The sequence below is a fragment of the Heterodontus francisci genome, chromosome 9 (genome assembly GCF_036365525.1).
Source record: "Heterodontus francisci isolate sHetFra1 chromosome 9, sHetFra1.hap1, whole genome shotgun sequence".
Classification (NCBI taxonomy): domain Eukaryota; kingdom Metazoa; phylum Chordata; class Chondrichthyes; order Heterodontiformes; family Heterodontidae; genus Heterodontus; species Heterodontus francisci.
Genome location: NC_090379.1, coordinates 117,030,503 through 117,173,422, shown reverse-complemented (window position 1 = coordinate 117,173,422; position 142,920 = coordinate 117,030,503). Strand labels below are relative to the sequence as shown.

General features: G+C 47.1%; 2 protein-coding genes across 2 annotated transcripts; one reads left to right on the top strand and one right to left on the bottom strand.

Moving 5' to 3' along the window:
* Positions 1-46,212: 46,212 nt before the first annotated feature.
* On the bottom strand, positions 46,213-93,694 carry LOC137374012 (zinc transporter ZIP9-B). Its single transcript, XM_068039765.1, has 7 exons — positions 93,290-93,694; positions 70,310-70,418; positions 66,467-66,655; positions 63,765-63,833; positions 60,925-61,010; positions 50,580-50,714; positions 46,213-47,550 (listed from the first exon to the last, which is right to left on the bottom strand). Exons 1-7 carry the CDS (start codon positions 93,383-93,385, stop codon positions 47,323-47,325), a joined length of 912 nt encoding a protein of 303 aa, XP_067895866.1. The 5' UTR covers positions 93,386-93,694; the 3' UTR covers positions 46,213-47,322.
* Positions 93,695-94,051: 357 nt separating this feature from the next.
* LOC137374013 (enhancer of rudimentary homolog) lies at positions 94,052-142,342 on the top strand. The gene is made up of 5 exons (XM_068039766.1): positions 94,052-94,147; positions 95,487-95,501; positions 104,834-104,921; positions 125,525-125,645; positions 141,674-142,342. Exons 1-5 carry the CDS (start codon positions 94,145-94,147, stop codon positions 141,774-141,776), a joined length of 330 nt encoding a protein of 109 aa, XP_067895867.1. The 5' UTR covers positions 94,052-94,144; the 3' UTR covers positions 141,777-142,342.
* The last annotated feature ends 578 nt before the right edge of the window (positions 142,343-142,920 follow it).

Here is a 142,920-nt window from a genome sequence, read left to right as displayed (position 1 = left end):
GTGTGTGTGAGAGTGTGCTGAATTGGATGGGGTACAGTGTGTGTGAGAGTGTGCTGAGTTGGATGGGGTACAGTGTGTGTGAGAGTGTGGGGAGTTGGATGGGGTACAGTGTGTGTGAGAGTGTGCTGAATTGGATGGGGTACAGTGTGTGTGAGAGTGTGGGGAGTTGGATGGGGTACAGTGTGTGTGAGAGTGTGGGGTGTTGGATGGGGTACAGTGTGTGTGAGAGGGTGGGGTGTTGGATGGGGTACAGTGTGTGAGAGGGTGGGGAGTTGGATGGGGTACAGTGTGTGTGAGAGGGTGGGGTGTTGGATGGGGTACAGTGTGTGTGAGAGGGTGGGGTGTTGGATGGGGTACAGTGTGTGTGAGTGTGCTGAATTGGATGGGGTACAGTGTGTGTGAGAGGGTGGGGTGTTGGATGGGGTACAGTGTGTGTGAGAGTGTGCTGAGTTGGATGGGGTACAGTGTGTGTGAGAGTGTGCTGAGTTGGATGGGGTACAGTGTGTGTGAGAGTGTGCTGAGTTGGATGGGGTACAGTGTGTGTGAGAGTGTGCTGAGTTGGATGGGGTACAGTGTGTGTGAGAGTGTGCTGAGTTGGATGGGGTACAGTGTGTGTGAGGGAGGGTGGGGAGTTGGATGGGGTACAGTGTGTGTGTAAGAGGGTGGGGAGGTGAATGTGGGACAGTGTGTGTGAGATGGTGGGGAGTTGGATGGGGGACAGTTGTGCGTGTGAGAGAGTGGGGAGTTGGATGGGGTACAGTGTGTGTGAGATGGTGGGGAGTTGGATGGGGTACTGTGTGTGTGTAAGAGGGTGGGGAGGTGAATGTGGGACAGTGTGTGTGAGATGGTGGGGAGTTGGATGGGGGACAGTTGTGCGTGTGAGAGAGTGGGGAGTTGGATGGGGTACAGTGTGTGTGTGAGAGAGTGGGGTGTTGGATGGGGTACAGTGTGTGTGAGAGAGTGGGGAGTTGGATGGGGTAAAGTGTGTGTGTGTAAGAGGGTGGGGAGGTGAATGTGGGACAGTGTGTGTGAGATGGTGGGGAGTTGGATGGGGGACAGTTGTGCGTGTGAGAGAGTGGGGAGTTGGATGGGGTACAGTGTGTGTGAGATGGTGGGGAGTTGGATGGGGTACTGTGTGTGTGTAAGAGGGTGGGGAGGTGAATGTGGGACAGTGTGTGTGAGATGGTGGGGAGTTGGATGGGGGACAGTTGTGCGTGTGAGAGAGTGGGGAGTTGGATGGGGTACAGTGTGTGTGTGAGAGAGTGGGGTGTTGGATGGGGTACAGTGTGTGTGAGAGAGTGGGGAGTTGGATGGGGTAAAGTGTGTGTGTGAGATGGTGGGGACTTGGATGGGGTACAGTGTGTGTGTGATGGTGGGTACTTCGATGGGGGACAGTGTGTGTGAGATGGTGGGGAGTTGGATGGGGTACAGTGTGTGTGTGAGAGAGTGGGGTGTTGGATGGGGGACAGTGTGTGTGTGAGAGAGTGGGGTGTTGGATGGGGTACAGTGTGTGTGAGAGAGTGGGGAGTTGGATGGGGGACAGTGTGTGTGTGAGAGAGTGGGGTGTTGGATGGGGTACAGTGTGTGTGTGAGAGAGTGGGGTGTTGGATGGGGTACAGTGTGTGTGAGAGAGTGGGGAGTTGGATGGGGGACAGTTGTGCGTGAGAGAGAGTGGGGCGTTGGATGGGGTACAGTGTGTGTGAGATGGTGGGGACTTGGATGGGGGACAGTTGTGCGTGAGTGAGTGGGGAGTTGGATGGGGTACAGTCTGTGTGTGAGAGAGTGGGGTGTTGGATGGGGGACAGTGTGTGTGTGTGAGAGAGTGGGGTGTTGGATGGGGTACAGTGTGTGTGAGAGAGTGGGGAGTTGGATGGGGGACAGTTGTGCGTGAGAGAGAGTGGGGCGTTGGATGGGGTACAGTGTGTGTGAGCTGGTGGGGACTTGGATGGGGGACAGTTGTGCGTGAGTGAGTGGGGAGTTGGATGGGGTACAGTGTGTGTGTGAGAGAGTGGGGTGTTGGATGGGGGACAGTGTGTGTGTGTGAGAGAGTGGGGTGTTGGATGGGGTACAGTGTGTGTGAGAGAGTGGGGAGTTGGATGGGGTACAGTGTGCGTGAGAGAGAGTGGGGAGTTGGATGGGGTACAGTGTGTGCGAGATGGTGGGGAGTTGGATGGGGTACAGTGTGTGTGAGATGGTGGGGACTTGGATGGGGGACAGTTGTGCGTGAGATGGAGTGGGGAGTTGGATGGGGCACAGTGTGTGTGAGATGGTGCGGAGTTGGATGGGGTACAGTGTGTGTGAGATGGTGGTGAGTTGGATGGGGTACAGTGTGTGTGAGAGAGAGTGGGGAGTTGGATGGGGCACAGTGTGTGTGAGATGGTGGGGAGTTGGATGGGGTACAGTGTGTGTGAGATGGTGGGCACTTGGATGGGGGACAGTTGTGCGTGAGAGAGAGTGGGGAGTTGGATGGGGTACAGTGTGTGAGATGGTGGGGACTTAGATGGGGGACAGTTGTGCGTGAGAGAGTGGGGTGTTGGATGGGGTACAGTGTGTGTGAACGAGGGTAGGGAGTTGGATGGGGTACAGCGTGTGTGGAAGAGTGTGGGGAGGTGGATGGGGTACAGTGTGTGTGAGGGAGGGTGGGGAGTTGGATGGGGTACTGTGTGTGTGTAAGAGGGTGGGGAGGTGGATGTGGGACAGTGTGTGTGAGATGGTGGGAAGTTGGATGGGGTACAGTGTGTGTGTGTGAGAGAGTGGGGAGTTGGATGGGGTACAGTGTGTGTGAGAGGGTGGGGAGTTGGATGAGGTACATTGTGTGTGAGAGGGTTGGGAGGTGGATGGGGTACAGTGTGTGTGAGAGAGTGGGGAATTGGATGGGGCACAGTGTGTGTGAGAGAGGGTGGGTAGTTGGATGGTGTACAGTGTGTGTGTGAGGATGGGGAATTGGATGGGGTACTGTGTGTGTGTGTGTGAGAGTGGGGCACAGTGTCTGTGAGGGTAGGAAGTTGGATGGGGTACGGTGTGTGAGAGGGTGGGGAGATGATTGGGAGGAGTGTGTGTGAGAGGGTGGGGAGGTGGATGGGGCACAATGTGTGTGTGAGAGGGTGGGGAGTTGGAGGGAGTACAGTGTGTGAGAGGGTGGGGAGTTGGATGGAGTACAGTGTGTGAGAGGGTGGGGAGTTGGATGGGCTACAGTGTGTGAGAGGGTGGGGAGTTGGATGGGCTACAGTGTGTGAGAGGGTGGGGAGTTGGATGGAGTACAGTGTGTGAGAGGGTGGGGAGTTGGATGGGCTACAGTGTGTGAGAGGGTGGGGAGTTGGATGGAGTACAGTGTGTGAGAGTGTGGGGAGTTGGATGGAGTACAGTGTGTGTGAGGGTGGGGAGTTGGATGGGGTATAGTGTGTGAGAGTGTGGGGAGTTGGATGGGGCACAGTGTGTGTGTGAGAGGGTGGGGAGTTGGATGGGGTACAGTGTGTGTGAGAGGGTGGGGAGTTGGATGGGTTACAGTGTGTGTGAGAGGGTGGGGAGTTGGATGGGGTACAGTGTGTGAGAGTGTGGGGAGTTGGATGGGGTACAGTGTGTGAGAGTGTGGGGAGTTGGATGGGGTACAGTGTGTGTGAGAGGGTGGGGAGTTGGATGGGGTATAGTGTGTGAGAGTGTGGGGAGTTGGATGGGGCACAGTGTGTGTGTGAGAGGGTGGGGAGTTGGATGGGGTACAGTGTGTGAGAGTGTGGGGAGTTGGATGGGGTACAGTGTGTGAGTGTGGGGAGTTGGATGAGGTACAGTGTGTGAGGGTGGGGAATTGGATGGGGTACAGTGTGTGAGAGTGTGGGGAGTTGGTTGGGGTACAGTGTGTGTGAGAGTGTGGGGAGTTGGATGGGGTACCGTGTGTGTGAGAGTGTGGGGAGTTGGATGGGGTACAGTGTGTGTGAGAGGGTGGGGAGTTGGATGGGTTACAGTGTGTGTGAGAGGGTGGGGAGTTGGATGGGGTACAGTGTGTGAGAGTGTGGGGAGTTGGATGGGGTACAGTGTGTGAGAGTGTGGGGAGTTGGATGGGGTACAGTGTGTGTGAGAGGGTGGGGAGTTGGATGGGGTACAGTGTGTGTGAGAGGGTGGGGAGTTGGATGGGGTACAGTGTGTGTGAGAGTGTGGGGAGTTGGATGGGGTACAGTGTGTGTGAGAGGGTGGGGAGTTGGATGGGGTACAGTGTGTGTGAGAGTGTGCTGAGTTGGATGCGGTACAGTGTGTGAGAGGGTGGGGAGTTGGATGGGGTACCGTGTGTGTGAGAGATTGGGGAGTTGGATGGGGTACAGTGCGTGAGAGTGTGGGGAGTTGGATGGGGTACAGTGTGTGTGAGAGTGTGCTGAATTGGATGGGGTACAGTGTGTGTGAGTGTGGGGAGTTGGATGGGGTACAGTGTGTGTGAGAGTGTGGGGAGTTGGATGGGGTACAGTGTGTGTGAGAGGGTGGGGTGTTGGATGGGGTACAGTGTGTGTGAAAGTGTGGGGAGTTGGATGGGGTACAGTGTGTGAGAGGGTGGGGAGTTGGATGGGGTACATTGTGTGAGAGGGTGGGGAGTTGGATGGGGTACAGTGTGTGTGAGAGGGTGGGGTGTTGGATGGGGTACAGTGTGTGTGAGAGTGTGGGGAGTTGGATGGGGTACAGTGTGTGAGAGGGTGGGGAGTTGGATGGGGTACATTGTGTGAGAGGGTGGGGAGTTGGATAGGGTACAGTGTGTGTGAGAGTGTGCTGAGTTGGATGGGGTACAGTGTGTGTGAGAGTGTGGTGAGTTGGATGGGGTACAGTGTGTGTGAGAGTGTGCTGAGTTGGATGGGGTACAGTGTGTGTGAGAGTGTGCTGAGTTGGATGGGGTACAGTGTGTGAGAGTGTGCTGAGTTGGATGGGGTACAGTGTGTGTGAGAGTGTGCTGAGTTGGATGGGGTACAGTGTGTGTGAGAGTGTGCTGAGTTGGATGGGGTACAGTGTGTGTGAGTGTGGGGAGTTGGATGGGGTACAGTGTGTGTGAGAGTGTGCTGAGTTGGATGGGGTACAGTGTGTGTGAGAGTGTGCTGAGTTGGATGGGGTACAGTGTGTGTGAGTGTGGGGAGTTGGATGGAGTACAGTGTGTGTGAGAGTGTGCTGAGTTGGATGGGGTACAGTGTGTGTGAGAGGGTGGGGTGTTGGATGGGGTACAGTGTGTGAGAGTGTGCTGAGTTGGATGGGGTACAGTGTGTGTGAGAGTGTGCTGAGTTGGATGGGGTACAGTGTGTGTGAGAGTGTGCTGAGTTGGATGGGGTACAGTGTGTGTGAGAGTGTGCTGAGTTGGATGGGGTACAGTGTGTGCGAGAGTGTGCTGAGTTGGATGGGGTACAGTGTGTGAGAGTGTGCTGAGTTGGATGGGGTACAGTGTGTGTGAGAGTGTGCTGAGTTGGATGGGGTACAGTGTGTGTGAGAGTGTGCTGAGTTGGATGGGGTACAGTGTGTGTGAGAGGGTGGGGTGTTGGATGGGGTACAGTGTGTGAGAGTGTGCTGAGTTGGATGGGGTACAGTGTGTGTGAGAGGGTGGGGAGTTGGATGGGGTACAGTGTGTGTGAGAGGGTGGGGTGTTGGATGGGGTACAGTGTGTGAGAGTGTGCTGAGTTGGATGGGGTACAGTGTGTGTGAGAGTGTGCTGAGTTGGATGGGGTACAGTGTGTGTGAGAGTGTGCTGAGTTGGATGGGGTACAGTGTGTGTGAGAGTGTGCTGAGTTGGATGGGGTACAGTGTGTGTGAGAGTGTGCTGAGTTGGATGGGGTACAGTGTGTGTGAGAGTGTGCTGAGTTGGATGGGGTACAGTGTGTGTGAGAGTGTGCTGAGTTGGCTGGGGTACAGTGTGTGTGAGAGTGTGCTGAGTTGGATGGGGTACAGTGTGAGTGAGAGTGTGCTGAGTTGGATGGGGTACAGTGTGTGTGAGAGGGTGGGGTGTTGGATGGGGTACAGTGTGTGAGAGTGTGCTGAGTTGGATGGGGTACAGTGTGTGTGAGAGGGTGGGGTGTTGGATGGGGTACAGTGTGTGTGAGAGGGTGGGGTGTTGGATGGGGTACAGTGTGTGAGAGTGTGCTGAGTTGGATGGGGTACAGTGTGTGTGAGAGCGTGGGGAGTTGGATGGGGTACAGTGTGTGTGAGAGTGTGCTGAATTGGATGGGGTACAGTGTGTGTGAGAGTGTGCTGAGTTGGATGGGGTACAGTGTGTGTGAGAGTGTGGGGAGTTGGATGGGGTACAGTGTGTGTGAGAGTGTGCTGAATTGGATGGGGTACAGTGTGTGTGAGAGTGTGGGGAGTTGGATGGGGGACAGTGTGTGTGAGAGTGTGGGGTGTTGGATGGGGTACAGTGTGTGTGAGAGGGTGGGGTGTTGGATGGGGTACAGTGTGTGAGAGGGTGGGGAGTTGGATGGGGTACAGTGTGTGTGAGAGGGTGGGGTGTTGGATGGGGTACAGTGTGTGTGAGAGGGTGGGGCGTTGGATGGGGTACAGTGTGTGAGAGTGTGCTGAGTTGGATGGGGTACAGTGTGTGTGAGAGGGTGGGGTGTTGGATGGGGTACAGTGTGTGTGAGAGGGTGGGGTGTTGGATGGGGTACAGTGTGTGTGAGTGTGCTGAATTGGATGGGTTACAGTGTGTGTGAGAGGGTGGGGTGTTGGATGGGGTACAGTGTGTGTGAGAGTGTGCTGAGTTGGATGGGGTACAGTGTGTGTGAGAGGGTGGGGTGTTGGATGGGGTACAGTGTGTGAGAGTGTGCTGAGTTGGATGGGGTACAGTGTGTGTGAGAGGGTGGGGAGTTGGATGGGGTACAGTGTGTGTGAGAGTGTGCTGAATTGGATGGGGTACAGTGTGTGTGAGAGTGTGCTGAGTTGGATGGGGTACAGTGTGTGTGAGAGTGTGGGGAGTTGGATGGGGTACAGTGTGTGTGAGAGTGTGCTGAATTGGATGGGGTACAGTGTGTGTGAGAGTGTGGGGAGTTGGATGGGGTACAGTGTGTGTGAGAGTGTGGGGTGTTGGATGGGGTACAGTGTGTGTGAGAGGGTGGGGTGTTGGATGGGGTACAGTGTGTGAGAGGGTGGGGAGTTGGATGGGGTACAGTGTGTGTGAGAGGGTGGGGTGTTGGATGGGGTACAGTGTGTGTGAGAGGGTGGGGTGTTGGATGGGGTACAGTGTGTGTGAGTGTGCTGAATTGGATGGGGTACAGTGTGTGTGAGAGGGTGGGGTGTTGGATGGGGTACAGTGTGTGTGAGAGTGTGCTGAGTTGGATGGGGTACAGTGTGTGTGAGAGTGTGCTGAGTTGGATGGGGTACAGTGTGTGTGAGAGTGTGCTGAGTTGGATGGGGTACAGTGTGTGTGAGAGTGTGCTGAGTTGGATGGGGTACAGTGTGTGTGAGAGTGTGCTGAGTTGGATGGGGTACAGTGTGTGTGAGGGAGGGTGGGGAGTTGGATGGGGTACAGTGTGTGTGTAAGAGGGTGGGGAGGTGAATGTGGGACAGTGTGTGTGAGATGGTGGGGAGTTGGATGGGGGACAGTTGTGCGTGTGAGAGAGTGGGGAGTTGGATGGGGTACAGTGTGTGTGAGATGGTGGGGAGTTGGATGGGGTACTGTGTGTGTGTAAGAGGGTGGGGAGGTGAATGTGGGACAGTGTGTGTGAGATGGTGGGGAGTTGGATGGGGGACAGTTGTGCGTGTGAGAGAGTGGGGAGTTGGATGGGGTACAGTGTGTGTGTGAGAGAGTGGGGTGTTGGATGGGGTACAGTGTGTGTGAGAGAGTGGGGAGTTGGATGGGGTAAAGTGTGTGTGTGAGATGGTGGGGACTTGGATGGGGTACAGTGTGTGTGTGATGGTGGGTACTTCGATGGGGGACAGTGTGTGTGAGATGGTGGGGACTTGGATGGGGGACAGTTGTGCGTGAGTGAGTGGGGAGTTGGATGGGGTACAGTGTGTGTGTGAGAGAGTGGGGTGTTGGATGGGGGACAGTGTGTGTGTGAGAGAGTGGGGTGTTGGATGGGGTACAGTGTGTGTGAGAGAGTGGGGAGTTGGATGGGGGACAGTGTGTGTGTGAGAGAGTGGGGTGTTGGATGGGGTACAGTGTGTGTGTGAGAGAGTGGGGTGTTGGATGGGGTACAGTGTGTGTGAGAGAGTGGGGAGTTGGATGGGGGACAGTTGTGCGTGAGAGAGAGTGGGGCGTTGGATGGGGTACAGTGTGTGTGAGATGGTGGGGACTTGGATGGGGGACAGTTGTGCGTGAGTGAGTGGGGAGTTGGATGGGGTACAGTGTGTGTGTGAGAGAGTGGGGTGTTGGATGGGGGACAGTGTGTGTGTGTGAGAGAGTGGGGTGTTGGATGGGGTACAGTGTGTGTGAGAGAGTGGGGAGTTGGATGGGGGACAGTTGTGCGTGAGAGAGAGTGGGGCGTTGGATGGGGTACAGTGTGTGTGAGATGGTGGGGACTTGGATGGGGGACAGTTGTGCGTGAGTGAGTGGGGAGTTGGATGGGGTACAGTGTGTGTGTGAGAGAGTGGGGTGTTGGATGGGGGACAGTGTGTGTGTGTGAGAGAGTGGGGTGTTGGATGGGGTACAGTGTGTGTGAGAGAGTGGGGAGTTGGATGGGGTACAGTGTGCGTGAGAGAGAGTGGGGAGTTGGATGGGGTACAGTGTGTGCGGGATGGTGGGGAGTTGGATGGGGTACAGTGTGTGTGAGATGGTGGGGACTTGGATGGGGGACAGTTGTGCGTGAGATGGAGTGGGGAGTTGGATGGGGCACAGTGTGTGTGAGATGGTGCGGAGTTGGATGGGGTACAGTGTGTGTGAGATGGTGGTGAGTTGGATGGGGTACAGTGTGTGTGAGAGAGAGTGGGGAGTTGGATGGGGCACAGTGTGTGTGAGATGGTGGGGAGTTGGATGGGGTACAGTGTGTGTGAGATGGTGGGCACTTGGATGGGGGACAGTTGTGCGTGAGAGAGAGTGGGGAGTTGGATGGGGTACAGTGTGTGAGATGGTGGGGACTTAGATGGGGGACAGTTGTGCGTGAGAGAGTGGGGTGTTGGATGGGGTACAGTGTGTGTGAACGAGGGTAGGGAGTTGGATGGGGTACAGCGTGTGTGGAAGAGTGTGGGGAGGTGGATGGGGTACAGTGTGTGTGAGGGAGGGTGGGGAGTTGGATGGGGTACTGTGTGTGTGTAAGAGGGTGGGGAGGTGGATGTGGGACAGTGTGTGTGAGATGGTGGGAAGTTGGATGGGGTACAGTGTGTGTGTGTGAGAGAGTGGGGAGTTGGATGGGGTACAGTGTGTGTGAGAGGGTGGGGAGTTGGATGAGGTACATTGTGTGTGAGAGGGTTGGGAGGTGGATGGGGTACAGTGTGTGTGAGAGAGTGGGGAATTGGATGGGGCACAGTGTGTGTGAGAGAGGGTGGGTAGTTGGATGGTGTACAGTGTGTGTGTGAGGATGGGGAATTGGATGGGGTACTGTGTGTGTGTGAGAGTGGGGCACAGTGTCTGTGAGGGTAGGAAGTTGGATGGGGTACGGTGTGTGAGAGGGTGGGGAGATGATTGGGAGGAGTGTGTGTGAGAGGGTGGGGAGGTGGATGGGGCACAGTGTGTGTGTGAGAGGGTGGGGAGTTGGATGGAGTACAGTGTGTGAGAGGGTGGGGAGTTGGATGGAGTACAGTGTGTGAGAGGGTGGGGAGTTGGATGGGCTACAGTGTGTGAGAGGGTGGGGAGTTGGATGGGCTACAGTGTGTGAGAGGGTGGGGAGTTGGATGGAGTACAGTGTGTGAGAGGGTGGGGAGTTGGATGGGGTACAGTGTGTGAGAGTGTGGGGAGTTGGATGGGGTACAGTGTGTGAGAGTGTGGGGAGTTGGATGGAGTACAGTGTGTGTGAGAGGGTGGGGAGTTGGATGGGGTATAGTGTGTGAGAGTGTGGGGAGTTGGATGGGGCACAGTGTGTGTGTGTGAGAGTGTGGGGAGTTGGATGGGGTACAGTGTGTGAGTGTGGGGAGTTGGATGGGGTACAGTGTGTGAGGGTGGGGAATTGGATGGGGTACAGTGTGTGAGAGTGTGGGGAGTTGGTTGGGGTACAGTGTGTGTGAGAGTGTGGGGAGTTGGATGGGGTACCGTGTGTGTGAGAGTGTGGGGAGTTGGATGGGGTACAGTGTGTGTGAGAGGGTGGGGAGTTGGATGGGTTACAGTGTGTGTGAGAGGGTGGGGAGTTGGATGGGGTACAGTGTGTGAGAGTGTGGGGAGTTAGATGGGGTACAGTGTGTGAGAGTGTGGGGAGTTGGATGGGGTACAGTGTGTGTGAGAGGGTGGGAAGTTGGATGGGGTACAGTGTGTGTGAGAGGGTGGGGAGTTGGATGGGGTACAGTGTGTGTGAGAGTGTGGGGAGTTGGATGGGGTACAGTGTGTGTGAGAGGGTGGGGAGTTGGATGGGGGACAGTGTGTGTGAGAGGGTGGGGAGTTGGATGGGGTACAGTGTGTGAGAGGGTGGGGAGTTGGATGGGGTACCGTGTGTGTGAGAGATTGGGGAGTTGGATGGGGTACAGTGCGTGAGAGTGTGCTGAATTGGATGGGGTACAGTGTGTGTGAGTGTGGGGAGTTGGATGGGGTACAGTGTGTGTGAGAGTGTGGGGAGTTGGATGGGGTACAGTGTGTGTGAGAGGGTGGGGTGTTGGATGGGGTACAGTGTGTGTGAAAGTGTGGGGAGTTGGATGGGGTACAGTGTGTGAGAGGGTGGGGAGTTGGATGGGGTACATTGTGTGAGAGGGTGGGGAGTTGGATGGGGTACAGTGTGTGTGAGACGGTGGGGTGTTGGATGGGGTACAGTGTGTCTGAGCGTGTGGGGAGTTGGATGGGGTACAGTGTGTGAGAGGGTGGGGAGTTGGATGGGGTACATTGTGTGAGAGGGTGGGGAGTTGGATGGGGTACAGTGTGTGTGAGAGTGTGCTGAGTTGGATGGGGTACAGTGTGTGTGAGAGTGTGCTGAGTTGGATGGGGTACAGTGTGTGTGAGTGTGGGGAGTTGGATGGGGTACAGTGTGTGTGAGAGTGTGCTGAGTTGGATGGGGTACAGTGTGTGTGAGAGTGTGCTGAGTTGGATGGGGTACAGTGTGTGAGAGTGTGCTGAGTTGGATGGGGTACAGTGTGTGTGAGAGTGTGCTGAGTTGGATGGGGTACAGTGTGTGTGAGAGTGTGCTGAGTTGGATGGGGTACAGTGTGTGTGAGAGTGTGCTGAGTTGGATGGGGTACAGTGTGTGTGAGTGTGGGGAGTTGGATGGGGTACAGTGTGTGTGAGAGTGTGCTGAGTTGGATGGGGTACAGTGTGTGTGAGAGTGTGCTGAGTTGGATGGGGTACAGTGTGTGTGAGAGTGTGCTGAGTTGGATGGGGTACAGTGTGTGTGAGTGTGGGGAGTTGGATGGGGTACAGTGTGTGTGAGAGTGTGCTGAGTTGGATGGGGTACAGTGTGTGTGAGAGGGTGGGGTGTTGGATGGGGTACAGTGTGTGAGAGTGTGCTGAGTTGGATGGGGTACAGTGTGTGTGAGAGTGTGCTGAGTTGGATGGGGTACAGTGTGTGTGAGAGTGTGCTGAGTTGGATGGGGTACAGTGTGTGTGAGAGTGTGCTGAGTTGGATGGGGTACAGTGTGTGCGAGAGTGTGCTGAGTTGGATGGGGTACAGTGTGTGTGAGAGTGTGCTGAGTTGGATGGGGTACAGTGTGTGTGAGAGTGTGCTGAGTTGGATGGGGTACAGTGTGTGTGAGAGTGTGCTGAGTTGGATGGGGTACAGTGTGTGTGAGAGGGTGGGGTGTTGGATGGGGTACAGTGTGTGAGAGTGTGCTGAGTTGGATGGGGTACAGTGTGTGTGAGAGGGTGGGGAGTTGGATGGGGTACAGTGTGTGTGAGAGGGTGGGGTGTTGGATGGGGTACAGTGTGTGAGAGTGTGCTGAGTTGGATGGGGTACAGTGTGTGTGAGAGTGTGCTGAGTTGGATGGGGTACAGTGTGTGTGAGAGTGTGCTGAGTTGGATGGGGTACAGTGTGTGTGAGAGTGTGCTGAGTTGGATGGGGTACAGTGTGTGTGAGAGTGTGCTGAGTTGGATGGGGTACAGTGTGTGTGAGAGTGTGCTGAGTTGGATGGGGTACAGTGTGTGTGAGAGTGTGCTGAGTTGGATGGAGTACAGTGTGTGTGAGAGTGTGCTGAGTTGGATGGGGTACAGTGTGAGTGAGAGTGTGCTGAGTTGGATGGGGTACAGTGTGTGTGAGAGGGTGGGGTGTTGGATGGGGTACAGTGTGTGTGAGTGTGCTGAGTTGGATGGGGTACAGTGTGTGTGAGAGGGTGGGGTGTTGGATGGGGTACAGTGTGTGTGAGAGGGTGGGGTGTTGGATGGGGTACAGTGTGTGAGAGTGTGCTGAGTTGGATGGGGTACAGTGTGTGTGAGAGGGTGCTGAGTTGGATGGGGTACAGTGTGTGCGAGAGTGTGCTGAGTTGGATGGGGTACAGTGTGTGTGAGAGTGTGCTGAGTTGGATGGGGTACAGTGTGTGTGAGAGTGTGCTGAGTTGGATGGGGTACAGTGTGTGTGAGAGTGTGCTGAGTTGGATGGGGTACAGTGTGTGTGAGAGGGTGGGGTGTTGGATGGGGTACAGTGTGTGAGAGTGTGCTGAGTTGGATGGGGTACAGTGTGTGTGAGAGGGTGGGGAGTTGGATGGGGTACAGTGTGTGTGAGAGGGTGGGGTGTTGGATGGGGTACAGTGTGTGAGAGTGTGCTGAGTTGGATGGGGTACAGTGTGTGTGAGAGTGTGCTGAGTTGGATGGGGTACAGTGTGTGTGAGAGTGTGCTGAGTTGGATGGGGTACAGTGTGTGTGAGAGTGTGCTGAGTTGGATGGGGTACAGTGTGTGTGAGAGTGTGCTGAGTTGGATGGGGTACAGTGTGTGTGAGAGTGTGCTGAGTTGGATGGGGTACAGTGTGTGTGAGAGGGTGGGGAGTTGGATGGGGTACAGTGTGTGTGAGAGTGTGCTGAATTGGATGGGGTACAGTGTGTGTGAGAGTGTGCTGAGTTGGATGGGGTACAGTGTGTGTGAGAGTGTGGGGAGTTGGATGGGGTACAGTGTGTGTGAGAGTGTGCTGAATTGGATGGTGTACAGTGTGTGTGAGAGTGTGGGGAGTTGGATGGGGGACAGTGTGTGTGAGAGTGTGGGGTGTTGGATGGGGTACAGTGTGTGTGAGAGGGTGGGGTGTTGGATGGGGTACAGTGTGTGAGAGGGTGGGGAGTTGGATGGGGTACAGTGTGTGTGAGAGGGTGGGGTGTTGGATGGGGTACAGTGTGTGTGAGAGGGTGGGGCGTTGGATGGGGTACAGTGTGTGAGAGTGTGCTGAGTTGGATGGGGTACAGTGTGTGTGAGAGGGTGGGGTGTTGGATGGGGTACAGTGTGTGTGAGAGGGTGGGGTGTTGGATGGGGTACAGTGTGTGTGAGTGTGCTGAATTGGATGGGTTACAGTGTGTGTGAGAGGGTGGGGTGTTGGATGGGGTACAGTGTGTGTGAGAGTGTGCTGAGTTGGATGGGGTACAGTGTGTGTGAGAGGGTGGGGTGTTGGATGGGGTACAGTGTGTGAGAGTGTGCTGAGTTGGATGGGGTACAGTGTGTGTGAGAGTGTGCTGAATTGGATGGGGTACAGTGTGTGTGAGAGTGTGGGGAGTTGGATGGGGTACAGTGTGTGTGAGAGTGTGCTGAATTGGATGGGGTACAGTGTGTGTGAGAGGGTGGGGTGTTGGATGGGGTACAGTGTGTGAGAGTGTGCTGAGTTGGATGGGGTACAGTGTGTGTGAGAGGGTGGGGTGTTGGATGGGGTACAGTGTGTGTGAGAGGGTGGGGTGTTGGATGGGGTACAGTGTGTGAGAGTGTGCTGAGTTGGATGGGGTACAGTGTGTGTGAGAGGGTGGGGAGTTGGATGGGGTACAGTGTGTGTGAGAGTGTGCTGAATTGGATGGGGTACAGTGTGTGTGAGAGTGTGCTGAGTTGGATGGGGTACAGTGTGTGTGAGAGTGTGGGGAGTTGGATGGGGTACAGTGTGTGTGAGAGTGTGCTGAATTGGATGGGGTACAGTGTGTGTGAGAGTGTGGGGAGTTGGATGGTGGACAGTGTGTGTGAGAGTGTGGGGTGTTGGATGGGGTACAGTGTGTGTGAGAGGGTGGGGTGTTGGATGGGGTACAGTGTGTGAGAGGGTGGGGAGTTGGATGGGGTACAGTGTGTGTGAGAGGGTGGGGTGTTGGATGGGGTACAGTGTGTGTGAGAGGGTGGGGCGTTGGATGGGGTACAGTGTGTGAGAGTGTGCTGAGTTGGATGGGGTACAGTGTGTGTGAGAGGGTGGGGTGTTGGATGGGGTACAGTGTGTGTGAGAGGGTGGGGTGTTGGATGGGGTACAGTGTGTGTGAGTGTGCTGAATTGGATGGGTTACAGTGTGTGTGAGAGGGTGGGGTGTTGGATGGGGTACAGTGTGTGTGAGAGTGTGCTGAGTTGGATGGGGTACAGTGTGTGTGAGAGGGTGGGGTGTTGGATGGGGTACAGTGTGTGAGAGTGTGCTGAGTTGGATGGGGTACAGTGTATGTGAGAGTGTGCTGAATTGGATGGGGTACAGTGTGTGTGAGAGTGTGGGGAGTTGGATGGGGTACAGTGTGTGTGAGAGTGTGCTGAATTGGATGGGGTACAGTGTGTGTGAGAGTGTGGGGAGTTGGATGGGGTACAGTGTGTGTGAGAGTGTGCTGAATTGGATGGGGTACAGTGTGTGTGAGAGTGTGGGGAGTTGGATGGGGTACAGTGTGTGTGAGAGTGTGGGGTGTTGGATGGGGTACAGTGTGTGTGAGAGGGTGGGGTGTTGGATGGGGTACAGTGTGTGAGAGGGTGGGGAGTTGGATGGGGTACAGTGTGTGTGAGAGGGTGGGGTGTTGGATGGGGTACGGTGTGTGTGAGAGGGTGGGGTGTTGGATGGGGTACAGTGTGTGTGAGTGTGCTGAATTGGATGGGGTACAGTGTGTGTGAGAGGGTGGGGTGTTGGATGGGGTACAGTGTGTGTGAGAGTGTGCTGAGTTGGATGGGGTACAGTGTGTGTGAGAGTGTGCTGAGTTGGATGGGGTACAGTGTGTGTGAGAGTGTGCTGAGTTGGATGGGGTACAGTGTGTGTGAGAGTGTGCTGAGTTGGATGGGGTACAGTGTGTGTGAGAGTGTGCTGAGTTGGATGGGGTACAGTGTGTGTGAGAGTGTGCTGAGTTGGATGGGGTACAGTGTGTGTGAGAGTGTGCTGAGTTGGATGGGGTACAGTGTGAGTGAGAGTGTGCTGAGTTGGATGGGGTACAGTGTGTGTGAGAGGGTGGGGTGTTGGATGGGGTACAGTGTGTGAGAGTGTGCTGAGTTGGATGGGGTACAGTGTGTGTGAGAGTGTGCTGAGTTGGATGGGGTACAGTGTGTGTGAGAGTGTGCTGAGTTGGATGGGGTACAGTGTGTGTGAGAGTGTGCTGAGTTGGATGGGGTACAGTGTGTGCGAGAGTGTGCTGAGTTGGATGGGGTACAGTGTGTGTGAGAGTGTGCTGAGTTGGATGGGGTACAGTGTGTGTGAGAGTGTGCTGAGTTGGATGGGGTACAGTGTGTGTGAGAGGGTGGGGAGTTGGATGGGGTACAGTGTGTGTGAGAGGGTGGGGTGTTGGATGGGGTACAGTGTGTGAGAGTGTGCTGAGTTGGATGGGGTACAGTGTGTGTGAGAGTGTGCTGAGTTGGATGGGGTACAGTGTGTGTGAGAGTGTGCTGAGTTGGATGGGGTACAGTGTGTGTGAGAGTGTGCTGAGTTGGATGGGGTACAGTGTGTGTGAGAGTGTGCTGAGTTGGATGGGGTACAGTGTGTGTGAGAGTGTGCTGAGTTGGATGGGGTACAGTGTGTGTGAGAGTGTGCTGAGTTGGATGGGGTACAGTGTGTGTGAGAGTGTGCTGAGTTGGATGGGGTACAGTGTGTGTGAGAGTGTGCTGAGTTGGATGGGGTACAGTGTGAGTGAGAGTGTGCTGAGTTGGATGGGGTACAGTGTGTGTGAGAGGGTGGGGTGTTGGATGGGGTACAGTGTGTGAGAGTGTGCTGAGTTGGATGGGGTACAGTGTGTGTGAGAGGGTGGGGTGTTGGATGGGGTACAGTGTGTGTGAGAGGGTGGGGTGTTGGATGGGGTACAGTGTGTGAGAGTGTGCTGAGTTGGATGGGGTACAGTGTGTGTGAGAGGGTGGGGAGTTGGATGGGGTACAGTGTGTGTGAGAGTGTGCTGAATTGGATGGGGTACAGTGTGTGTGAGAGTGTGCTGAGTTGGATGGGGTACAGTGTGTGTGAGAGTGTGGGGAGTTGGATGGGGTACAGTGTGTGTGAGAGTGTGCTGAATTGGATGGGGTACAGTGTGTGTGAGAGTGTGGGGAGTTGGATGGGGGACAGTGTGTGTGAGAGTGTGGGGTGTTGGATGGGGTACAGTGTGTGTGAGAGTGTGCTGAGTTGGATGGGGTACAGTGTGTGTGAGAGGGTGGGGTGTTGGATGGGGTACAGTGTGTGAGAGTGTGCTGAGTTGGATGGGGTACAGTGTGTGTGAGAGGGTGGGGAGTTGGATGGGGTACAGTGTGTGTGAGAGGGTGGGGTGTTGGATGGGGTACAGTGTGTGAGAGTGTGCTGAGTTGGATGGGGTACAGTGTGTGTGAGAGTGTGCTGAGTTGGATGGGGTACAGTGTGTGTGAGAGTGTGCTGAGTTGGATGGGGTACAGTGTGTGTGAGAGTGTGCTGAGTTGGATGGGGTACAGTGTGTGTGAGAGTGTGCTGAGTTGGATGGGGTACAGTGTGTGTGAGAGTGTGCTGAGTTGGATGGGGTACAGTGTGTGTGAGAGTGTGCTGAGTTGGATGGGGTACAGTGTGTGTGAGAGTGTGCTGAGTTGGATGGGGTACAGTGTGTGTGAGAGTGTGCTGAGTTGGATGGGGTACAGTGTGAGTGAGAGTGTGCTGAGTTGGATGGGGTACAGTGTGTGTGAGAGGGTGGGGTGTTGGATGGGGTACAGTGTGTGAGAGTGTGCTGAGTTGGATGGGGTACAGTGTGTGTGAGAGGGTGGGGTGTTGGATGGGGTACAGTGTGTGTGAGAGGGTGCTGAGTTGGATGGGGTACAGTGTGTGTGAGAGTGTGCTGAGTTGGATGGGGTACAGTGTGTGTGAGAGGGTGGGGAGTTGGATGGGGTACAGTGTGTGTGAGAGTGTGCTGAATTGGATGGGGTACAGTGTGTGTGAGAGTGTGCTGAGTTGGATGGGGTACAGTGTGTGTGAGAGTGTGGGGAGTTGGATGGGGTACAGTGTGTGTGAGAGTGTGCTGAATTGGATGGGGTACAGTGTGTGTGAGAGTGTGGGGAGTTGGATGGGGGACAGTGTGTGTGAGAGTGTGGGGTGTTGGATGGGGTACAGTGTGTGTGAGAGGGTGGGGTGTTGGATGGGGTACAGTGTGTGAGAGGGTGGGGAGTTGGATGGGGTACAGTGTGTGTGAGAGGGTGGGGTGTTGGATGGGGTACAGTGTGTGTGAGAGGGTGGGGCGTTGGATGGGGTACAGTGTGTGAGAGTGTGCTGAGTTGGATGGGGTACAGTGTGTGTGAGAGGGTGGGGTGTTGGATGGGGTACAGTGTGTGTGAGAGGGTGGGGTGTTGGATGGGGTACAGTGTGTGTGAGTGTGCTGAATTGGATGGGTTACAGTGTGTGTGAGAGGGTGGGGTGTTGGATGGGGTACAGTGTGTGTGAGAGTGTGCTGAGTTGGATGGGGTACAGTGTGTGTGAGAGGGTGGGGTGTTGGATGGGGTACAGTGTGTGAGAGTGTGCTGAGTTGGATGGGGTACAGTGTGTGTGAGAGGGTGGGGAGTTGGATGGGGTACAGTGTGTGTGAGAGTGTGCTGAATTGGATGGGGTACAGTGTGTGTGAGAGTGTGCTGAGTTGGATGGGGTACAGTGTGTGTGAGAGTGTGGGGAGTTGGATGGGGTACAGTGTGTGTGAGAGTGTGCTGAATTGGATGGGGTACAGTGTGTGTGAGAGTGTGGGGAGTTGGATGGGGTACAGTGTGTGTGAGAGTGTGGGGTGTTGGATGGGGTACAGTGTGTGTGAGAGGGTGGGGTGTTGGATGGGGTACAGTGTGTGAGAGGGTGGGGAGTTGGATGGGGTACAGTGTGTGTGAGAGGGTGGGGTGTTGGATGGGGTACAGTGTGTGTGAGAGGGTGGGGTGTTGGATGGGGTACAGTGTGTGTGAGTGTGCTGAATTGGATGGGGTACAGTGTGTGTGAGAGGGTGGGGTGTTGGATGGGGTACAGTGTGTGTGAGAGTGTGCTGAGTTGGATGGGGTACAGTGTGTGTGAGAGTGTGCTGAGTTGGATGGGGTACAGTGTGTGTGAGAGTGTGCTGAGTTGGATGGGGTACAGTGTGTGTGAGAGTGTGCTGAGTTGGATGGGGTACAGTGTGTGTGAGAGTGTGCTGAGTTGGATGGGGTACAGTGTGTGTGAGAGTGTGCTGAGTTGGATGGGGTACAGTGTGTGTGAGAGTGTGCTGAGTTGGATGGGGTACAGTGTGAGTGAGAGTGTGCTGAGTTGGATGGGGTACAGTGTGTGTGAGAGGGTGGGGTGTTGGATGGGGTACAGTGTGTGAGAGTGTGCTGAGTTGGATGGGGTACAGTGTGTGTGAGAGGGTGGGGTGTTGGATGGGGTACAGTGTGTGTGAGAGGGTGGGGTGTTGGATGGGGTACAGTGTGTGAGAGTGTGCTGAGTTGGATGGGGTACAGTGTGTGTGAGAGGGTGGGGAGTTGGATGGGGTACAGTGTGTGTGAGGGTGGGGTGTTGGATGGGGTACAGTGTGTGAGAGTGTGCTGAGTTGGATGGGGTACAGTGTGTGTGAGAGGGTGGGGTGTTGGATGGGGTACAGTGTGTGAGAGTGTGCTGAGTTGGATGGGGTACAGTGTGTGTCAGAGGGTGGGGTGTTGGATGGGGTACAGTGTGTGTGAGAGGGTGGGGTGTTGGATGGGGTACAGTGTGTGAGAGTGTGCTGAGTTGGATGGGGTACAGTGTGTGTGAGAGGGTGGGGTGTTGGATGGGGTACAGTGTGTGTGAGAGGGTGGGGTGTTGGATGGGGTACAGTGTGTGTGAGAGGGTGGGGTGTTGGATGGGGTACAGTGTGTGAGAGTGTGCTGAGTTGGATGGGGTACAGTGTGTGTGAGAGGGTGGGAAGTTGGATGGGGTACAGTGTGTGTGTGAGGGTGGGGTGTTGGATGGGGTACAGTGTGTGTGAGGGTGTGCTGAGTTGGATGGGGTACAGTGTGTGTGAGAGGGTGGGGTGTTGGATGGGGTACAGTGTGTGAGAGTGTGCTGAGTTGGATGGGGTACAGTGTGTGTGAGAGGGTGGGGTGTTGGATGGGGTACAGTGTGTGTGAGAGGGTGGGGTGTTGGATGGGGTACAGTGTGTGAGAGTGTGCTGAGTTGGATGGGGTACAGTGTGTGTGAGAGGGTGGGGAGTTGGATGGGGTACAGTGTGTGTGAGAGTGTGCTGAATTGGATGGGGTACAGTGTGTGTGAGAGTGTGCTGAGTTGGATGGGGTACAGTGTGTGTGAGAGTGTGGGGAGTTGGATGGGGTACAGTGTGTGTGAGAGTGTGCTGAATTGGATGGGGTACAGTGTGTGTGAGAGTGTGGGGAGTTGGATGGGGGACAGTGTGTGTGAGAGTGTGGGGTGTTGGATGGGGTACAGTGTGTGTGAGAGGGTGGGGTGTTGGATGGGGTACAGTGTGTGAGAGGGTGGGGAGTTGGATGGGGTACAGTGTGTGTGAGAGGGTGGGGTGTTGGATGGGGTACAGTGTGTGTGAGAGGGTGGGGCGTTGGATGGGGTACAGTGTGTGAGAGTGTGCTGAGTTGGATGGGGTACAGTGTGTGTGAGAGGGTGGGGTGTTGGATGGGGTACAGTGTGTGTGAGAGGGTGGGGTGTTGGATGGGGTACAGTGTGTGTGAGTGTGCTGAATTGGATGGGTTACAGTGTGTGTGAGAGGGTGGGGTGTTGGATGGGGTACAGTGTGTGTGAGAGTGTGCTGAGTTGGATGGGGTACAGTGTGTGTGAGAGGGTGGGGTGTTGGATGGGGTACAGTGTGTGAGAGTGTGCTGAGTTGGATGGGGTACAGTGTGTGTGAGAGGGTGGGGAGTTGGATGGGGTACAGTGTGTGTGAGAGTGTGCTGAATTGGATGGGGTACAGTGTGTGTGAGAGTGTGCTGAGTTGGATGGGGTACAGTGTGAGTGAGAGTGTGCTGAGTTGGATGGGGTACAGTGTGTGTGAGAGGGTGGGGTGTTGGATGGGGTACAGTGTGTGAGAGTGTGCTGAGTTGGATGGGGTACAGTGTGTGTGAGAGGGTGGGGTGTTGGATGGGGTACAGTGTGTGTGAGAGGGTGGGGTGTTGGATGGGGTACAGTGTGTGAGAGTGTGCTGAGTTGGATGGGGTACAGTGTGTGTGAGAGGGTGGGGAGTTGGATGGGGTACAGTGTGTGTGAGAGTGTGCTGAATTGGATGGGGTACAGTGTGTGTGAGAGTGTGCTGAGTTGGATGGGGTACAGTGTGTGTGAGAGTGTGGGGAGTTGGATGGGGTACAGTGTGTGTGAGAGTGTGCTGAATTGGATGGGGTACAGTTTGTGTGAGAGTGTGGGGAGTTGGATGGGGGACAGTGTGTGTGAGAGTGTGGGGTGTTGGATGGGGTACAGTGTGTGTGAGAGGGTGGGGAGTTGGATGGGGTACAGTGTGTGTGAGAGTGTGCTGAGTTGGATGGGGTACAGTGTGTGTGAGAGTGTGCTGAGTTGGATGGGGTACAGTGTGTGTGAGAGTGTGCTGAGTTGGATGGGGTACAGTGTGTGCGAGAGTGTGCTGAGTTGGATGGGGTACAGTGTGTGTGAGAGTGTGCTGAGTTGGATGGGGTACAGTGTGTGTGAGAGTGTGCTGAGTTGGATGGGGTACAGTGTGTGTGAGAGTGTGCTGAGTTGGATGGGGTACAGTGTGTGTGAGAGGGTGGGGTGTTGGATGGGGTACAGTGTGTGAGAGTGTGCTGAGTTGGATGGGGTACAGTGTGTGTGAGAGGGTGGGGAGTTGGATGGGGTACAGTGTGTGTGAGAGGGTGGGGTGTTGGATGGGGTACAGTGTGTGAGAGTGTGCTGAGTTGGATGGGGTACAGTGTGTGTGAGAGTGTGCTGAGTTGGATGGGGTACAGTGTGTGTGAGAGTGTGCTGAGTTGGATGGGGTACAGTGTGTGTGAGAGTGTGCTGAGTTGGATGGGGTACAGTGTGTGTGAGAGTGTGCTGAGTTGGATGGGGTACAGTGTGTGTGAGAGTGTGCTGAGTTGGATGGGGTACAGTGTGTGTGAGAGTGTGCTGAGTTGGATGGGGTACAGTGTGTGTGAGAGTGTGCTGAGTTGGATGGGGTACAGTGTGAGTGAGAGTGTGCTGAGTTGGATGGGGTACAGTGTGTGTGAGAGGGTGGGGTGTTGGATGGGGTACAGTGTGTGAGAGTGTGCTGAGTTGGATGGGGTACAGTGTGTGTGAGAGGGTGGGGTGTTGGATGGGGTACAGTGTGTGTGAGAGGGTGGGGTGTTGGATGGGGTACAGTGTGTGAGAGTGTGCTGAGTTGGATGGGGTACAGTGTGTGTGAGAGGGTGGGGAGTTGGATGGGGTACAGTGTGTGTGAGAGTGTGCTGAATTGGATGGGGTACAGTGTGTGTGAGAGTGTGCTGAGTTGGATGGGGTACAGTGTGTGTGAGAGTGTGCTGAGTTGGATGGGGTACAGTGTGTGTGAGAGGGTGGGGAGTTGGATGGGGTACAGTGTGTGTGAGAGTGTGCTGAATTGGATGGGGTACAGTGTGTGTGAGAGTGTGCTGAGTTGGATGGGGTACAGTGTGTGTGAGAGTGTGGGGAGTTGGATGGGGTACAGTGTGTGTGAGAGTGTGCTGAATTGGATGGGGTACAGTGTGTGTGAGAGTGTGGGGAGTTGGATGGGGGACAGTGTGTGTGAGAGTGTGGGGTGTTGGATGGGGTACAGTGTGTGTGAGAGGGTGGGGTGTTGGATGGGGTACAGTGTGTGAGAGGGTGGGGAGTTGGATGGGGTACAGTGTGTGTGAGAGGGTGGGGTGTTGGATGGGGTACAGTGTGTGTGAGAGGGTGGGGCGTTGGATGGGGTACAGTGTGTGAGAGTGTGCTGAGTTGGATGGGGTACAGTGTGTGTGAGAGGGTGGGGTGTTGGATGGGGTACAGTGTGTGTGAGAGGGTGGGGTGTTGGATGGGGTACAGTGTGTGTGAGTGTGCTGAATTGGATGGGTTACAGTGTGTGTGAGAGGGTGGGGTGTTGGATGGGGTACAGTGTGTGTGAGAGTGTGCTGAGTTGGATGGGGTACAGTGTGTGTGAGAGGGTGGGGTGTTGGATGGGGTACAGTGTGTGAGAGTGTGCTGAGTTGGATGGGGTACAGTGTGTGTGAGAGTGTGCTGAACTGGATGGGGTACAGTGTGTGTGAGAGTGTGGGGAGTTGGATGGGGTACAGTGTGTGTGAGAGTGTGCTGAATTGGATGGGGTACAGTGTGTGTGAGAGGGTGGGGTGTTGGATGGGGTACAGTGTGTGAGAGTGTGCTGAGTTGGATGGGGTACAGTGTGTGTGAGAGGGTGGGGTGTTGGATGGGGTACAGTGTGTGTGAGAGGGTGGGGTGTTGGATGGGGTACAGTGTGTGAGAGTGTGCTGAGTTGGATGGGGTACAGTGTGTGTGAGAGGGTGGGGAGTTGGATGGGGTACAGTGTGTGTGAGAGTGTGCTGAATTGGATGGGGTACAGTGTGTGTGAGAGTGTGCTGAGTTGGATGGGGTACAGTGTGTGTGAGAGTGTGGGGAGTTGGATGGGGTACAGTGTGTGTGAGAGTGTGCTGAATTGGATGGGGTACAGTGTGTGTGAGAGTGTGGGGAGTTGGATGGGGTACAGTGTGTGTGAGAGTGTGGGGTGTTGGATGGGGTACAGTGTGTGTGAGAGGGTGGGGTGTTGGATGGGGTACAGTGTGTGAGAGGGTGGGGAGTTGGATGGGGTACAGTGTGTGTGAGAGGGTGGGGTGTTGGATGGGGTACAGTGTGTGTGAGAGGGTGGGGCGTTGGATGGGGTACAGTGTGTGAGAGTGTGCTGAGTTGGATGGGGTACAGTGTGTGTGAGAGGGTGGGGTGTTGGATGGGGTACAGTGTGTGTGAGAGGGTGGGGTGTTGGATGGGGTACAGTGTGTGTGAGTGTGCTGAATTGGATGGGTTACAGTGTGTGTGAGAGGGTGGGGTGTTGGATGGGGTACAGTGTGTGTGAGAGTGTGCTGAGTTGGATGGGGTACAGTGTGTGTGAGAGGGTGGGGTGTTGGATGGGGTACAGTGTGTGAGAGTGTGCTGAGTTGGATGGGGTACAGTGTGTGTGAGAGTGTGCTGAATTGGATGGGGTACAGTGTGTGTGAGAGTGTGGGGAGTTGGATGGGGTACAGTGTGTGTGAGAGTGTGCTGAATTGGATGGGGTACAGTGTGTGTGAGAGTGTGGGGAGTTGGATGGGGTACAGTGTGTGTGAGAGTGTGCTGAATTGGATGGGGTACAGTGTGTGTGAGAGTGTGGGGAGTTGGATGGGGTACAGTGTGTGTGAGAGTGTGGGGTGTTGGATGGGGTACAGTGTGTGTGAGAGGGTGGGGTGTTGGATGGGGTACAGTGTGTGAGAGGGTGGGGAGTTGGATGGGGTACAGTGTGTGTGAGAGGGTGGGGTGTTGGATGGGGTACGGTGTGTGTGAGAGGGTGGGGTGTTGGATGGGGTACAGTGTGTGTGAGTGTGCTGAATTGGATGGGGTACAGTGTGTGTGAGAGGGTGGGGTGTTGGATGGGGTACAGTGTGTGTGAGAGTGTGCTGAGTTGGATGGGGTACAGTGTGTGTGAGAGTGTGCTGAGTTGGATGGGGTACAGTGTGTGTGAGAGTGTGCTGAGTTGGATGGGGTACAGTGTGTGTGAGAGTGTGCTGAGTTGGATGGGGTACAGTGTGTGTGAGAGTGTGCTGAGTTGGATGGGGTACAGTGTGTGTGAGAGTGTGCTGAGTTGGATGGGGTACAGTGTGTGTGAGAGTGTGCTGAGTTGGATGGGGTACAGTGTGAGTGAGAGTGTGCTGAGTTGGATGGGGTACAGTGTGTGTGAGAGGGTGGGGTGTTGGATGGGGTACAGTGTGTGAGAGTGTGCTGAGTTGGATGGGGTACAGTGTGTGTGAGAGTGTGCTGAGTTGGATGGGGTACAGTGTGTGTGAGAGTGTGCTGAGTTGGATGGGGTACAGTGTGTGTGAGAGTGTGCTGAGTTGGATGGGGTACAGTGTGTGCGAGAGTGTGCTGAGTTGGATGGGGTACAGTGTGTGTGAGAGTGTGCTGAGTTGGATGGGGTACAGTGTGTGTGAGAGTGTGCTGAGTTGGATGGGGTACAGTGTGTGTGAGAGTGTGCTGAGTTGGATGGGGTACAGTGTGTGTGAGAGGGTGGGGTGTTGGATGGGGTACAGTGTGTGAGAGTGTGCTGAGTTGGATGGGGTACAGTGTGTGTGAGAGGGTGGGGTGTTGGATGGGGTACAGTGTGTGAGAGTGTGCTGAGTTGGATGGGGTACAGTGTGTGTGAGAGTGTGCTGAGTTGGATGGGGTACAGTGTGTGTGAGAGTGTGCTGAGTTGGATGGGGTACAGTGTGTGTGAGAGTGTGCTGAGTTGGATGGGGTACAGTGTGTGTGAGAGTGTGCTGAGTTGGATGGGGTACAGTGTGTGTGAGAGTGTGCTGAGTTGGATGGGGTACAGTGTGTGTGAGAGTGTGCTGAGTTGGATGGGGTACAGTGTGTGTGAGAGTGTGCTGAGTTGGATGGGGTACAGTGTGTGTGAGAGTGTGCTGAGTTGGATGGGGTACAGTGTGTGTGAGAGTGTGCTGAGTTGGATGGGGTACAGTGTGAGTGAGAGTGTGCTGAGTTGGATGGGGTACAGTGTGTGTGAGAGGGTGGGGTGTTGGATGGGGTACAGTGTGTGAGAGTGTGCTGAGTTGGATGGGGTACAGTGTGTGTGAGAGGGTGGGGTGTTGGATGGGGTACAGTGTGTGTGAGAGGGTGGGGTGTTGGATGGGGTACAGTGTGTGAGAGTGTGCTGAGTTGGATGGGGTACAGTGTGTGTGAGAGGGTGGGGAGTTGGATGGGGTACAGTGTGTGTGAGAGTGTGCTGAATTGGATGGGGTACAGTGTGTGTGAGAGTGTGCTGAGTTGGATGGGGTACAGTGTGTGTGAGAGTGTGGGGAGTTGGATGGGGTACAGTGTGTGTGAGAGTGTGCTGAATTGGATGGGGTACAGTGTGTGTGAGAGTGTGGGGAGTTGGATGGGGGACAGTGTGTGTGAGAGTGTGGGGTGTTGGATGGGGTACAGTGTGTGTGAGAGTGTGCTGAGTTGGATGGGGTACAGTGTGTGTGAGAGGGTGGGGTGTTGGATGGGGTACAGTGTGTGAGAGTGTGCTGAGTTGGATGGGGTACAGTGTGTGTGAGAGGGTGGGGAGTTGGATGGGGTACAGTGTGTGTGAGAGGGTGGGGTGTTGGATGGGGTACAGTGTGTGAGAGTGTGCTGAGTTGGATGGGGTACAGTGTGTGTGAGAGTGTGCTGAGTTGGATGGGGTACAGTGTGTGTGAGAGTGTGCTGAGTTGGATGGGGTACAGTGTGTGTGAGAGTGTGCTGAGTTGGATGGGGTACAGTGTGTGTGAGAGTGTGCTGAGTTGGATGGGGTACAGTGTGTGTGAGAGTGTGCTGAGTTGGATGGGGTACAGTGTGTGTGAGAGTGTGCTGAGTTGGATGGGGTACAGTGTGTGTGAGAGTGTGCTGAGTTGGATGGGGTACAGTGTGTGTGAGAGTGTGCTGAGTTGGATGGGGTACAGTGTGAGTGAGAGTGTGCTGAGTTGGATGGGGTACAGTGTGTGTGAGAGGGTGGGGTGTTGGATGGGGTACAGTGTGTGAGAGTGTGCTGAGTTGGATGGGGTACAGTGTGTGTGAGAGGGTGGGGTGTTGGATGGGGTACAGTGTGTGTGAGAGGGTGCTGAGTTGGATGGGGTACAGTGTGTGTGAGAGTGTGCTGAGTTGGATGGGGTACAGTGTGTGTGAGAGGGTGGGGAGTTGGATGGGGTACAGTGTGTGTGAGAGTGTGCTGAATTGGATGGGGTACAGTGTGTGTGAGAGTGTGCTGAGTTGGATGGGGTACAGTGTGTGTGAGAGTGTGGGGAGTTGGATGGGGTACAGTGTGTGTGAGAGTGTGCTGAATTGGATGGGGTACAGTGTGTGTGAGAGTGTGGGGAGTTGGATGGGGGACAGTGTGTGTGAGAGTGTGGGGTGTTGGATGGGGTACAGTGTGTGTGAGAGGGTGGGGTGTTGGATGGGGTACAGTGTGTGAGAGGGTGGGGAGTTGGATGGGGTACAGTGTGTGTGAGAGGGTGGGGTGTTGGATGGGGTACAGTGTGTGTGAGAGGGTGGGGCGTTGGATGGGGTACAGTGTGTGAGAGTGTGCTGAGTTGGATGGGGTACAGTGTGTGTGAGAGGGTGGGGTGTTGGATGGGGTACAGTGTGTGTGAGAGGGTGGGGTGTTGGATGGGGTACAGTGTGTGTGAGTGTGCTGAATTGGATGGGTTACAGTGTGTGTGAGAGGGTGGGGTGTTGGATGGGGTACAGTGTGTGTGAGAGTGTGCTGAGTTGGATGGGGTACAGTGTGTGTGAGAGGGTGGGGTGTTGGATGGGGTACAGTGTGTGAGAGTGTGCTGAGTTGGATGGGGTACAGTGTGTGTGAGAGGGTGGGGAGTTGGATGGGGTACAGTGTGTGTGAGAGTGTGCTGAATTGGATGGGGTACAGTGTGTGTGAGAGTGTGCTGAGTTGGATGGGGTACAGTGTGTGTGAGAGTGTGGGGAGTTGGATGGGGTACAGTGTGTGTGAGAGTGTGCTGAATTGGATGGGGTACAGTGTGTGTGAGAGTGTGGGGAGTTGGATGGGGTACAGTGTGTGTGAGAGTGTGGGGTGTTGGATGGGGTACAGTGTGTGTGAGAGGGTGGGGTGTTGGATGGGGTACAGTGTGTGAGAGGGTGGGGAGTTGGATGGGGTACAGTGTGTGTGAGAGGGTGGGGTGTTGGATGGGGTACAGTGTGTGTGAGAGGGTGGGGTGTTGGATGGGGTACAGTGTGTGTGAGTGTGCTGAATTGGATGGGGTACAGTGTGTGTGAGAGGGTGGGGTGTTGGATGGGGTACAGTGTGTGTGAGAGTGTGCTGAGTTGGATGGGGTACAGTGTGTGTGAGAGTGTGCTGAGTTGGATGGGGTACAGTGTGTGTGAGAGTGTGCTGAGTTGGATGGGGTACAGTGTGTGTGAGAGTGTGCTGAGTTGGATGGGGTACAGTGTGTGTGAGAGTGTGCTGAGTTGGATGGGGTACAGTGTGTGTGAGAGTGTGCTGAGTTGGATGGGGTACAGTGTGTGTGAGAGTGTGCTGAGTTGGATGGGGTACAGTGTGAGTGAGAGTGTGCTGAGTTGGATGGGGTACAGTGTGTGTGAGAGGGTGGGGTGTTGGATGGGGTACAGTGTGTGAGAGTGTGCTGAGTTGGATGGGGTACAGTGTGTGTGAGAGGGTGGGGTGTTGGATGGGGTACAGTGTGTGTGAGAGGGTGGGGTGTTGGATGGGGTACAGTGTGTGAGAGTGTGCTGAGTTGGATGGGGTACAGTGTGTGTGAGAGGGTGGGGAGTTGGATGGGGTACAGTGTGTGTGAGGGTGGGGTGTTGGATGGGGTACAGTGTGTGAGAGTGTGCTGAGTTGGATGGGGTACAGTGTGTGTGAGAGGGTGGGGTGTTGGATGGGGTACAGTGTGTGAGAGTGTGCTGAGTTGGATGGGGTACAGTGTGTGTCAGAGGGTGGGGTGTTGGATGGGGTACAGTGTGTGTGAGAGGGTGGGGTGTTGGATGGGGTACAGTGTGTGAGAGTGTGCTGAGTTGGATGGGGTACAGTGTGTGTGAGAGGGTGGGGTGTTGGATGGGGTACAGTGTGTGTGAGAGGGTGGGGTGTTGGATGGGGTACAGTGTGTGTGAGAGGGTGGGGTGTTGGATGGGGTACAGTGTGTGAGAGTGTGCTGAGTTGGATGGGGTACAGTGTGTGTGAGAGGGTGGGAAGTTGGATGGGGTACAGTGTGTGTGTGAGGGTGGGGTGTTGGATGGGGTACAGTGTGTGTGAGGGTGTGCTGAGTTGGATGGGGTACAGTGTGTGTGAGAGGGTGGGGTGTTGGATGGGGTACAGTGTGTGAGAGTGTGCTGAGTTGGATGGGGTACAGTGTGTGTGAGAGGGTGGGGTGTTGGATGGGGTACAGTGTGTGTGAGAGGGTGGGGTGTTGGATGGGGTACAGTGTGTGAGAGTGTGCTGAGTTGGATGGGGTACAGTGTGTGTGAGAGGGTGGGGAGTTGGATGGGGTACAGTGTGTGTGAGAGTGTGCTGAATTGGATGGGGTACAGTGTGTGTGAGAGTGTGCTGAGTTGGATGGGGTACAGTGTGTGTGAGAGTGTGGGGAGTTGGATGGGGTACAGTGTGTGTGAGAGTGTGCTGAATTGGATGGGGTACAGTGTGTGTGAGAGTGTGGGGAGTTGGATGGGGGACAGTGTGTGTGAGAGTGTGGGGTGTTGGATGGGGTACAGTGTGTGTGAGAGGGTGGGGTGTTGGATGGGGTACAGTGTGTGAGAGGGTGGGGAGTTGGATGGGGTACAGTGTGTGTGAGAGGGTGGGGTGTTGGATGGGGTACAGTGTGTGTGAGAGGGTGGGGCGTTGGATGGGGTACAGTGTGTGAGAGTGTGCTGAGTTGGATGGGGTACAGTGTGTGTGAGAGGGTGGGGTGTTGGATGGGGTACAGTGTGTGTGAGAGGGTGGGGTGTTGGATGGGGTACAGTGTGTGTGAGTGTGCTGAATTGGATGGGTTACAGTGTGTGTGAGAGGGTGGGGTGTTGGATGGGGTACAGTGTGTGTGAGAGTGTGCTGAGTTGGATGGGGTACAGTGTGTGTGAGAGGGTGGGGTGTTGGATGGGGTACAGTGTGTGAGAGTGTGCTGAGTTGGATGGGGTACAGTGTGTGTGAGAGGGTGGGGAGTTGGATGGGGTACAGTGTGTGTGAGAGTGTGCTGAATTGGATGGGGTACAGTGTGTGTGAGAGTGTGCTGAGTTGGATGGGGTACAGTGTGAGTGAGAGTGTGCTGAGTTGGATGGGGTACAGTGTGTGTGAGAGGGTGGGGTGTTGGATGGGGTACAGTGTGTGAGAGTGTGCTGAGTTGGATGGGGTACAGTGTGTGTGAGAGGGTGGGGTGTTGGATGGGGTACAGTGTGTGTGAGAGGGTGGGGTGTTGGATGGGGTACAGTGTGTGAGAGTGTGCTGAGTTGGATGGGGTACAGTGTGTGTGAGAGGGTGGGGAGTTGGATGGGGTACAGTGTGTGTGAGAGTGTGCTGAATTGGATGGGGTACAGTGTGTGTGAGAGTGTGCTGAGTTGGATGGGGTACAGTGTGTGTGAGAGTGTGGGGAGTTGGATGGGGTACAGTGTGTGTGAGAGTGTGCTGAATTGGATGGGGTACAGTTTGTGTGAGAGTGTGGGGAGTTGGATGGGGGACAGTGTGTGTGAGAGTGTGGGGTGTTGGATGGGGTACAGTGTGTGTGAGAGGGTGGGGAGTTGGATGGGGTACAGTGTGTGTGAGAGTGTGCTGAGTTGGATGGGGTACAGTGTGTGTGAGAGTGTGCTGAGTTGGATGGGGTACAGTGTGTGTGAGAGTGTGCTGAGTTGGATGGGGTACAGTGTGTGCGAGAGTGTGCTGAGTTGGATGGGGTACAGTGTGTGTGAGAGTGTGCTGAGTTGGATGGGGTACAGTGTGTGTGAGAGTGTGCTGAGTTGGATGGGGTACAGTGTGTGTGAGAGTGTGCTGAGTTGGATGGGGTACAGTGTGTGTGAGAGGGTGGGGTGTTGGATGGGGTACAGTGTGTGAGAGTGTGCTGAGTTGGATGGGGAACAGTGTGTGTGAGAGGGTGGGGAGTTGGATGGGGTACAGTGTGTGTGAGAGGGTGGGGTGTTGGATGGGGTACAGTGTGTGAGAGTGTGCTGAGTTGGATGGGGTACAGTGTGTGTGAGAGTGTGCTGAGTTGGATGGGGTACAGTGTGTGTGAGAGTGTGCTGAGTTGGATGGGGTACAGTGTGTGTGAGAGTGTGCTGAGTTGGATGGGGTACAGTGTGTGTGAGAGTGTGCTGAGTTGGATGGGGTACAGTGTGTGTGAGAGTGTGCTGAGTTGGATGGGGTACAGTGTGTGTGAGAGTGTGCTGAGTTGGATGGGGTACAGTGTGAGTGAGAGTGTGCTGAGTTGGATGGGGTACAGTGTGTGTGAGAGGGTGGGGTGTTGGATGGGGTACAGTGTGTGAGAGTGTGCTGAGTTGGATGGGGTACAGTGTGTGTGAGAGGGTGGGGTGTTGGATGGGGTACAGTGTGTGTGAGAGGGTGGGGTGTTGGATGGGGTACAGTGTGTGAGAGTGTGCTGAGTTGGATGGGGTACAGTGTGTGTGAGAGGGTGGGGAGTTGGATGGGGTACAGTGTGTGTGAGAGTGTGCTGAATTGGATGGGGTACAGTGTGTGTGAGAGTGTGCTGAGTTGGATGGGGTACAGTGTGTGTGAGAGTGTGGGGAGTTGGATGGGGTACAGTGTGTGTGAGAGTGTGCTGAATTGGATGGGGTACAGTGTGTGTGAGAGTGTGGGGAGTTGGATGGGGGACAGTGTGTGTGAGAGTGTGGGGTGTTGGATGGGGTACAGTGTGTGTGAGAGGGTGGGGTGTTGGATGGGGTACAGTGTGTGAGAGGGTGGGGAGTTGGATGGGGTACAGTGTGTGTGAGAGGGTGGGGTGTTGGATGGGGTACAGTGTGTGTGAGAGGGTGGGGCGTTGGATGGGGTACAGTGTGTGAGAGTGTGCTGAGTTGGATGGGGTACAGTGTGTGTGAGAGGGTGGGGTGTTGGATGGGGTACAGTGTGTGTGAGAGGGTGGGGTGTTGGATGGGGTACAGTGTGTGTGAGTGTGCTGAATTGGATGGGTTACAGTGTGTGTGAGAGGGTGGGGTGTTGGATGGGGTACAGTGTGTGTGAGAGGGTGCTGAGTTGGATGGGGTACAGTGTGTGTGAGAGGGTGGGGTGTTGGATGGGGTACAGTGTGTGAGAGTGTGCTGAGTTGGATGGGGTACAGTGTGTGTGAGAGGGTGGGGAGTTGGATGGGGTACAGTGTGTGTGAGAGTGTGCTGAATTGGATGGGGTACAGTGTGTGTGAGAGTGTGCTGAGTTGGATGGGGTACAGTGTGTGTGAGAGTGTGGGGAGTTGGATGGGGTACAGTGTGTGTGAGAGTGTGCTGAATTGGATGGGGTACAGTGTGTGTGAGAGTGTGGGGAGTTGGATGGGGTACAGTGTGTGTGAGAGTGTGGGGTGTTGGATGGGGTACAGTGTGTGTGAGAGGGTGGGGTGTTGGATGGGGTACAGTGTGTGAGAGGGTGGGGAGTTGGATGGGGTACAGTGTGTGTGAGAGGGTGGGGTGTTGGATGGGGTACAGTGTGTGTGAGAGGGTGGGGTGTTGGATGGGGTACAGTGTGTGTGAGTGTGCTGAATTGGATGGGGTACAGTGTGTGTGAGAGGGTGGGGTGTTGGATGGGGTACAGTGTGTGTGAGAGTGTGCTGAGTTGGATGGGGTACAGTGTGTGTGAGAGTGTGCTGAGTTGGATGGGGTACAGTGTGTGTGAGAGTGTGCTGAGTTGGATGGGGTACAGTGTGTGTGAGAGTGTGCTGAGTTGGATGGGGTACAGTGTGTGTGAGAGTGTGCTGAGTTGGATGGGGTACAGTGTGAGTGAGAGTGTGCTGAGTTGGATGGGGTACAGTGTGTGTGAGAGGGTGGGGTGTTGGATGGGGTAGAGTGTGTGAGAGTGTGCTGAGTTGGATGGGGTACAGTGTGTGTGAGAGGGTGGGGTGTTGGATGGGGTACAGTGTGTGTGAGAGGGTGGGGTGTTGGATGGGGTACAGTGTGTGAGAGTGTGCTGAGTTGGATGGGGTACAGTGTGTGTGAGAGGGTGGGGAGTTGGATGGGGTACAGTGTGTGTGAGGGTGGGGTGTTGGATGGGGTACAGTGTGTGAGAGTGTGCTGAGTTGGATGGGGTACAGTGTGTGTGAGAGGGTGGGGTGTTGGATGGGGTACAGTGTGTGAGAGTGTGCTGAGTTGGATGGGGTACAGTGTGTGTCAGAGGGTGGGGTGTTGGATGGGGTACAGTGTGTGTGAGAGGGTGGGGTGTTGGATGGGGTACAGTGTGTGAGAGTGTGCTGAGTTGGATGGGGTACAGTGTGTGTGAGAGGGTGGGGTGTTGGATGGGGTACAGTGTGTGTGAGAGGGTGGGGTGTTGGATGGGGTCCAGTGTGTGTGAGAGGGTGGGGTGTTGGATGGGGTACAGTGTGTGAGAGTGTGCTGAGTTGGATGGGGTACAGTGTGTGTGAGAGGGTGGGAAGTTGGATGGGGTACAGTGTGTGTGTGAGGGTGGGGTGTTGGATGGGGTACAGTGTGTGTGAGGGTGTGCTGAGTTGGATGGGGTACAGTGTGTGTGAGAGGGTGGGGTGTTGGATGGGGTACAGTGTGTGAGAGTGTGCTGAGTTGGATGGGGTACAGTGTGTGTGAGAGGGTGGGGTGTTGGATGGGGTACAGTGTGTGTGAGAGGGTGGGGTGTTGGATGGGGTACAGTGTGTGAGAGTGTGCTGAGTTGGATGGGGTACAGTGTGTGTGAGAGGGTGGGGAGTTGGATGGGGTACAGTGTGTGTGAGAGTGTGCTGAATTGGATGGGGTACAGTGTGTGTGAGAGTGTGCTGAGTTGGATGGGGTACAGTGTGTGTGAGAGTGTGGGGAGTTGGATGGGGTACAGTGTGTGTGAGAGTGTGCTGAATTGGATGGGGTACAGTGTGTGTGAGAGTGTGGGGAGTTGGATGGGGTACAGTGTGTGTGAGAGTGTGCTGAATTGGATGGGGTACAGTGTGTGTGAGAGTGTGGGGAGTTGGATGGGGTACAGTGTGTGTGAGAGTGTGCTGAATTGGATGGGGTACAGTGTGTGTGAGAGTGTGGGGAGTTGGATGGGGTACAGTGTGTGTGAGAGTGTGGGGTGTTGGATGGGGTACAGTGTGTGTGAGAGGGTGGGGTGTTGGATGGGGTACAGTGTGTGAGAGGGTGGGGAGTTGGATGGGGTACAGTGTGTGTGAGAGGGTGGGGTGTTGGATGGGGTACAGTGTGTGTGAGAGGGTGGGGTGTTGGATGGGGTACAGTGTGTGTGAGTGTGCTGAATTGGATGGGGTACAGTGTGTGTGAGAGGGTGGGGTGTTGGATGGGGTACAGTGTGTGTGAGAGTGTGCTGAGTTGGATGGGGTACAGTGTGTGTGAGAGTGTGCTGAGTTGGATGGGGTACAGTGTGTGTGAGAGTGTGCTGAGTTGGATGGGGTACAGTGTGTGTGAGAGTGTGCTGAGTTGGATGGGGTACAGTGTGTGTGAGAGTGTGCTGAGTTGGATGGGGTACAGTGTGTGTGAGAGTGTGCTGAGTTGGATGGGGTACAGTGTGTGTGAGAGTGTGCTGAGTTGGATGGGGTACAGTGTGAGTGAGAGTGTGCTGAGTTGGATGGGGTACAGTGTGTGTGAGAGGGTGGGGTGTTGGATGGGGTACAGTGTGTGAGAGTGTGCTGAGTTGGATGGGGTACAGTGTGTGTGAGAGTGTGCTGAGTTGGATGGGGTACAGTGTGTGTGAGAGTGTGCTGAGTTGGATGGGGTACAGTGTGTGTGAGAGTGTGCTGAGTTGGATGGGGTACAGTGTGTGCTGAGAGTGTGCTGAGTTGGATGGGGTACAGTGTGTGTGAGAGTGTGCTGAGTTGGATGGGGTACAGTGTGTGTGAGAGTGTGCTGAGTTGGATGGGGTACAGTGTGTGTGAGAGTGTGCTGAGTTGGATGGGGTACAGTGTGTGTGAGAGGGTGGGGTGTTGGATGGGGTACAGTGTGTGAGAGTGTGCTGAGTTGGATGGGGTACAGTGTGTGTGAGAGGGTGGGGAGTTGGATGGGGTACAGTGTGTGTGAGAGGGTGGGGTGTTGGATGGGGTACAGTGTGTGAGAGTGTGCTGAGTTGGATGGGGTACAGTGTGTGTGAGAGTGTGCTGAGTTGGATGGGGTACAGTGTGTGTGAGAGTGTGCTGAGTTGGATGGGGTACAGTGTGTGTGAGAGTGTGCTGAGTTGGATGGGGTACAGTGTGTGTGAGAGTGTGCTGAGTTGGATGGGGTACAGTGTGTGTGAGAGTGTGCTGAGTTGGATGGGGTACAGTGTGTGTGAGAGTGTGCTGAGTTGGATGGGGTACAGTGTGTGTGAGAGTGTGCTGAGTTGGATGGGGTACAGTGTGAGTGAGAGTGTGCTGAGTTGGATGGGGTACAGTGTGTGTGAGAGGGTGGGGTGTTGGATGGGGTACAGTGTGTGAGAGTGTGCTGAGTTGGATGGGGTACAGTGTGTGTGAGAGGGTGGGGTGTTGGATGGGGTACAGTGTGTGTGAGAGGGTGGGGTGTTGGATGGGGTACAGTGTGTGAGAGTGTGCTGAGTTGGATGGGGTACAGTGTGTGTGAGAGGGTGGGGAGTTGGATGGGGTACAGTGTGTGTGAGAGTGTGCTGAATTGGATGGGGTACAGTGTGTGTGAGAGTGTGCTGAGTTGGATGGGGTACAGTGTGTGTGAGAGTGTGGGGAGTTGGATGGGGTACAGTGTGTGTGAGAGTGTGCTGAATTGGATGGGGTACAGTGTATGTGAGAGTGTGGGGAGTTGGATGGGGGACAGTGTGTGTGAGAGTGTGGGGTGTTGGATGGGGTACAGTGTGTGTGAGAGGGTGGGGAGTTGGATGGGGTACAGTGTGTGTGAGAGTGTGCTGAGTTGGATGGGGTACAGTGTGTGTGAGAGTGTGCTGAGTTGGATGGGGTACAGTGTGTGTGAGAGTGTGCTGAGTTGGATGGGGTACAGTGTGTGCGAGAGTGTGCTGAGTTGGATGGGGTACAGTGTGTGTGAGAGTGTGCTGAGTTGGATGGGGTACAGTGTGTGTGAGAGTGTGCTGAGTTGGATGGGGTACAGTGTGTGTGAGAGTGTGCTGAGTTGGATGGGGTACAGTGTGTGTGAGAGGGTGGGGTGTTGGATGGGGTACAGTGTGTGAGAGTGTGCTGAGTTGGATGGGGTACAGTGTGTGTGAGAGGGTGGGGAGTTGGATGGGGTACAGTGTGTGTGAGAGGGTGGGGTGTTGGATGGGGTACAGTGTGTGAGAGTGTGCTGAGTTGGATGGGGTACAGTGTGTGTGAGAGTGTGCTGAGTTGGATGGGGTACAGTGTGTGTGAGAGTGTGCTGAGTTGGATGGGGTACAGTGTGTGTGAGAGTGTGCTGAGTTGGATGGGGTACAGTGTGTGTGAGAGTGTGCTGAGTTGGATGGGGTACAGTGTGTGTGAGAGTGTGCTGAGTTGGATGGGGTACAGTGTGTGTGAGAGTGTGCTGAGTTGGATGGGGTACAGTGTGTGTGAGAGTGTGCTGAGTTGGATGGGGTACAGTGTGTGTGAGAGTGTGCTGAGTTGGATGGGGTACAGTGTGAGTGAGAGTGTGCTGAGTTGGATGGGGTACAGTGTGTGTGAGAGGGTGGGGTGTTGGATGGGGTACAGTGTGTGAGAGTGTGCTGAGTTGGATGGGGTACAGTGTGTGTGAGAGGGTGGGGTGTTGGATGGGGTACAGTGTGTGTGAGAGGGTGGGGAGTTGGATGGGGTACAGTGTGTGTTAGAGTGTGCTGAATTGGATGGGGTACAGTGTGTGTGAGGGTGTGCTGAGTTGGATGGGGTACAGTGTGTGTGAGAGGGTGGGGTGTTGGATGGGGTACAGTGTGTGAGAGTGTGCTGAGTTGGATGGGGTACAGTGTGTGTGAGAGGGTGGGGAGTTGGATGGGGTACAGTGTGTGTGAGAGGGTGGGGTGTTGGATGGGGTACAGTGTGTGAGAGTGTGCTGAGTTGGATGGGGTACAGTGTGTGTGAGAGTGTGCTGAGTTGGATGGGGTACAGTGTGTGTGAGAGTGTGCTGAGTTGGATGGGGTACAGTGTGTGTGAGAGTGTGCTGAGTTGGATGGGGTACAGTGTGTGTGAGAGTGTGCTGAGTTGGATGGGGTACAGTGTGTGTGAGAGTGTGCTGAGTTGGATGGGGTACAGTGTGTGTGAGAGTGTGCTGAGTTGGATGGGGTACAGTGTGTGTGAGAGTGTGCTGAGTTGGATGGGGTACAGTGTGTGTGAGAGTGTGCTGAGTTGGATGGGGTACAGTGTGAGTGAGAGTGTGCTGAGTTGGATGGGGTACAGTGTGTGTGAGAGGGTGGGGTGTTGGATGGGGTACAGTGTGTGAGAGTGTGCTGAGTTGGATGGGGTACAGTGTGTGTGAGAGGGTGGGGTGTTGGATGGGGTACAGTGTGTGTGAGAGGGTGGGGAGTTGGATGGGGTACAGTGTGTGTTAGAGTGTGCTGAATTGGATGGGGTACAGTGTGTGTGAGGGTGTGCTGAGTTGGATGGGGTACAGTGTGTGTGAGAGTGTGGGGAGTTGGATGGGGTACAGTGTGTGTGAGAGTGTGCTGAATTGGATGGGGTACAGTGTGTGTGAGAGTGTGGGGAGTTGGATGGGGTACAGTGTGTGTGAGAGTGTGGGGTGTTGGATGGGGTACAGTGTGTGTGAGAGGGTGGGGTGTTGGATGGGGTACAGTGTGTGAGAGGGTGGGGAGTTGGATGGGGTACAGTGTGTGTGAGAGGGTGGGGTGTTGGATGGGGTACAGTGTGTGTGAGAGGGTGGGGTGTTGGATGGGGTACAGTGTGTGAGAGTGTGCTGAGTTGGATGGGGTACAGTGTGTGTGAGAGGGTGGGGAGTTGGATGGGGTACAGTGTGTGTGAGAGTGTGCTGAATTGGATGGGGTACAGTGTGTGTGAGAGTGTGCTGAGTTGGATGGGGTACAGTGTGTGTGAGAGTGTGGGGAGTTGGATGGGGTACAGTGTGTGTGAGAGTGTGCTGAATTGGATGGGGTACAGTGTGTGTGAGAGGGTGGGGAGTTGGATGGGGTACAGTGTGTGTGAGAGTGTGCTGAGTTGGATGGGGTACAGTGTGTGTGAGAGTGTGCTGAGTTGGATGGGGTACAGTGTGTGTGAGAGTGTGCTGAGTTGGATGGGGTACAGTGTGTGTGAGAGTGTGCTGAGTTGGATGGGGTACAGTGTGAGTGAGAGTGTGCTGAGTTGGATGGGGTACAGTGTGTGTGAGAGGGTGGGGTGTTGGATGGGGTACAGTGTGTGAGAGGGTGGGGTGTTGGATGGGGTACAGTGTGTGTGAGAGGGTGGGGTGTTGGATGGGGTACAGTGTGTGAGAGTGTGCTGAGTTGGATGGGGTACAGTGTGTGTGAGAGGGTGGGGAGTTGGATGGGGTACAGTGTGTGTGAGGGTGGGGTGTTGGATGGGGTACAGTGTGTGAGAGTGTGCTGAGTTGGATGGGGTACAGTGTGTGTGAGAGGGTGGGGTGTTGGATGGGGTACAGTGTGTGAGAGTGTGCTGAGTTGGATGGGGTACAGTGTGTGTGAGAGGGTGGGGTGTTGGATGGGGTACAGTGTGTGTGAGAGGGTGGGGTGTTGGATGGGGTACAGTGTGTGTGAGAGGGTGGGGTGTTGGATGGGGTACAGTGTGTGAGAGTGTGCTGAGTTGGATGGGGTACAGTGTGTGTGAGAGGGTGGGAAGTTGGATGGGGTACAGTGTGTGTGTGAGGGTGGGGTGTTGGATGGGGTACAGTGTGTGTGAGGGTGTGCTGAGTTGGATGGGGTACAGTGTGTGTGAGAGGGTGGGGTGTTGGATGGGGTACAGTGTGTGAGAGTGTGCTGAGTTGGATGGGGTACAGTGTGTGTGAGAGGGTGGGGTGTTGGATGGGGTACAGTGTGTGTGAGAGGGTGGGGTGTTGGATGGGGTACAGTGTGTGAGAGTGTGCTGAGTTGGATGGGGTACAGTGTGTGAGAGAGGGTGGGGAGTTGGATGGGGTACAGTGTGTGTTAGAGTGTGCTGAATTGGATGGGGTACAGTGTGTGTGAGAGTGTGCTGAGTTGGATGGGGTACAGTGTGTGTGAGAGTGTGGGGAGTTGGATGGGGTACAGTGTGTGTGAGAGTGTGCTGAATTGGATGGGGTACAGTGTGTGTGAGAGTGTGGGGAGTTGGATGGGGGACAGTGTGTGTGAGAGTGTGGGGTGTTGGATGGGGTACAGTGTGTGTGAGAGGGTGGGGTGTTGGATGGGGTACAGTGTGTGAGAGGGTGGGGAGTTGGATGGGGTACAGTGTGTGTGAGAGGGTGGGGTGTTGGATGGGGTACAGTGTGTGTGAGAGGGTGGGGCGTTGGATGGGGTACAGTGTGTGAGAGTGTGCTGAGTTGGATGGGGTACAGTGTGTGTGAGAGGGTGGGGTGTTGGATGGGGTACAGTGTGTGTGAGAGGGTGGGGTGTTGGATGGGGTACAGTGTGTGTGAGTGTGCTGAATTGGATGGGTTACAGTGTGTGTGAGAGGGTGGGGTGTTGGATGGGGTACAGTGTGTGTGAGAGTGTGCTGAGTTGGATGGGGTACAGTGTGTGTGAGAGGGTGGGGTGTTGGATGGGGTACAGTGTGTGAGAGTGTGCTGAGTTGGATGGGGTACAGTGTGTGTGAGAGGGTGGGGAGTTGGATGGGGTACAGTGTGTGTGAGAGTGTGCTGAATTGGATGGGGTACAGTGTGTGTGAGAGTGTGCTGAGTTGGATGGGGTACAGTGTGTGTGAGAGTGTGGGGAGTTGGATGGGGTACAGTGTGTGTGAGAGTGTGCTGAATTGGATGGGGTACAGTGTGTGTGAGAGTGTGGGGAGTTGGATGGGGTACAGTGTGTGTGAGAGTGTGGGGTGTTGGATGGGGTACAGTGTGTGTGAGAGGGTGGGGTGTTGGATGGGGTACAGTGTGTGAGAGTGTGCTGAGTTGGATGGGGTACAGTGTGTGTGAGAGGGTGGGGAGTTGGATGGGGTACAGTGTGTGTGAGAGTGTGCTGAATTGGATGGGGTACAGTGTGTGTGAGAGTGTGCTGAGTTGGATGGGGTACAGTGTGTGTGAGAGTGTGGGGAGTTGGATGGGGTACAGTGTGTGTGAGAGTGTGCTGAATTGGATGGGGTACAGTTTGTGTGAGAGTGTGGGGAGTTGGATGGGGGACAGTGTGTGTGAGAGTGTGGGGTGTTGGATGGGGTACAGTGTGTGTGAGAGGGTGGGGAGTTGGATGGGGTACAGTGTGTGTGAGAGTGTGCTGAGTTGGATGGGGTACAGTGTGTGTGAGAGTGTGCTGAGTTGGATGGGGTACAGTGTGTGCGAGAGTGTGCTGAGTTGGATGGGGTACAGTGTGTGCGAGAGTGTGCTGAGTTGGATGGGGTACAGTGTGTGTGAGAGTGTGCTGAGTTGGATGGGGTACAGTGTGTGTGAGAGTGTGCTGAGTTGGATGGGGTACAGTGTGTGTGAGAGTGTGCTGAGTTGGATGGGGTACAGTGTGTGTGAGAGGGTGGGGTGTTGGATGGGGTACAGTGTGTGAGAGTGTGCTGAGTTGGATGGGGTACAGTGTGTGTGAGAGGGTGGGGAGTTGGATGGGGTACAGTGTGTGTGAGAGGGTGGGGTGTTGGATGGGGTACAGTGTGTGAGAGTGTGCTGAGTTGGATGGGGTACAGTGTGTGTGAGAGTGTGCTGAGTTGGATGGGGTACAGTGTGTGTGAGAGTGTGCTGAGTTGGATGGGGTACAGTGTGTGTGAGAGTGTGCTGAGTTGGATGGGGTACAGTGTGTGTGAGAGTGTGCTGAGTTGGATGGGGTACAGTGTGTGTGAGAGTGTGCTGAGTTGGATGGGGTACAGTGTGTGTGAGAGTGTGCTGAGTTGGATGGGGTACAGTGTGTGTGAGAGTGTGCTGAGTTGGATGGGGTACAGTGTGAGTGAGAGTGTGCTGAGTTGGATGGGGTACAGTGTGTGTGAGAGGGTGGGGTGTTGGATGGGGTACAGTGTGTGAGAGTGTGCTGAGTTGGATGGGGTACAGTGTGTGTGAGAGGGTGGGGTGTTGGATGGGGTACAGTGTGTGTGAGAGGGTGGGGTGTTGGATGGGGTACAGTGTGTGAGAGTGTGCTGAGTTGGATGGGGTACAGTGTGTGTGAGAGGGTGGGGAGTTGGATGGGGTACAGTGTGTGTGAGAGTGTGCTGAATTGGATGGGGTACAGTGTGTGTGAGAGTGTGCTGAGTTGGATGGGGTACAGTGTGTGTGAGAGTGTGGGGAGTTGGATGGGGTACAGTGTGTGTGAGAGTGTGCTGAATTGGATGGGGTACAGTGTGTGTGAGAGTGTGGGGAGTTGGATGGGGGACAGTGTGTGTGAGAGTGTGGGGTGTTGGATGGGGTACAGTGTGTGTGAGAGGGTGGGGTGTTGGATGGGGTACAGTGTGTGAGAGGGTGGGGAGTTGGATGGGGTACAGTGTGTGTGAGAGGGTGGGGTGTTGGATGGGGTACAGTGTGTGTGAGAGGGTGGGGCGTTGGATGGGGTACAGTGTGTGAGAGTGTGCTGAGTTGGATGGGGTACAGTGTGTGTGAGAGGGTGGGGTGTTGGATGGGGTACAGTGTGTGTGAGAGGGTGGGGTGTTGGATGGGGTACAGTGTGTGTGAGTGTGCTGAATTGGATGGGTTACAGTGTGTGTGAGAGGGTGGGGTGTTGGATGGGGTACAGTGTGTGTGAGAGTGTGCTGAGTTGGATGGGGTACAGTGTGTGTGAGAGGGTGGGGTGTTGGATGGGGTACAGTGTGTGAGAGTGTGCTGAGTTGGATGGGGTACAGTGTGTGTGAGAGGGTGGGGAGTTGGATGGGGTACAGTGTGTGTGAGAGTGTGCTGAATTGGATGGGGTACAGTGTGTGTGAGAGTGTGCTGAGTTGGATGGGGTACAGTGTGTGTGAGAGTGTGGGGAGTTGGATGGGGTACAGTGTGTGTGAGAGTGTGCTGAATTGGATGGGGTACAGTGTGTGTGAGAGTGTGGGGAGTTGGATGGGGTACAGTGTGTGTGAGAGTGTGGGGTGTTGGATGGGGTACAGTGTGTGTGAGAGGGTGGGGTGTTGGATGGGGTACAGTGTGTGAGAGGGTGGGGAGTTGGATGGGGTACAGTGTGTGTGAGAGGGTGGGGTGTTGGATGGGGTACAGTGTGTGTGAGAGGGTGGGGTGTTGGATGGGGTACAGTGTGTGTGAGTGTGCTGAATTGGATGGGGTACAGTGTGTGTGAGAGGGTGGGGTGTTGGATGGGGTACAGTGTGTGTGAGAGTGTGCTGAGTTGGATGGGGTACAGTGTGTGTGAGAGTGTGCTGAGTTGGATGGGGTACAGTGTGTGTGAGAGTGTGCTGAGTTGGATGGGGTACAGTGTGTGTGAGAGTGTGCTGAGTTGGATGGGGTACAGTGTGTGTGAGAGTGTGCTGAGTTGGATGGGGTACAGTGTGAGTGAGAGTGTGCTGAGTTGGATGGGGTACAGTGTGTGTGAGAGGGTGGGGTGTTGGATGGGGTACAGTGTGTGAGAGTGTGCTGAGTTGGATGGGGTACAGTGTGTGTGAGAGGGTGGGGTGTTGGATGGGGTACAGTGTGTGTGAGAGGGTGGGGTGTTGGATGGGGTACAGTGTGTGAGAGTGTGCTGAGTTGGATGGGGTACAGTGTGTGTGAGAGGGTGGGGAGTTGGATGGGGTACAGTGTGTGTGAGGGTGGGGTGTTGGATGGGGTACAGTGTGTGAGAGTGTGCTGAGTTGGATGGGGTACAGTGTGTGTGAGAGGGTGGGGTGTTGGATGGGGTACAGTGTGTGAGAGTGTGCTGAGTTGGATGGGGTACAGTGTGTGTCAGAGGGTGGGGTGTTGGATGGGGTACAGTGTGTGTGAGAGGGTGGGGTGTTGGATGGGGTACAGTGTGTGAGAGTGTGCTGAGTTGGATGGGGTACAGTGTGTGTGAGAGGGTGGGGTGTTGGATGGGGTACAGTGTGTGTGAGAGGGTGGGGTGTTGGATGGGGTCCAGTGTGTGTGAGAGGGTGGGGTGTTGGATGGGGTACAGTGTGTGAGAGTGTGCTGAGTTGGATGGGGTACAGTGTGTGTGAGAGGGTGGGAAGTTGGATGGGGTACAGTGTGTGTGTGAGGGTGGGGTGTTGGATGGGGTACAGTGTGTGTGAGGGTGTGCTGAGTTGGATGGGGTACAGTGTGTGTGAGAGGGTGGGGTGTTGGATGGGGTACAGTGTGTGAGAGTGTGCTGAGTTGGATGGGGTACAGTGTGTGTGAGAGGGTGGGGTGTTGGATGGGGTACAGTGTGTGTGAGAGGGTGGGGTGTTGGATGGGGTACAGTGTGTGAGAGTGTGCTGAGTTGGATGGGGTACAGTGTGTGTGAGAGGGTGGGGAGTTGGATGGGGTACAGTGTGTGTGAGAGTGTGCTGAATTGGATGGGGTACAGTGTGTGTGAGAGTGTGCTGAGTTGGATGGGGTACAGTGTGTGTGAGAGTGTGGGGAGTTGGATGGGGTACAGTGTGTGTGAGAGTGTGCTGAATTGGATGGGGTACAGTGTGTGTGAGAGTGTGGGGAGTTGGATGGGGGACAGTGTGTGTGAGAGTGTGGGGTGTTGGATGGGGTACAGTGTGTGTGAGAGGGTGGGGTGTTGGATGGGGTACAGTGTGTGAGAGGGTGGGGAGTTGGATGGGGTACAGTGTGTGTGAGAGGGTGGGGTGTTGGATGGGGTACAGTGTGTGTGAGAGGGTGGGGCGTTGGATGGGGTACAGTGTGTGAGAGTGTGCTGAGTTGGATGGGGTACAGTGTGTGTGAGAGGGTGGGGTGTTGGATGGGGTACAGTGTGTGTGAGAGGGTGGGGTGTTGGATGGGGTACAGTGTGTGTGAGTGTGCTGAATTGGATGGGTTACAGTGTGTGTGAGAGGGTGGGGTGTTGGATGGGGTACAGTGTGTGTGAGAGTGTGCTGAGTTGGATGGGGTACAGTGTGTGTGAGAGGGTGGGGTGTTGGATGGGGTACAGTGTGTGAGAGTGTGCTGAGTTGGATGGGGTACAGTGTGTGTGAGAGGGTGGGGAGTTGGATGGGGTACAGTGTGTGTGAGAGTGTGCTGAATTGGATGGGGTACAGTGTGTGTGAGAGTGTGCTGAGTTGGATGGGGTACAGTGTGTGTGAGAGTGTGGGGAGTTGGATGGGGTACAGTGTGTGTGAGAGTGTGCTGAATTGGATGGGGTACAGTGTGTGTGAGAGTGTGGGGAGTTGGATGGGGTACAGTGTGTGTGAGAGTGTGGGGTGTTGGATGGGGTACAGTGTGTGTGAGAGGGTGGGGTGTTGGATGGGGTACAGTGTGTGAGAGGGTGGGGAGTTGGATGGGGTACAGTGTGTGTGAGAGGGTGGGGTGTTGGATGGGGTACAGTGTGTGTGAGAGGGTGGGGTGTTGGATGGGGTACAGTGTGTGTGAGTGTGCTGAATTGGATGGGGTACAGTGTGTGTGAGAGGGTGGGGTGTTGGATGGGGTACAGTGTGTGTGAGAGTGTGCTGAGTTGGATGGGGTACAGTGTGTGTGAGAGGGTGGGGTGTTGGATGGGGTACAGTGTGTGAGAGTGTGCTGAGTTGGATGGGTAGTTATTTTTTATATTTGTTTTAATGGGATGTGGACTAAAGGCCTGCTTGGGTCTGCAAATGAGAACCGACCCGAGCCCGACAGAACCCATCCAACAACGAACCAGACCCAGCCCTTCCAGTTTTTCCTGCTCCCGACCCGACCATCAGTTAACCTACCTTCCCTTTTTCACTTTGTTCCTTACCTGCACAAGCTTAAAATAACTGTAGCAAAACCACCTTTAAAGTCCAAAAAGTAAATTAACATTAAAGTCACTTACGTGAGGTGGTGAGAGAGCGTGTCTGATCTGGCCTGACCAGAGCCCGAATGCCAAACCCGTATGTGCGACCTAACCTGACCCCGACATATGTCGTTAAGTTCGGGTCGGGTAGCAGGTCTTTAATGTGGACGTCACTGGCCAGGCCAGCATTTATTGCCGATCCCTAATTGCCCTTGAGAAGGTGGTGGTGAGCTGCCTTCTTGAACCACTGCAGTCCATATTATATAGGTGCACCCACAATGCTGTTCGGGCTCGAGTTCCAGGATTCTGACCCAGCGACAGTGATGCAATTTCAATATAGTTTCAAGTCAGGATGGTGTGTGGCTAGTAGGGGCACTTACAGGTGCTGGTGTTCACATGCAACTGCTGCCCTTGTCCTTCTCGGTGGTAAAGTTCATTGGTTTGCAAGGTGCTGTTGAAGGATCGCTGGTGAGTTGCGGCAGTTCATCCTGTAGATGGTACACACTGCTGCCACTGTGCGTTGGTGTTGGAGGGAGTGAATGTTGATTGTGGTGGATGGGGTACCAATCAAGCGAGCTGCCTTGTCCTGGATGGTGTCAAGCTTCCCGAGTGTTGTTGGAACTGCACCCATCCATCACACTCCTGACTTGTGCCTTGTGGATGGTGGACTGGCTTTGGGGATTCAGGAGGTGTGTTATTCGCTGCAGGATTCCCAGCCTCTGACCTGCTCTTGTCGCCACAATTTTCCACATTGCCGAATAGATGCCAGTGTTGTAGCTGTACCGGAACGGCTTGGCCTGTGGCACAGCTAGTTCTGGAGCACAAGTTTTCAGTACTATTGCAAGAATGTTGTCAGGGCCCATAGCCTTTGCAGTATCCAGTGCCTTCAGCCTTTTCTTAAATCACATAGAATGAATCGAGTTGGCTGAAGACTGGTATCTGTGATGCTGGGGATCTCAGGAGCAGGCAGAGATCGACCATCCACTCTGCACTTCTGGCTGAAGATGTTTGCAAATGCCTTATATTTTGCACTGATGTGCTGGGCTCTCCCATCATTGAGGATGGGGATGCTTGTGGAGCTGCCTTCGTCTCCTGTTAGTTGTTAAATTGCACACCACCATTCAGAACTGGATGTGGCAGGACTGCAGAGCAGATGGAATTTAATAGAGAAGTGTGAGGTGCATTTCTTCTATAGACTTTCATGTTGCTATGTTTTGTGTCCTCACCCAAACAAGTGAAGGAATGTCATGCATATCTATTGCTTTAATGTTACAAAGCCTGTGTAAATGCTTGCTTCTGAATTTCAGGGTCATTCACTGGGTATTGTAAAGCACAATTGGTTGCCTTTTGCCAAGTGTGTAGTTTGGCATGTGCACCTTTGGATAAGGAAGCCAGGAGAAACAATGTCCTGGTCGAACAAAAGGCACTTTAGGACACTTGGCCACTGCTAAAGGGAGATTTGCAGATGAAGACAGCTCTTGTCACTGGAAGATCTACCTTCTAAACAAACACATGGTACAACCAAGTGACACCCCATTATTAAAACCTTGTGAAAGGACATTGTCCTTTCTCCTGTAAATAAATTAGGTCACCAGGCAAATTCCGAAGGTATATGAAGGTAGAAGACGACACTGGTATAGAGCATCTCATAAAACCAGAAAATGGAAATGGTCAACATAATGAAGGGTCTTGATCGATTAAGGAGAAACTGCTTCCACTGGTCGGAGTGATGGTAACCAGGGGGCACAGATTTACGCTAGTTGACAATAAGAATAATAGGACGATGAGATTTTTTTTCTTTTTACACTGATCTGGAATGCACTGCCCAAAAGGATAGTGGAAGCAGATTCAACAGTAACTTTCAAAAGGGAATTGGATACATACTTGAGAAGAAAATTGCTGGGTTGTACGGAAAGAGCAGCAGAGTGGAACTATTTGGATGGCTCTTTCAAAGGCACAATGGCCTCCTTCTGTGCTGTAGGATTCTAATAGGGTTGGGGGATATAAACCCTTCCATTGCTAAAAGATGCATGTACAATTTTATCTGCTATGAAACCAGCATTTTCTTGCCTATTTTCTCCAGAAGATGTGTTGCAGTTTGAGGAGAGGTGTTTACATGACGCAAGAGATGGAATAAAAAAAGTTATACAAAACTAAAAGAATGGCCACTTATTAAAAATTTATTCATAGATATTTATCTTAAAAACAAAAAAAATCTGTTAATGTGCACAAAGAATTGGAAAAATAAGGCAGTCATCCATGGAATGATTTCAGTTCACATAAAACAACTGAAGCAATGGAACACAGTTCAGAACAAATGAATATTCACAAGTCAGCACAGTCATACCAATGGCATTTCATTCTTCACACTTTTGCTACCATGGATCGATCAAAACCACTCCCGACTGTTAGCCTCCCCATTCCCAGGGTTATCGCAACCCCCCACTGAGGGATTCCCCCCGGCTGGACCATGTGCGTCACCTCTCCTTCCCTCAGTGGGTGTCACCCTTCCCTCCTGCCCTCACCGGGTGTTACCCTTCCCTCCTGCCCTCACCAGGTGTCACCCCTACCCACCCCTGGTGTGATACATTTAACCATTAAAATCGAAGATCCAGGCGGTTTCTTTTATTTCCTTTCCCCATGTACATTAACAAAGCACTTTTAAACAGAAACATCTCTCCCCAAATACAGGAGCCTGTCAAAATCCAATCAATTGAACACAGACACTGAACTAGCAGGCACCAACTCACAGACTAACAACCTCTTTTAAGACTGTGGTTGAATGCGAAGACTGTGTACACTTATGAGTAAAATTCAGTAAAAATTATATTTCACATATTGTATAACAAACCCAGTGTTAATTTCCCTTGGCTTGATTAATGCCATGGATTCTCTCTAATGCACCCCAAGTTCTTAGTTAATTTAGTAAGTGGCTGAATTCCATCCTTTGCACCGAGACACTGTTTGGTTAAAGTTACATTCTCTCATTTGGCTGGACCAAAGGGGGACCAAGAGATTTCTGGTTTTGTCAACACAAAGACAAAACTCAAGTTACATTTTCAAAATGGCTACACTGCTAGAATTCTTCCCGACTTCCTATTTGCAACCTGGCCAAATTTAATTAAATTTTATATTTTCAATCCCGTTTCCTTCGGAATCCCACAGGGAAAGATTGAAGGGGGAAAACCCAACACACGCAGCAATCCCGCTTTGCTGATATCGGACCACTGGCAGACCCTTATTATCCATACTCCTCCTTGCGCTGCTGCTGGTTAATGCTGGTGACCCACCGAGAGGACCAATGGGATCAAGCAGCCCAGGACTAGGGTGCAAACTTCGAGTCGACTGAGGCCCTTCCCACCAGACTCGGCCTTGTGACTGTGGCCAGTGCCTCCCACCTCCGGGAGCACGTGCACAGTGGCTACGTATAGGAAAGTTCCTGCTGAAAACAGCATGGCGATTCCAGTGGCATTCACGTCTGAAAGTGCTTCTTTACTGCTCTACAATCAGAAGACACGGAAGAGAAGAAAACACACATCAGTAATTCAGCAGGTATTTGCCTGGGAGTGCAATAAACAGTTCAATGTTCTGCAATTCTCAAAACCATATAGAATATTCGGGCCAGCCAAGGTGAGATTTTGTTTTTAAAATTAATTGTTCAAATTCAACCCATGTTGCTGGAATGAAATAGCAAACCATTCTCTCACATGAATGGAGATGGACAGTCTCAATCCAGTTTCCACGTATAAAACTGCCTCTTTCTTAATGTAATTAAAATTAGGAACCTCACTCAGAAGTGGGGAGAAAAGCACATCCCTGTTGACACTAAAAAGAAAACAAAGGAAGACTTGCATTTATATAGCATTTTCACAATCTCAGGATGTCCCAAAGAACTTTACAGCCAATGAAGTACTTTTGAAGTGCAGTCAGTATTGCAATGAAGGAAAATACAGCAACCAATTTGCACACAGCAAACTCCCACAAAGAGCAAGGAAATAATTGACCAGTTAAGCTGTTGTGATGATCAATGGTGTCTGTTACTGCTGGTTGTACGGTGAATATGTTAGTATATTCTATCGGATCATGTAACAGGGTCACACCCAGCTACAAATCATTATCTGGGTTATTCAAACCCTGCTCACTGATTAAAGAATTCTACCTTGTTGAAATTGAGCTGCTCCAGAAGAAGAATGAATGGAATTCCTTTCTCTGCTATTTTAGCTAACGCCTTAGCCCAGGTATTTTAAAATAACTGAAAGGAGAACTACCTACAAATATGTTTGTAATGTCAAAATGTTTTTGTTCAGCTTTCATCCATCACACACTTCAAAAATTCAAATGTCTGGAAATGAGAGAGGAAGAAAGCAGCCATTTCCTGCTGGCTTATCTAACAGCGATAACCTGCCTGAGAGCCCTGGGGATTTATACACACCGAGCAAGTGTGAATCACACCACCAGAATACAATTGTTTTGATACCTGTCTTAATACCTGGGTACTTTTTAAAAAAGAGACACAAACAGCTACAGAGAACTAAAATTAAAGAGGTACCTTTTTGATTTTATCATGTTCAATTTTAACAGTACAATCACTAAGAATTAGCGGACAGATACAAAAGATAGTTAAACATGCTAATGGATGCTGGTCTTTATCTCAAGAGGGTTGGAAGTTACAGATGTACTCTGGTTAGACCCCATCTGGAATAACTGTTCAGTTATGGGCACCACACCTCAGGAAGGATATACTGGTCTTGGAGAGGAGGTTGCTTCACAGATTTACTAGAATGTAGAGTTAAAAGGATCAAATTTTGGAGGATAGATTGCAATGCTCCCTCAAATCTGCACAGCCACGTAAGTCCCTGTAGAAGCTGTGTACAAGTTGGCCCCTTTAAATTACCATGCATGCATGGCCACACAAAATATTTAAGGGGGCTGTACACAAACAATTCACCAGTGCACTCCACAAAAAAATTAGGGAACATTGATAGGTTGCATAGATTAGGCTTGTAATTATCTTGAATGTAGAAGATTAAGGGGTGATCTAATTGAAGTGTTTAAGATGAGTAAAAGATCTAATATGGTCGATCGAGAGAAACAATTTCCTCTTGTGGAGGAGTCCAGAACAAAGTGGGGGGGGGGGGGGGGGGAGGCAACCTTAACGTTGGAGCTAGGCTGTTAGGTGATGTCAACAGAACTTCTTCGCACAAAGGGTGGTAGAAACATGGAACTCTCTCCACTAAAATGCTCGAGGCTGGGGATCAATTGATATTTTCAAAACTGAGATTGATGGATTTTTGTTAGCCAAGGATATCAAGGGTTACGGAACCAAGGCGGGTAAATATAGTTAAGACACAGATCAGCCATGATCTAACTGAATGGCAGAACAAGCTTGAAGGGCTGAATGGCCTTCTCATGTTCCTATGTTTGGGGGGGGGAGGGGGAAGTGTTGCTTCCATCTCCTGATTGCCATCTAGAATGAAGTCAGCCTGGTTTAGTTGCTAGCAGTTTTACCTGAGCACAAAATCTAGCCTGGCACTCCAGTGCAATAGCGAGGGAGTGCTGCACTGTCAGAGGTGCTGTCTTTCAGATGAGATGTTTAACCGATGCCCCACTTACATGATTAGGTGGGTGCGAAAGATCCAATGGCATAATTCACAGCAAAGCAAGGAGTTCTGGCCAAATTACCTCCCTCGACATCACAACCAACAGACTAGTCACTGGCTTTTTTTGGAAACTGCCTGCCTATGTTTGGCTGTGCAACAACAGCGTCTGTACTTCAGAAGATCTTCCAATGGGCATAAAGTGGTTAGAAATTTCCTGAGGTGGGGTATAAGGAGCTTTCTCTTCTATCCTTGCGGAAAGGTGTATGTGCAGTCATTATGCGAGGGCAGGAATGAGTTTGGCCGTGTTTGCCCTTTGGTTGCTCACACATGAAGAATCGGCATTAGGTTGAGGTACCAGAGGCCTCCCAGGCTTTGGAGCCTATGAAACTCAGCAAGGGCTGTGGGGGGGGCCTGATGTGGAAACTCTCCCTTTCCTTCAATTACATTACCTTCTCTGACATAGATTTATAGATGCAACAAATAATGGTTTTAATTAACTAGTACCTGAAAGGGTGCCAATGGCCACATATGTTGGCTTGGCTCATTTGGCAGCATTTACTTCAGAAGTCAAGGGATCAAGCGTTCTAGCATCAAACTAAAGTCTGACATCGTAATCTAGGCCAACATCTGCAATGGAGTACAGAGGGAGTGAGAGACACCCCATTCCCATGATGATATGTTAAACATAGGCCCTGACTGCCTGTTCAGGTGGATATTAAAGATCTCATGGCACAATTTAAAGAGAAGCAAAGAGTGCTCCTGTTGTCCTGACCAATACCTTCTCAAATGATACCAAAATGATCAACTGACCATGAACATCATTGTTTGCGGTGTGGTGCCGACATAACAGTCACCACGTTGTAATTTCTTTGATGTGTTTTATTGTGGCAACTGCTGAATGAACACCAGTATTAATTCATGTTACATACCTTACTCAGGCCCAGGTAAGTGAGCATGGAGAGTAGCGGTGCCGCCAAAGCAAATACCAGTAGGTGTTTCCTGATTCGATTCCTTTCAAGCCCTGCGTGCATGAGGAAAGAAACCAGACCAAAAGCAGCTGGAGCCTAAAAACAGGAGAGGAACAGAGATTGGTGTGAATTATTAAATAGGCTAGCACATGCTGTTTATGGTTATTGGAATCAGAGATCCACCCTGCTCCCCACCGCCCCCCCCAAATACCTTAGGACGTCTCAAAGCGCTTCACAGCCAATGAGGTACTTCTTAAGAGCCACGGCAAACCGTGAATGCGCACATCTCTGCATGCACATGACTGATTTAATTTACTAAGCACAACACAGGGCCCTGGAAAAGATGAAGACCTAATCAGAGTATTCATGTTCCCAAGGCTTAGAAAGAGAGATGGAGTCCCAGATCAGGCTAGCCACCTACAGACAGCTTAATTTATGTTATTTTTAAACTGGTATTGATGAAAGACAAAAGTCTCTACTGAGCCTTGTCCTATTGTAGTCCCAGAAGAAACCGCTTTGGGTCGTTTCCTTCCAAGTTGCCACTTAACCTGTCCTTTCGCTACTGGAGTTGAGGAGAACATTAAGCTTCTTTGCTATTTGTACGTGCACAAAGAAGCCCAAAACTACATTTTAAAAAAAAAGGTAGATAATTTTTTTTCCAAAGTGAAATGTTAAAAAGTTTAATTTACATCTTGTAAGAGGTTATTAATGTTTGTAATTTATCCTTTAGTGTGAGAGACAGTGAGACATGGAGGGTCACAATATCAGGTTAATGTGTGTACACATGCTGCCCCCACCTAAAAATAAAAGGCTATTTTTCTGTCAATTATGATTCCACTCATCATTGCCTTTTACAGCCAGACAATGAAGAGTTTAGTACATGTCCATTTGTGATTTTCATGCTATAATCCTCAGAATAAAACCAGGTATTTCAGAACTGGTCATGTGTCAGTAATGGCAGTTAACAGAATATAGCTATAAAGTGTTGCAAAAGGAGAGGAAAACAGTATATGCTCAAGATTTGCAAATTTAATAATAGTCGTTTATTCATTTAAACTTTCCAGTTGAAGCAGACTGATTTATAAAATTATAAATAACTGCTCACCTTCCATCAAGGAACCTCCCACTGACTTTGACCATACACACATTTTGATGAACTATTTCCCCTTGTACTTTTTTAAAACCTTCTATTTACACTGAACAGCAATTTGGAGTTGTAAATCAGTTAAATGCACACATTTTTCTTCCTCAACACCTCCTCCAATCCACTATTTTACTCCTTATCCAAAATGTGGACGTGGGCTCCCACTCTCAATCGTTACCCGCTTACTCTGCCAGAAACCTCGCATGTGCGCGTGCAAACTTGGGCTATAAGAACATGACTGGGCTCAGGATGTGGTGCAGTGTCAGGTGTGGGTAATACTCTCGCCTCAGCTGTAGGTACCAGTCCCACCCTCGAGGCTGAAGCACAAAATCTAGACTGATGCTCCAATGCAGTACTGCAGGAGTGCTGCAATAGCGAAGGTGTTGGCTTGCAGATGAGACGCTAAACCGAAGCACCATCTGTCTTCTCATGTGGATGTAAGAGATTCCACAGCACTATTTGAAGGGCAAGGGAGTTCCTCCCAGTGTCACAGTCAATATTTAACCCTCAACTATCATTTAAAAAAATTATCTCGTTATTTGTTGCTGTGGGAGCTTGCTGTGTGCAATGTGGCCGTTGCGTTTCCTACATTACACCAATGTGACTACACTTCAAAATTACTTCATTGGTTGTGAACCACCTTGAGACATTCAGAGGTTTTGGAAAGCGCTGTATAAATGCAAGACCCTTCTTTTTTCATTTTCATGGTCACCAGCCAACCAACACAATCAAGACTCATATTACGAAGGGTTTATTGGATGAAGATAAGGGAGGACTGCTAATGTTCACAGAACAGTAATACAAGAGGAATGCTCCAATCCAGGTGAAAAATATTGAAGTTTGGCTGTTGGTATTTAGGTAATTAGACTAGAGAAAAAGTAATGGTACTAAAAGCTGACAAGTCCCCTGGACCCGATGGCCTGCATCCTAGGGTCTAAAGGAAGTGGCTGCAAAGATAGTGGATTGTTGTAATTTTCCATAATTTGCTGGATTCTGGAAAGGTCCCAGCAGATTAGAAAACTGCAAGTGTAACATCTTGGCTCATGAAAGGAGGGAGCTGAAAGCAGGAAACTATAGGCCAGTTGGCCGAATGTCTGTTGCAGTAGAATCAGGTACAATCAACACGATTTTGTAACAGGGAAATCGTGTTTCACAAATTTATTAGAGTTCTTTGAGGATGTAATAAGCATGGTGGACAAAGGGAAACCAGCAGATGTGGTGTATTTGGATTTCCAAAAGGCATTTGATAAGATGCCACATAAAAGATTACCACACAAGAGAAGAGCTGGGTGTTGGGGTGATATATTAGCATAGATAGAGGCTTGTTAACTTACAGGAAACAGAGAGTCAGGATAAATGGGTCATTTTCAGGTTAGCAAACTGTAACTAGTGGAGTGCCACAGGTATCAGTGCTGGGGCCTCAACTATTTACGATCTATATTAAGGACTTGAATGAAGGGATTGACTGCATTGTAGCCAAAATTGTTGACGATACGAAGATAGGTATGAAAGCAATTTGTGAGGAGGATACAAAGAGTCTGAAAAGGGATATAGATAGGGTAAGGTGAGTGGGCAAAAATTTGGCAGATGGAGTATAATGTGGGAAAATGTGAGGTTCTCCACTTTGACAGAAAGAATAGAAAAGCAGATTACCTAAATGGAGAGAGACTGCAGAATGCTGCAGTAGAGGGGCCTGGGTATAGGAATCACAAAATCAGCATGCAGGTACAGCAAGTAATTAGGAAGGCAAATGGAATGTTAGCTTTTATTACAAGGGGGATGGAGTATAAAAGTAGGGAAGTCTTGCTGCAACTGTACAGGTCATTGGAGAGACTACACCTAGAATACTGCGTACAGTTTTGGTCACCTTAAGAAGGGACATACTTCCATTGGAAGCAGTTCAGAGGAAGTTCACTGGGCTGATTCCTGGGATGACAGGTTTGTCTTATGAGGAAAGGGTGAGCAGGTTGGGACTTTCCTCATTGGAGTTTAGAAGAATGAGAGGTTATTGAAACATACAAGATTCTGAGGGGGCTTGGCAGGGTGGATGCTGAGAGGATGTTTATCCTTGTGGGGGAATCTAGAACAAAGGGGCACAGATTCAAATTAAGGGGTCGCCCATTTAAGATGGAGACGAGGAGGAATTTCTTCTCAGAGGGTCAGTATTGTTTGGAATTCTCTTCCCCGGGCTGCAGTGGAGGCTGGGTCATTGAATATATTAAAGGCTGAGTTAGACAGAGTTTTGATTGACATGGGAGTCAAGGGTTATGAAGGGCAGGCAGGTAAGTGGAGTTCAGGCCACAATCAGAACAGCCACAATCTTATTGAGTGATGGAACAGACTTGAGGAGCCAAATGACCTATTCTGCTCCTATTTCTTATGTTCTTATTTAATTTTTGATGCAAGAGTAATGGACAATATCAAGATGAGCAAGATGTTGATAACATGAAACTCTCCTAGAAATCTGCTTTTCACTTTTCTGAAGAATGTCAGAATGCCAAGTCTCTGCTATTTTCAAAGATATAGTTAACGTATCTATAGTGGAACAATCCATTAGTGTATTACATGTCTTGAACTCATTTTTGGATGAAAATTGTTGTATTGAGTGGGAAGGAAAAGATGGGGTGGTAAAATGATTACTAAGAAATAACTTGCATTTATATAGTGCCTTTCACTACCATGAGACATTCACGGCTTCAAAGCCAATAAAGACACTTTTGAAATTTGGGAAACATCAGCCAAATTGCACACGGCAAGGTCCAACAAACAGCAAATGATGGAATAATCTGTATTCTCAATGATGCTGAGTGTGAGATAAATATTAGCCAGGACACCAGCGAGAACTCCCCTGCTCTTCTTTAGAATAAAATTCTACATCCAAGTCTCTGGTGTGGGGGCTTGAACCTACAACTTTCTGATCAGAGGTGAGAGTACTACCATGACTGTGTTGAATAAAATGCATTAAGGAAGAACTGGGTCAATACAGATGCACAGACAGGAGTACAGGTCACGTTTAGTGAAACCATCCTTTTTTCCCCATTTGATTTTTTTTTATGACCCCGAGTTCCAATTGTCAAATGGTGAGATTTGAATTGCTGGCCTCTGAATCGCAATTCGTAGCATTTAAATTGTTTTATTTTTGCTTTTTAAAAATGTATTCATTCGCTGGATGAAGGTATCGCTGGCCAGGCCAGCATTTATTGTCCATCCCTAATTGCCCTCGAGAAGGTGGTGGTGATCCGTCTTCATGAACCACCGCAGTCCATGAAATGTAGGTACATCCACAGTGCTGTTAGGGAGTTCCAGGATTTTGACCCGTTGACAGTGAAGGAAAGGTAATATAGTCCCAAGTCAGGATGGTGTGTGGTTTGGAGGGTGGTGGTGTTCCCATGTGCTGGCTGCCCTTATCCTGCTAGGTGGTAGAGGTCATGGGTTTAGAAGGTGCTGTCGAAGTAGCCTTGTTGAGTTACTGCAGTGCATCTTGTAGATGGTACACACTGCTGCCACTGTGTGTCGGTGGTGGAGGGAGTGAATGTTGAAGGTGGCGGATGGGGTGTCAATCAAGTGGGCTGCTTTGGCATGGATGGTGTCGAGCTCGAGTGTTGTTGGAGCTGCAATCATCCAGGCAAGGAGAGTATTCTATCACACTCCTGACTTGTGCCTTGCAGATGGTGGACAGGCTTTGGGTAGTCAGGTGGTGAGTCACTTGCACAGAATACCAAGCCCCTGTCCTGCTCTTGTAGCCACAGCATGTGTGTGCCTGGTCCAGTTAAGTTTCTGGTCAATGGTGACCCCAGAATGTTGATAGTGCAGGATTCAGTGATGGTACTGCTTTTGAACAGCAAAGGGAGGTAATCAGACTCTCTTGTTGGAGATGGACATTGCTTGGCACTTGTGTTGCATGAATATTACTCGGCACTCATCAACCCAAGCCTGAACGCTGTCCAGGACTTGCTGCATGTGGGAATGAACTGCTTCATTATTTGAGGAAAGGTGATGATTCTGAACACTCTGCTATCATCAGCAACATCCTCATTTCTGACCAAATGTAGGAGGGAGGGCATTGATGAAGCAGCTGGAGATGGTTGGGCCTAGGATATTACTCTGACGAAATCTTCCAGTGATGTTCTGGGACTGAGATGATTAGCCTCCAACAACCACAACCATCTTCCTTTGTGCTAGGTATGACTCCAACCAATGGAGAGCTTTCTCCTCCTGATTCCCACAGACCCAATTTTGCTAGGGCTCTTTGGCCACGCTCAGACAAATGCTGCCTTAATATCAAGGGCAGCCACTCACACCTGACCTCCGAAATTCAGCTCTTTGGACCAAGGCTGTAATGAGGTCAGGAGGTGAGTGGCCCTGGTGGAACCCAAAATGAGCACCAGCGAACAGGTTATTGCTGAGTAAGTGCCACTTGATAGCACTGTCAACGACACCTTCCGGCACTTTGCTGATGATCAAGAGTAAACAGATGAGGCGGTAATTGGTTAAGCTGGATTTGTCCTGCTTTTTGTGTACAGGACATATTTGGGCAATTTTCTACATTGCCAGGGACATGCAAGTATTGTAGCTGTACTGAACAGTGTGGCTAGATATGTGGTTATTTCTGGAGCACAATCTTCAGCATTACAGCCAGGATGTTGTTAAGGACCATAGCCTTTGCTGTATCCAATGTGCTATCATTTCTTGATATCACGTGGAGTGAACTGAATTGTCTGAAGACTGGCATCTGTAATGCTGGGGACCTCAGGAGGAGGCAGAGATGGATCATCCACTCGGTACTTCTGGATGAAGATGATTGCAAACACTTCAGCCTTGTTTTTTTGCACTCACATGCTGAGCCTGTCATCACTGAAGATGGAGATGTTCACGGAACCTCCTCCTCCTGCTGTGAGTTGTTTAACTGTCCACTATCATTTATGACTGGACGTGATAGGATTACAGAGCTTTGCTCTGTCCTGTTGGTTGTGGGATCACTTACTTCTGACTACAGCATTCTGCTTCCGCTGATCAACATGCTTGTACTCCTGTGCTGTAGTTTCACCAAGTTGGTACCTCATTTTTAGGTGCGCTTGGCACTGCTATTTGCATGTTCTCCTACAAATACCCCATCATGAGGTTACAGAATGTAGTGGAATACAATTCTGCTGCTGATGACTACCCACAGCACCTCATGGATGCCCAGTTTTGAGCTGCTATATCTGTTCTAAATCTATCCCATTTAGCACAGTGCTAATGCCACACAACATGATGGAGGGTGTCCTCAGTGTGAAAACAGAACTTTGTCTCCACAAGGATAGTGTGGTGATCTCTACTACCAATACCATGGTGGACAGATACATCTGCGACAGGTAGATTTGTGAGGACAAGGTCAGATAGGTTTTTCCCTTGTGTCGGTTCGCTCACCACCTGTTACAGTCTGACAGCTATATCCTTCAGGGCTCAGCCAGCTTGGTTAGCTGTTGTGCTACTGAGCCACTTTTAGTGATGAACATCGAAGACCCCACCCAGAGTACACTCTGTGCCCTTGCAGTATTTCTTCCAAGTGGTGTTAAACATGGAGGAGCACAGATTCATCAGTTGGAGCAGGATGGTAGGTGATAATCAGCAAGAGGTTTCCATGTCAAAGAAACTATTACAACTGTGAGGAGGGATGATATATTGGAAGGTTCATCAAATGAAACCATATGGATTGAGCCAAGGAGCAAAAAAGGGGCAATCACACTGCTGGGAGTGTATTACAGACCCCCAAACTGTCAGAGGGAGATAGAAGAGCAGATATGTAGGCAAATCTCTGAGAGGTGCAAAGAGCAGTAAAAGTAGGGAATTTTAACCACACCAATATAAATTGGGATAGTTTTAGTGTGAAAGGAATTGAGGGAGAAGAATTTTTGAGGTGCATTCAGGAGAACTTTTTTGGCCAGTGTGTAGCAAGTCCAACAAGACAGGACGCAGTTTTAGATTTAGTTTTCGGAAATGAAGATGGGCAGGTGGAAGGAGTGGGAGTGATCATAATCCGTTTTAAGATAATTCTGGAAAAGGACAAGGAAAGAACTGGAGTTAGAGTTCTCAATTGGGGCAAGGCCAATTTTACTAAGCTGAGGAGTGATTTAATGAAAATGGACTGGAAACAGCTACTTGAAGGTAAATCAGTGTCACAGCAGTTGGAGGCATTCAAAGGGGAGATTCAAGGGGTTCAGAGTAAACATGTTCCCACAAAGAAAAAGGGTGGGACGGAAAAATCTAGAGCCCCATGGACGTCAAGGAGCTTACATGGTAAGATAAGGCAGAAATAGAAAGCTGAGAGGAGTATAGAAAGTGGAGGGGTGAAATCAAAAAGGAAATTAGGAAAGCTAAGAGAGGGCATGAAAGAATATTAGCAAGCAAAATCAAGGTGAACCCAAAGATGTTTTATGAATGCATTAAGAGTAAGAGGATAACTGAGGAGAAGTAGGGACCATAAAAGACCAAAAAGGTAATCTATCTGTAGGAACGGAAGATGGTTCTTAATGAATACTTTGCGTCTGTCTTCACAAAAAAAGAGGGGGATGATGCAGCTATTGCAGTTAAGGAAAAGGGGTGTGAAGTATTGGATGTGATCAACATGAGGAGAGGGGAAGTATTAATGGGATTAGCATCCTTGAAAGACGATAAATCACCAGGGCCAGATGAAATGTAGCCTAGGCTATTAAAAGAGAGGAAATAGCGGAAGGTCTGACCATCATTTTCCAGTCCTCACTGGATACAGGCGTGGTGCCGGAGGACTGGAGGACTGCTAACGTTGTACTTCTGTGTAAAAAGGGAGCAAGGGATAGCAAATAATTACAGGCCAGTCAGTCTAACCTCAGTAGTGGGCAAATTATTGGAATCTATTCTGAGAGACAGGATAAACTGTCACTTAGAAAGGCACAGGTTAATCAAGGATAGTCAGCATGGATTTGTTCAGGAAGATCTTGTCTTATCAACTTGATTGAATTTTTTGAATAAATAACAAGGAAGATAGATGAGGGTAGTTCAGTTGATGTGGCCTACATGGATTTTAGCAAGGCTTTTGACAAAGTCCCACACGGCAGACTGGTTAAAAAAAATTAAACACCATGGATCCAGGGAAATGCAGCAAAGTGGATACAAAATTGGCTCAGTGGCAGGACACATAGGGTAATTGTTGGCAGGTGTTTTTGCGACCGGACGGCTGTTTCCAGTGGCGCTCCACAAGGCTCAGTAATGGGTCCCCTGCTTTTTGTGGTATGTATTAACAATTTGGATGTAAATGTGGGGGGCATGATCAAGAAGTTTGCAGATGACACAAAGATTGGCTGTGTGGTAGATAGTGAGGATAGCTGTAGTTGCAGGAAGATATTGATGGTCTGGTCAGATGGGCAGAAAAGTGGCAAATGGAATTCAACATGAAGAAGTGTGAGGTGATGCATTTGGGGAGGTCAGACAAGGCAAAGGAATACACGATTAATGGGAAAATACTGAGAGGTGTAGAGAAAGTGAGGGACCTTGGAGTAAATGTCCACAGATCCTTGAAGGCAGCAGGACAGGTCAATAAGGTGGTTAAGAAGGCATATGGAATCCTTTCCTTTTTGCCGAGGTATAGAATATAAGAGCAGGGAAGTTATGCTGGAACTGTATAAATCACTGGTTAGGCCACAACTTGAGTACTGTGTGCAATTCTGGTGACCTCATTACAGAAAGGATGTAATTGAACTAGAGAGGGTACAGAGGAGAGATAAATAGATGTTTTCATCTGGAGGGTGGTGGGGTTTAGAACTCACTGCCTGAAAGGGTAGTTGAGGCAGAGACCCTCAACCCATTCAAAAGGAGTCTGGATATGCAATTCAAGTGCTGTAATCTGCAGGGATACAGACCAAATGCTGGAAGGTAGGATTAGAATGGATGGAATGTTTCTTGGCTGGCACCGACACGATGGACCAGGTGACCTCTTTTTGTGCTATAAACTTTTAATGATTCTATGTCCATGTTTGACCTGATGCCGTGAAACTTCACGAGATCCTAAGCCTATGCTGAGAACAAGGAGAGATTGAGTCGGTTATGATTATATTCACTGGAGTTCAGAAGAGTGAGGGGGGATCTCATAGAAACCTATAAAATTCTAACAGGACTTGACAGGGTAGATGCAGGAAGGATGTTCCCGATGGTGGGGGAGTCCAGAACCAGGGGTCATAGTCTAAGGATACGGGGTAAACCTTTCAGGACTGCGATGAGGAGAAATGTCTTCACCCAGAGAGTGGTGAGCCTGTGGAATTCGCTACCACAGAAAGCAGTTGAGGCCAAAACATTGTATGTTTTCAAGAAGGAGTTAGATATGGCTCTTGGGTCTAAAGGGATCAAAGGGTATGGGGAGAAAGCGGGAACAGGTTACTGAGTTGGATGATTAGCCATAATCATAATGAATGGCGGAGCAGGTTCGAAGGGCCGAATGGTCTACTCCTGCTCCTATTTTCTATGTTTTCTATGTAACAAATTGATAATGGAGGAACCTGGGACGTTGGCAGTCACACATAGCAGAATTGTATGTATATCAGGCTGTTGTTGACTAGTTTATGGAATAGCTCCCCCAATTTTGGCACAAGACCACAGATGTTAGTGAGGAGGACTTTGCAGAGTTGACTGGGCCGGATGTGCTTTTGTTGTGTCTGGTGCCGAGGTTGATGCTGGACAGTCCATCCTATTATATTCTCATTAGACTTTTGTTGTAGTTGTTAGATACAAATGAGTGGCTTGCTAGGCCATTTCAGAGGGCAGTGGGTCTGGAGCCACACATAGGTCAGTCCAGGTAAGGATAGTAGGTTTCCTTCCCTAAGAGATATTAGTGAACGAGTTGGGTTTTTACAACAATCCAGATTTATTCAATTTTGGTTTTAAGAAACTGAATTCAAATACATAAACTGCCTCAATAGGATTTGAGCTGACATCTCCAGATTATTAGTCCAGGCCTCTGGTTAAGTCCAGAAACATTGTCACTACACTACCATCCAGGCCAGGCCTCTGAATTACCAGTCCACGACACCACAGTACCCATTTCTAAAGGGAGAAATGTCCAGTTAAATCCAATCACTAAAGATTGATCTTAACCCCAAAATGTGTAACACAGTAAAGAAAGATTAGGAAATACACAATTTGGATACTTACTTTGTGCAACATAATAGCTACAAATACAATCAACTGTACACTTGTCTGTGACGTGGAAGCTGCTGCACCCAATGCAATGCCATCCGCTGTAAGGAAAAGGAATAGATGAGGCTGGGTAGTGTGGGAGTAGAAGAAATAAAATACACTGCTTCAAACCCAATAACTCCCTGCAATGGGCAGAACTGAAACTGAAAATGGTCACTGTTACTTATATTTGCTCAATAAAAAATGGAATATACGATTAGAAAGCTAAACTGTTTTTGGTAGATCACAAATGTTGATTAAGAGGTTGTGCCGTGTGGCCATCTGGGTTACTGTATACAGCATTACATAGAATAGTTCAGAATTGTGACATTAGGCAGGAAGAGGAAAGTATCATGAGCAGGCACAATTTGTACTGAATTACATTGGTTGCCCTTTCCATGATCCTGACTTACATCAAAAGCAAACAGGACCTGTTGTATTACAGCATGAACAAGTTTTTTTTTTAAATCACGCACTATGTGCATGAGAAAGGTTGTGGATTTGATCCAGCTAACAGAATCTGATCCGGCTAGCAGATCAATTTGGAATTGCATGTTCCACTGCTCATACTGAGATGCAAACTGGAAAAGCCAAGAACAAGGAGCAGAAATGAACAGAGCCGAAAGAGAATGGTTCAGAAGACAGCACTCTCAGAAGGTGAGTCCAGACTGGAGATGCACACAGCACTTTAAAAATTCAAGAAACATGGCATTTACTGGAGACAGCATACGATCAGAAATGTATGTAGTACTGATCATAGGTAAATCTTTAGGAATTATTCTGACAACATATGTAACAATAATAACCTATTGTCTATGGTGCTGAGTTTCAGTTAATCCATGAAAACCATTTAAATCTGAATTTCCTGTTTAGTTTTGAAAACTGAAAAATCAACAACAGCAATAACAGGGTTCCCAGTGGTTCACTAACATTTTACAAACATTTTCAGGGCTATGGAAAAGTGCAGAGGAGTGAAACTAATTCGATAGCTCTTTCAAAGAGCTGGCACAGGCAGGATGGGCTGAATAGCCTCATTCTGTGCTGTATGATTCTATGATTCATTTAACTGAGCCATAAAGTGCTGGATTCAATCTCTGCTCTGAACTTATTTAGGTGATCTCAGTCAGAGCAACAGGGTATTACGATTGAACACAGCACCTCTGGAGTGGCAGTATCATAGAGTCATAGTTTTACAGCACAGAAACAGGCCCTTCGGCCCAAAGCGCCTGCGCCGACCATCAAGCACCCGTCCTGACTAATCCCATTTTCCAGTGCTTGGCCCGTAGCCTTGTATGCTATGGCGTTTCAAGTGCTCATCTAAATACTTCTTGTATGTCTTGAGTGTTCCTGCCTCTACCATCCCTTCAGGCAGTGTGTTCCAGATTCCAACCACCCTCTGGGTGAAAAAATTCTTCCTCAACTCCCCTCTAAACCTCCTGCCCATTACCTTAAATCTATGCCCCCTGGTTATTGACCCCTCCGCTAAGGGAAAAAGTTTCTTCCTATCTAACCTATCAATGCCCCTCATAACTTTGTATAGCTCAATCAGGTCCCCCTCAGCCTTCTCCGCTCCAAGAAAAGCCACCCCTGCCTATCCAGGCTGTCTTCATAACTGAAATGCTCCAGCCCAGACAACATCCTGGTGAATGTCCTCTGCACCCTCTCCATTGCAATCACATCCTTCCTATAGTGTGGTGACCAGAACTGTACATAGTACTCCAGCTGTGACCTAACCAGTGTTTTATACAGCTCCATCATAACCTCCCTGTTCTTTTATTTTAGGCCCTCCAGCATCTCACACAAAGCAGCCACTCTTCATGCATGTTAAGACAGCAGCTGTTTGAACATTCAACTGTGGACACCTCATAACTAACTCCCTACCTATCCTCACACTTCACACCAGGAGTCATGGGATAATGACCGCCCGAGCTGATTTTTTGCTCCTCCTCAGATTAGTGTTTTGAAGTCACACCAACTACATTTGCCGTGTTGAGCACTAAAACTTATAACCTTGTATGCCTGGATGTAGGTAGGCGTTTCCTAAATCCTTCTAAAAATTCAAAATGTACAATGGCCCGCACTAGTGTTACATGAATTTTTTCAAAAAATTAGCTGAACACAAACATTTGAGGAATTGGTACCGTAACAATTGTACTGCACACAACTGAAGGGGTAGAGGAGAGAGATAATTGGAACCAGTTGCAAACTTTCTAGTGAAACTAGGCTTCAAAGAATAATATCACTCCACAATCCCCCAACAAAAAGAAGTATACAACAAAATCTTTTTGTGGGCATAATTACCTTGCTGGACCTAAATAGTTACAAGAGAACTCTTTCAAGTAAGAGGCTGCGAGACCAATAGATGGAATTAAGTTACAGAAGAAATAATAGCAGGCCCACTGGTTAAATTAAAGAAACGATCAGAATCAAAAACTCTGCAGCATCAAACAGTAGGGACAAAGCAGGGGGTTGGCTGGGTGGGGTGGGGGTTCCCATCACACAAAAAACTGTACGATTACAGCGACTTTGAAAAATCTTTGCATTTTAGCACTACACTTCGATCAGGTAACTGATGGAGGGGGCAGTGGACTGCAAATGGTTTGGAATGTCCTGTGCTTAGATTCGGTTCACCATTTACTTGAATGCATCACACGTCAGCAGTCTGAATAATGAATCGAGCTACTGAAAGGGCACCAATAGCTCTGCGATTGCACCATCAGCTGCTTATTTGGAAACTCTGATGTATATTTTGGACACAGTGGGAGAGGCAGTGATGTTATTAAAGCCATCACATAACATGATGAATTTAGCATTACCTGCTGCATGAACTACCAGTCCAAGTGTGGTGGTGATCTTGGTATTTGCTGTTCTTGCAGCTTCAGGGTCTGAAAGACAAATTAGAAACAAAATGAACCTTGCAGAGAACTCCTGCATATTTAAATGCAGTATCGATCGCTTCAGTAGGATTTTTTTTTTTATAAACAAGCCATTCCTTTGATCCCTACGTTGCTTTGCTTGGTTGGACACCCAGCCAAGCGTCTTGTAGTTGACCACAAGACACCATAGGCCCTTTTGGAAGATTCTGGCTTTTCCAATACCTGTCTCTAAGGCATGCTGCTGTCCTTGCTGTGCCACTGGGGTCTACCCTCTTGACCAAGCCTAGGTTAGTAACTAAGGTGGATAATTATGAGGGTTAGCAACCACACAGGGTCAGCATTGTTGTTAACTCCCAGTTGGAAAAATCAAGAAATCAGAAGAGTTCTGAACTCATCTCTCAGGTTTCCGGGCTGCAGCAGTCAAAGGTGGACAGAATACTGATTAATACCTCATGTCTCTATATGAGAGTTCTTCCACCAAAACATAGCTTTTCTTCATAATTTTGTAAAGAAAGCTGTTAAATGTCACAGACGTGCTACTATTTTGCAGAAGCTTCAGTGTGTGGGAGGGGAGGAAGTGATGCTCCAGAGTCTTGGTCAGAATCCATCTGGAGTACAGCGTTTAGTTCTGGGCATCGAATCTCAAGAAGGATATACAAGCCTTGGAGGGTGTGTAGTGCATCACTGATACCAGAGTTTGAAGTTAAACTATCACGATGGATTGCATGAACTTGGCTAGTATTCCCTTGAGTTTAGAAGATTGTGGGTGACCTAAAAAGATTAAAAGATAAAAGGATTCAATAGGGTAGCTACACAGAGACTATTTCCTCTTGTGGGTGAATAGAAAGCAAGAGTATATAATCTTAAAATTAAAGCCAGGCCACTCAGGAGCAAAATCAGCAAGCTTTTTCACACAAAGTGTCGCAGAAAGGCAGTTTAAAGCGAGTTGAGATGCAGATCGGCCATGACCTAACTGAATGGCGGAACAGGCTTGGAGGGTTGAATATCCAATTCTGCTCCTGTGTGGAAGAGAAAACCTGATCAGAATCAGGTGGGACTACAGGTCTTATTGATATACATCGATGACCTGGACTTGGGTTTACATTTCAAAGTTTGCACATGACATGAAACTCAGAAATGTAGTAAACAGATAGCAAGATATCAGACTTCAAGAGAGCATAGAGACTGGTGAAATGGGCAGACGAGATGAAATTTAACATACAGAAGTGTGGTGATTCATATTGGTAGGGAGAATAAGGAAAGGCAATGTAGATTAAATGATGCAATTTTAAAGGGGGTGCAGGAACAGAGACCTGGGGATGTATGTACACAAAGTTTAAAGGTGGCAGAACAAGTTGACAAGGTTATTAAAAAGGAACACAGGATATTTGAAAATAGAGGCATACAGTATAAAAGCAAAGAAGTAATGCTGAAGCTTTAAAAAAAAAACACTGGTCAAGTCCCAGTTGGAATACTGTGCCCAGTTCTGGGCACTACAATTTAGGAAGGATGTCAAGACCTTGGAGAGGATGCAGAGGAGATTTACTAGACTAGTATCAAGGATTAATGACTTCAATTACATGGAGAAACTGGAGTTATTCTCCTTAGAGCAGAGAAGGTTAAGGGGAGATTTGATAGAGGTACTGATGAAAGATTTTGATAGAGTAAATAAGGAGAAAGAGTTTCCAGTGGCAGAAACAGAAGTCACAGATTTAATGCAATTGGCAAAAGAAGCAGAGGCAAGATGAGGAGCAATTTTATTACACAGGAATTATTATAATCTGGAATACACTGACTGAAAGGATGGTGGATACAGATTCAATGGTAACTTTCAAAGGGGAATTGAAAAAAATACTTAAAAGGAAAAGAGCAGGGGAATGGAAGTAATTGGATAGCTCTTTCAAAGAGCTAGCACATGCACGATGGCCCAAATGGTTGTTTAATGCAGTATGATTCTATGACATTTCTCCTCTTCACACTGTTCTCAACTCACAATGCAAAAATTAATCACTCCTCATTTAAGGCACACCTGCTGATCTAACTTAAAAACACTGGCTTCCAAAGGCTATGGAAGCATTGGAATAGTCAGACTAGGGAAGAGGAAAAAGAGGGAGTCTACATTAAAATAAGTGTGTTTATCTGGTGCAGTACTTTAATTCTACCAGTTGAATGATTGCTCAAAATGAACTGAATCTTAGCCTAGTTTCATGACAGCCTTGTACGAATCATCAGGTACGGGAACAACAAGGTTGCAGTTGCAGGAAAGCCACATTTGATGGGCTGCCTTCCATACATTCCTAAAATTTCAGCAGCGACTTCTCATTCCCAAACTCAAGCTGACAGTACATATGGACTGTAACCAAGCCTTCAATGCTTCACTTGTTCGGCTTGGGTTAAAAATTAAGTCACCAGTGCTCCTTTATCTGGGTGGATCATCTTTTTGGCTGGACTCAAAAAGCCTGTCTGAACAAACCCCTGAACCCTCAACAGTTCAGAAGCAGAAATGCCAAATACAATGCAGCCCTGTTAAACTGAAGATTTTTAAAATTTGCACACCACGATAAATGACATTGGTTTTAGCTCACTGTGTCTGTCAGCATTATTTGCCGAAACTAGCCACTGAGATTTTAAGTGCCTCTTACCATCACTCTGGTGCATGTGAGAACTGCCTATCTGGTCGACCAGGAGCATAAAAACAAACCCAAGCACCAGTGACACGCCAATGTATGCATGCAAAGCAATGTGTTTGTGATCATGTTCAGTATCTGCCGATTGTCCTGTCTTTAATGGATCCTCCACTTTTTCCACTTCACCTCCATGGCGGTGTTTATCTGTGAAAAAGGAAAAATGGATTAAATCAGACTACACATTTGTTGGGGTGGGGTGGGGGCGAAGAGAGCAGGAGCCTTCCTTTACTACTTAAACTGTAATGTTCAAGCCCTGTGTGGATTCAGGGACCCCAAAGGTCACTCTCCTATCAAGCACATTTAAAACTTCACAAGTCTTCAATGGCGTGCAATGAATCAACCAGCCTGCAGTTAGTGAATCACAGCAACTTCCCCCTACTACTTTGTACCATACAGCAATTCTGAGCACTACAAGGCTGCAGCATGCCAAAATGCTGCTGTTTTCTCTTGCTGTCCTCCATTGGTGGCTGTAGCAGACATAGAAACACTACAGTACAGTCATTCTACCTGACCCCAAGGTAGGCCACTCCTCTAACAGGAGGAATGCTTGTGGGTTGTACAGTCAGCCTTTTCCAAATGTCTGCCAGTGGACAAGGTTTTCTACAGTTCTCAGTATTTTCAAAGCTAACCTCATTATCATATCCATATCATGATCTGGAGTGCACTGCCTGAAGGGTAGCATTCAAAAGGGAATTGGATAATTACTTAAAGGAAAAAATTGCAGGGCCATGGAGAAAGAGGAGAGTTGGACTAATTGGATAGCTCTTTCAAGGAGCCCCAGTACAATAACAATTTATATTTATATAACACCTTTAACGTAACAAAATGTCCCAAGGGTTGAATGGCCTCCTTTTATGCTGCAAGATTCTATGTTTCTCATTAAAAAGTATTAAACAATAAAATAAACTAGGCTGTATTTTTCAGATGCTGCAGAAACCAGTTTAGTCCATCACAGCGAGATTCATTTACAATCAAATGTCTGGCATTGCAAAATTCAAAAAAACATACTGCAGACAATTCAATGGGAATAAAGGAGCACTGTGCTGATCAAATAGTTGTTTCATCAAAAGTGATTCTTCCTCATGTCTTATCTGGCAACTTTGGTGAAATCACAGATTTGTAATTTCAAGCTGCTAATTAAAACTACACAAGATGAGAACACTCCCATCGCTCAGTTATTAAATGTGCTGCAGTGTCTCAAAACAAATACATGAAGTGTAAGCAATTAGCTAGGGAAAAAGTTGAGCCCATACTAAAGTTGGACCCAAAGGGAAATCTTCAAGTAGACGCAGAGGACATTGCCAAAGTATTAAATGAGTACTTTGCATCTGTCTTCATAAAGGAAGCAAATTATGTGAAGGCCACACCAAAAGACGAGGGGGGAAATTATGGACAGGATAGCAATAGGTGGAGAAGATGTACTAAAAAGATCTGCATTACTAAAAGTTCATAAGTCACTTGGTCCAGATGGAATGCATCCTAGGTTGTTTAAGAAGGAATGGTAGAACTAGCTGAGGCACTGATCACCATCTTTCAATCCTCACTGGATACAGGTGTAGTGCTGGAGAACTGGAGGGATGCTAATGTTGCATCACTATTTAAGAAAGGGAAGAGAATAAACCAGGAAACTACAGGTCAATCAGTCTAACATCATGGCAGGAAGTTGTAGAAGTGATTCAGGGACAAAAGAAAGGAGAGCCAACATGTATTTGTTAAGGTAAATTGTGTCTGACTAACCTGATTGAACAATACAAACCTTGGCAAAGTAGTAGCTCATTGTGAGGGTAGTTATAGACTTCAGAATGGCATAGACAGGATGGTGTAGATGGAGTTCAATGCAGAGAAGTGTGAAATGATACACTTTGGAATGTCTAATATGGTAAGACAATAAACCAGAAAGTTTTAGAAACTATTTTGAAAAGGGTAGATGAGCAGAGGCACCTTGGTGTCCATGTACACAGGACACAGGTGGCACAGCAAATTGATAGGTGGTTTTAAAAAAGTGTATGGCTAACTTGGGTTTATAAATAGAGGAATAGAGCACAAAAGCATGCAAGAACTTTATAAATCACCTCTGCTACAATATTGTGGATAAGTCTGGCACCTCACTTCAGAAAAGAAATAAGAACATTAGAAAGGGTACAGAGGAGGTTTATCAGAGATGTTACTAGTGGTGAGGGGCTTCAGTTATGAGGAAAGGTTGGAAATGTTAGGACTGTTGTCCTTGGAACAGAGAAGGTTAAGAGATGATGTTATAGAGGGTTTCAAAATGATGAGAGGTTTCAATAGAGCAGAGAGAGAAAAACTATTTCATCTGGTGAGCAAGTCAATAACTAGAGATCAGATTTAAAATCATTCGCAAAAGATCTAGAGGGGAGACGAGGGGACATTTTTTCAGAGCTGTCAGGATCTGGAATGTTCCAACTGAAAATGTGGTGGAAGCCGATTCCAAAAATAATATTAAAAGGGAATTTGCAGGTACTTGAGGATGAGGAACTTGCAGGGTTCCAGACAAAAAGCAGGGATGTGGGACTAAGCACAACTACTCTTTGAAAGGTGCAGCACAGGCACAACAGGCTGAATGTCCAGTTTCTATGATGATGTGAAAATGTACCAGCAAGTGTTATGAAAGGGATTATACATCTGGCCTCATCTGGCAGGTTTGGGGGGCGGGGGGTGGCTAGTGGTAGAAGAGTAAAAATCAAACTAGGTGCCCATTACTGATCATCATCCAGTGGTTTCCACTGAGAAAACGCAAGGACAGGACCTGGCTCCGTCCTGATGTTTCCCAATCCCTAATAGGCTGCCAACACTCACTACTCTGGTCATTTGGGTGAGGTATTGAATGGTGTCCTGCACAGATCAGTATCTTCAGAAGAGTAGGGAAAAAAGCAAGATACATAAGAGTTCGCAATACCCAGGTATGATTGTAAAATGATTGTCTCATCAAAGGATTTGAAAAAAACCTATTGTAGGATATGGCTCATTTATAAGTCCCCAAATTAGATTACATAACTAGAAATAAACCTGGATGTGCATCCAAAAGCAAGGAACCATCAAGAAAGAGTTATACTAAAAGTACTCCCTGGACAATGTTGACACTTTAGCAATTGCGGTTTTACTCCTTTTGAAAATTGGCAAGATCTGCTACACTTTATTTGAAAAAGTACATCTATTAATTAATATGTTAAAATTTTTTCCTCTGAACATGACCTTGTTCAATGTTGTCATATTTTTGGCATACATTTTTTGCATCCAATTTTACCATTATAAATTCCTATGCCCACATTAACAGTGGAAATGGCCTATGTAAACTTTCACTTTTAACTGCACCCTCCTTTAAGTGGTGACACTCAGTTTGGAATCTCCTAGCTTATGCTCCAATTGACTTCATTTCTCAGATGATATTAATTTTTTCTCTTTAGCTATAAACAATCAAGGCAGAGTGTCATAGAAGTACAGATGGAACATTATGACTTTTAAATGTTGACTGAATTGCATTTGTGGGTCCTGGTACACTTATCTATTGCTCTCCGACCCCACCTCATGTGAACAATACACTTGGTCTCGACTTCCGTGCAGTGCCAAATAATAATGCAGAAAATTTAATTGATGGTTCAAATTCATCTCTAATTACTCTGATGACCTCTTTAACCTGATAAGTTAGCCATCTACAGTCTGGCATGCAATGGGTGTGTCATGAAACTGCAGTCACTAATCAAGAACAATCTCTCTTTCATTGTGTTCTACAGTGCTTTCAAACAGGACCAAAGACTGGGCTTTGAATCTAAATCTTACCATGCAGAGCATCCTCGTAGAGTGCATGAACCCCTTCAGGAACGATGACTGCTAGAGCAGTGCCACATAGAAGTCCAGCACCAAGAACTGTCACCAACTTCAACCTCTCCTGGAGAGAAACAAACAGAAACACTATCACTTTTTGCCTCACAACAGCAAGAATATAGGTATGGAATCTCTGATGCAGAAGATGGCCATTGCAGCTGTGCCAGCTTATTTCCTTATACCTTGTAATACTTATCCAATTCTCCTTTAAATAACGATTGACTCAACTTTCAAAGCTATTGACTTTAAAGCATTCTATATCCTAATAGCCCTTTCTGTGAAAGATTTTCTTCCAACCTCCCCTTTTATACTCGTGTTCTAATCGGGAGTTTATGCCCCTTGGTCATCAACTCGGTAATCACTGGAAGTAAGGGAATAAGTCATACAGTACACTCCAGAAAGAGGTCACCGTAAATGTGAATTAGTCACTCAATCAATCCAAGCAGCATCTTCTAACAGGTTCACAGACACCATTTCTACAACCTGTGCTTTTTAGCAGTCTGATTTACAACAGTTTCCAGCATTGTATGGATCCCATTCAGAAGAAATTAAGAGTGTGGGCTTAATACTGGAAGGCACGCTGTTCTTAAGAATGCATTGTGAACACTGATGGGCAATTCATCATCTCATTGCTGTTTGTGGGAGCTTGCTGGACGTAAATTGGCTGCTGTGTTTCCTACATCACCACAGGGGCTATACGGCAAAAGTACTTAACTGGTTGTAAAGTGCTTTGGGATGTCCTGAGGTGGTGAAATGCACTGTGGAAATACATGTTCTCTCTTTTAAATGATTATATAAATGATTTAGATGACAGGACCGAAGGTATGGTTGCTAAATTTGCTGAAGACACAAAGATAGGTAGGAAAGTAGGTTGTGAAGAGGACATAAGGAGGCTACAAAGGGATATAGACAGGTTAATTGAGTGGGCAAAAATCTGGCAGATGGAGTATAATGTGGGAAAATGCAAAGTTGTCCATTTTGGCAGGAAGAATAAAAAAGCAGATTATCTAAATAGTGAGAGATTGCGGAGCTGAAACGCAGAGGGATCTGGGTGTCCTAGTGCATGAATCGCAAAAGGTTAGTATGCTGGTACAGCAAGTAATTAGGAAAGCTAATAGAATGTTATCGTTTATTGCGAGGAGAATGAAATACAAAAGGAGGGAGGTTATGCTTCAGCTATACAGGGCATTGGTGAGACCACATCTGGAGTACTGTGTACAGTACTGGTCTCCTTATTTAAGTAAGGATGTAAATGTTGGAAGCAGTTCAAAGAACGTTTACCAGACTGATACCTGGAATGGGCGGGTTATCTTACGAGGAAAGATTGGATGGGCTAAGCTTGTATCCGCTGGAATTTAGAAGAGTACAGTTAGGATGGCACAGTGGCGCAGTGGTTAGCACCGCAGCCTCACAGCTCCAGCGACCTGGGTTCAATTCTGGGTACTGCCTGTGTGGAGTTTGCAAGTTCTCCCTGTGTCTGCGTGGGTTTCCTCCGGGTGCTCCGGTTTCCTCCCACATGCCAAAGACTTGCAGGTTGATAGGTAAATTGGCCATTATAAATTGCCCCTAGTATAGGTAGGTGATAGGGAAATATAGGGACAGGTGGGGATGTGGTAGGAATATGGAATTAGTGTAGGATTAGTATAAATGGGTGGTTGATGGTCGGCACAGACTCGGTGGGCCGTAGGGCCTGTTTCAGTGCTGTATCTCTAAATAAATAAATAAAGTAAGAGGTGACTTGATTGAAACATGCAAGATCCTGAGGGGTCTTGACAGGGTGGATGTGGAAAGGATGTTTCCCCTTGTGGGAGAATCTAGAATCTAGGTTACTGTCTAAAAATACGAGGTTGCCCATTTAAGACAGAGGTGAGGAGAAATTTTTTCTTTCTGAGGTTCGTGAGTCTTTGGAATTCTGTTCCTCAAAAAGTGGTGGAAGCAGAGTCTTTGAATATTTTTAAGGCAGAGGCAGATAGATTCTTGATAAGCAAGGGGTGAAAGATTATTGGGGGTAGATGAACTTATTGAATGGCGGAGCAGGCTCGAAGAGCCGAGTGGCCTATTCCTGCTCCTAATTTGTATGTTCGCATTCTACTTCTCAGGGTAAAGGCTGAAAAATATTTGATTTACAATTAGGTTTTTTCACTAGGATCCCCAAGGTCATCAATCTATTAGATTTTTGTAAATGTTAAATTACTAGCAGGTTATTTGTTACTGTCTCCTAATAAACATGCTCTTCAGTGACAGCATTGCTTTAATGTGAATTGCTGGTAGCATCTTTCAGAAGTTAAGAAAGGCGTACCCAAAGAGCACTTCAATATTTGCTGGGGGTCCTGAATAGGAAAATAGTGTGCAATTACTGATGTGCTTAACCCTATATATAACACTACCGCCCAGTTTATAAAATTTCAGCCACCTCAGAATATATGTGGAATCTATTCATTGTTGGGCATTGAGGCTAAAGAGTTATTCTAAGGACATGGAGAAACCAGAAAGAGAAGGCCTGTAATGAATTTGGAGATGAGTGAGTTACCAAACATAATGATATAATGCTCTGAAGTGTCACTAACCTGAAACGTTAACTCTGCTTCTCTCTCTCCACAGATGCAGCCAGACTTGCTGAGTTTTTCCAGCACTTTCTGTTTTTATATAATGATATATTTTTTCCACCAAGGTGACATCATGTTCTAATCACTGAAATACAACTCCCATTTGAAAAGCATCTGGGCAACATGCTAGGTCCACTTCACGTCATAATCCACTTGCCACTCAGTGTTCCAGCTACACAAGGACCAGGCTATTTTGCCCAATTCATTTCACCTACTGTCAATCATCTACTTTCTACCCCAGGTTATTTTAATATGTAGCAAAACTAAGGGTAAAATGGAAAAGCCTCCAGTGTCTGGAATCATATCTGACACGAAGAAGATGGTTATCATTATCAGCAGAGGGACCGGGACATCCCAGTCTATTCACAAATCCTTCCAGAATGAAGCAGCTCATGCCTGCCTAGAGTCAGAGTTATACAGTACAGTAACAGGCCCTTCGGCGCAACGCGTCTGTGCCGACCGTCAAGCACCCATGTGATCTAATCCCATTTTCCAGCACTTGGCCCATAGCCTAGTATGCTATGGCGTTTCAAGTGCTCATCTAAATACTTCTTAAATGTTGTGAGTGTTCCTGCCTCTATCACCCCTTCAGGCAGAGTGTTCCAGATTCCAACCACCCTCTGGGTGAAAAAATCTTTCCTCAACTCCCCTCTAAACCTCCTGCTCCTTTTGTGTCAGAGCACCTGCTATCTCCTCCCTTGCCTCACAGAGCATCCTGGGATACATCTCATCTGGGCCTGGGGATTTATCCACCTTTAAGCCTGCTAAAACATCTAATACTTCCTCCCTTTCAATGCTAATTTGTTCAAGTATATCACAATCCCTTTCCCTGATCTCTACACCTACATCGCCCTTCTCCATAGTAAACACAGCTGAAAAGTAATCATTTAAAACCTCACCTATGTCCTCCGGCTCCACACACAGATTGCCACTTTGGTCCCTAATGGGCCCTACTCTTTCCCTGGTTATCCTCTTGCCCTTAATATATTTATAAAACGCCTTGGGATTTTCCTTTATCTTGTCTGCCAGTGTTTTTTCATGTCCCCTCTTCGCTCTCCTAATTACTTTTTTTTTAAGTACCCCACTAGTTTCTATACTCCTCCAAGGCCTCCAATGTTTTCAGTGCCTGAATCTGCATAAGCCTCTTTTTCCCCTTATCCATATCCTCTATATCCCTCGACATCCAGGGTTCCTTGGACTTGTTGGTCCTACTCTTCACCTTTACCGGAACATGTTGGACCTGAACTCTCACCATTTCCTTTCTGAATGACTCCCACTGGTCTGATGTAGACTTTCCTACAAGAAGCTGCTCCCAGTCCACTTTGGCCAGATCCTGTTTTATCATATTGAAATCTGCCTCCCCCCAATTCAGTACTTTTATTTCCTGTCCTTCTATGTCCTTTTCCATAACTACCTTAAATCTTGAAGTTATGGTCACTATCCCCAAAATGCTCCCCCACTGACAATTCTACCACTTGCCCGGCTTCAATCCCTAGGATTAGGTCCAGTAACGCCCCTTCTCTTTTAGGGCTTTCTACGTGCTGGCTCAAAAAGCTCTCCTGAAAGCACTTTAAAAATTCTGCCCCCTTTAAGCCTTTTGCACTTACACTATCCCCTCTAATATTGGGGAAGTTGAAATCCCCTACTATTATTATCCTATTATTTATTTATTTTTATTTAGAGATACAGCATTGAAACAGGCCCTTCGGCCCACCGAGTCTGTGCCGACCAACAACCACCCATTTATACGAATCCTACATATTCTCAACCACATCCCCACCATTCTCCTACCACCTACCTACACTAGGGGCAATTTACCGATCAACCTGCAAGTCATTGGCTGTGGGAGGAAACCGGAGCACCTGGCGGAAACCCACGCAGACACAGGGAGAACTTGCAAACTCCGCACAGGCAGTACCCAGAATTGAACACGGGTCGCTGGAGCTGTGAGGCTGCACTGCGTCGCCCATTATTTTTGCACCTCTGAGATTTGCCTACATATCTGCTCCACTAACTCTCCCTGACTGTTTGGAGGCCTGTAGTACACTCCCAGCCAAGTGATTGCCCCCTTTTTGTTTTTAAGTTCTACCCATATGGCCTCATTAGAGGAACCTTCTAAGATATCATCCCTCCTTACTGCAGTAATTGACTCATTAATCAACAGTGCAATGTCACCTCCTCTTTTACACCCCCCTCCCCCGCATCATGCCTGAAGATGATTCTGTATCCTGGGATATTGAGCTGCCAGTCTGGCCCTGCCCTCAACCATGTCTCTGTGATAGCAACAATAGCATATTCCCATGTGTTAATCAACACCCTCAATTCATCTGCCTGACTAGGGAGACTCCTTGCGTTAAAATAGATGCAATCCAGCCTTGCATTGTTCGCTTGTGCCTTAACAGGTCTATATTTAGAATTTAGGGAGCTAGGTAGCAGATTAAAGAGCAGTGGCGCAGAGGTTAGCACCGCAGCCTCACAGCTCCAGCGACTCGGGTTCAATTCTGGGTACTGCCTGTGTGGAGTTTGCAAGTTCTCCCTGTGTCTGCGTGGGTTTCCTCCGGGTGCTCCGGTTTCCTCCCACATGCCAAAGAATTGCAGGTTGATAGGTAAATTGGCCATTATAAATTGCCCCTAGTATAGATCGGTGGTAGGGAAATATAGGGACAGGTGGGGATGTGGTAGAAATATGGAACTAGTGTAGGATTAGTATAAATGGGTGGTTGATGGTTGGCACAGACTCGGTGGGCCGAAGGGCCTGTTTCAGTGCTGTATCTCTAAACTAAACTAAACTAAACATTTGCTCTGCCCTCCAGACTGACTTAGTTTCTCTTCTATATTTGATTGTACATCACCCCCTACTGTACCCCCACTCTGTATCCCATCCCCCTGCCAAATTAGTTTAAACCCCAACAGCACTAGCAAACCTCCCATTCCGGTTCAGGTGCAACCCGTCCAACTTGTACAGATCCCACCTTTGCCAGAAACAGACTCAATGATCCAGGAAACTGAAGCCCTCCCTCCTGCACCATCTCTTCGGCAATGCATTCATCTGCTCTATCCTCCTATTCATATACTCACTAGCATGTGGCACCGGGAGTAATCCAGAGATTACAACCTTTGAGGTGGGGTCCTGCTTTTTAATCTGCTACCTAGCTCCCTAAACTCTTGTTGCAGGACCTCATCCCTCTTTCTACCTATGTCATTGGTACCAATGTGGACCACGACCTCCAGCTGTGCACCCTCATCCTCCAGAATACTCTGTAGCCGCTCGGTGATATCCATGACCCTTGCACCAGGGAGGCAACATACCATCCTGGAATCACGTCTGCGACCACAGAAACGCCTATCTGTTCCTCTAACCATAGATTCCCCTAGCACTATTGCCCTCTTGTCCCTTTTTCTCCAACCCAGCACAGCTGAGTCACCCATGACGTTCCGGTCACGACTCTCGGTACACTCTACAAAAGGGCTTGGACAACATCAGGTCTGGGCTGACCAGTGGTAGGTAATACTGGTGCCACGTAAGTGCAAGATAATGACCATCTCAAACTAGAGAAAAACCAGCCAGCTCTCTGACCTTTAATGGCACCACCATTCCCCCACCATCAACATCTTTGGGGTCACAACTGATCAGAAGCTCAACTGGAACAGCCATAACACCATTACAGCTACAAGAGCAAGGCAGAGGCTGGGTACTCTGAATCTGTGGTTCACTACTATCCATCATTTTCAAGGCATAAGTCAGGAATCTAATGGAAGAACTGGCACATGCCTGGATGTGTACAGCCACAACAATATTTAACAAGCTTGACACCATTCAAGATGAAATAGTGTGATTTGGTATAACTGCCACTGAAATCGATATGCTCCCACATCCCCCAATCATTGGTGTATGTGGATGCAGTATATTTCATCTAAAGGATGCACTGCTTATTTCACCAAGATTACTTCAATAGCATCTCCTTCCTCTGCCACTATGAACAGCAAGATTGACAATGCTGTGGGATCACCATCACCTCTAGGTTCTTCCCCAAGTCACATACATACCGTCCTGAGTCAGACATGCATCACCTTCCTTGATTGTTGTCGGGTCAAAATCCTGAAATTCCCTTCCCAACAGTATTGTAGGAGCACCAACACCGCAAGGACTGTAGCTGTTCAATGAGGAGGCCTACTACCATCTTTTCAGGGCAACTAGGAACAGGCAATGAATGTCAGTCTTAGCAGTGTCACTCACATGCTGAGAATAAATACATTAGAAATTGTATCTGCACAAAATTCTTAAGCCATGGTGGGGGGAATATGATTTATAAGCCACTTGTGGCATTGACCCATGTATTTGCTCACGTTTGCCAAGTCTTTGAATACAAATCTTACCCTACTGCTCACCATCACATATTCCCCAATTCTACTTCTCTTTCTCCAACAGAATAAATTTAACTCTCTTCCGTGGGAAATCATTTTAAACTCAAGATAAGCTTCACCCAGTTGACTCCCCAACCCTGGCAAAAGCCCTCCTGCGTAAAATGAACCCACATGGATCAGGAAAATCCAGGACAATTAGATTAGTAGAGCACGTAGACAGTAGGCAAGAAAGAAGCAGGTCTGGATAAAGCAGCTAAGAAAACATTAGATTCAAAAGACGAAGATGAACAGAGAAGTGTGTGATGGAGTGGAGATGCATACACTGGTGTTCAGTTTCCTGCAACAGATGGTGAACAAAACCAGATCAAGTGCAGCAATCAACTGCAGAAGCCTCACTGACCAGCACGATCAGCAGGTATAAAATAAACTCAAAACCTGGAATTCAACATGCCTCTACATAGAACACAGCTGGATTGCCACAAAGGTGCAAGATATCATAGGTTCAAATCACCATGATGGAAGTCAAAACACATGCTGCATTACTGCCTCATAACTCAGTCTACGTGTTGTGTTTACCTCCAATGCTTTGCATCTGGAGATCATAGAATCTTAAAGCAGAGAAAGAGACCATTCAGCCCATTTCTGAAAGAGGTATCAAATTAGTCCCATTCCTTGTATCAGTAGCCAGGTAAATGCATGCTGTAGGAATGGATTTACTAATGGAAACTGCAGTTTATCCATTCATTCTAATAAGCTAGTAATGTATGAACATACAAACATATGAACAAGGAGCAGGAGTGGGCCATTTGGCCTGCTCTGCTCATTTGAGAAGATCATGGCTGATCTGAATGTGGCCTCAACTCCACTTTCCTGTCTGCCCCCCATAACACGCGTCTGTCAAGAATCTTACTCAGCCAGGAGTACATTCAATGACCCAGCCTCCACTGCTCTGTTGAGGAAGCGAATTCCACAGACTAATGAACCTCAGAGAAAAAAATTCTCATCTCCACCTTAAATGGGAGACCCCTTATTTTTAAACTGTGTCCCCTAGTTCTAGACTCACCTATAAGTGGAAACATCCTTCCAGCATCCACCCTGTCAAGCACCCTCAGGATCTTATATGTTTCAATAAGATCACCTCTCATTCTTCTGAACTCCAATGGATACAGGTCCAACCTGTCCAACCTCTCACCCCAGGAATCAATCAAATAAAACCTTCTCTGAACTGTATCTAATGCAATTTTATCCTTACTTATGTAAGGAGACTAAAACTGTACACAGTACTCTAGATGTGGTCTCACTAAGGCCCTATTCAGCTGCAACAAAACTTTGTCACTTTTATATTCTACTCCTCTTCTAATAAACAACATTTGCCGTCCTAATCATTTGCTGTACCTGCATACTAGCTTTTCGTGATTCATGTATGGGCTGGCACCATTAAAACTACCAAATTGTCATAACAAAAAAAGGTTCACTAATGTCCTTCAGGGAAGAGAATCTGCCACCCTTACCTAGTTTGGTATACATTAATCTAGTCCTCCATCAGAGCGCTTTTGGAGTCAGCTAGTTAAAGTGGCCAAGCAAACCATTTGATGAAAGTACAATTACTACTACCTCCTCAGAGCAACCAGGGATGGGTAACAGATGCAGCCCTGCTGCCATTAGACAACACATTTTTGGATAAAATTCATACACTACATAAATGTTTCATTGGTTATGGAACAATAAAAATCCAAGGAGGTCAAACCGGCAAACTAAAACATACACGTTGTTCAAAAGAACTGTTAATTCAATAAAAGGCATCTTCACCCATGTCCAACATTTTCTTTAAACTGTAGGGGTGCATGGGTGTGCAACAAGCGGAAATGTACCACGTAGTGTCAAACATATCACAGACAAGAAGCGGTCCCTTTAAGATGCGCAATCTTAAAGGGACCACGCAGTGAAACAAATGGACCATGCACAGCACAGAAAAATTAGACAGAACATTATCCATCACCCCTGCACTCGCTGTCTTGCATTGGCTCCTGATCTGGCAACGCCTCGATTTCAAAATTTCCCTTGCATTCAAAGCCATCTATGGCCTCGGCCCTGCGTTTCTCTAACCTCCTGCATCCCTACAACCAACACTCCTTTTAAAATGTTGTTGTTGTGTACGATCAGATTTTTAAATGCGCAGTACCTCTAATTTTTTGTGCACAGCACACATAGTATCTAACATTGGACAAGGCCTACGCGGTACATTCCAGCACAGCCTGGTGGGTACATTGCCCAGAATGCTCAGATCTCTGTGCTCCTCCAAATCAGGCTTCTTGCATATCCCCAATTTTCATTGCCCTACCAGCGGCAATTCAGTTGTCAAGGGCTTAAGCTCAGGAATTCCCTCCTGAAACCTCTCCACCTCTTTCTCTGCCTTTAAGAGGTTCCTTAAAACTTCCGCCTTTGACCAAGCTTTTGGCCACGTGTCCTAATTTTATGTAGCTTGGAGTCAAATTTGTCTGATAATGCTCCTGCAAAGCGCCATGGAATGTTTATCCTAGGCTAAAGGCACTATATAAATGCAAATTGTTAAATTATAGAGGTAAAAAAAACACTTGAAAGTTAGCAGATCTGCCACCTCATACAAAAGGACAGACCATAATTTAACACGCTTCACAGTTTGAACAGCTCCTAAGCAATTACCTATTTGTGAAGCTCTTGGCAGAACAGACCTTTTCCTAGTGACAATGCAGTATTGTTGCTGAAACTCCACACAGTCCCCAGATTCCTTCATAACTGACTGATGTTTTACAGTCACTGTAGTCGTATGTTCATTACAGCGGAATGTGAACTGGGCAAAAGACAGTCTGTGATCCATAGTAATGATTCCCATGAAAATCCAGTTTCCTAATGAAGACCTCAGCATGTTACTTGTTTTAATAAGGAGCATAACCAAATTTATGGAAATGCCACCATTGCAGAGGCTGAATTTCTGGGTTCAGTCCAGCAGTTTACAAAAAGCACAATGAATTTTAAACTAAAATAAATTTAAGTAACAAGGTGTCTAAACCTGCAATTTCAAAAGTGATTGCTTTAGTACCAACTTAAATTAGCAATGTTAAATGAAAATGCAAGCTCATCCAATAGTTTACTCAAGAGATAAACTGGCCAAGGTGAAACTGAGCCATATAAACTGGAAAGGTCCAACATTCAACCTTGGAGCTGTGCAGAGTTAGCTGTTCTCAGCCAGATAAAAAATTCACCGCAGTACTCTGGGAGAGGATGAGAGGCTCCCAATCCCAATTACTATGTAGTGACACCTGTTGGAAAGTAGAGATGTGTGGCGACTGAATGAGGAGAGGGTCATGTTCAATTATGAACGCCCCCATTGCCAAACAGCCTGGTAGTAAGGGAGGACAATCAGAATCTGCAGAACTGTGCACTACGAGTTAGAACCGTCAAGAAAGATGGGGCACGGAAGCAAGGACTGCTGAGTTCATATACAACATATGGACTTGGTGAATTACCATAGAAATGTGCTACTGTGGGGGAATAAAGCTAACAAAATTTTTCAGCTGCTTTGAACAGAAGCACCCACATCTTGTAATTCTATGTTAAATAAGAGATCCGAATTTACTAACCCGTCAGCAATTCAGCCCTGAATCAAAAGGTTGTGGGTCCAAGCCCCAATCCATAGAGTCATAGAGTTATACAGCACAGAAACAGGCCCTTCAGCCCATCGTGTCTGTCCCAGCCATCAAGCACCTATCTATTCTAATCCCATTTTCCAGCACTTGGCCCGTAGCCTTGTATGCTATGGCATTTCAAGTGCTCATCTAAACACTTCTTTAATGTTGAGGTGGTAGAGGCAGGAACCCTCACTTCAGGCAGTGTGTTCCAGATTCCAACCACACTCTGGGTGACAAAAATGTTTCCTCAAATCCCTCTAAACCTCCTGCCCTTCACCTTAAATCTATGCCCCTGGTTATTGACACCTCCACTAAGGGAAGAAGTTTCTTCCTATCTACCCTACCTACGCCCCTCATAATTTTGTATACCTCAATCAGGTCACCTCCCCTCAGCTTTCTCTGCTCTAAGGAAAAGAACCCTAGCCTGTTCAGTCTCTCTTCATAGCTGAAATGCTCCAGACCAGGCAACATCCTGGTGAATCTCCTCTGCACCCTCTCCAGTGCAATCACATCCTTCCTATACTGTAGTGCCCAGAACTGTACACAGTACTCCAGCTGTGGCCTAACTAGCGTTTTATACAGCTCCATCATAACCTCCCTGCTCTTATATTCTATACCTCAGTTAATAAAGACAAGTTACCCATATGCCTTCCTAACCACCTTATCTACTGTCTTCAGTGATCTATGGACAAGTACACCAAGGTCGCTCTGTACTTCCTAGGGTCCTACCATCCATTGTATATTCCCTTGCCTTGTTATTCCTCCCAAAATGCATCACCTCACACTTCTCAGGATTAAATTCCATTTGCCACTGCTCTGCCCATCTTACCAGCCTATCTAGATCGTCCTGTAATCCAAGGCTTTCCTCCTCACTATTTACGACACCACAATTTTTGTGTCATCTGCAAACTTACTGATCACATCTCCTATATTCACATCTAAATCATTAATGTACACTACTAACAGCAAGGGTCTCAGCACCGATCCCTGCGGTACACCACTGGTCACAGGCTTCCAATCGCAAAAACAACTCTCGACCATCACCCTCTGCCTCCTGCCACTAAGTCAATTTTGGACCCAATTTGACAAATTTATTTTCATTTTATTTTTTTTATTTTTTAAATTGCGCTGGATCCCATGGGCTCTTATTTTCTTGACCAATCTCCCAAACAGGACCTTATCAAAAGCGTTACTGAAGTCCATGTAGACTACATCAACTGCTTTAGCCTCATCTACACATCTAGTCACCTCCTCAAAAATTCAATCAAGTTAGTCAGACATGATCTCCCCCTGACAAAGCCATGCTGACTATCCTTGATTAATCCCTGCCTCTCCAAGTGGATATTAATCCCGTCTCTCAGAATTTTTTCCAATAGTTTCCCTACCACTGATGTTAGACTCACCAACTTGTAATTACCTGGTTTATTCGCGCTACCCTTCTTGAATAATGGTACTCTATTCACTGTCCTCCAGTCCTCTGGCACCTCTCCTGTGGCCAGAGAGGATTTGAAAATTTGTTTCAGAGCCCCTGTTACCTCCTCCTTTGCCTCACATAACAGCCTGGGATACATCTCATCTGGGCCTGGGGATTTATCCACTTTTAAGTCCGCTAAAACCGCCCTTTCAATGCTAATTTGTTTGAGTATATCACAATCCCCCTCCCTGATCTCTACACCTACATCGTCCTTCTCCATAGTGAACACAGATGAAAAGTAATCATTTAAAACCTTACCAATGTCCTCCGGCTTCACACACAGATTGCCACTTTGGTCCCTAATGGACCCTACTCTTTCCCTGATTATCCTTTTGCCCTTAATATACTTATAAAATGCCTTGGGATATTTCTTTACCTTGCCTGCTAGTGTTTTTTCATGTCCCCTCTTCGCTCTCCTAATTACCTTTTTTAAATGCCCCCCTTACAGTTTCTATACTCCAGGGCCTCCGCTGTTTTCAGTCCTTTGAATCTGCCATAAGCCTCCTTTTTTTCCCTGATCCAATCTTCAATATCCCTTGACATCCAGGGTGCCCTGGACTTGTTGGTCCTAACCTTCACCTTTACGGGAACATGTTGGCCCTGAACTTTCACTATTTCCTTTTTGAATGACTCCCACTGGTCTGATGTGGACTTTCAAACAAGTAGCTGCTTTGGCCAGATCCTGTTTTATCATATTGAAATCGGCATTCCCCCAATTCAGTACCGTTATTTCCATAACTACTTTAAATCTTAGAGTTATGGTCACTATCCTTGATATGCTCCCCCACTGACACTTCTACCACTTGTCCAGCCTCAATCACTAGGATTAGGTCCAGTAACGCCCCTTCTCTTGTAGGGCTTTCTACGTGCTGGCTCAAAAAGCTCTCCTGTATGCACTTTAAGAATTCTGCCCCCTTTAAGCCTTCTGCACTAAGACTATCCCAGTTAATATTGGGGAAGTTGAAATCCCCGAATATTATTACCCCTATTATTTTTACACCACTCAGATTTGCCTACATATCTGCTCCTCTATCTCTCCCTGACTGTTTGGAGGCCTGTAGTACACTCCCAGCCAAGTGATTGCCCCCTTTTTGTTTTTAAGTTCTACCCATATGGCCTCATTAGAGGAACCTGCTAAGATATCATCCCTCCTTACTGCAGTAATTGACTCCTTGATCAATAGTGCAATGCCACCTCCTCCTTTACATTCCCCCTACCCCCAGTCACGCCTGATGATTCTATATCCTGGAATATTGAGTTGTCAGTTGTGCCCTTCCCTCAACCATGTCTCTGTGATAGCAATATCATATTCCCATGTGTTAATCAACACCCTCAATTCATCAGCCTTACTTGTAAGACTGTTAAAATAGATGCAATCCAGCATTGCATTATTCGCTTTGCCTTAACAGGTCTATACTTGCTCTGCCTTCCAGACTGACTGAATTTCTCTTCTATATTTGGCTGTGCATCACCCCCTACTGTACCCCCACTCTGTATCCCATCCCCTGCCAAATTAGTTTAAACGCCCCCCACCCCCCCCAACAGCACTAGCAAACCTCCCAGAAGGGATGTTGGTCCGGTTCCAGTTCAGGTGCAACCCAGCCAACTTGTACAGGTCCCACCTTCGCCAGAAACAGACTCAGTGATCCAAGAAACTAAAGCCCTCCCTCCTGCACCATGTCCTCAGCCACGCATTCATCTGCTCTATCCTCCTATTCCTATACTCACTAGCACATGACACCGGGAATAATCCAGAGATTACAACCTTTGAGGCCCTGCTTTTTAATCTGCTACCTAGCTCCCTAAATTCTTGTTGCAGGACTTCATCCCTCTTTCTACCTATGTCATTGGTACCAACGTGAACCACGACCTCTGACTGTTCACCCTCCCCTTTCAGAATGTCCTGCAGCCACTGTGTGACATCCTTGACCCTTGCACCAGGGAGGCAACATACCATCCTGGAGTTACATTTGCAGCCACAGAAACGCCTATCTGTACCCCTTATGATAAAATCCCCTATCACTATAGCTCTCCCACTCTTTCCCCGCCCCCCTCCTGTGCAGCTGAGCCACCCGTGGTGCCGCAGACTTGATTCTTGCTGCATTCCCCTGAGAAGCTATCTCCCCCAACAGTATCCAAAGCAGAATATCTGTTAGAAAGTGAGATGGACCCAGGGAACTCCTGCATTACCTGTCCAGTTCTTCTACTCTGCCTGGCATTCATCCATTCCCTTTCTGCCAGAGCAGTCTTTACCTGCAGTGTGACCACCTCCCTGTACGTGCTATCCACGATGATCTCAGCCTCGCAGATCTGTTTGGGTGGAGCTACGAAACAGCAAGGGGCAGCAAACATTGGTAGTTGTTTATAGACCATCAAACAGTAGTGATAGTGTGGGGCATGGTTTTAATCAGGAGATTAGAGAAGCATGTAGCTTGGATAATACAGTAATCATGGGTGACTTCAATCTGCACATAGACTGGGTAAACCTAAATGAGCATTAATGCTGTAGAGGAAGAGTTTCTGGAGTGTGTTAGGGAGGGTTTTCTGGAGCAGTATATTGAGGAACTGACTAGAGAACAGGCTATTTTAGATCTAGTGTTATGTGATGAGAAAGGGCTAAGTAATAATCTTGTTGTAAAAGAACCTTTGGGAATGAGTGACCATAATATGATAGAATTTTACATTATGTTTGAAAGTGAGGTACTGAGGAAGATAAAAGAAATCTCCCAGAATTAGAGATCCGAGGGAGTAGGGAGAATGAGGAATTGAAGGAATTTAGTATTAGTAAGAAGGCTGTATTGGAGAAATTAATGGGGCTGAAAGTTGGCAAGTCCCCAGGACCTGATATTCTACATCCCAGAGTGTTGAAGGAGGTAGCTATGGAGATAATGGATGCACTGGTGATCATCTTCCAAAATTCTATAAACTCTGGAATGGTTCCTGCAGATTGGAAGGTAGCAAATGTCACCCCACTATTTAAGAAGAGAGGGAGAGAGAAAATAGGGAACCACAGACCTGTTAGACTTACATCAGTAGTAGGGCAAATGTTAGAATCTATTCTAAAGGATGTGATAAATGGACACTTAGATAATAATGATCTGACTAGGCATAGTCAACATGGATTTATGAATGGGAAATCATGTTTGACAAACCTGTTGGGAGTTTTTTGAGGATGTTAGTAACAGAATTCATAAAAGGGAGTCGGTGGATGTAGTACACTTGAATTTTCAGAAGGCTTTTGATAAAGTCCCCCACAGGCGGTTGGTTAGCAAATTTAAAGCACATGGGATAGACAGTAATATATTGCCATGGATTAAGGATTGGTTAACAGACAGAAAACAAAGAGCAGGAATAAACAGGTTATTTTCAGCATGGCAGGCTGTGACTAGTGGGGTATCGCAAGGATCAGTACTTGGGCCCTAGCTGTTCACAATATATAATCAATGATTTGGATGTGGGGACCAAATGTAATATTTCCAAGTTTGCAGATGACACAAAATTGGGTGGAATGTGTGTTGTGAGGAAGATGCAAAGCGGCTTCAAGGGATTTGGACAGATTTAGTGAGTGGGCAAGAACGTGGCAGATGGAATCTAATGTGGAAAAATGTGACGTTATCCACTTTGGTCGGAGGAACAGAGGTGCAGAGTATTTCTTAAATGATAAGAGATTAGAAAGCGTAGATGTGCAAAGGGACCTGGGTGTTCTTGTCAATAAGTCACTGAAAGCTAATACGTGCAGCAAGCAATTAGGAAGGCTCATGTTTGTCAGCCTTTACCGCAAGAGGATGAGTACAGGATGCTCCACTGTTGAATACATTTAAGGCTGAGACATAGATTTTTGGTTGCTCAGAGAATAAAGAGATATGGGGAGCAGGCAGGAAAGTGCAGTTGAGGCAGAAGAACAACCATGAGTACAAAAGTAGGGAGGTTATGCTTCAGTTATACAGGCATTGGTGAGACCACATCTGGAGTACTATGTACAGTATTGGTCTCCTTCTTTAAGGATGTAAATGCGTTGGAAGCAGTTCAGAGAAGGTTCTGATGAAGGGTCACTGACCTGAAACGTTAACTCTGCTTCTCTTTCCACAGATGCTGACAGACCTACTGAGTATGTTCAGCATTTCTTGTTTTTATTTCAGATTTCCAGCATCTGCAGTATTTTGCTTTTATTTTACTAGACTAATACCTGGAATGGATAGGTTGTCTTATGAGGAAAGGTTGGACAGGCTAAACTTGTATCTGCTGGAGTTTAGAAGAGTAAGAGGTGACTTGATTGAAACATATAAGATCCTGAGGGGTCTTGACAGGGTGGATGTGGAAAGAATGTTTCCTCTTGTGGGAGAATCTAGAACTAGGGATCACTGTTTAAAAATAAGGGTCACCCATTTAATACAGAGATGAGGGAAAAAAACTTCTCTGAGGGTATTGAGTCTTTGGAACTCTTCCTCAAAAGGTGGTGGAAGCAGAGTCTTTGAATAGTTTTAAGGCAGGGGTAGATAGATTCTTGATAAGCAAGGGGGTGAAAGGTTATTGCGGGTAGGCAGGAATGTGGAGTTGAGGTTACAATCACATCAGCCATGATCTTGTTGAATGGCGGAGCAGGCTCGAGGGGCTGTATGGTCTACTCCTGCTCTTATTTCTTATGTTCTTAACCCACTGCATACTACTTTCCAGTCAGAAAAACATCCATTCACTTTAGGACTTCCTGAGATCATGAAAGGCTCCATATAAAGTTTAGTTTAGTTTAGATTAGAGATACAGCACTGAAACAGGCCCTTCGGCCCACCGAGTCTGTGCCGACCATCAACCACCCATTTATACTAATCCTACACTGATTCCATATTCCTACCACATCCCCACCTGTCCCTATATTTCCCTACCACCTACCTATACTAGGGGCAATTGCTAATGGCCAATTTACCTATCAACTTGCAAGTCTTTGGCATGTGGGAGGAAACCGGAGCACCCGGAGAAAACCCACACGGTCACAGGGAGAACTTGCAAACTCCACACAGGCAGTACCCAGAACAGAACCCGGGTCGCTGGAGCTGTGAGGCTGCGGTGCTAACCACTGTGCCGCCTCAACTCTTTTAAAAAAATTAACCAGGAGTTATTAGTAGCATAGGAGAAATTAAATACAGATCAATAGTTCTCAAACTGGACAGTAAATAAACTGTTCATAGAATTATACTGCACAGAAGGAAGCCATTCAGCCCACTGTGCCTGGGCCAGACTCTGGATTATAAATCTTCTCATTTACTACTGCAGTCACTTCACCACCACCATTCCCAGTTCTTCTCTCAAATGCTACTGAAAACTAAGTTATCAATTCAGGTAGAGTAGTTTTGCAGGTTGGTGTTTAGCAGTGTTAATGTGAAGACGGCAGTGCAACGCCCAAAGCTTTTATCATTTGGCTGTTTAGGCAACTACCTCTCCTACTTCAGACATAACCTCTCCACTTGCTCCAAAAACACAGCAATGCAAATGATGTAACTACCTCTCTGAATGCACTTCAAAACCAACCAAAGTTTGCTTCATACTCAAAGACCACTGTAATATAACGATACGGAAAGCTCCTTAACCTATTATTGCGATCCGAGCATTACATCCAACACGCAGATCCTTTTGGGCAGACACAGGAAAGAAGAAATAAAAACAAGAAATGCTGGAACCACTCAGCAGGTCTGGCAGCATCTGTGAAAAGAGAAGTAGAGTTAACGTTTCGGGTCAGTGACCCTTCTTCGGAAGAAGATGTTGTAAAGCATTAACGTTTGCAGATGTTGAGGGAAGCACCCAATACCTAAATCCACCAATTATTTAATTTGTCAACTAAAAATATGCAATTTGCAACAGATTGTGCTCTGCAGGGACTGAAGTGATGTCGACGCTAATTGTTAATGTGGCCTTCAAAGAAAGTGATCTAAGACTTGGGGCAGATAGGTGTACTCTACCTGGCCCACTGCCTTACTGTGAAAATGCCTGGCACTGCCTTACTGTCCTTCACCCCAGTCAAAGGTCAATCCAGAGCCCGATAGTGATGTCATACTGAAAAACTTCTATTTGCCTTTTTAAAAAACCAACTCCTCTCGAAGTCCCAACTGTTAAGCACCCTTTTCTTTAATTTTTTTTAAAGCAGATAGTAAATAACCCAAAAATCTCAAAAAAAAAGTTCTTTACTGCCTCTCCTGCAGGTGCTAATTGACAATGGGCCACGGGAGCGCGTACAACACACAGATAATTGTACACGGTGAGTGCCAGCATGCTATTCTACTACACAAGGCATCACAGCCAAATCAAAACTTCTCACTGGATCAGCAATGCAGCCTGTTTCAGAGCACTGCAAACACTGCCACAGATATACTAATGTTTTATTATAAACATATAATACTCCAGGAATGGGCAGCATAAAAAGGGTAGTATTCTAAATAAAGAGAGGTTTAGACACTTTAGGGAGGGGGACAAGAAAGGAGGAAGTGTGGCAAATTTGCTCAAGGAAACTATTACAACTGTGAGGAGGGATGATATTTTGGGAGGTTCATCAAATGAAACCATATGGATTGAGCTAAGGAACAAAAAAGAGACAATCACACTGCTGGGAGTGTACTACAGACCCCCAAACAGTCAGAGGGAAATAGAAGAGCAGGTATGTAGGCAAATCTCTGAGAACTGCAAAGAGCAGTAATAGTAGGGGATTTTAACTACCCCAGTATTAACTGGGATAGTTTTAGTGTGAAAGGAATTGAAGGAGCAGAATTCTTGAGGTACAAAGGAACAAAGGAAGAGGGGAACAGGAGTAAGCCATTCAGCCCCTCGAGCCTGTCCCGCCATTCAATGAGATCATGGCTGATCCGCAGCCTAACTCCATATACCTGCCTTTGGCCCATATCCATTAATATCTTTGCTTAACAAAAATCTATCTATCTCAGATTTAAAATTAACAACTGTTCTAGCTTCAACTGCTGTTTGTGGGAGAGAGTTCCAAACCTCTACCACCCTTTGCGTGAAGAAGTGCTTCCTAACATCTCTCCTGAACGGTCTGGTCCTGGTGCATTCAGGAGAACATTTTTGCCCAGTATGTAGCAAGTCCAACAAGAGAAGGTGCAGTTTTAAACTTAGCTTTAGGAAATGAAGATGGGCAGGCAGAAGGAGAGGCAGTGGGAGAGCATTTTGGTGGTAGTGATCATAATTCAGTCAGTTTTAAGATAATTATGGAAAAGGACAGAGATAGAACAGGAGTTAGAGTTCTCAATTGGGGCAAGGCCAATTTTACTAAACTGAGTGATTCAGTGAAAGTGGACTGGAAACAGCTACTTGAAGGTAAATCAGTGCCAGAACAGTGGGAGGCATTCAAAGGGGAGATTCAAGGAGTTCAGGGTAAACATGTTCCCACAAAAAAAAAAGGGTGAGGTGGCCAAATCTAGAGCCCCATGGATATCACGGAACCTACAGTGTAAGATAAGGCAGAAAAGGAAAGTTTATGTCCGACACCAAGAACTCAATACTACAGAAAGCCGAGAGGAGTATAGAAAGTGGAGGGGTGAAATCAAAAAGGAACTTAGGAAAGCAAAGAGAGGGCATGAAAGAATATTGACAAGCAAAAACATGGTCAAACCAAAGATGTTTTATCAATACATTAAGAGTAAGAGGATAATTGAGGAGAAAGTAGGGTCCATAAAAGACCAAAAAGGTAATCTATCTGTAGGAGCGGAAGATGGTTCTTAATGAATACTTTGCGTCTGTCTTCACAAAAGAGGGGGGCGATGCAGATACTGTAGTTAAGGAGCAAGAGTGTGAAGTATTGGATGTGATAAACATAGGGAGAGAGGAAATATTAATGGGGTTAGCATCCTTGAAAGTTGATAAATCACCAGGGCCAGATGAAATGTATGTTAAAAGAAGCAAGAGAAGAAATAGCAGAGGGTCTGACCATCATTTTCCAGTCCTCATTGGAGACAGGTGTGGTGCCGGAGGATTGGAGAATTGCTAACATTGTACCTCTGTTTAAAAAGAGAGCAAAGGATGGACCAAATCATTACGGCCAGTCAGTCTAACCTCAGTAGTGGGCAAATTAGAACATAGAACATTACAGCGCAGTACAGGCCCTTCGGCCCTCGATGTTGCGCCGACCTGTGAAACCATCTGACCTACACTATTCCATTTTCATCCATATGTCTATCCAATGACCACTTAAATGCCCTTAAAGTTGGCGAGTCTACTACTGTTGCAGGCAGGGCGTTCCACGCCCCTACTACTCTCTTATTGGAATCTATTCTGAGAGACAGGGTAAACTGTCACTTAGAAAAGCACAGATTAATCAAGGATAGTCAGCATGCATTTGTTAAGGGACGATCTTGTTTGACCAACTTGATTGTTAATTCTTCAAAAAATTCAAGGAAGATAAATGAGGGTAGTGCAGTTGATGTGGTCTACATGGATTTTAGCAAGGCTTTTGTTAAGGTCCCACATGGCAAACAGGTTAAAAAAATAAAATCCCATGGGATCCAGGGAAATGCAGCAAGGTGGATACAAAATTGGCTCAGTGGCAGGAAACAAAGGGTAATTGTTGACGGCTCTTTTAGCATCTGGAGGGCTGTTTCCGATGGCGTTCCGCAGGGCTCAGTACTGGGTCCCTGCTTTTTGTGGTGTATATTAACGATTTGGATGTAAATGTAGGTACCATGATCAAGATGTTTGTGGACACAAAGATTGGCCGTGTGATAGATAGCCAGGAGGATAGCTGTCGGCTGCAGGAAGATATTGATGGTCTGGTCAGATAGGCAGAAAAGTGGCAAATGGAATTCAACTTGGAGAAATGTGAGGTGATGCATTTGGGGAGGTCAAACAAGGCAAAGGAATACACTATTAATGGTAAAATACTAAGTGTAGAGGAAGTGAGGGACCTTGGAGTGAAGGTCCACAGATCCCTGAAGGTAGCAGGACAGGTCGATAAGGTGGTTAAGAAGGCATATGGAATCCCTTCCTTTATTAGCTGAGGTATAGAATACAAGAGCAAAGAGGTTATGCTGCAACTGCATAACTCATTGGTTAGGCCAGAACTTGAGTTGTGTGCGCAGTTCTGGTCACCTCATTCCAGAAAGGATGCAATTGCACTGGAGAGGGTACAGAGGAGATTTACGAGGATGTTGCTGGGACTGGAAAAATACAGCTATGAGGAAAGATTGGATAGGCTGGGGTTGTTCTCCTTGGAACAGAGAAGGCTGAGGGGAGATCTGATTGAAATGTACAAAATTTTTAGGGGCCTGGATAGAGTGGAGGTGAAGGATCCATTCACCTTAGCAGAGACATCAGTGACAAGTGGGCATAGATTTAAAGTGATTGGTAGAAAAATTAGAGGAAAGATGAGGAAAAACTTTTTCACCCATAGGGTGGTGATGGGCTGGAACTCACTGCCTGAAAGGGCAGTCAAGGCAGAGACCTTAACTCATTCAAAAGGTGTCCGATATGCACCTGAAGTGCCGTAAGCTGCAGATCAAATACTGGAAGGTGGGATCGGAATAGGTGGATCTTTTTTGGCCGGCACAGACACGATGGGCCAAGTGGCCTCTTTCTGTGCCTTAAACTTTCTATGATTCTATGAGGTATGATGTTGGACAAATGTTTAATGAGAGTAAACAATTTAAATAAAAACACCCAGATTTCTATTTTCTGGCATATCAAATAGCGTACTTGACTTCCAAACTCGAGCATCCCCTAGGTTGTGAATATACAGACTCAAAGGCTTAATAACACTTGTAGAGACAATTGCTTATGCAAACATGTGGAGCTAATATTGCTAAAAAAAAAACAATTACATTTTGAGTTGTTCCAAGGTAGGACAAAGGCCTACTCTTAAACTGTCTTTTCAAAACACAAACATTGCACACTCCAATCAGATTGCGATTAAGCAGCAAATCATTCCTTTTTTGCTGTGGTTTGTGAAACTATTGGATGCCTTCTGCAGCAGTTACTTAAAATTTAACAGAACTTCCAACCAACCTTTTGGCACTCTGATTACAATCTACTTATAGTGTTATGGGCCAACATCCCCAGCTTATACACCCTACTGAGTCAGCGGCGCTTGAGATGGTTTGGCCATGTGAGCCGCATGGAATATGGCAGGATCCCCAAGGACACATTGTACAGCGAGCTCGCCACTGGTATCAGACCCACCGACCATCCATGTCTCCGCTTTAAAGACGTCTGCAAACGCGACATGAAGTCCTGTGACATTGATCACAAGTCGTGGGAGTCAGTTGCCAGCGCTCGCCAGAGCTGGCAGACAGCCATAAAGGCAGGGCTAAAGTGTGGCGAGTCGAAGAGACTTAGCAGTTGGCAGGAAAAAAGACAGAAGCGCAAGGAGAGAGCAAACTGTGTAACAGCCCCGACAACCAATTTTATCTGCAGCACCTATGGAAGAGTCAGTCACTCTAGTATTGGCCTTTATAGCCACTCCAGGCACTGCTCCACAAACCACTGACCACCTCCAGGCGATTACCCATTGTCTCCCGAGACAAGGAGGCCTCTTACGTGCAGAGGAGTTACAGGGGAAGTAACAACTGTCATGAAACACCAGTTTTAAAAGACAAGACTCTACCTTTTTTAAACACATTCTAAATTGAAATTAGATGAATAATATTTCCAAAAAGAGATAATCAACCAGAAGCATTGATTTGTAAAGTCCATCATTTTTAAAAAGATAAAGTCAACCTTTGTAAAGAGGAAAGCTCTGTCGTAGGTGGGGGGGGAAGAGTTTAAATGCCAGTGAACAGCGAGCTGCCCGTGCGGTTGCAGTGAGAAGAGGGCCGCCCAGCCTCCTGCTTACCTCGGAGAAGTTGAACGCCAAGGGGATGGTACCTGCCACGTAACAGCCGACCAGCATGGCCAGGGAGAGCAGGCTGATGGTGCTGAGATCGTCCATGCTGCTGCTAGGAGGGAGTGGGAATGGAGGAGTGGAAGGAGCAAAGGGGGAGGGGGGGGAGGGGAGAGTGGGGGTCGGGTATGAGGGAGAGTTAGAGGGGGCGTTGGAAGGGAGACGCCGACAGCAACCCGAGGCCAAGTTTCACTAACGGATTACTGCGAATCCCCCTTTTATTTTCCTTTAAACCCTGGACGAATCAAACTCGGCCTTCATTCCGCCTAAGAAACAGACAATCCCGAGTCCGCTCCCCACACGGAGCAGCAGCTCGGCCCATGGCAGTGACTACCGACTGTCAACTTCCGCTGCCTACCCGTCACATCCGGGTCAAAGAGCGCCCAACCGCCAAAGCACGGCAACAGCAAATCCTGCACGTCTTCTTACTTTGCTTCAAATAAAATTAGAGTTCGATTTCCCCCCCTAAAAATTCGTTTCTGGTTTATTTCTCCAAGGTGAACATTTATTGACGCATTAATTTAAGAGGACAAGTACATTTTCTGCCCCTCACAATGATGGCGACCGCTACAAACATTTGGAGAAGGAAGAAGGGTGTGCGTTTGCGAAATATCACATTTCAGGCCTTCGGGCACCAATCGTAACCGATATAAGGTTAGTGCGACAAAAGTCGAGGAGCACCACTCTGAGCCGGATTTTTTAAGGAATGGTTTGTTCAGCTGCCCCGCACAAAGATGGCGGTGGGGGCGGGGTAAGTGTGGCAGCGCGATTCAACCCAGTGACTCTGGAGCGGCTCAGAGGATCATCATGGTGAGAGGCTTGAGGGAAAACATGAGAGGGGCTGTTAAACTCTGGGACTGGTTCACTTTAAATTGGAGACTGAATGTTGTTTATATATGTTATATATTATGTGTAAGGGAAAAGGATAAGTCACTGGGGGAGGGGGCTGGTGACTGAATAACGTTGTGTGGCCTATAGGCTCAGTGTAGCTTTTCTTTGCTCAACTCTGGAGAAGTTGTCAGTCCATCGTAGGGAAATATTTAACGGTAGGATTTATGTTTTTTAAAAACAAAAGTCTGGGCGAGTTTGCTTTTCTGAGTGAGAGCTTTAAATTAAGTGGATTTATTATATTGGTGCAAAATTCGCAGCAAATCGCTAACAAAAATAACAAGAAGTGTTTATTTTTCTTTATCAACGCATTGATTTGTCTACAGGCAAAAAGAATTTCCTTTTTATAACTCTTCAAAAAAAAAACTGTCTGGTGCATTCATTGAAAATGCCATTTTGTTCAATTAACCAGTGGACCTGCAGTAGGCAATGTGCATTTGGAAATCCTTTTCACAAAACAAAACTTTTGATAATAGAAAATCTTAGGTAGTAGGTTGTTCCTTTGCAAAATAAACTGGAAGAAAAGCTAGCTTCTGTTTTTGAGCTAATAACAGTTTGGAACCAGGCCTAAACTCTCTGAAATGTAAGTTTATCAGAAGCAATGCTATGTTCAGTGTATAATATCTGGTTCGAAGGAATAAGTTTGATTGCAAATCTGTTTAAAAAAATTAAGGTGAGTTTATTTGGAGGTTTTTTAAAAATTCATTCATGGGATGTGGGTGTCACTGGCTATGCCAGCATTTATTGCCCATCCCTAATTGCCCTTGTGAAGGTGCAATGTTGAATTTCAGAGGCAAAGTGAATAACTGTCTGTCAACAAGAACATCTTGCACTTAGTGCCGGACAAAATTTGACACATGAATAAACATTAGGACTTTAAAGGAAGGGAGAGGTTTAGACAAAGAATTTGAGAGTTTGAGGCCCAGGCAGCTGAAGGCATAGCACCAATGGTGGAGCAATGAAAATCAAGGATGGACAAGAGGTCAGAGTTGGAGGAGCATCGAGATCTCGGAGGGTTGTATTCCTGGAGGGGGTTATCGAGATAGTATGTGGCAAATTCAAAGAGTGAGCATTTACAGGGCTGAGAGCTGTAGTCTAGCATAAGTTACTGGCTAGTAGTGAAAAAGGACACAGGGAAACAAGAGATGATTATATAAAACAAAATTTAAATGTTCTTCAGCAGTGGTAAGAACACATTGTGTGCATATAGCATAGTGCTATAGTTGTGGTATTAATTGGTGTACATTATTTTATGTTGCAGGCAGTAAACGTGCAGGTGAATGCTATTGATGCTTCCAAAATGACTGAAACTACCACGAAACTATCGTAAGCATCTAGGAACCTATCCTTAAAATGCAAGAAACCCTGGAAAGTTCCCTTATGCAGACTATTATGTAACTAAAATAAATTCTGAGTGAACTACCACAAAGTGTGTAATCTCTAAACATTGGCATTTTTATTACCTGAAACTACTTCAACCTTATTTTGTTGTGTTAGAGCTAAAATGTATTATTGCATTGTAATATTAAGCCAGTTTCTTTCTGTTCCCTCCTTGTGTGAAAATATATAAGACAGTGAGCCTATTTAAGGTGACAAATGGCCTTGCAGACAAATACATGTCCCATGTTGTCGAATCATGTCTGCTAACTATCCAGGGGCCTACAGGCTTTGCATGCAGGTGATAACAATGCTTTAAGATGGTTAGATTTACACAGAGTCTGCATATCCTACAGAACGTTCTTGCATTTTTGGATGGATTGGCTTATTCCAATTGTGGTAAGATTCCAGTTCTTGGGAACTACTGTCAGGCTACAGCAAAGTCGTTTGTTGTTTTTTTTACTTCAAACTAGCTCCTCTTTTCAAATGATTAGGTTGTTTTTATCTAAATGAGTTCATAACACAAACCTCTCTCTTGTGCTTTCCAATAAAAAAAAACTAACCCTTAGAATTCATGTCTGATTAGACAGAGTCAACATGGTTTTCTGAAAGGGAAATGGTGTTTGACAAATCTGAGACTTTTTGGGGGTGAGTGAACTAGCAAGGTAGATTGGGGGGAGCCAGTAAATATACAATATTTGGATTTTCAGAAGGCATTCAATGTGTCACAAGAGATTGTTATGCAAGATTACAGTTCCTGGGATTGAGGATATTATTAGCTCATAACTAGAGGATTGTCACAAGGATCAGTGCTTGGGCCTCAGCTATTTACAATCTGTATCGATGACTAGATGAGGGGGCAGGAAGTAATGTATCCAAATTTGTTGTTGATACCAAGCTAAGTGGGAAAATAAGCTGTGAGGGGATGCAAAGTGGCTGCAAAGGAATTGTAGACAGGATGAGTGAGTGGGAAAGAACATGGCAGATGCCGTATAATGTGGGGAAATGTGAAATTATCCACTTTGATTGGAAGAACAGAAAAGCAGTCTTTTTCAAAAGGTGAGAAAGTATTGAGTGATTTGTTGTTTTTGTACACATCACAGAAAGTTAGGATGCAGGCACAGGATGCAATTAGGAAGGCCGATGCTATGTTAGCCTTTATTGCAAGGGCTTGCTAAATGCGAGTCGGGATGTCTTGTGGCAATTATATAGGGTTTTGGTGTGACCACACCTGGAATACTGAATACAGTTTTGTTCTCTGTACCTGAGGAAGGATATACTTGTCTGAGAGGGGGATGCAACAAAGATTTGCTGCTGCGATGGCGGTGGCTGTCCTATGAGGAGAGATTGAGTAGAATGGGCCTATATTCTTTGTGGTTTGGAAGAATGAGAACTGATTTCATTGAAATGTGAAAGATTCCTGGAGGGCTTGACAGGGTAGATGCTAACAGGCTGTTTTTCCTGCTTGGAGAGTCAAGAAGTAAGTGTGATGAAATAAGGATAAAGGGTCGTCCATTTAGGACTGGGCTGAGGAGAGATTTTTTCACTGAGGATTGTGAATCTTTGGAATTCTGTGCCCCAGAGGGCTGTGGATGCTCAGTCATGGAATATATCAAGACAGAGATTGACTTTTGGGACTAAGAAAATCGAAGGATATGGGAATAGAGTGGGAAAATGGAGCTGATGTTGGAGATTCGCAATGATTTTATTGAATGGCGGAGCAGGCTCAAGCAAGCTGACCTTTAGGACCAAGCTGATGGTTTATAAGGCCTGTGTTCTCAGCACCTTGCTGTATGGCTGTGAAACATGGGTGACTTACAGCTACCAGGGAAAGAAGCTCAATAATTTCCACTTTTGCTTTCTGAGGCACATTATGGGTATATCTTGGCAGGACAAAATCACAAATGTAGCAGTCCCACATCCCATAGACGATAATAAAAGAAAGTTCTCAAAGGCAGAGCTCCCAAGTGTATTGGCACTAATCAGACAGAGGTGGCTTCGGTGGATCGGACACGTCCGCAGGATGGGAGACAGTTACATACGCAAGGATTTTCTGTATAGTTTCAAGTATGCTTGCAAAAGTGACATGAAGGCCCTAAATGTCAACTTTCGCACTTGGGAGTCACTAGCTTGTGAAAGAGGGAAATGGCAACACATCCTGTGGACTGGTGCGCACCACCAGGATGACCAGTTGCTACAGCAGCTTGGCAACAGGTGGCAACGACGAAAACAACAACTCACAGCATCATTTGGCAGCTTCACGTGCTGCACTTGTGGTAGAACCTGCCTCTCGAGGATTGACCTTCACAGCCATCAGCAAAGGTGCACCAAGGGAAGACACCGCACCTAAATGGATTGTTTGCTGTGTGTCCATCATCTTCTGTAGATGGGAGGATACCATTCTATTTCTTTGTCTCTCTCACTTTCTCAGAAAATTCTTTCCCAATCACAGGTTTGTGTACTGCTTTTGTTTCTGTGTTTGGTGTGTACTGTGCTTGCACTAATATGGGCAGTCGGCTAGTTCTCACACAAACGCAGTAACAGGAACAGCCATTCAGCCTCTCGAGCCTGCTCCACCATTGATTTAGACCATAGCTGATCTGCACCTTAACTCTGTTAACCTGCCTTTGCTCCATATCCCTTGTGTAACACAAAAATCTATCAGTCTCAGTCTTGAAGGCTCCAATTGACCCAGCATCCACAGCCTTTTGGAGGAGAGAGTTCCAGATTTTAAGTACCCTTTGTGTGAAGAAGTGCTTCCTGATTTCAGTTCTGAACAACCAAGCTGTAATCTTGTTCTGGACTCCCAGTTCTCTGGATCAGCCCTGTTGAATCCTTTTTATCACTTTTAAGCAGCTCATTTAGGTCAATCTTCTATATTTAAGAGAATACAAGCTTAGTCTTTGCAACCTAATAACATTCTGCTGAACCTGCGCTTCACCCCCTCCAAGGCCAGTATGTCCATCTGAATGAGACTGTAAATTTTACACATTGCACCTAAACTAATGTTTTTTATTTTCTTTGTTTAGTTTCCTTTGTGGCTAGCATTTGCTCTTCTATGATTTTAATTTATGACCTGAGGCTGCAGAGGGCACGCAACTACCTCATCTTTACTATTTTTCCCATTCCTCTTGCTGCTGTTCCCTTTTTGAGGCTTTTTAATATTGAAGCATTGCTTTTGGCACCCGTACCTGTCTTAGTTCAGCTGCTGATGTTTTCAGCTCTGCTGAAAGCTTGCAAGATCTGAAGTGGTGATCCACCAAATAATACATTGAATAAGGAATTGAGGATAAAATTCTTTACCCAGAGAGTGGTTGCCACCACAGGGAGTGATTGAGGCAAATAGTGTTGATACATTTAAGGGGAAACTTAAGGAGAAAGGAATAGAAGGATAGGCTGATGGGGTGAGATGAAGTCGGGTGGGTGGAGACTTTTGTGGAGCATAAACGTTGGAATAGACCAAGCAGTTGGGCCAAAGTGACCTGTTCCTGTGTTGTAGACATGTTATGCATGTGTGTAAACTGTTAATCAGAGGTCAGTATTTGAGCAGTGAGATAGAAATGGTTTGTGAAATAGGTGGTGAAAACTGGACAAATTGTGCTGCAGTTATGTCCACCAGTTTATTTTGTTCATGGACTTGCTATTGTCTGGTCACTTTAACATGAAATGTCAGTGGAATGTGAATAAGAGCTCTTTTTACAAATGTCAGTTACCATGTAGTTTGAGCATTGTTTAGAATTGGCTGATGTAAGCTGCAGTATTTAATGTCCTGCTTGGTGTACATGTACGTGGCCCATGGCTAAAAGAGCTGCCAAACAGCTTGCTCCAAGACTCCTGCTTAATGCTCGTCCTGTGCTTTTTTAAAAAAATTTCTTGCTTAGTGGGCTAAAGCTTAGATTGCTAGCAGCTCCAGGAAATTTTCTGTACTGTGGATCAAATAGTGCAACAGTGCTGTCCGATGTTTCAAAAAGTTTTTTAAAAATGTAACACCTGTCTTATTCCCTGTCAGATTTTCTCTTCCCTGTTCTTTTCTTTTGCATTATATAGAAGAGTACTTGTGTATTGCTGAAAATAGAGACGTTTTCTTGAAGCTTTTTATCTTGCACTCATCAGGACCATCCGCAAGAATACCAGTGTAAGGAAAAACAATGACTTCACACAGTATGAGTTCGTTTGACTAACTTGCTGGAGTTCTTTGAGGAGGTAACAGAGAGGGTTGATGAGGGCAATGCTGTTGATGTGGTGTACATGGACTTTCAAAAGGCATTTGATACAGTGCCACACAACAGACTTGTAAGAAAACTTGTAGCTCATGGAATAAAAGAGACAATAGCAACATGGATATGAAATTGGCTGAGTGACAGGAAACAAAGAGTAGTGGTTAATGGATGTTTTTCAGGCTGGAGGAAGGTTTGTAGTGGCGTTCCCCAGGGATATATTGATATCCCCTGATATATATTGATGACCTAGACCTTGATGTACAGGGCACAATTTCAAAGTTTGCAGATGATACGAAACTTGGAAGCATTGTGAACTGTGAGGAGGATAGTGTAGAACTTCAAAAGGATGCAGACAAGTTGGTGGAATGGACGGGCAGGTGGCAGATGAAGTTCAATGCAGAGAAACGTGAAGTGATTCATTTTGGTAGGAAGAACATGGAGAAACAAAATTCGATAAAGGGCACAATTCTAAAGGGGTTGCAGGAGCTGAGGGACTGAGGTGTATATGTGCAAAAGTCATTGAAGGTGGCAGGGCAGGTTGAGCGTGGTTAATAAAGCATACAGTGTCCTGGGCTTTATTGATAGGGGTATAGAGTACAAGAGCAAGGAAGTTATATTGAACTTGTATAAGACACTGGGTCAGTATCAGCTGGAGTAGTGCATCCAATTCTGGGCGCTGCACTTGAGGAAAGACGTGAGGGCATTGGAGAGAGTACAGAAAAGATTCAGGAGAATGATTCCAGGGTTGAGGAATTTCAGTTATGAAGATAGATTGGAGAAGTTAGGACTGCTTTCCTTGGTGAAGAGAAGGCTGAGAGGTGATTTGATAGAGGTATTCAAAATCATGAGGGATTTGGACAGAATAGATAGAAACTTGCCACTCATGAAAGGATCGAGAACGAGAGGGCTCAGATTGAAAGTATTTGGTAAGGGAGGCAAAAGTGACATGAGGAAAAACGTTTTCACGCAGCGAGTGGTTAAGGTCTGAAATTCGCTGCCTGAGAACGTGGTGGAGGCAGGTTCAATTGAAACATTCAAAAGGGAATGAGAGTTATATGAAAAGGAAGAATATGCAGGGTTACGGGGAGAAGATGGGAATGGAGCTGAGGGAGTTGCTCTTTCAGAGAGCCGGTGTGGACACGATGGGCCGAATGGCCTCCTTCTGCTGTAATGATTCTGGGTACAAAATTGGTTCAGTGGAAGGAAACAAGGGGTCATTGTTGACTGGTGTTTTTGCAACTGGAAGGCTGTTTCCAGTGGCGTTCCACAAGGTCCACTGCTTTATGTGGTATATTAACGATTTGGACATAAATGTAGGGGGCATGATCAAGAAGTTTGCGGACAACACAAAAATTGGCTGTGTGGTTCATCGCGAGGAGGATAGCTGTTGGTGGTAGAAGGATATTGATGGACTAGTCAGGTGGGCAGAAAAGTGGCAAATAGAGTTCAACCTGAAAAAGTGTGAAGTGATGCATTTGGGGAGGTCAAACAAGACAAAGGAATATACAATTAATGGGAGAAGGCTATGAAGTGTAGAGGAAGTGAGGGACCTTAAAGTGAATGTCTACAGCTCTCTGAAGGTAGCAGGACGGATTGATAAGGTGGTTAAGAAGGCATATGGAATCCTTTCGCTTACTAGCCGAGATATAGAATATAAGAGCAGGGAGGTTATGCTGGAACTGTATAACTTATTGGTTAGGCCACAATTTGAGTACTGTGTGCAGTTCAGGTCACGTCATTATAGAAAGGATGTAATTGCACTGGAGAGGGTACAGAGGAGATTTACGAGGATGTTACCGGGACTCTCAAAATGCAGCTATGAGGAAAGATTGGATAGGCTGGGATTGTTCTCCTTGGAACAGAGAAGGCTGAGGGGGACTTCTTGTCAGTTATTCTCTGTGACCCTCTCTCCTATCAACACCTTCCCTTTTGTTATCTTTTGCACCACCCCCTCTTTATTTGCTTAAAACCTATTACATTTCTAACCTTTGCCAGTTCTGATGAAAGGTCACTGACTTGAAACATTAACTTTGCTTCTGTCTCCACAGATGCTGCCAGATCTGCTGAGTATTTCCAGCATTTTTTATTTTTATTTAAGGTTTCCAGCATCTTCACTATTTTGCTTTTATATTATATAAGGCTGAGGGGAGATTTGATTGAAATGTACAAAATCGTGAGGGGCCTGGATAGAGTGGATGTGGAGGGCCTATTTACCTTGGCAAAGAGGTCAGTGATGAGTGGGCATAGATTTAAAGTGATTGGTAGAAATGTTAGAGGGGAGATGAAGAAAATGTTTTTCATCCAGAGGGTAGATGGGGGCCTGGAGCTCACTGCCTGAAAGGGTAGCAGAGGCAGAAAACCTCAACTCGTTTAAAAGGTGTCTGGATATGCACCTCAAGTGCTGTAACGTGCAGGGCGACAGACGAAATACTGGAAGGTGTGATTAGGCTGGGTGGCTTGTTTTTTGGCTGGTGTGCACATGATGGGCCAAGTGGCCTCTTTTTGTGCTGTAAACTTTCTATCTCTCTGAGAAGAGTGTGCTGTTTGGTTGGCAAGTGAACTCTGGTAGAGGCATTTGCATGGAGAATGCACCAGTTTATGGTGATTGACTGAGTCTGTCACTCTAGAATTGGCCTTTATAGCCACTCCAGGCGCTGCTGCACAAACCACTGACCACCTCCAGGCACTTACCCATTGTCTCTCTAGACAAGGAGGCCAAAGAAGAAGAAGACCGTGACTGACCGCTAACTGCCAAGCTTTGTTTGAAATTTAAACCGGGCAGCTTGACTCTGATTGGTCAAGGCATTGCTCTGAGGAATGAACCAGTGAATCAACATAAGTGGCAGCCATTCACATGGCCGTGCCTTGACCAATCAGCACTCTCTTCTCATACAGTATAAGGTCGTTGTTTTTCCTTACATTGGTATTCTTGCGGGTGGTCCTGATGAGTGTAAGATGCAAAGCTTCGACAAAATGTCTCTTTTCAGCAATACTCAACTTCTGTACTACCAAATAACTATACGAGTACTTATGTTGCAATGTTATTATCCATGTAGCCTTTGTGAGCTGCTGTTTGACAGGTTACTTGTCACACCTTGACTGAATTTTCTGGTCACTTGTACGTTTAACGATGCAATTAATCCTCTGAGCCCTTCAATTCTACACATTGGCACTGGATTTACAACTGATCATTACATAGACTTCTCTTTCCCAAGACTTTTTAATTTCTTTTAATAGATTGTATTTGAAGGCATGATTTTAATTTGCACGTCTCAATAATTCACCTAAGATGGAGATTTGATGTTGAAAATGCAGTGTTAACATTCTTAACAGTCTTTTGAATTATCCTTCCAGCTTACTTCACTTTCCATTTCTTCAGATCAAGATTGGGTCACAAAATTGTAGGTGTCTTCTCAGCTGATTGTTTCTCTTCCTGACCCCTTGCCCTCATCTACACCAAAAAGATTGATAATGAATGCAAAGACAATCTCTCTCTGTCTCATGGGTGTAAAGTAGCAGATCACTGAAAGCCATTGTATGAAATGAGACTTTTATTAACTTGTTAAATAGTAAGTGGATGTAATATAGCTCATTGGTGCAGCAGTGGGGTCCATCAAAATTTAAGTGTGTGGTACCTCAGTATCTGGATTGTAGAATAAAAATACATGCAATGGGCACTTTTGCACTGCTGATTCAGCCCTTTTCTGCTAAGATGATACACAAGGGCAGTTTTAAGTTGTGTTTATATCCAGTGAAAGCAGTTCCACAGTGTATGGATAATAAAAGCAAAATACTGCGGATGCTGGAAATCTGAAATAAAAACAAGAAATGCTGGAACCACTCAGCAGGTCTGGCAGCATCTGTGGAAACAGAAGCAGAGTCAACAGTGTATGGAGTCTGAATTCCCCTGTTCATACTGTGAGCAAGTTTTCAAACTTTGGTAGCATGAAACAGCTGAACCTAGGTGAGGTTCTTTCAGGCCTCTGATCTCGTGATGGAAGGAGGGAACAGAGCAATTGATTTATGGACTAGTAATCTGGCAGGCACAAGCCAGCTGTATGTTCAAAGTCGCCACTGTGTTTGTTGTGGCATTGTGTCCGGCAGCACCAGGCTTTTCAACAAGTCTGGTCATGGCGCAAGTGCCACCTTATCTACACTGGCACTACTGTTGAAGATGTGCTGCAGAACTAGTGCCATCTTCACAGTGTGGCATTGCTGTCAAAGATGAGCTTGCCTCCACTGCCATCACTGCAATATAAATGGTAAATGTGGTTGTCTTAACTTCTGTATTTAGGAAATAGTAATCCCAGCAGTTCTGAGGAACTTGAAGGGGCATCTGAAGTATATAAACAGATGATTTTTCATATGTGCAGTAACAAATAATTATTTACAAATTAATCAAAAAACCTTGCATCGTAACTTTTGACCAGACTTCAGTGGTTATACAGTCATGGAGCCCAGAAGGTGGCCATTCAGCCTGTTATGCCTCTTTGAAAGTGCCACTACCCTCCTGTTTCCCCATTGCCTTGCAAATGTCTCATTTTTAAGGGTGTATCCAATTCCCAGAGGGTTATGAATCTTTGGAATCCTCTACTCCAGAGGATGCTCACTTATTAAGTATATTCAACACTCAGATTGATAGATTTCTGGGTGTTGAGGAGATCAAGGGATATGGGGATAGGGCAAGGAAGTGAAGTTGATGGACATGTTCAGCCATGACTTCATTGAATGGTGGAGCAGGTTTGAGGGGCTGAATGGCCTACCTCCTACTCCTATTTCCTTATGCTTCCTATTGAAAGTTACTACGGAATTTCTTCCACCACCCTTTCAGACAGTGCATTCCAGATCACAATAACATGCTGTGTTTAAAAAAAAAAAACCTCCTCTATCTTTTGAATTTTACATTACTTTGCAACTTTTTAAAGCCTTTTTTGCTTCTGAGGTGGAAGTAGAGAAGAGGCGGAACGTGAAGCTACCAAGCATCTAACATGATTCCTTTCTGTCTCCTCAGTCACATACGATTTTGCTAGTTCAGCCCACCAAAAGACCAGAAGGGAGAACGTATGCTGACTATGAGTCTGTAAACGAATGTATGGAAGGTGAGTCCTGCTCCCTTGTTTTGGGTCCATGCTTAGATTACAAGAGCTTGCATTTATATCGTGCTTTTCACATCTGGACATCCCAAAGCACTTCACAGCCAAAGAAGTACTTTTGAAGTGTTGTCACTATTGTAATGTAGGAAATGGGGCAGCCAATTTGCACACAGCAAGATCCCAAAAACAACAATGAGCTAATGACCAAATAATTTGTTTTTAATGATGTTGGTTGAAGAACACATGTTGGCCAAGACACCAGGAGAACTCCCCTGCTGTTGTTCGTATAATGCCTTCGGAACTTTGACATCCACCTAAGAGGAACAAACGAAGAGGGCAGACATCTTTTAACATCTCATCTGAAAGACGGTGCCTCCAACTGTGCAGTGCTCCCTCAGTACTGCATTGGGTGTATCAGCCTAAATCTTGTGTTCAAGTCACTGGAGTGGGACTTGAACCCACAACCTTCTGACTCGGAGATGAGAGTGCTTGCACTAAGCCACGGCTGACTTTGAAGGAGAAACTGTTACTTCAGCTTATGTTTATCGTTAGTTGATGCTTCTTGCTGTACTCTTCTCACTCCACCTCCAGTTAAACTGAGGCCCCATGTACCATCTCAGGTGGATATCAAAAAAAATCTCTCAGCACCATTCGAAGAGCAGAGGTGCTCTCCTCTGTGTCCTGGCCAATATTTATTTATAGAATCACAGAATAATAGTGCAGAAGAGGCCCTTCGGCCCATCGAGTCTGCACCAATGCATTAAAGACACCTGACCTGTCTACCTAATCCCATTTGCCAGCACTTGGCCCAAAGCCTTGAATGTTATGACATGCCAAGTGCTTATCCAGGTACTTTTTAAAGGATGTGAGGCAACCCGCCTCTACCACCCTCCCAGGCAGGGCATTCCAGACCGTCACCACCCTCTGGATAAAAAAGTTCTTCCTCAAATCCCCCTTAAACCTCCTGCTCTTCACCTTAAATTTGTGTCCCCTCATAACTAACCCTTCAACTAAGGGGAACAGCTGCTCCCTATCCACCCTGTCCATGCCCCTCATAATCTTGTACACCTCAATCAGGTCACCCCTCAGTCTTCTCTGTTCCAGCGAAAACAACCCAAGCCTATCCAACCTCTCTTCATAGCTTAAATGTTTCATCCCAGGCAACATCCTGGTGAATCGCCTCTGCACCCCCTCCAATGCAATCACATCCTTCCTATAATGTGGTGACCAGAATTGCACACAGTACTCCAGCTGTGGCCTTACCAAAGTTCTATACAACTCCAACATGACCTCCCTGCTTTTGTAATCTATGCCTCGATTGATAAAGGCAAGTGTCCCATATCCCTTTTTCACCACCCTATTAACCTGCCCTCTGCCTTCAGAGATCTATGGACAAACATGCCAAGGTCCCTTTGTTCCTTGGAACTTCCCAGTGTCAGGCCATTCATTGAATACTTCATGTCACATTACTCCTTCCAAAGTGCATCACCTCACACTTTTCAGGGTTAAATTCCATCTGCCACTTTTCTGCCCATTTGACCATCCCGTCTATATCTTCCTGGAACCCAAGACACTCAACCTCACTGTTAACCACTCGGCCAATCTTTGTCATCCGCGAACTTACTGATCCTACCCCCCACATAGTCATCTATGTCGTTTATATAAATGACAAACAACAGGGGACCCAGCACAGATCCCTGTGGTACGTCACTGGACACTGGCTTCCAGTCATTAAAACAGCCGTCTGTCATCACTCTGTCTTCTACAGCTAAGCCAATTTTGAATCCACCTTATCAAGTTACCCTGTATCCCATGTGCATTTCCTTTCTTGATAAGTCTCCCATGTGGGAGCATGGGGGCACCTTGATCTCAATAGTGTTTTAAAATGTTGTATTAAGACAGTCAATTTTGTATAGAAAAATTGGATGTTTCAAACCATTTAAAAACTGGTTATCATGCTAGCTTGTTGACAATTCATGCCTCACTGTCTCATCCAACTTTCCCCCTGAGTCAGATGATGAACTGGCGGCGAGTGATTTTTTTTAATGCTTTGAAAATCAGTCCCATTGATTTGGCAGTCACTGAATTGCCAAAAGCATTTCATAACTCTGCTGAATCAGCTGGTCAAGATTGAGAGCTGTGGGGTTGCATAATTTCCTTGCATTTCACACCAACACTGCATTTGTTCTGTAGTCGGGTGAATTGTGCAAAATCTGAAATGCATGGTGATCAGTCAGCTGTGTATCTGGTGATTAGATGATTGGTCCTGATCAAAAAAGATTCGGCCTTGTGGGGTGGGAGTAATATATTAGTATGGAATGAGCATTGGCTAATGGGTAGACAACAGAGTAGGAATAAGTGGGATGGCAATCTGTAACTAGCGGAGTACCGCAGGTGCGATGCTGGGATCTCTGCTATATACAGTCTATGTGAATGATTTAGATGAGGGAAGCAAGTGTACTTACTATATTCAAATTTGCTGACGATACAAAGTTAATTGGGAAAACAAGCTTTGAGGAGGACACAGGTTGCAAGGACTGTGCAAAGTAGGTAGAAGATGGGACAAGTAGGTAGAAGATGGAGTGTAACAGGAACAGAGGAACAGAAGTAGCCTATTCAGCCCCTCGAGCCTGTCCCGCCATTCAATGAGATCATGGCTGATCCACGGCCTAACTCCATATACCTGCCTTTGGCCCATATCCCTTAATATCTTTGCTTAACAAAAGTCTATCTCAGATTTAAAATTAACAACTGTTCTAGCTTCAACTGCTGTTTGTGGGAGAGAGTTCCAAACCTCTACCACCCTTTGCGTGAAGAAGTGCTTCCTAACATCTCTCCTGAACAGTCTGGTCCTAATTTTTAGACTATGCCCCCTAGTTTTAGAATCTCCAACCAGTGGAAATAGTTTATCTAGCCTGTCTTTTCCTGTTAATATCTTGAAGACTTCGATCAGATCAGCCCTTAACCTTCTAAATTCTAGCGAAAATAGGTCTAATTTGTGTAATCTTCCTCGTAACTTAACCCCTGTAGTCCAGGTATCATTTATGTAAACCTACGTTGCACTCGCTCCAAGGGCAATATACCCTTCCTAAGGTGTGGTGCCCAGAGCTGCTCACAGTACTCCAAGTGGGGTCTAACCAGGGTTTTGTACAGCTGCAGCATAACCTCTGTGTCTTTATACTCCAATCCTGTAGATATAAAGGCTGGCATTCCATTAGCCTTTTTGATTATTTTCTGCACTTGCTCGTGGCATTTTAAAGATCTATGAACCTGAACCCCCCAAGTCTCTTTGGACATCCACTGTACTTAAACTCTTCCCATTTGGAAAGTACCCTGCTCTATCCTTTTTTGGTCCAAAATGGATAATCTCACACTTGCCCGCATTGAAATCCATCTGCCACAGTTTTGCCCACTCACCTAGTCTGTCAATATCTCTTTGCAATTTTATGCCATCATCTAGACTGTCTACAATGCCGCCTAACTTTGTATCATCAACAAATTTGGATATATGACTTACTGTGCCATCATCCAAGTCGTTAATGAATAATTGAGGCCCCAACACAGATCTCTGCGGGACACCACTAGTCACATCCTGCCAATCGGAGTACTTACCCATTATCCCCACTCTGTCGTCTACCACTCAACCCAACTTCCTAACCATGTCAATAATTTGCCCTCAGCTCTATGGGCTTCTACCTTAGTTAATGTGGGGAAGTGTAAAATTATTCACCTTGCTAGGAAGACCTGTAAAACAGAATATTTTTAAGGTAAGAGCCTAGTAAATGTTGCAATCCAGAGGAATTTGGGTGTTCTATATGCATCACAAAGTTAACATCAGATACAGCAAGCAATTAGGAAATGATATGTTTGCCTTTATTGCAAGGGGGTTGGCGTATAAGAGTAGGGAAATCTTGCTGCAATTCTATAGAACTTTGGGGAGACTACACCTGGAGTACTGTGTACAGTTTTGGTCTCCATACCTAAGGAAGGATATGCTTGCCTTCGAGTGGGTGCAATGGATGAAAGGAGAAATTGAGTAGAATGGCTCTATATTCTCTGGAGTTTGGAAGAATGAGAGGTGATCTCATTGAAACATATAAAATTCTTTAGAGGGCTTGATTTGGTTAGATGCTGGGAAGTCTAGAACTAGGAGTCACAGTCTTGGGATAAAAGGTTGGCCATTCGGGACACCGATGAGGATAGATTTCTTCACTCAGAGGGCTGTGAATCTTTGGAATTCTCTATCACAGAGGAGTGTGTTTGGAAAGAGAAACATATTTAATGTTTCAGGTCAATGGCCCTTCAACAGAACTGGAAAAAGTAAGAGATGCCAGTGTTTATTCTCCGCATGAGCCTCTTCCCACCTTGCATCTCACACGATCAACATACCCTTCTATTCTCTTTTTTTGCGTGTATTTATCTAGCTTCCATTTCGATGTATCTGTGCTATTTGCTTCAACTACTCCATCTTGTAGTGACTGTCTGGGTAAAGAAGTTTCTCCTGAATTCCCTATTGGATTTATTAGTGACTATCTTATATTTATGGCCCCTAATTTTGGTCTCTTCCACAAGTGGAAGTATCTTTTCTATGTCTATCCATTAAACCACTTCATGATTTTAGAACCGCTATTGTGTCACAAAGAGCAGAAACAGAAGATGATCAAACTTGGATCTTTCCTTATTTAGTGTCGTATGAGACACCATCAGCTCATAAAACTCATGAAATGTAGTTACAGCTTTTCGTACCAATTGATTGGAAAGTTTTCAAAGAGCCAGCTCTCTCATGATGTGTCAAATGGCCTCCTACTATTTGATTCGAGTATTTGCCATGGTTTTCAAATATTCATATTTTACAGCAAACTTCTTAAATGTGCAATTATAACTGTTACGACCAGGCGAGAAAGGTGTCTCGGGGTCTGTTACTATCTTCACCTGGTCTTATTGTAACGGGGTTTAATTTTAAACATGCTGTGTTTGACCTCGCCCTTTGTGAATTCTTGTTTGCCACTTTCTAATTATAAGGCAAACAAACGAGCCCAAACAGACTTACTTTGGTTTAAGGAAGAAAAGTGAAATTTAATAAACTTAATTAAACTCTAATATGGTTCGCGCCTACGGATATACGGCATGCACATGCGATATACAGATGCAGATAGGGGCAGAAAAGAGTAGAAAAGATAAAGTGGAACAATTTGAGGCAATATCTTGTTAGTGTTTCGAGCTCACCATAGTCCTTGATTGAAGATGTGGTTTTGCATTTCGTTGGAGCCCAGTATTCTTCATAAACCTTGTTCACGTAGGAGACTTTTCTCTGAGTTTACGTGTCTTCAGTGGTTTCCGAAGCTGGTGAGAGCGAGATGAGGGCAGACAGGAGAGGAGGTAATTCTTGCTTCAGTTCCAGGAGCATAGGGCATTCTGGGTTCAAATTTCTGTTTTTCCAGTTATGAAGGGTCACTGATCTGAAATGTTAACTCTGCTTCTGTCTCCACAGATGCTGCCAGACCTGCTGTGTATTTCTAGCATTTCTTGTTTTTATTTAAAACTCCCCTAGTTGGCCAGCAGGTGGTCACGTGACCAACTGGTTTGACCAGGTCTCTTCTGTGTATTGGGGTGGGGACTGGTTCCTTTGTTTCAACACCGTCTGGTACCATGCAAATGTCCTTCCAGCCAGGGGCTTGCAATTTTAAGTTTTAGTGTTCATGTGGCGAAATCATGTGTGCCTCAGTCTTGGCAGGTGGGGGGGTTTGCCTGACATAATTGTGTACATCAAGAGCAGCAGAGAGACAGGCCATTCAGCCCAACCACTCCATTCCAGCATTTGTGCTCCACTGATTGCTTCTCCTATCCTACATCAGCATAACCCTCTAATCCCTTCTCCCTCATAATTGTCTAGCTTCCCCTAAAATGCATCTCCACTGTTCTCTTCAACTACTTCCTATGCTAGCAAGTTCTACATTTTCACCACTCTCTGGGTAACAAAGTACTTGCTCCTTCCTGCCATCCCCGCCTCAATTGCCGCTTTCAGTTTCCTGCTCCTGAATACATGCCACTCCAAGTGCCTCGCCACCTTACTGCTTGGCTGTTTGCTCATTGCTTACCCCCCACCAGCCTCTTCATCCTGCCTCGCCGCTTTCCCCCCCCCCCCCCCACCCTGGCTGCTTGCTGCCACACACATCCTGCCCCCCCGCTTCTCCAGGCAGTGCGGCAGGGAGTGAGCAGCTAAGGGGGTTGCATGGGACCAGCAAGGGTCGGTGGGGGTGGGGGGAGCGGCCGAGGAGGGTGAAGGGGAGGGGGGTGCGGGGCTGGGACGGAGGTGGTGATCGCAGCCATTGAGGGGGTTTGGGTTTAATTAATTTTTTGTGTCAAATTGAGCAGTGCAATCTTTATTACTGGCAGCTGCCCGAGATGTCGCAGACAGTGATGTTTCAGTCGATGAGGCAGCATTTGCGCATGTGCCAGTACTGCGCCACCTAGGGGTTGCGTTGTCAGCAAATGCAGCCTTTTTTAAATGGTCTTATTGACCTGCGTCACTAATTTTACTGATTTGTGTTCCCAGATACCTTTGTTCCTCCACCCCATTCAGATTCTTTATTTTACAAGTAATATGTGACCTCTTTATTTGTCTTACAGCTGCCAATGTACAGCAAGTACTATGAATATCTCTATGTTCGAGCCCCTGGATTGGAGTACTCACTTAGTTCTGTACTAAACACCCTAGGAACAAAACTGAGTCTCGCCAGCAATAGCCTGATGGCAGTGGGAATCATTTAATATTGTGCTGTGTGATACAGAACCTCACTAAGCACGCACCTTCCCAAGCAGGTGTAGGAGATGTAACTTGTGCCCTTTTATCTCCTCAGTTCCTACCCCCTAGACCCCAAACACTCCTTCCAAGTGAAACAGCGATTTACTTGTTATTTCAATTTAGTATACTTTATTCACTGCTCACGATGAGATATCCTTCACATTGGGGAGATCAAACGCAGATTGGGTGACCACTTTGCGAAACACCTCCATTTGGCCTGCAAGCATTACACAGCTTCTGGCTGCCTGCCATTTTAATTCTCTACCTCACTCCCACTCTGTCCTCAGTATCCAACATTGTTCCATTGAAGCTCTAGGACCAGCACCTCATCTTTTTATTCGGCATTTTTACAGTCCTCTGGACTCCATATTGAGTTCAATAATTTCAGATCATTAACCTCTGTCCCCAACTTTTTTCCAGACGTCAGCTGTTGATGATTCTGCAAGTCCCATTTACACCTCCTCTGGACCTATCTCTTGTTTCTTTATTTCTCCCATTACCATCTCCTTTTGCCTTGCAGCATCATTCCTTTGGCATTTCATCTCTCCTGCCTTCCACCCTACCACAGACCTTCCCTTTTGTTCTCCCGCTGCCTTTTCCCTGCCTCTGTACTCGCTTAAAACTTGTTACATGTAGAACATTTTCCAATTCTGATAAATGGTCATTGAACCAAAATGTTAACTCTGCTTCCCTCTGCACAGATACTGCCAGACCTGCTGAGTATTTGCAGCATGTTCTGTTCTTATTCCCAAAACAGGTTATCTGGTTATTACATCGCTACAGTGGGATCTTGCTGTGCGCAAGTTGGCTGCTGCATTTCCTACAGTATAACTGACACTTCAAAAGTTCTTAATTGGCTGTAAAGTGCTTTGGAACATTGAGGTTGTAAAAGGTGCTAAAAAGTACTTATTTCAAAAGTACAAAGAACAGTACAGCACAGGAACAGGCCATTCGGCCCTCCAAGCCTGCGCTGATCTTGATGCCTGCCTGAACTAACACTTTCTGCACTTCCGGGGCCCATATCCCTCTATTCCCTTCCTATTCATGTATTTGTCAAGATGTCTCTTAAACGTCGCTATTGTACCTGCTTTCACCACATCCCCCGGCAGCAAGTTCCAGGCACTCACCACCCTCTGTGTAAAGAACTTGCCTCACACATCCCCTCTAAACTTTGCCCCTCGCACCTTAAACCTAAGGCCCCTAGTAACTGACTCTTCCACCCTGGGAAAAAGCTTCTGACTATCCACTCTGTCCATGCCACTCGTAACTTTGTAAACCTCTTATCATGTCGCCCCTCCACCTCCGTCCTTCCAGTGAAAACAATCCGGGTTTATCCAACCTCTCCTCATAGCTAATACCCTCCAGACCAGGCAACATCCTGGTAAACCTCTGTACCCTCTCCAAAGCCTCCACGTCCTTCTGGTAGTGTGGCGACCAGAATTGCACGCAGTATTCCAAGTGTGGCCTAACTAAGGTTCTGTACAGCTGCAACATGACTTGCCAATTTTTATACTCTTTGCCCCGACCGATGAAGGCAAGCATGCCGTATGCCTTCTTGACTTCCTTATCCACCTGCGTTGCCACTTTCAGTGACCTGTGGACCTGTACGCCCATATCTCTCTGCCTGTCAATACTCCTAAGGGTTCTGCCATTTACTGTATACCTCCCACCTGCATTAGACCTTCCAAAATGTATTACCTCACATTTGTCCGGATTAAACTCAGCCCAAGTCTCCAACCGATCTATATCCTGCTGTATCCTCTGACAATCCTCCTCATTATCCGCAACTCCACCAACCTTTGTGTCGTCCGCAAACTTACTAATCAGACCAGCTACATTTTCTTCCAAATCATTTATATATACCACAAACAGAAAAGGTCCCAGCACTGATCCCTGCGGAACACCACTAGTCACATCCCTCCATTCAGAAAAACACCCATCCACTGATACCCTCTGTCTTCTATGACAGAGCCAGTTCTGTATCCATCTTGCCAGCTCACCTCTGATCCCGTGTGACTTCACCTTTTGTACCAGTCTTCCATGTGGGACCTTGTCAAAGGCTTTACTAAAGTCCATATAGATAACATCCACTGCCCTTCCTTCATCAATCATCTTCGTCACTTCCTCAAAAAACTCAATCAAATTAGTAAGACACGACCTCCCCTTCACAAAACCATGCTGTCTCTCGCTAATAAGTTCGTTTGTTTCCAAATGAGAGTAAATCCTGTCCCGAATAATCCTCTCTAATAGTTTCCCTACCACTGACTTAAGGCTCACCGGCCTATAATTTCCTGGATTATCCTTGCCACCCTTCTTAAACAAAGGAACAACATTGGCTATTCTCCAGTCCTCTGGGAGCTCACCTGTAGCCAATGAGGTTGCAAAGATTTCTGTCAAGGCCCCAGCAATTTCCTCCCTTGCCTCCCTCAGTATTCTAGGGTAGATCCCATCAGGCCCTGGGGACTTATCTACCTTAATGCTTTGCAAGACACCCAACACCACTTCCTTTTTGATAATGAGATGACTGAGACTATCTACACTCCCTTCCCTGGACTCATCATCCACCAAGTCCTTCTCTTTGGTGAATACTGATGCAAAGTACTCATTTAGCACCTCGCCCATTTCCTCTGGCTCCACACATAGATTCCCATCTCTGTCCTTGAGTGGGCCAACCCTTTCCCTGGTTACCCTCTTGCTCTTTATATACGTATAAAAAGCCATGGGATTTTCCTTTAATTTCTTTCTTTTCTCTTTTTTCTTTCTTTCATAAAGGGCTGGTTTATCAAGTAATAAAACAAAAACAAAATACTGCAGATGCAGGATACCAGAGGTGAAAATGCTAGGAACTTCAGCAGGGAGAAAGAAAACCAAGTTAAAATTTCTGGTCTAACCCTTCATCTTTATGTAACCCTTCACCCCATATAATGACAAAGTATTATATTTGAAATGTTCACTCTCTTTGCACCTTTCTGCCCAGATGCCTCCTGATCTACTAAGTGTTTCTAGTTCATTTAAGTGTCAGCGCTTCTAGCAGAGAGCAGGACACAAACCTGAATTAAAACCCATCTAATCCATAGGAGGACGTCAAGGCTGTGAGGTAACCTCTCGGTTACTTGAAACTTTTCTCAAGTTTCGTGCTGTCTGAAACCTGAATGTTGTGCATTCCTGATTTCTTCATCTCACCGTCTCACCAGCCTTCAGCTGCTGGACCCTAAGCTCTGGAATTCCTTCCTTAAATCTATCCTCCCCTCTTTACTATTAAGACACTCCTTAAAATCTATCTCTTTGTCCAAGCTTTTCCTCATCTGTCCTAATATCTCCTGATGTGGCTTGGATCAAATTTTATCTGAGAATGCTCCTGTGAAGTGTTTTGGGGTGTTAAGCTACATTAACTTGCATTTATATGGCACCTTTACTGTGGAATATGGAGACGGTCATCCTTGTTGTATAATGGGTCAGCAAGTGATTAGTGAGGGTCTGCTTCACACAGCCCAATGTGAAATGATTCCCACTGCCATCAGGCTATTGAGAGTGGTAAGAATGTGGAACTCACTACCATATGGAGTGGTTGAAGACAGCAGTTTAGATACATTTAAGGAGAAAATTAGATAAGTATATGAGGGAAAAGGGAATAGAGGGTTATGCTGATGTGGAAGAATGGGAGGAGGCTTCAGTGGAGCCTAAATGCGGGAATGGACTGCTTGTGCCGTATGACCTGTTTCTGTGCTGTATATTTGATATATAGAATTATAATTGTGTATTTAAGAAGCTTGCTCTAAAATACTGAACTATTTGAAGACTGTGGTACATTCTAGAATTGAACAGCATGATAGGAAGCCTTTTGACCCATGTGTCCGATGGCTGTTTGGATAGTTTTCAATCAATTGGTATGTAGGTGAAAAAAGCTATGAGTCATTATGGCACCGAAGCAGGCCATTCAGTACATCAAGTCTCTGCTGGCCCTCTTAGCACAGTCCAGTCAGTTCCACCCCCCTGCTCTATCCCCATAGCTCTGTACCTTTATTTCTCTCAAATGTCCATCCAATTTCCTTTTGAAATCATTGATCATCTTCACTTGCACCACCCTTATAGGCAGCGAGTTCCAGGTTATTACCACTTGCTGCGTAAAAAGGGTTCTTCTTCACATTCCCCCTGCATCTTTTTTCCCAAACCTTAAATCTTTGTCCTTGAGGCCTTGTGCTCAAGCTTTTCTTTGTCTACCCTATCCAAACCTGTTGTCATCTTGTACACTTCTATCAGATCTCCCTTCAAACTCCTTTGCTCCAAGGAGAACAACCTCAGCTTCTCCAAGCTAATCTTGTAGCTAAAATTCCTCATCCTTGGAATCATTCTGATAAATCTCCTCTGCTCCCTCTCAAGGACGCTCCCATCCTTCCTCAAGTGTGGTGTCCAGAACTGGATGCAGTACTCTAGTTGTGGCCTAATCAGAGCTTTATAAAGTGTTACGGCCATGTGGTGTGAAATAGGTGGTTCCCACTGTTCAACCCCCCACCTGACAACAGCAATTGTTTTGTATTGGGGTTTAATCCTAGTATTTTATTTTTCAAATGAACAGACAGCGAAAGGTTTTCTTGTAGGTTTAAAAAAAAACCAGAAAATCAAATGTTACTTTCGCTCGCTCTCACCATATCCCTTCTGCCCATTCAGTTAGCCTATCTGTGTCCTGTTGCAGTCGAATGGTATCATCCTCACTGTTTGCCACAGCTCCAGGTTTGGTATCATCGACAAATTTGGAAATAGTATTCTGTATTCCAATATTCAAGACATTTAAATATATCAAAAAAAGCAGTGGTCCTAGCACCGACCGTTGGGGAGCACCGTCTACCATCCTGCAGTCTGGGGAAAAAAAAAATATTCACCATGACTTGCTGTTTTCTGTCCTTAAACCAATTTTTTATCCAAGCTGATAGTGACTCTCCTATTCCATGAGTCTCAATTTTATTAACCAGCCTTTTATGCAGTACGTTGTCAAACGCTTTCTTAAAATCCATATAGACAGCATCCATCACATGCCCTTCAACAGCCTTCTCTGTTACTGTTCTCCCTGTGTCTGCGTGGGTTTCCTCTGGGTGTTCCGGTTTCCTCCCACAGCCAAAAGACTTGCATGTTGATAGGTAAATTGGCCATTATAAATTGCTCCAAGTATAGGTAGGTGGTAGGGGAATGTGGTAGGAATATGGGATTAGTGTAGGATTAGTATAAATGGGTGGTTAATGGTCGGCACAGACTCGGTGGGCCGAAGGGCCTGTTTCAGTGCTGTATCTCTAAATGAAATCAAATTCATCAAAATGTTCAGTTAGATTATTCAAGCATGATCTGCCATTTACAAATCTGTGCTGGCTCTCCTTAATTAACTCAGACCTCCCCAAGTGCCTGTTGATTTTTTTTTCCTTGACGACTGTTCCTGAAACCTTATCCACCACTGATGTTAAACTGACCAGTCTGTAGTTAGTAGGAATGTCCTTACACACTTTCTTGAATAAGCGTGCCTTGCTTCTATCCTTTGGCTCCACCTCCACTTCCTTCAGCAACCTGGGATGGTGGGGGGGAAGGAGAGCGTGGGGGGGGGGGGAAAAGGAGAGCGCGGGGGGGGGGGGGGAAAGGAGAGCGCGGGGGGGGGGGGGGGGGGGAAGGAGAGCGCGGGGGGGGGGGAAAAAGGAGAGCGCGGGGGGGGGGGGGAAAAGGAGAGCGCGGGGGGGGGGGGAAAGGAGAGCGCGGGGGGGGGGGAAGGAGAGCGCGGGGGGGGGGGAAGGAGAGCGCGGGGGGGGGGGAAGGAGAGCGCGGGGGGGGGGGAAGGAGAGCGCGGGGGGGGGAAAGGAGAGCGCGGGGGGGGGAAAGGAGAGCGCGGGGGGGGCGGGGGAAAGGAGAGCGCGGGGGGGGGCGGGGGAAAGGAGAGCGTGCGGGTGGGGGGCGGGGGAAAGGAGAGCGTGCGGGTGGGGGGCGGGGGAAAGGAGAGCGTGCGGGGGGGGCGGGGGAAAGGAGAGCGTGCGGGTGGGGGGCGGGGGAAAGGAGAGCGCGAAGGGTGGGGGGGGGGAAAGGAGAGCGCGAAGGGTGTGGGGGGGGAAATGAGAGCGGGGGGGGGGGGAATGAGAGGGGGAAGGGGGGGGGAATGAGAGCGGGAGGGGTGGGGGGGGGAATGAGAGCGAGGGGGGGGGAAAGAGAGCGGTGGGGGGGGGCCCTCGTTCACCCCTCCCTGGCCCCCTCGTGCTCTCCTTCCGCATTGTATGATTCTATATCACCGCTGAGTTATGGTGCCTAAACATATGGGCTGTATTGGACAGTATTACGATGTGGGAGGAGCTTTACTGTAATAGAGAAAGGTGAATGCCTGGGATTGATTCCAACTGCTGACCTTGATGAAGTGTTGAGATGACCTATTTGTCATGGCTAAAACCTAATCTTGAGGGAGTGGCACTGAGCTCAAATAACAATGTTCATGTCTCAGTTGCTCTAAAGTTTCATTTTAAATCTTGTTTTAATGGGAGGGCAGTGAGTTGTTCCCCTCTGATTGTTTGTGTGGAGTTGAACAATTGAAGAGTTGTTTGTTGATCTGTAATCATAATCATGTCAATGGCACCGCAAGATTCATCAGCAAATGATTTGGAGTGTTGCCTCTGCCATCTAGAGATTAGGTTTCCAAATTGCAGCTGCCAGGCATAAGGGATATGTGCGTCTATGGGATTTCTATATTAGTATACTTCTGGGTACTGTACATACTAATTGTTTTGGCAGCCATGGTTACCTCGAGACTTGAACCCATAATCCAGGCTGACAGTCCAGTGCAGGACTGCAGGAGTCCTGCAATGTCTTCAGGATGAGCGGTTAAACTGAGACCCACCTCCTGTCCCAGAGCTGTCGCTCAGGGCACTCTGGGTTGATGTAGGATGCTCCTGTTGTTTTACTTCTGATATTGTTTAGCCTCCTCACTGAAAGAGGTCTGAGAGGGTGTACGTGGTTGAGGGAACTCCGATATGCCTTTGAACACAAATGAGGATTAATTAAGGAAAGCCAGCATGGGCTTCTTAAAGGCAAATCGTGTTTAATTAACATGATTGAGTTTTTTGATGAGGTAACAGAGAGGGCTGATGAGGGTAATGATCTGGTGTACATGACCTTGCAAAAGGAGTTTGATAAAGTGCCTCATAATAGGCTTGTCAGCAAAGTTGAAGCCCATGGGATAAAAGGTACAGTGGCAGCATGGAAGCGAGGTTGGCTCAGTGACTGGAAAGAGAGTAATGGTAAATGGTTTGCTTTTCGGACTGGAGGGCAAGGGGTTCCCCAAGGGGTTGTACTAGGACCTCTGCTTTTCTTGATCTATATTAATGACCTAGATTTGGGTATGCAGGGCACAATTTCAAAATTTGCAGATGACACAAAACTTGGAAGTATTGTGAACTGTGGGGAGGATAGTAATCAAGTTGAAGAGGATGTAGACAGACTGGTGGAATGAGTTGACACATGGTAGATGAAATTTAATGTAAAGAAGTTGAAGTATTACATTTTAGTAGGAAGAACAAGGAGAGGCAATATAAAGGATAAAATTCCAAAGGGGTACAGGAAGAGACCTGGGGGTATATGTGCACAAATCATTGAAGGTGGTAGGGCAGTTTGAGAAAGCGGTTAAGAAGGCATACAGGATCCTGGACTTTATAAATAGAGGCCTGAAGTGCAAAAGCTGTGAAGTCATAGTGAACCTTTTATAAAACATTAGTTCAGCCTCAACTGGAGTATTGTGTCCAATTCTGGGCACCACACTTTAGGGAAGATGTGAAGGCTTTCAAGAGGGTGTAGAAAAGATTTACTTGAATGGTTCCAGGGTTGAGGGACTTGAGTTACGTGGATAGGTTGGAGAAGTTGGGTGGTTCTCCTTAGATTTCAAAAGGTTGAGAGGAGATTTGATGGAGGTGTTCAAAATCATGAGGAGTCTGGACAGAGTAGATGGAGAGATACTTCCCATTGGCAGAAGGGTTGAGAATCAGAGGACACTGATTTAAGGTGAATGGCAAAAAAATTAATGGCGTCATGTGGAAAAAATTATTATTTTTTTTACTAGTGGTTAGCATCTGGAATGCACTACCTGAGAGTGTGGTGGAGGCAGATTCAATTGTGGCCTTCAAAGAGGAATTGGATAATTATCTGAAGAGAGAGAACGTGTAGGGCTATGGGGAAAAGGCAGGGGAGAGTGGGACTAGCTGAGTTGCTCTTGGAGAGCTGGCATGGGCATGACAGGCTGAAATGAAATGCAAAATACTGCAGATGCTGGAAATCTGAAATAAAAACAAAACTCTGGAAACAGCAGGTCAGGCAGATCTGTGAAGAGCGAAACAGCTAACTTTTCACGTCAATGGCTTTTCGTCAGAGATGGAACAAGTACAAAGGCAGGGAAGGGTGGGGTGATTTTCAAATACCTTCGGGGTGGGGGAATGGGAGTTAAGGGAGGGTTTAATTACGAGGGTAGTTATAACTTGAGGAAATAAGTGCCAGTGATTTGTATTGCCTAATGGCTAACTAGCAGGTTTGTAATTGTAGTTTGGATGTTGTTAATCCCTGCCTTGGAATACTAGTGTCAGTTGCGAAGTACTGAACCAGTGGGTCTGATGAACCTTAAATCTTGCCAATTTAGCTGTGGAAGAATCCATATCTATATACAAACTAGTTCCCATTTTTCATGCAGGGAGGCCTCTGTCATAACTAGGGCTCTACCAAATTCATGGTCAAATTTTACAAACTTCCTGGTCACAGCTTTTTAAGAAACGTCAATTTCACATACTTAAATTGTAAATTTCACAATGTCACCACAAACCATAAAAATGATCTATTTAAAACAAAAAGACAAGGGAGGTTTTTGGTTTCAGATGGCATTTATTTTATACTCAAACTATTGTAAAAAGTAGGCTATAAACAGAACATTCTTTACTCACTGAAGTCCGTGATTGAATGTGAGCACTGTGAACACCTGTTTGTGTTTAGACAGCTCTATCTGCATTCAGACTTTGTTGGAATTGTCAAACCATGCCGAGCTAGCCTTGAAAGTTGGGGGATTTTGCATTCCACAGAGTTCCAAAACTGCAGCACGGGCAAAATAGATTCTGCTTCTTTTGCAATGCTTTCATAAGCAGCAAACTCCAGCGTACAGTTCTTGTCAAAGCCAGGAATCTCATCAAATGAGTTTAAATGTTTAAACATTGCAGCTTGTAGAAAATTGTATACCACCATCAGCATGCAGAATTTGGCTTCCAAATTCTTTCACTCAACTTGCTGCAGTATTGATTGTGGCTGTTTTTGATTTGTTCATTTTGGCATTTCCACTTTCTGCTGACACTTGAGACTGCTACTCTCAAAACTACACCGGAAGCCCTCCCTCTTCTACCAATCAGCGAGTTCAGCCTTGTCAACAAAAAGCAGGACAAATCCAACCCTGCCAATTACTGCCCCATCAGTCTACTCTCGATCATCAGTAAAGTGATGGAATGTGTCATCGGCAGTGCTATCAAGCGGCACTTATTATCAATAACCTGCTCAGTTTGGGTTCTGCCAGGGCCACTCAGCTCCTGTCCTCATCACAGCCTTAGTTCAAACATGGACAAAAGAGCTGAACTCGTGAGGTGAGGGTGACTGCCCTTGACATCAAGGCAGCATTTGACCAAGTGTGGCATCAAGGAGTCCTAGCAAAACTGGAGTCAATGGGAATCTGGCAAAACTCCCCACTCCCCATTAGCGCAAAGGAAGATGGTTGTGGTTGTTGGAGGTCAATCATCTGAGTTCCAGGACATCACTGCAGGAGTTCTTCAGGGTAGTGTCCTAGGCCCAACCATCTTCAGCCGCTTCATCAATGACCTTCCTTCAATCATAAGGTCGTAAGTGGGGATGTTCATTGTGCAATGTTCAGCACCATTCGCAACTCCTCAAATACTGAAGCAGTCCGTGTAGAAATGCAGCATCACCTGGAACAATATCTAGGTTTGGGCTGATAAGTGGTAAGTAACATTCGCGTCACACAAGTGCCAAGCAATGACCATCTCCAACCAGAGAGAATCTAACCATCTCCCCTTGCCATTCAATGGTATTATGATCGCTGAATCCCCCACTACCAACAGCCTGGGGGGTTACCATTGACCAGAAACTGAACTTGAGTAGCCATACAAATACCGTGGCTACAAGAGCAGGTCAAAGGCTAGGAATTCTACAGCGATTAACTCTCCTCCTGACTCCCCAAAGCCTGTCCACCATCTACAAGTTAGGAGTGTGATGGAATACTGTCCACTTGCCTGGATGGGTGCAGCTCCAACAACACTCAAGAAGCTCAACACCATCAGGACAAAGCAGCCCACTTAATTGGCACCCCATCCACCACCTTCAACATTCACTCCCTCCACCACTGACGCACAATGGCCCCAATGTGTACCATCTACAAGATGCACTGCAGGAACGCACCAAGACTCCTTCGACAGCACCTTCCAAACCCACGACCTCTACCACCTAGAAGGACAAGGGCAGCAGATGCATGGGAACACCACCACCTGCAAGTTCCCCTCAAAGTCTTACACCATCCTAACTAGGAACTATATCGCCGTTCCTTCACTGTCGCTGGGTCAAAATCCTGGAACTCCCTTCCCAACAGCACTGGGTGTACCTATACCACATGTTCTGCAGTGGTTCAAGAAGGAAGCTCACCACCACCTTCTCAAGGGCAATTTAGGGATGGGCAATAAATGCTGGCCTAGCCAGCGATGTCCACATTCCATGAATGAATACAAGCCTTGATAGTCACTAATACGTGTAAAGTTCACAAAATAGCTGATTGCACAGAGGATCCGAGATTTCATGGTCTATGACACATTTTTCACAGCCATGAATTTGGCAGGGCCCTCGTCATTAGCACCGCAGCTTCACAGCTCCAGCGACCCGGGTTCGATTCTGGGTAATGCCTGTGTGGAGTTTGCAAGTTCTCCCTGTGACTGCGTGGGTTTTCGCCGGGTACTCCGGTTTCCTCCCACAGCCAAAGACTTGCAGGTGATAGGTAAATTGCCCCTAGTGTTGGTAGCTGGTAGGGAATATGGGATTACTGTAGGGTTATAATAAATGGGTGGTTGTTGGTCGGCACAGACTCGGTGGGCCGAAGGGCCTGTTTCAGTGCTGTATCTCCAAATAAAAAATAAATAAATAACCATGCAGTAGTCCAGTGTGATCTGAAGAACATAAAAACATAATAAATAGGAGCAGGGGTAGGCCATTCAGCCCCTTGAGCTGGCTGCACCATTCAATAATATCATGGCTGATCTGATTGTGGCCTTAACTCCACTTTCCTGCCTGCCCCACATAACCCTTGACTACCTTCTAGATCAAAAATCTAACTGAGTTAGTAACACCTTATTTCAAAACTGTGCCTCCTAGTTCTACATTCACCCACAAGGGCAAACATCCTCTCAGTATCTACCATGTCAAGACAGCTAAGAATCTTAGATGTTTCAATAAGATCAGCTCTCGTTCTTCTAAACTCTGAGTATAGACCCAACCTGCTCAACCTTTCCTCCATAAGACAAACCCCTTCATCCCAAAAATCGGCCTAGTGATCCTTCTCTGAACGGCCTCTAATGGAAGTATGTCCCTCCTTAAATAAGGTGAACAAAACTTTACACGGTACTCTAGGTGCAGTCCCAGCAATGCCTCTACAGTTGTAGCAAGACTTCCCTACTTTTATACTCCATCCCCCTTGCAGTAAATGCCAACTTTCCATTTGCCTTCCTAATTACTTGCTGTAACTGTGTGCTGACTTTTTGTGATTAATGTACAAGGACACTCTGGTCTCTCTACTGTAGCATTCTGCAGTCTCTCTCCACTTAAATAATCTGATTTTTTCCATGCTTCCCGCCAAAGTGGAGAACCTCACATTTTCCCACATTATACTCCATCTGACAAATTTCTGTCCACTCACTTAACCTATCTATATCCCTTTGCAGACTTTGTGTCCTCCTCACAATTTGCTTTCCTGCCTATCTTTATATCATCAGCAAATTTGGCTGCAATACAGTCAGTCTTTTCATCCAACTCATTAATATAGCTTTTAAACAGTTGAGGCCCCAGCATTGATTCCTATGTTCTTCCACTAGGTACAGTTTGCCAACCTCAAAATGCCCTGTTTATCCCAACTCCATTTCCTATTAGTAAGCCAGTTCTCTGCATGCTAATTTATCAGCCGCAGACGCGATGGGCTGAATGGCCTCATTTTCATAGTCATAGAGTTATGCAGCACAGAAACAGGCCCTTCAGCCCGTCATGTCTGTGCTGGCCATCAAGCACCTAACTATTCTAATCCTATTTTCCAGCACTTGGCCTGTAGCCTTGTATGCTATGGCGTTTCAAGTGCTCATCTAAATACTTCTTAAATGTTGTGAGGGTTCCTGCCTCTACCACCCCTTCGGGCAGTGTGTTCCAGATTCCAACCACCCTCTGGGTGAAAAAATTTTCCTCAAATCCCCTGTAAACCTCCTGCCCCTTACCCTAAATCTATTCCCCCTGGTTATTGCCCCTCTGCTAAGGGAAAAAGTTTCTTCCTATCTAATGCCCCTCATAATTTTGTATACCTCAATCAGGTCTCCCCCCTCAGCCTTCTCTGCTCTAAGGAAAACAACCCTAGCCTTTTAAGTCTCTCTTCATAGCTGAAATGCTCCAGCCCAGGAAACATCCTGGTGAATCTCCTCTGCACCCTCTCCAGTGCAATCACATCCTTCCTATAGTGTGGTGCCCAGAACTGTACACAGCTGTGGCCTAACTAGCAGTACTTTTCTATGGTTCTAATATATCACCCCTGGCACCGTGAGCTCAGGGTTTATTTGGTTGAGAAATGTTTTGAAACTGTGTAAAATGATTTGACTACAGTGCCAGTAAAGTTATTTTATTTAACTGGATATGCTGATTGCAAACAAATTTATTTTGTAAAGTTCAGGATGACATCTACACCTAAAGCCACAGATGCTGCCAGATTTGCTGTATCTTTTCAGTATTTTCTGCTCTGGGACTGAGACACATTGCTGGGACAGAGGGAGATGGAACATTAGACTCGGACTGAGAGACGTTGCTGGCACAGAGAGAAAGAGAACATTAGACGGTGCGACTGAGACACATTGCTGGCACAGAGAGAGAGGGAGCTTTAGACTGTGGGACTGAGACACATTGCTGGCACAGAGAGAGAGAGGGAGCTTTAGACTGGGACTGAGACACATTGCTGGCACAGAGAGAGAGAGGGAGCTTTAGACTGTGGGGCTGAGACACATTGCTGGCACAGAGAAAAAGGGAGCATTAGACTATGACTGAGACTCTGCTGGGACAGAGTGAGAGCGAACATTAGACTATGACTGAGACTCTGCTGGGACAGAGTGAGAGCGAACATTAGACTATGACTGAGACTCTGCTGGGACAGAGTGAGAGCGAACATTAGACTATGACTGAGACTCTGCTGGGACAGAGTGAGAGCGAACATTAGACTATGACTGAGACTCTGCTGGGACAGAGTGAGAGCGAACATTAGACTATGACTGAGACTCTGCTGGGACAGAGTGAGAGCGAACATTAGACTATGACTGAGACTCTGCTGGGACAGAGTGAGAGCGAACATTAGACTATGACTGAGACTCTGCTGGGACAGAGTGAGAGCGAACATTAGACTATGACTGAGACACATTGCTGGGTCAGAGGGAAGAAGAGCATTTATTTTTCAGATGGAGACATTGCACCTATAAAAAATGTAATCCTCCCTTTTCATGCCCTCATCCACATTTGTTAGGTGTCTGTAAGATGTATGAAGAGCATTTGAAGCGAATGAACCCGAACAGCCCGTCAATCACCTATGACATTAGCCAGCTCTTTGATTTCATCGACGATTTGGCTGATCTCAGTTGTCTTGTGTGAGTATAATAAACTTCTTGATACGTGGCTCATCTTAATTGTTGAGTAATACTGTCAAAGTGATTGCCAAATGTGCTGCCTTTCCATGTTGAATAGCACATGACTGGTTTGTCATGCCCTTAACTGATAAAAATATGAATGGTGCTCAGAATATGAAACCAATCTTCTGTACATGCAGTTATATAGACTGCCACTGGGTGGTGCGCACACCGTCCAAGGTGATGCCTGCAGTTTGAGTAACTGACAGATTACACAGCACAGACACAGTCCATTCAGCTCAGCAAGCTCATGCTGGTGTTGAGGCTCCACACGAGCCTCCTCCGACCCTACTTCACCTAGCTTCCCCTTAAATACGTTTATGCTGTTTACCTCACCCACTTCCACATTCTAAATTACAGCTATATACTCAAATGCTGTTTTGATTAGATAATCAATGTTTATAAAGCATGTACTCAAAGCATGAATCCCAAAGACTTCACATTAAGCTGCTTGTTTGAAGTTTTAATGTAGCCAATTGGCACTGACCCTTTTCTGTACGGAGCAAATTCTACGAAGTGCTGCATGCTGTTTAAAAATCAATCAATAATTCTCCCCAATTCTCCTACATAAGCAATGCAGAGCTGTTGGATGGGGTTACAAGTAGTGCAACACTGGAATAGTAAACCACTGGCAAAAGGTCAGCATGCATTTTGTGATGCCTTGGGATCCAGTATATTTCTCTCCCATGACTCTCAGAGCTTTATTCTCTAAATGCACAGCAGTTTGCATATTCCACTCAGTGATACTGATCTCTGGGGAAGTTGCGATGATAAATCTATAGATCGGAGCAGATCTGCTAACAGGAGCAGAGTTGGTGACTGAGGCACTATTAGTTAACAACAACGTGCATTTAATACAGTAAAATGTCCCAAGGTCTTTCACAGGAGTGTAATCAGACAAAATTTGACACCAAGCCATATGAGGATATATTGGGACAGGAAATAAGATGGGTTTTAAGGAGCAGCTTAGAGAAGGAGACGGGTGTGAAGGTTTCGGGATGGAATTCCAGAGCTTGGGCTCCAGATCAGCAGTTCACAGATTTTTTTAATTGAAGGACCCCTTTTCAAATGCATTAGTAATCACAACCGCTCTAAATTAGAATACTATATAATGCTTATAATATGCAAGTGCTACGTGTAAAGAGTGTTTTAATAATGCTTTTAAGAAAGCCGGGGTTTACTTATATATTAGTGAGGTGAATGCCTAAATGCAGAGTCTTTCTATCCTTGCATGCTCCCCTCCTGGATGTGGCAGCCAGCCCATTTTGCGCTGCGCTTGTGGATGCTGTACTCCGATCTCGTGGACCTCCAGAAAATCTCAGCAGATCCTAGTTTGAGAACCACTAGCCTAGATGGCTGAAGGCACAGCTGCCAATGGCAGGATGGTGGGACCCTGGGATGCACAGAATTGGAGGAACGCAGAGATCTCTGAGAATTGTAGGACTGGCAGAGGTTACAGAGATTGGCAGCGGGCAAGGCTGTGCACAGCCTTTTCCACAAGGCTGCCATGCATTGCCGATGGTGTAAATCTGACCTTCCCAGTGTCCAAGTGGGTTTGATCTAGTGACAGCTGCTCCAACAAGGAGAGGCAAAGGCCTTTGCCAAATTTGGGGCAGTAGTTAGGCTTGGTTATTTTTGACAACTATTTTAAATTTAAGACTAAAATTAAAACGTGCTTCTTTCTGTTGAATATTTTTAGTTAATGATTGCCATCAACAATCTGCAGAGGTGTTCTCTCTTTTTCTCTCTCTCTCTCGCATATGTATATCTCTGGAACATTGAGCGTGCATATATATATGCTCTTTAAATAGTTATATGTGCATACACCATTAAAACTGGTCTCATAGGAAAAAGTGCATGGAGGTTTTAGTCTTTAGTAAATGCAGATGTTGTGCCAATATGTATCTCTAGTGATTGCTCATGAGTTTTAACACATTTCCCTGTTAACCAGGCCTGCATGTAGTCAATGTAGTCCTGTTGAATTTTGTTCCCCAATCCTTTCAACCAAGCACTGTTGGCCCCTAAACTGTATTCTCCTCCATTTGAGGCCATGCCTGAGCTTGCATGTGCTCTTCACCAGGTCCCATAGCTGCTGCCAGTTCTCATCTTTGTGTTTTTCCAGATTTGTAAGGGTACTGGCTCTATGTTGTATATATTTAAATCTGTTAACCATTTCCTGCATAAACTAAACTGAATAATGCATTTTACAAACCATGGGAGAAAGAAAGTCGTCCAAGCTTCGAGTGCCTTCACCTCAACATTTTGTATGGAATTAATCAAGCGGGTTTGGCGTTGGAAGGGAGTTTACAAAAGGCACTCGGTGTGCAGGTAAATACTCCTGAGTGTCATTCTAAAAAGTTAGTCTAATCCAAAATTACTTGGATCAAAATGGCCTCTTGGTCACGATTGGTTTTGATTGAAGGGCTCTTTTGGGGGGGAATGTGTATTTGTGAATTATTTAACTCTTTATCTGTGAAGGTACTTTGGCTGTTACTAGTGAGGATGAGGACATAACAATGGTACCTAACTGCTATTTTTCCACCTGCGGGTGACACAAGAACTGGGGAGCATGAATATAAGGGTAGACACTAATAAAACCAATAGGGAATTCAGGAGAAACTTTGTTCCCCAGAGAATGGTTAGAATGTGGAAGTCACTACCACAAGGTGAATAATATAGATATGTTTAAGGGGAAGCTAGATAAGTACATGAAGAAAGAAATAGGATATGCTGATGGGGTTAGATGAAATAGGGTGAGTGGGAGCTCATGTGGAGCATCAATAGTTGGGCTAAATGCTGTGTTTCTGTACTGTAAATACCATGTAATGCTATGTACTGCTGCTGAGACACCTCTCTGAAGTTGGTTGATTGCTGTTGGCAGGTTATTTTTTGGGATGGTTGGGTCTTGCTTCTCTTTTTCTCTTCTCCCTTCCCCTCCTGCAATGCTAGATTTGGGTCACACTTGTAAAATCCCCAACACAGTTCCCACAACTTCAAAATAGTGACTTGCATCCAACTTAAATCTAACCCTGATAAGCAAAGTGTCACCCGAGGCAACACTAAACCAGAGCCGTCACACTCCGTGCCTGTGCAGTTTTCCTTCGCATTACAGCTAAGGTAAGGGGAGGGAAAGGACTAAATGGCTCGCCCTTGTGGGCATGTGTGTGTCCTTTATGCCACCTTCAAGATGGAAAGGGAAAACTGGAAGCTAATTCCAAACTGGAAATCAGTTTGTCAATGTGAATATTTGAGTCTGCAGTAATGTAATACGTTTCTAGTAACCTGCTGATACTCGTATCAGGATCCTGAGTTTGATCAGGGCTGGGGAGAAGGGAGTGAACTAAGGAGCAGAAACATGTGTTTATGTAACAGTACAAAATAGAGTACAATTGCTTCAGTACATAGGCTAATGAATGCATGGCTGTTGATGGTAATTTATCTCCCTTGCGTTATTACTCCCATCAGTTCTTCCTAATGTCGCGGCAGGTTCCCAGCTCCCTGATTGGCCCTTTACTAATCAGCGTAACTATCAAAACAGATCTATTTATCTGTGTTCTAATGATTGGGTGGAGGATTAGAGGAGAGGGACAGGATGGCAAGGTATTGGCTAGGAAAGAATAAAAGGAGAGGCCCAGGAGAGGGGCAGAGCAGCACAATAGGAGAGGAGCGGGAGAGGGGCAGCACAATGGAGAGGAGCGGGAGAGGATCGACACAGTGGAGAGGAGCAGCACAGCACTTTGATCAGGGATCTGACTGAGAGACTGAAACAAACCGGAGGGGAAAAAAGTGCAAGGTGGTGTTCCAGGTCAAGGAGTCACATGGATTTAAGAGATATCTGCTGCCTCCACTTGAAGTGACCAGCAGTGGCGAGAGCAGGAGCAGAGGCCAGGAGGTAGAGAGCAGTGACCCAAGGCCCCAAACCTGCAGCAACTGCGAGATTGGGAGCAGCGGCGGGGATATAAAGAGCAGTGATCCTAGGCCCCAGACTAGTCATGGCGTGAGTGGGAGCAAAGGTGGGGGGGGGGAGGGAATAGAGAGAGCGCTAACCCGAGGCCCCAGACTAGTGGGAGCAGAGGTGGGGATATAGAGAGCTTTGTAAGGAGCGGATGGGGCACGTTCAAAACGAGTTTGAAAATAAAATCAAGGTGTGACGTTACAGGAAAGCTGATAAGTGGTTGGTGAGTATTTTTTTTTCTAAACTAGGGCATTGGTTTAAACTAAGAGCTGGGGAATTACAAATTTTCACTTGAGTTAAGTAAAACGCTAAGTGAATTAATTAGCACAGAGCAGCTTTAGATCGGCAGCTGTAACCTGTTGCTTACAATTCCTACACCATGTAGGAACATCAGGACACTTCATGTGTCCTGGGGACCAGATGTATTGGAAGCGTCTCCAGCTGCTTGAGCTCAAGCTCTAGATTTGGAAGCGTGAGGCAGCTGGAGTCACTGCAGAGCATTAGGGAGGATCAGTTCCCTGGATTGTATGTTCTAGGAGGTGGTCGCCTAACAGACAGTGAGAGTTCAGGATAATGGATAGGTGACCATCTGGAAGAGTAGGAAGATGCAGGAAGTGCAGGAGCCTTCAGGGTGTGTGCCATTCTGAATCCAGTGCTCCGCTTTGGAGTCTGCTGGGAGTGACGACACCTTGAAGGATTGCAGTCCGGACCGTGGCACCAACGGGCACAGGAGGAAACAGCGAAGAGTAGAAATGCAGTCGTTCTGGGAGATTCCATAGTCAGGGGGACAGACAAGCATTTCTGTAATCTTCATCGTGAGTCCACATGGTGTGTTGCCTCCTGGTGCCAGGGTAAAGGACATTACGGAGAGAGAATATTCTGCGGGGGGAGTGATCCAGAACTTGTGGTGCACTTAAGTGCCAATGACCGAGAGAGAGAAAATATTGAGTTCCTGTGATCAGATTTTCAGGAGCTAGGGAGGAAACTTAAAGTAGGTCGTAATCTTTAGATTATTTGCAGTGCCATGCAATGCCGAGAATATGAATGTGTGGCTTGAGGCTTAAGGGAGGGTTTCAGATTTTTGGGACATTTGGACCAGTTCTGGGGCAGGAGGCACCTATTCAAAAGGGACCAGTTGCACCTCAACAGGACTGGGACCAATACCCTCGCGGGCAGGTTCTCTAGTGTGATGGTGGCAGTGAGTTGGGCACCAGCATATAGAGGTAAAAATAAAAATAAGGTTCATAAAGGAGTGGGTGTGTTGGATAGGGGCAGACTAAGAAGAACTATGAGGAATACATAGTCAGGTTTAGAATGCATGTACCACTCTCTATTCCCCGCCTCTGCTCCTCCTCTCGTCACTGCTGCTGGTCTGGGGCCTCGCGTCACCACTCTCTATATCCACGCCTCTGCTCTCGCTCTCACCACTGATGCTAGCTGCAAGTAGCTGTGTGGGAATATGATGTAGTGGCAATAACAGAAATGTGGCTTAAAAATGGTGAGGACTGGGTGCTCAATATTCAAGGATACAGTGTCAGAAAAGATAGGAAAGTGAAAAAAGGGAAGCAGTACTGATTAGGGAAGACATTGTAGTGTTGGAAAGAGAGGATGCCTTTGAGAGGGCAAAGACAGAATCCATTTGCTCGAGTTGAGAAACAAACAGGGTATGATCATATTACTGGGACTTTTCTAACGGCATCCAAATAGTGAGAAAAACAGAGGAGCAAATCTGCAGGGAAATCACCGAGATGTGCAAGAACTACAGAGTGATGATATTGGGGGACTTTAATGACCTAACTATCAATTGGGATAATGTTAGAGTAAAGGGGAGGGAGGGGGAGCAATTCAAAGAACAGTACAGCACAAGAACATACCTTTCGGCCCTCCAAGCCTGTGCCGATCATGATGCCTGTCTAAACTAAAACCTTCTTCACTTCCTGTGTCCGTATCCCTCTGTTTCCATCCAGGAGAATTTTCTTGATCAGTATGTTCTCAGTCCAATTAGGAAGGAAGCATTGATGGATCTCGTGCTGGGGGATGAGGTGAACCAAGTGTCTATGGAAAACACTTGTGTACAAGTGAACATTGTATCATAAGGTTTTGATTAGTAAAGGAGAAGAGCAAGGTACAATCTAACGTAGAACATCTAAATTGGAAGAGGCTGACTTCAATTGGATGAGGGGGATCTAGACAGGATAAAATGGAACCAAAGATTGGCAGGAAAAACTAACGGAACAATGGGTGATCTTTAAGGAAGAGATGTTTCAGGTGCAGGCTAGGTACATTCCAACAAGAGTGAATGGTCAGGGAACCAAAGCCAGGGCATGAGGTGAAAATTGATAGGCAAGACATACTGGACAGGCTGGCTATGCTTTGAGATAAGTTGCCTGGTCAGGATGGTTGGCATTTCAGATTTCGAAGGGAAGTGGGAATGGAGATAGCAGAAGGGCTTGCCATAATCTTCCAGTCTTCCCCAGATACGAGGGAGGTGCCAGAGGATTGGAGAGTGGCAAATGTGATGCCCTTATTCAAGAAAGGGTGTAAGGACATTCCTAGTAACTACAGACTGGTCAGTTTAATATCAGTAGTGGATAGGGTTTTAGAAACAAAAATTAGGGGGAAAAAATCAACAGGCACATGACCAGGTTTGAGTTAATTAAGGATAGCCAGCATGGATTTATAAAAGGCAGATCATGCTTGACTAATCTAGTTTAATTTATTGATGAAGTAACAGAGAAGGTTGATGAAGGGAAAGCAATGGATGCTGTCTATTTAGATTTTAAGTAAGCATTTGACAAAGCACTGCATAAAAGGCTTGTTAAGAAAATTGAGGCTCATGAAAGGAGAGAAAACAGCAAGTCATGGTAAATGGTTGTTTTTCAGACTGCAGGATGGTCGACAGCAGTGTTCTCCAAGGCTCAGTGCTAGGACCACTGCTTTTTTTGATGTGCATAAATGATTTGGATATTGGAATACAGAGTAAAGCTTCAAACTTTGCTGTTGATACCAAACTTGGAGGTGTGGCAGACAGTGAGAATGACGTCAATCGACTGCAACAGAACATAGGCTAGTGGAATGGGCAGACAAGTGGCAAATGGAATTTAATACAGAGAAGTGTGAGGTGATGTATTTTGGCAGAGGGGATAGGGAGAGGCAATATAGACGGAATGGCACAGTTCTAAAGAGTGTGCAGGAACAGAGGGATCTGGGGGTCTATGCGCGTAAATCTTTGAAGGTTTAGTTTAGTTTAGAGATACAGCACTGAAACAGGCCCTCAGCCCACTGAGTCTGTGCCGACCATCAACCACCCATTTATATTAATCCTACACTAATCCCATATTCCTACCACATCCCGACCTGTCCCTATATTTCCCTACCACCTACCTATACTAGGGGCAATTTATAATGGCCAATTTACCTATCAACCTGCAAGTCTTTGGCATGTGGGAGGAAACCAGAGCACCCGGAGAAAACCCACGCAGACACAGGGAGAACTTGCAAACTCCACACACGCAGTACCCAGAATTGAACCCGGGTCGCTGGAGCTGTGAGGCTGTGGTGCTAACCAGTGCGCCACTGTGCCATCCTAAAGGTGGGAGGACATGATAAGGATTTTTTGTTTTATTTTAAATATCCTTTTTGAGCTATAGAGGCATGGAGTACAAAAGCAAGGAAGTTATGAAAAGCCTTTATAAAAGACTGGGTGGACCTCAGTTGAAGTATTATATCCAAATCTGGGCACCACACTTTATGAAGGATGTCAAGGCTTTGGAGAGGGTGCAGAGGAGATTTACTAGAATGGTACGAGGGACTAGGGCAAGACATGAAAAGCTGGAATTGTTTTCCTTAAGAGTAGAAACAGTTAAAAAGAGATTCAGTAGAGGTGTTCAGAATTGAGAGGTTTGAATAGAGTAGTCTGGCACTGAGGACATAGATTTAAGATAATTGACAAAGGCCAGATGAGCATTTTTTTTTTTTACATAGCAAGGTGTTGTGATCTGGAATGCACTACTTGAAAGGGAGGTGGAAGCAGTAATAGTACCTTTCAAAAGGTAATTGGATATATATTTGAAAAGGGAAAAAGTTGCAAAGCTATGGGAGTGGGACTAATTGGCTAGGGCTTTCAAAGAGCCAGCACAAGCACAATGGACCATATGACCTCCTGCACTGAGATTCTATGATCTTATTTTCTGTTTTAGTGAGGTTGGGCACTTTCTTGGCCCGGTGGGACACGTGTCCCGTGACCCCGGCTGTTAGATTTTTGTGGTTATCCATAAATTTAGCAGACTCCTTGGTCTTTGCAGGGGAGGGCACTTCAAACCTTCAGCGAGCCTGAAAGAACAGCCTCAGCACTGCTTTAAATTCTCAAACTTCCAGTACCTTGTTACAATCAGTGGAAGAGGCTGTTGTGGTATTGAAATGCGCCACTGAGTAGCAGAAACAAATAGGAATTCTTGCATCCACCATTGCTATGTTGCAAATGGATGACTTAAGTTGAATGGTATCTTTATTGCAACTTAGCCTTACAATGGTCATGTAAAAGTTTATTCACTTGAATAGTGAAAGGCAGTGGTATAGTTATAGATTTTGTCCTTCCAAACTTGGGTTAAGTCTGGTAATGAGGTTGGGTGTTTATAGCAATAACCTGCTCAGTGACACTCAGTTTGGGTTCTGCCAGGGCCACTCCGCTCCTGACCTCATTAAAGCCTTGGTGCAAAAATGGACAAAAGAGCTGAATTCAAGAGATGAGGTGTGAGTGACTGCCCTTGACATCAAGGCAGCATTTGACCGAGTGTGGCATCAAGGCGCCCTAGCAAACTGGAGTCAGTAGGAATCAGAGGAAAACTCCCCACTGGTTGGAGTCGTACCTGGCACAAAGGAAGATGGTTGATTGTTGGAGGTCAATCATCTCAGTCCCTGGACATCACTATAAGAGTTCCTCAGGGTAGTGTTGTAGGCCCAACTATCTTCAGCTGCTTCATCAATATCCTTTCCTTCATCATAAAGTCAGAAGTGGGAATATTTGCACAATGTCCAACACCATTTGCGACTCCTCAGATACTGAAGCAGTCCATGTCCAGATGCAGCAAGACCTGGACAACATCCAAGCTTGGGCTGATAAGTGGCAAGTAACAGTCGCACCACACAAGTGCCAGACAATGACCATCTCAAACAAGAGAGAATCGAACTATCTCCCCTTGATGTTCAGTGGCATTACCATCACTGAATCCCCCACTATCAACATCCTGGGGTTACCATTGACCAGAAACTGAACTGGACCAGTCACACAAATACTGTGGCTTTAAGAGCTGGTCAGAGGCTGGGAATTCTGCAGCGAGTGACTTGCCTCCTGTCTCCCTAATGCCTGTCTACCAGCTGCAAGGCACTAGTCAGGAGCATCGTGGAATACTCTCCACTTGCTTCGATGAGTGCAGCTCCAACGGCATTCAAGAAGCTCTACTCCATCCAGGACAAAGCAGCCTGCTTTATTGGCACCCCATCCACCACCTTCAACAGTCACTCCCTTCACCACTGTCACACAGTAGCCCCAGTGTGTACCATCGACAAGATGCACTTCAGCAACTCACCAAGACTCTTTCGACAGTACCTTCCAAACCCACAACCTGTACCACCTAGAAGGACAAGGGCAGCAGGTGCATGGGAGCACCACCACCTGCAAGTTCCCTTCCAAGCCACGCACCATCCTGACTTGGAACTATATCGCTGTTCCTTCACTGTCGCTGGATCAGAATCATGGACCTCCCTAACAGCACTGCGGGTGTACCTACACCCAAGGACTGCAGCGTTTCAAGAAGGAAGCTCACCACCACCTTCTCTAGGGCAATTAGTGATGGGCAGTAAATGCTGGCCTAGCCAGCGATGCCCACATCCCATGAATGAATAAAAAAAATAGAATAATAGAGAAAGGTGATCTGATGCTGGGGTAGCTGTCCTATGGGTATTGGATTGACTGGGTTTAGCCAATACAGAACGATTAGGTGCGTGGTGAAGCATCCACTGGTAAGAGAGCCCACCTGATTTTACATTCAGTAACTTAGTTTGGTAAAATGGGGCTACCTTGTAAGCATGGTTGGTAGTACTCTCCTGAGTCAGAAGGTTATGGGTTCAAGCCCCGCTCCAGAGTCTTGAGCATGTAATACAGGCCAACCCTCCGAGTACAGTACTGAGTGAATGCTGCACTGTTGGAGGTGCTGTCTTTTGGATGAGACCTTAAGCTGAGGTTCTGTTTGCCCTCTCGATTGAATGGGAAAGATTGAACAGAAGGGAAGTTCTCCCTGGTGTCCTGGCCAATATTTATCCTGCAACCAACTTTACAGCATCATAGAGTCTTTACATCACAAGAGGAGGCAATTCAGCCCATCATGTCCATGCAAGCGCTCTCTAGAGCAATCCAGTTATTAACTTCCATTTTGCTGATCTTATTTTCCTCGTCCTTTCCCCGCGCAACTTATTGCATTTGGCCTGGTTCTCACTTGAAGAATTCATCTGACATGCGCTATGCACCCTCTTTGTTTGCGTCATCATATTCTCTGTCTCCCTTATCATCCATAGAGCCGTGGCCCTGGCTTTGGTTCCCCTGCCTTTCCCTCTTGTTGGAATGTTCCTCGCCTATACCTGAAATATCTCCTCCTCAAAGATCACCCATTGTTCCATTACAGTTTTTCCTGTCAATCCTTAGTTCCATATTACCCGAGCTATATTCCTCTCATCCCGTTGAAGTTGGCGTTTTAAAATTTCTAAATTGGAACTTGAAATAGTTCCTTGCTCTTCTGTACTGCTAATCTAAACCTTACGATATAATGATTGCTCTTACCCAGGTCTTCCATACAGCCACATATCTCACCTCATTCCCCAACATCAGATTCAGCAATGCCTCCTTTCTAGTTGGGAAGATGTTAGCTGTTATTAAAGATGTTGCTGCAAGGCACTTAGCAAAGGTCAAGGTAATCAGGCAGAGTGAACATGCTTTTGTGAAAGGGAAATCATGATGAACCAATTTATTTATTTAGAGATACAGCACTGAAACAGGCCCTTCGGCCCACCCAGTCTGTGCCAACCACCCATTTATACTAATCCTACACTAATCCCATACTCCTACCACATCCCCACCTTCCCTATATTCCCCTACCACCTACCTATATTAGGGGCAATTTACAATGGCCAATTTACCTATCAACCTGCGAGTCTTTGGCTGTGGGAGGAAACCGGAGCACCCGGCGAAAACCCACGTGGTCACAGGGAGAACTTGCAAACTCCACACAGGCAGTACCCAGAATTGAACCCGGGTCGCTGGAGCTGTGAGGCTGCGGTGCTAACCACTGCGCCGTCCAAAGTTAGCCCTCTCTATATCCCCGCCTCTGCTCCTGCTAATATGGGGCATCGGGTTAGCATGCTGTCTATCCCTGCCTCTGCTCCTGCTCTCACCGCTGCTAATCTGTGGCCTCTGGTCACCGCTCACTATATCCCCACCTTTGCTCTCGCCACGGCTAGTCTGGGGCCTGAGGAAGTAACGTGCTGTAGATAAAGGGGAACCAGTGGATGTACTATACTTAGATTTCCAGAAGGCATTTGATAAGGTGCCACATCAAAGGTTAATGCAGAAAATAAAAGCTCATGGTGTAGGGGGTAACATATTGGCATGGATAGAAGAGTGGCTAGCTAACAGGAAACAGAGGGTAGGCATAAATGGGTCATTTTCTGGTTGGCAAGATGAAACAAGTGATGTTACATCACTGGTAAGATGGGCGGAGCAGTGGCAAATGGAATTTAATACTGAGAAGTGTGAGGTGATGCATTTTGGGAGGATTAACAAGGCAACGGAATATACAATGGATGGTAGGACCCTAGGAAGTACAGAAGGTCAGAGGGACCTTGGTGTACTTGTCCATAGATCACTGAAGGCAGCAGCACAGGTAGATACGGTGGTTAGGAAGGCATATGGGATACTTGCCTTTATCAGCGAGGCATAGAATATAAGAGCAGGGAGATTATGATGGAGCTGTATAAAACGCTAGTTAAGCCACAGCTGGAGTACTGTGTACAGTTCTGGGCACCACATTATAGGAAGAATGTGATTGCACTGGGGAGGGTGCAGAGGAGATTCACCAGGATGTTGCCTGGGCTGGAGCATTTCAGCTATGAAGAGAGACTGAAAAGTCTAGGGTTGTTTTCCTTAGAGCAGAGAAGGCTGAGGGGGAACATGATTAAGGTATATACAGAATTATGAGGGGCATTGATAGGTTAGATAGGAAGAAACGTTTTCCCTTAGCGGAGAGGTCAATAACCAGGGGGCATAGATTTAAGGTAAGGGGCAGGAGGTTTAGAGGGGATTTGAGGGAAATAAATTTCACACAGAGGGTGGTTGGAATCTGGAACGCACTGCCTGAAGAGGTGGTAGAGGCAGGAACCCTCATAACATTTAAGAAGTATTTAGATGAATACTTGAAACGCCATAGCATGCAAGGCTACAGGCCAAGTGCTGGAAAACGGGATTAGAATAGTTAGGTGCTTGATGGCTGGCACAGACACAATGGGCCGGAAGGCTGGTTTCTGTGCTGTATAACTCTATGTGCCACAGGGATCTGTGCTGGGGCCTCAACTTTTTATAATTTATATAAGTGACTTGGATGAAGGGACCGAAAGTATGGTTGCTAAATTTGCTGATAACACAAAGATAGGTAGGAAGGTAGGTTGTGAAGAGGACATAAGGAGGCGACAGAGATCAAGATGGGTTAAGTGAGTGGGCAAAGATCTGGCAAATGGAGTATAATGTGGGAAAATGTGAAATTGTTCATTTTGGTAGTGGCAGGAAGAATAAAAAAGAAGCATATTATCTAAATGGTGAGAGATTACAGAGCTCTGAGATGCAGAGGGATCTGGGTGTCCCAGTGCATGAATCGCATAGGTTAGTATGTAGGTACTGCAAGTAATTAGGAAAGCTAATAGAATGTTATAGTTTATTGCGAGGGGAATTAAATACAAAGGTAAGGAGGTAATGCTTCAGTTATACAGGGCATTGGTGAGACCACATCTGGAGTACTGTGTACAGTATTGGTCTCCTTATTTAAGGAAGGATGTAAATGTGTTGGAAGCGGTTCAGCGAAGGTTTACTAGACTGATAGCTGGAATGGGTGGGTTGTCTTATGAGAAAAGGTTGGACAGACTAGGCCTGTATCCGCTGGAGTTTAGAAAAGTAAGAAGTGACTTGATTGAAACATGTGAGATCCTGAGGGATGTTGACAGGGTGGATTTGGGAAGGATGTTTCCTCTTGTAGGAGAATATAGAACTAGGGGTCACTATTTTAAAATAAGGGGTCGCCATTTAAGACAGTGATGAGGAGAAATTCTTTCTCAGGGTCGTAAGTCTTTGGAACTCTTTCTCAAAAAGCAGTGGAAACAGAGTCTTTGAATATTTCTAAGGCAGATTCCTGATGAGCAAGGGGGTGAAAGGTTGGCGGGAAAGTGGAGTATTCAGTTCAACCATGAACTTACAGATTGGCAGAGCAGGCTCGAGGGGCCAAGTAGCTTACTCCTGCTCCTAATTGGTATGTTCGTATGACGAAGAACATACTGGTCAAGAAAGTTCTCCTGAACACATTTCAGAAATTCATCCACCTCCTTTCCCTTTACTCTAAGATTATCCCAATTGATATTTTGCACCCTCACAGTGATGTCCTTTACCCTGGTATCAGGGAGGCAACACACCATGCGGGTCTCCTGGCGATGGTTATAGCAACGCTGGTCTGTCCCCTATCTAGCTGACCATTTTCGTAGTTTGTGGGAGCTCGTGCACAAATTGGCTGCTGTTTCCCTCATCACAACAGTGACTTCAGAAGTACTTCATTGGTTGTGAAACATCCTGTGTTTCTGAAAGGCACTGTAGAAATGCAAGTTCCTTTTATTCTAGTAAAGGCAAAATCTCTATATGTATGGTTCACAATTTCTTTATTTGAATTATCTTCAAATAAATAGTTGCAAATGTTTCTTGGATTGGCTCGTTTCCCATAAACATCTGATGTGCTGATTTTATTTCCTGCCTGACTCCCTATTGTCCCCCTGTTCCTTTTGGCTCTCAATGTTCAGAGTAAAAGTACCTGAACCATCAAGTTGGAAGATTTTTCCTTTTATATTTCTTCTGTTCAGTGATTTGGCTTTTGTGAGTAATTGTTGTGAAATGTATTTTCTAACAATCTCCTGCCATCAAGATGAAAGAGATTTACATTTGAGAATAATGGGCTTCGCAGTAGTCTGTTGCCAGACCGAACTAGCAGTTTGGATTTAGGCTGCAAGAATGACTCCCTCTGCTAGTTTGCTCAGCAAGCCTATTAACAGTGGAGGGATTAGGGTTGGCTGACTCCTCTCCTGTCTCTCAGGAGACGCTTGCATTTGAAACCAGTTTCAAATTCAAGGTAAACCAGGAGAGTTGGTATATTTTTCTTTAAGGAAGGAAATCTGCCATCCTGACCTGGCCCATGTAAGGCTGCAGTCCCACACCAAAGCTGTTGACTCTTAACTGCCCTCGCAAGCCCTCTGTTGTATCAGATGCTCAGCAGTTCAAGAAGGCAGCTCACCACCACCTCCTCGGGGCAATTGGGGATGGGCAATAAATACTGGCCTCGCCAACGACGCGCACATCCCTTGAATGGATAATTTTTTTTTTACTAAAAGCAAACTGCTGCTTCATGAATTGCTGATCTGACTCTCCCACCAACACTTTGTAAAGGAAGAAAACAGAGTTGTTGAAATTCTTGCTGTCACTATTCTTGTTCTTGGCAGATTTGGATCTGAAGCACCTCGGTGCTTTCTGTTGCAGTCTGAAAGGGTGGGTTAAGTGTCTTTTCATTTTGCTTCCTCCATTGAAGCAAAAAAGAAATAATCACCAAGGCGACAATGAAGGTGAGGTAAATTAGGAAGTAGTAATGAGGTGATGCCAAACTTGGCCTTTGAACACTTGATTGTGTAAGAGAAAGCTGACTGGAATGAGAAGAACATTCGAAGGAAGATTGTAGTGTCATTGATTACTAAGAGAGATGATAAGGAGTGAAGATTGCCTGTCTTTCATGTATCCTGTCCATGGGAGTATGAGAGGTGCTCAGGTGATAACAGAATGGAGGAAGGCCATTCAGCCCATTGATCCTGTGTAGGTGCTTGTTCTTGAGAACAGCACAGTATCCAGTCTGGAGCTTTATGGTGTTTAGCTTTGCTGAGAGGAATTGATGTTTGGCATGTAAAAGAAGACATCACCTGAGGCATCTAGAGTGACGTTGAAGCTGATCATTCTGCCTCCCCTGTCACAGAAGGTGGGGCGAATCCTTTGAAAGGAAGTAGACTTATTAGCCTTCATAACCAGCTCTTGATCAGAACGTGTTTGTGTGTTATTATTCAAGAGATTAATGTGTTCTCTGCTTCATAGAAACATAGGAATTATTAGATCAAAAAAAGCCCAAGATCCATCTAGTTCACCTTCCACCATCCTGGTAGTCACATGTTACGATGATAATGGAGTTATTGACTGATTACTGTAATCAATCTCTATTAATGAGTCTACACCAGACCCAGACATGAGGGGAGGAAAACCCCAGTGCTGGAGAGCTTTGGGAACCAGAGGACCAAATCACCTGTTCCTCCCAAACATGCGACATCATGTTTCAAATTACTCAGATATTGGGTCCTGAAATGTTATTTTTGGGAATATCCTTCTCTGTACCACAGTGACCAGTACTGTACACAGCATTGTAAGTATGTTTGCACCAGTGATTTATAAAGTTTTGGGATTACCTCTTTGTCTCAGCATTGACTTTTTAATATATCCCAACATCTGATTTGCTTTACTCTCTTCCACTGAGCATTGTTGCAACAGCTTCAATTTATCAGGATTCCTGGATCTCTTTCATTTTCATGTACAGTTTGAAACTCAATTTGTTCCCTTCGGTCATCGTTACAAAGCACCATTGCTGAAAGAATTGTGAGATATGATTTGTCTTGTCTTTCTCTTTTCTCCCGCAAACGGTAGTTACCGAGCAGACACCCAGACATACCAGCCCTACAACAAGGACTGGATCAAGGAGAAGATCTACGTTCTGCTGCGCAGACAGGCTCAGCAAGCAGGGAAATAAGTGAAGCTCCTACTCCGGTGCAGGGAGGTCACACAGCAGGCACGTATAGAATACACTTCCTGAGTCTTTGTGTTCAAGCAGAGCTGCAAGCCCTCACTTCAGTTTAGAACAGAATTGGGCAGCAATTGGAATATACGGTCGATGAATAATAAAGGTATTTTGTACTGACTTGTAACAGGTGTCCATGCTAGACAGTGGTTATAAGTGTGGTTTTGAATTCTTCATCAGTGGGCAATGCCAGCATCGTGTGGTCTCACTCTGCACTTAGTGAGTGGACACCTGGAAGGTTTGGTTTGGATACCTTGTTTTAGAATGTACTGCTACTGTGTTTCTGGTTCATATTGTTTCTTGTGTAGTAAAGCACAATACCCAAGGCACATCTCTCTCTCTGTCTTTCCCCCACTTCCCCTTGACTTTCTTGTATGCTGTGTGCTCCGAACACATTTGCACTGTGACCTTTTGGAAAAAGTGCATGAAATAACTTTGAAGAGTTCTGTATACTGTCTGCAGTTTAATTTATGCAATTTTTTTGTAATTTTTGGCTAGCAATAAAATTTCATACGATACCACCGTTTGTTTTAATTTTTAAAATGCATTGAATTGGCTCTGCCTAACAACCCATGGCTGGCACAGATCTAATCCTCTTCTGCCTCTCCCTCTCAAAACCCACACTGCTTAAGAGTTGCAGCTTCTGGAAGAGTTTGTTAAATTTTCTGTTAGTTGCTGTCGATGAAATGTGGCAGAAAGGGAGAGACCATCTACACAGCACTAGCAAGCATCTGATTCTTCAAAGGGCAAGGAGGACATTTTCATTCGAGTCTCCAATGAAATTAGTTACATTAGTTGTAGTTTGAACAGGGGAACAAGTGGCCATTCAGCCCCTAAAGCCTGTTTTGCCATTCAGTTAGATCATTGATGTGGGCCTTAACTTCATTTGCCCACCTTTACCCCATATCCCTTGATACCCTTACTGGATACTATCTATCAATACAAAAGCACAATGCTGCAGATGCTGGGAATCTGAAATAGAAACAGAAAATGCTGGAAATACTCAGCAGGTCCGACAGCATCTGTGGAGAGAGAAACAGAGTTGACGTTTCAGGTCTGTGACCTTTCATCAGAACTTGAAAAAGTTAGAAATGTA

Bases quoted from the DNA above. Each gene is read 5' to 3' on its own strand.
- LOC137374012 (XM_068039765.1), bottom strand. From the start codon at position 93,385: ATGGACGATCTCAGCACCATCAGCCTGCTCTCCCTGGCCATGCTGGTC. The intron at 70,419-93,289 runs GTAAGCAGGAGG...GTTTCTCTCCAG, and splicing joins TGGCGTTCAACTTCTCCGAG to GAGAGGTTGAAGTTGGTGAC. The intron at 50,715-60,924 runs GTAAGTATCCAA...TCCTGTTTTTAG, and splicing joins TAGCTATTATGTTGCACAAA to GCTCCAGCTGCTTTTGGTCT.
- LOC137374013 (XM_068039766.1), top strand. The intron at 104,922-125,524 runs GTGAGTCCTGCT...CACATTTGTTAG, and splicing joins TGTAAACGAATGTATGGAAG to GTGTCTGTAAGATGTATGAA. The intron at 125,646-141,673 runs GTGAGTATAATA...CGCAAACGGTAG, and splicing joins GCTGATCTCAGTTGTCTTGT to TTACCGAGCAGACACCCAGA.